The sequence below is a fragment of the Halichoerus grypus genome, chromosome 8, assembly GCF_964656455.1.
Source record: "Halichoerus grypus chromosome 8, mHalGry1.hap1.1, whole genome shotgun sequence".
In the NCBI taxonomy this organism is placed as follows: Eukaryota; Metazoa; Chordata; class Mammalia; order Carnivora; family Phocidae; genus Halichoerus; species Halichoerus grypus.
In genome coordinates, this window is record NC_135719.1 from 105,881,814 (window position 1) to 106,009,006 (window position 127,193).

Consider the following 127,193-nt stretch of genomic DNA (forward strand, 5'->3'; position numbering starts at 1 on the left):
GTCTGGTACAATAGAATGAGGAAGGACAGACATCAAAACTGACACATGGACAGAAAAGGAGAGAGCGCTTAGCCAGAGAAGGCAAGTCAGTCAAAATAGTAAAGAACTAGTAGGCACGGCGAGGGCGGAGGAGAGAGAGGAACAATATTGTCAAGAGATTGGAGAAGAGTTTGGGGATCTGGCATATGAGAGCCTCTGGGACAGCTGTGAGGTGGCAAAAACTGGAGCATGCAGGAGGGAATGTGAAAAGTGTTTCTGGCTTATAAATTAGTCTCTTTAAAGTTCATCCAGAAATGCAAGTAAAGAACAGCTTTCTTTCCTTTTTTTTTGATTTCTTTTTAAAATCTATTTTTTTAAACTCCTTTTTGTTGCCAGATTGTGCTTCTTTATAAGCAATTCCGTGCAGACATAGAACCAGGATTCACCTATATAACAAAAATTCTGAATTTGGTGCTCCGGTACCACGGTTTTCGGCAACTTGCAAAAAAAAAAAAAAAAAAAAAAACACGAGGGATTTATTGTTTCTTATCCCACGACCAACCTCTCATATCAGACCTTTCCCTTTTCTTCCCCTTCTCAGGACCCATAGGAATACAAAGGCAGGTTTGAAATTTCTGCCAACGATGCTGTTTTATTTTACAAACATCTGTCCACTACCTGCTCTGTGACAAGCAAAGATGAATGGAACGTGGCCCTAATTTAAGGGGCTCAAATAGCCACAGGTGAGGTGGACCTATAACAACTCGTCAAAGCCAGGCAGTTCGTGCTGACACGGAGGGAGACACGAGGCACCGCGGATTGTCCCGGCGGGAACACCCCGCACTGCGTGTGTGCTCAGAGTAAGCTTCTGAGTGAATTGGAGTCTGAAGGGATGAGTGGGGGTTGCCAGCGGACCAAATGGAGGAAGGACTAAGGGCGTTTCTGGCAAAAGGGAGAGCATATGCCAAGATGCAGAGGAGAAAAGACCACGGTCCCGTGAGAAGCATGCCATGGAGGTGGGCTTGCAGCAGGTTGGGTAATAAGGTGAGAGTGTAGTCGGGTGACATTCTGCAAGGCCTTGTGTACCAGGTGAAGGAATTAAGACTTGTGTCCTGTGGGCAATGGGGAGGGGAGAGACTGACAAAGTACAGTAGGACAGTGATGGTACCAACTGCTTGTTTTAGCACTGTACTTCCAGTGGGCACAGCTTAGAGACTGGAGGTAGAAGGACAAAGTAAGGAGTCTTGCAGTCATAGGGGAAAGCCAAGCATTTCTGTAATAAGACCATGGCAAGGAAATAGGAGGGATTTGGTCAAAGGGATAGTTTGGTGGTGGGAACGGAAGGATGTGGAACTTTCAATTGGACGCCGGGTAACAGAGACAAATGGTTTTGATGGTGTTCCTATATTCCTTCTGTGGGCAACTGGTTTGTATTCCTCATTACATGAAATGGAGAATATGGAAAGGAGAACATGCTTTAGTTGAGGCAATATATAAAATTTGGGGAATGTTAACTTCAAGGGACATTCAGCTAGAGTGTGCAGTAAGGCAGGAGAGATATCAGGCCAAAACGATGGCCTCTTTATGACCATCAACCTCTTCTATAGGGTGGATGTAAGAAATACAAGGTATCAATGCCTACAAATAGGGCCATTGATGAAAGGTGGAGTATTTTACAGGTTTTTGTGTTACGCGTTGATGAAATGCATCAAGGATAGGCTCATATTTAGTTACGAATGGCATGTACTGTTAATGGTGAGATGTAATTATATCTCCTAAGAAATGAACACTTTGTAGACTTAGTGTGTACTTACCATGCCTGTGTTAAGAGATCTGAACTGGATTAATTTTCTCTCTTGGCCAAGCTACACTCCCATATTTTTCTTTCTTCTCCAGAAAAAGAGGCTATTAGGACCAGTTGAAAGCAATGAGATTAATGACAGAAAGAAAAATCTTAAAATCTAGTTTTCAGCTGTGAACGGAGGTTATTTGGAAGTTCACAGCAATGGCCAGGTGAACCTACTAAGAGTTTTCTAAGGGCCAGAAGTAGAAGAGCTAATCAGAAGGCAACAGGCCAAATTCCTGGCAGATTTCATTGTCTGAAAGAGATTTTCCTATATAGATGTAAAGGTAAGTACCAACCACTCTCTACTGATTGAGCGACTATGTGAGAAGGAGAGAGAGGATTAAAAAAAAAAGAACTGTTTGGATCCAGAGTTAACGCCAAAATCCACTAGTCTAAAATTAATCAGAGATTTGTTTCCATAATCTTTCCAGTCACTAATAATTGTGCTTCTCATTTTTTTTTTAGGCCTTGTATCACATATACTGTATTTAAATTTTCCTTTAAAAGCTCCTGGTAACCTTTGACATGAAGATTCGTGATTTGGAGGTAATTCATGTCTGATTTTCGTTGGGTTGCTGGACACAGTGGGAATCTATGTCCATTCTTTCCCCCTACTACAATTCTGTTTGCTGGTGATTCAAAGTAGTTCTTTATTTTTAATCTTAAAACAATCTATTTTATAATTTTCTGACGTTAGTGAGTTGACATTGGGGTCCTTTTTGATCAAAGATTTCCAGAAAGAAAAGCAAACTCTGTTCATGGAACATCCAATCAAAACACAGGGTATACTAGGACTGTCTCAGAATATTTCATAGAAATTGAATTCTGTGCCTTCCAGGTTAATGTGCCGTGGTCTCAAGGTGGGTTAGGAAGACCTGCTGGAGGGTTAAGGCAAGACTGGATTAAAAAAGGTGGAGTTGGGCTGGGGAGGATTAGCTTTCCATGCACTGAAGCCTAGAGAGAGGTTTCTTAACAGTGCTGCCTGGACACTGGAAGGATTTTCCCCCGCCCCCAGGCCATGTTTAATCTGTAGCTTCCCCAAAGCACCTTGTATTAATATTGAGGGGAGAGTGACTTACAAGCTGAATAAATTGTCACCAAGAGCATGGGGGTTTAGTGGTGAATATACTAACTGTGGGGAATCCAGAAACCAAGGACAGGTCCTGGTGTGACTGCTGAGTATCGAAGTCACTTGCTGTCTCTGAGCTTCCACATCCTCTAAGAATAATAGGAGCTAATACGTACTGAACACTTCTTAAATCCCAGGTACTATTAGCATTTTGTGTACATCTCATTTAATCCTCACATTCTGCTGTGGGATGGGACTGTAATCCTCTCCATTTTGCAGCTGAGGAAGTCAAGGACCACAGAAGTTAAATAGTTTACCCAAGTGCATATGGTCAGTAATGACAGCTTGGATTCCAATCCTGGTAGACAGACTCCCTTACCGATAACATTACAATACGTCCTAAAGTGAGGGGAAAGGACTAGAGGATCGTGAGGGTCCGTAGAGCCCTACCAGTGTGAATGTGTGTGGGGGGGAGTTGGGGGGCAGGAGCAGAGATCTATTTCTAGGCTGGAAGTACACACCATTCCTTCACACCCCCAGAGAATCTTTTGGGAATATGTCTTCACTGCTAGGCTACAGGTAGCAGTGGAGGACTTGGTTTGGCTCCCGAGCCCCACCAGGATACTTAATCAGGGCCATTCCTTCCTGAGCATGTGGGTTAAGTAAGATCTCAGTGGTAGTGGGACCTTGGAGAAATGAAGCTGCTGGAATGTTGGCCACAGAGCAAAATGGTGCAGCAAGAAGCTGCAAGCTGCAGGCTCCCAGCTAGCTGCCTTGGAAGGGACTACAGTAAATAAGGAGCAGCCATTGAAGCTGGTGCTGGATTTCAGGACCCGAAACTGGCCAGGGTCTGTGGACCCCCCAAAATCACCAGCAGCAGCACCATCAACAACAACTGGCCAGTGCAGGCTAAGAAGCAGCCTGTGCGTGGGGAAGGGGGGCCGGAGAGGCAGTCGCTGGAAGCTGTCGTGGAGGTGAGGGCATGAGAAGGGGAAGGAAGGAACAGAGGCACCAGAGGGACATGGAACAAAGGGGGAGAGGGATTCTGGGCACACTACATGCGAGCAGCGCAGGAGGAGGCGAAAGCGCCAGGTTGAAAGAGAGGGAGAGAAGAAAGCGGCTAAGAGCTACCAAGAAGAGGAGGAAGTGGGAGATGCGCTGCTTCCTGTAGAAAGCACGATGACTGAAGACAAAGCTGGGTGGGGACCAGTCCCTGGGCTGCAGGCGCCGCTGCTACACACGCACAGCGCACAGCGGCGGCGCTCCGTGGCAGCTCCTACTACTGCTGGGCTGGGCTGGGCTGGGCTGGGCTGCGCTGCGCTGCGCGGGGCTGGGCGGGCTGCGCTGGGCGGGCTGCGCGGGCTGGGCGGGCTGCGCTGGGCGGGCTGCGCTGGGGCTCGCCTGCACACTTCGGCTCCCACTCAGGACACCAGCCAGTCTCTGACCCGCCGCGGGCGCCAAGGTAAAGGGGACGCTTTTCAGCTTGCTCCTTTTTCAGTAAGAAAATGACCACCGCCTGCGGTTTTCAGGGCAGATTGCTAAGGGAAGAGAGGGACTTTGCTTCAGGATTGGGGGAAAGGATTAGGATGGGTTCTTTTAGAAGGGTTTTGGAGAATGACCAAATTTGTGGCATGTTTGCCTTAAAAAAATCATCATTAGCGCCTAGCTTTGGTCATTCGTCAGGAAAGCATGCTACATGCAAGGAGCCGTTTGCATAGTTCTCTTGGAAGAAAAGCAGGCATCAGTTGAAATCAACTGGGGCTCTGAAGCTGTGGGCTCATCATCTGATCGTTGCAGTCCCCTCATTTTAAGGGTGTAAGTGGCGGAAAATGTTGGTTGCATTGTCTTTCTTACATATTTCACTGAGGTGTCTTTTGTTTTGCAGTATAATGACTGTGATTGAGCTTTTTTTTTTTTCTTTCTTTTTTCTTTCTTTTTTTTGGTTAAATCCTTTTGTACTCAGAATTTGCCAACAAAGACTGGAATTGCGTATGTGAGGGGCAGTATTTACCGTTTAAAAAAAGGTGTCTTCCTCCCTCTGCTCTGTGCCGCTGCTTTTAGGATAGCCTCAGAAACAGCTACCATTTGCGGGTGGGTCTCCTTCTAAAGTTGCATCCTTTCTCAAAGGAGCGTGGCGGGTTTAACTTGTCCAGAATCAGATATGTATCGATTTGATGTTTATATGGATTTTATTCATCTGTAGGTCAAGATGCATATTAACCTCAGTGAGGGACAAAATGTGAAAGTGGAGCTGGGTTATTTCCTTACCTGTATACCCCGTAACCAGAGCCAGATAGTAAAAATCAGAATGCGATTTTTGTTCTTTGATTATCTTGAGCAATGGATCCTGTTAATGAGAGTCCATGACCATGACTTGTTCAAATTTATGAATGATATGTAAAAGTCCAATAAATAGGTCCAACAGACTGAAAATGACATTGTGAGATTTCTTTGGCAGGGTATGTAGGAGAAAGAGTTTAAGACCCTAGTGAAGCATGATTTAAGAAATTGAGCTTTGTCTCCAACGGAAAGTGTGGGTGAGCAATAAATGGTCATTGATAAAAGGTTTTTTCTTGGAATTTTAGAATGAAAGGAGATAAATTTTCAAAGGAAAGAAAGAATTGCTTATAGTGGAGTAAAAATAGTAAAAAGGTCATATTTAGACACTCAAATTCTTAAAATATAGGTTTTTAAACACTAAATATGCCATTGAGAATGTATATGCTTCCTCCTTCATCACCATTCTCAGTTATGAAGAGCTGTAAGGTCTGTTTTTTTTAATGCCATCTTTCTGAAATTGATTTGGCGTCTCAAAATTTGTGGTGTAGCAGTACATTTTCAGAGATAAGAATCTTTAGGTACTAAAGAAAAAAATGTCTACTTTTCTGAGGTTACTTATTAAATTAAACTTGTACTGTGTCTAAGGGGCAAAATATTGCTGGTGTTAAAACCATGGAGTTTCCCTGTGGACTCATTGAATTTAATCAAACCTGTAGGCAAGATAAGTCATTCCATGTATTTCACAGTTGCACTTTCCATTTCCCTCCTAAAGTAAAAAATATGTAAAGATAATCTTCCACAGAGGAGATGGAGGGTAGATCTTGGATCTAGAATGCCCCTAATCGGAGTTCCATGATCAAGCTGCGGGTCATTAAATGAAGTAGAAAGTTGGGAATCTGGGCTGTATGAGGATGGGGCTCACCCCTTGGTACTTACTCATCTACAGGCTGTGGATTCACTAGATCATGCCAACACCCTGCTTTGTTTGGGGATGTGTAGACAATCTGCGTTATTCTTCCCTGTGTGTTTCACAAACGAGTAAGAAAATGAAACCTTGGCCCTTAGGCGCAGGAGAGTCGAGGGCCCCCTGTTCTCTTTCACAAAACAGCTGAGAGCTGCCTATTTTCTGCACTGCCCAAAACATTTCCTTAATTGTTCAATTCCATCTTGAAGCACAACATTAGTGAGTAACAGCTGATCAGTAACTGTGATGGTAGAAGGTTTAGGAAAAGATAAAAAAGCTCCAGTGCTATAAAATGAGACTCCACTTGTTCTGGCCATATGGAATATTGAAAGACCTAATGCTTTTGCGCAGAGTATTCAGGGGCTTTTGAGGGAGTCGACCTACACTGAAATTTTAATCGTATGTTTTTTTTCTGCCATATGGCCAATGGCTGAGTGGAAACATGACTCCATTATTTCATGGCCAGCCCTGGGCCTCATATGGTGGGCACATAGTGAATGTATTAGGCTGACTGACTTGTTTAGCCCACTTCAGAAGGCAGGTCTAAATTTTAAGTATAAAAGCTGTATCGTCAAAGCAGAAAGCCAGTTCAAAAAGACAACTGTGGGTAGAATAAAAGAACACTGTGGAGTGAAAAGAACATGGGCTTCGAGAGTCAGGCAGATCTGTCTTTGAATCCTACCTCTGGTTTTTACTATTTGCCCCAGTACGTTAATGTATAAACCTTAGTTTCTTCGTTGTAAAGAGGAGTTAATAGTACATAATCAAGGTTTTTTGTGTGTGTGTGTGTGTGTGTGTGTGTGTTTTGGTTTTGCTTTTGTGTGTGACTATGTGAGTGCCTGGTCCGTAGTAGGTACTCAGATGTCCGTTTTCCTTCCCTGGGGGCATAAGGAAAAGTTAGCATATTCTCCACCTTTGCCACTACCTCCAAGGTTCCAGGAGATTTTTTTTTTTAATTGGAGTAAAATATGTATAACATAACATTTCCCATTTAAACTATTTTTAAATCTTCTGTGGCATGAAGTATATTGACATTGTTGTATAACCATTACTACTTATCCATCTGCAGATCTTTTTCATTTTCTCAAACTGGAACTATTCCCACAAAACAATAACTCCCCATTTCCTCCTCCCCTCCCCTAGCAACCCCCATTCTACTTTCTGTCTCCGAGTGTGACTACTCTAGGTACCTCATACATGTGGAATCCTACAGTATCTTTCTGGGCCTGGCTTCATTCACTTACCATAATGTCTTCAGAGTTCATCCATGTTGTAGCAGGTGTCAGGATTTCCTTCTTTTTTTAGGCTGGATAATATTCCATTGTGTGTATATACCACAATTTATTCATTCATCTGTTGGACACTGGGGTTGCTTCCACATTTTAGTTATTATAAATAATGCTGCTATGATCATGGGTGTACAATTATCTGTTTGAGTCCCTGCCTTCACTCTTTTTGGGTACCCAGAATTGAATTGCCCAATCAAATTGTAATTCTATTTAATTTTTTGGGAAATGACCATACTGTTTTCCACAGTAGCTGTACCATTTTACAATCCCATAGCAGTGCACTGGAGTTCCAATTTCTCCTCATCCTCCCCAACACTTGTTATTTCTTAGGGATTTTTGTTTGTTTGCTCTTGATAGTAGCCATATTATTGGGTATGAATTGGTATTTCTTTGTATTTGCCATTTGCATTTCCCTAAGCATTAGTGATGTTGAACATCTTTTCATGGGTCTATTGGCCATTTGTATATCTTCTTTAGAGAAATGTTTGCTCAAATCCTTTGCTCATTTTTTAATTGGATTGTTTTCAAGGAGACATTTTTAAATGGTGAGATCTCCTAACATAATGTGTCCTAAAGATCCTGATTATAATATTTGTATTTAATCTCCTGCATATACCGGTATTATCCCTGCCCAAGTAAAATACTTCTCTCAGAAGTAACTTCTAAAATCAAAAGTAGAAAGTAAGAAAATCTGCATAGCTCCTGATAATTGGTGATTATCAAGAACCTGATCGTGAAATCCAAACTCTTATTGTAGACAGTCACACTCGTGACCCTGCTGGTCACATGTGGACCAGGCTACTACAAAGGAGGCACTAGGGGACTGTTGATTCCACATCTTTCTAGTTTCCTCTCATTAGCTGGATGAGAAAGAATGCCCAATAGTTGGCAGGGTCAGAAAAAGGGAAGAGCATCTAAAATACTAAAATATTTTCCAGCTCTTTATAATGGACAGGATTAACCTATGGAGAAGGGGCTATAGTAGTTAAACAACAATAGATTTCTGAGAGAGGTTTCTACTAACGAAATGTGATTCTAATCTGAATTTCACTTTTGAAAATAGAGAATACTTCTGGGTTTCATTTCCTACTACACATTTCACCCCTGATTCTGAAACTGGTGAGGCAGTGTGTGGACAAGGCTGAGGGGAGTTGGGCAGGAAGATGAAGGAGGACTCTGTTAAGAGCAATGATATCTGAGATTTATGGTGTGGGTATGGAGGTTGACCTTGAATGATTTGAAGAGCTGCTGAATGATCGTATGTGAAAATCTTATAACGCACTATTTGTCTGTGTTGATTGGTTGAATAATGAACCCCACTTTGTTTAATTTGCAAATCTGTTTATTCTACAATTACTGGGAGGATCCATGACTGGCTTTACTAGATCCAGGTAGAGAAGGGAATTACAGAGCTGTGTTAAGACCTAGTCCCTGGCCTGTGACCTCATAGAATTGTACAACTGAAAATGACCCGGAGATGAGCTTGGCATGTATCAAACTCTCCATGATGGATAATGGAAGAGGCCCAGAATTTAAGTTACTTTTCTAGAGTTGCACAGATGATTAATACCTTACCCCCATTCAATCTCCATTTCACCTCCCTCCATATTAGGGCAAATGGGCAGAGAAAGTCTTTACACTTTGTCACTTTTAAAATTGTAAGACTAAATTATTTTCTTTAAAAAGAAGACTGTAATGTTTAATATCCTATGTAAGTATGCAGTTTCTATGTTCAAATTTGTTTAAATGTGAAGATGCCACAGTGGAATTTGAGATTCAGATTTCCAGGTAAGAGCATTAGAGATATATATATGTTCCCCCCAATTCTTATGTTAAAGAAAATAAGTTGTATTTAATGGGAGTCATTGTTCAGACAATCTCTAGAAGACTTCCTTAAATATTAAAAAGAGGGAGCTCAGGGCGCCTGGGTGGCTCAGTTGGTTAAGCGACTGCCTTCGGCTCAGGTCATGATCCTGGAGTCCCGGGATCGAGTCCCGCATCGGGCTACCTGCTCAGCGGGGAATCTGCTTCTCCCTCTCCCGCTCCCCCCTCTTGTGCTCTTTCTCTCTCTCACTCTCTCTCTCAAATAAATAAAATCTTTAAAAAAAAAAAAAAAAAAAAAGAGGGAGCTCAATCTTCAACTCTAGTGATAACATGTTTCTTAGAAATGGTACCACTGTATGCCAAGGTTTGAGATAAGACAGGATCAGCTCTTTTATCTCTTGGCAAATATATGTAAATAGTCAAGCTCTTACTGGAGAGGCTCGGGAAAACCAGTCCCTTGACCCGTTCCTCCCTGTTCCTTTGGCCTTTCCTTGTCTCCCTGCCAGCCTGGTTGTCAGGGTCAGACCTTCCCACAATCCTCTCCTCAGGCACCTGGCACTCAGAGCTAATAAAGAGGGTCTAGAGCTGGGTTCTACTCCACATTCACTGCAACATCAGCAGGGCCATTGCTATTCTTTGAAAACCCTTTTCTTTCTTTCTTTTTTTATTTCATATTTTACTATCCCCTATGCATTTTCAATAAATCCATTAGACCCAAGTCCTACCTGTGTTTATTACAGGTGACCTCACTTCTGTTTATCTGAGAAGGCATATATCACAGGCTTCCTCAACCTCATTACTTACCACCTCAAAATTTCTCTCTGTCTCCATTCATTCTCTTCCCTGGTCTTCCTAGGTCAAATTAACACAGCCTTTTGTTCAAGCCAGGAGTAAACTCTCTACTTGGACTCTCCATTCCATTTCCTTTTACTTTGTAGGGGACTATGTTCTGACAATAATTCTATCTCTTTCCTATGTATTTGGTTTCTTCTCTTTATTGGCTCTTTCCTCTTTGCCTGCAGATGTGATTAGTTCACACACATAAATTTAAAATTAAACCTGCTGCCAACAAAGCTTCCCCTTGACTTTTATAACCTCTACTAACCTATTCTCCTCCTACCTGTAGGGGAAGAAAAATAGTTTTCCCACTACCCTTCTAAGTTCTCATCTGGGAACACTGTAACAAAAGGCAGATTAATAAAAGAAAACCAAACAGGTTTATTAACATATATACCTCATGTATACATGGGACATACCCAGGGAAAAGAGAGTAACTCTCAGTGGTGGCTTAGAATTCAGGCTGAAATACAAACTTCGGCTAAAGACAGAGAAGGAGGAGTGGAGGCCAGTTATGGGGAGGTGACCAGGAAAAGCATGGTAAATAAGAGTAAGATTTTTTATGCAGACTTAAGTTCATGCCTGTCTACTAACTAGGGTCTAGTGATTTAGTCATCCTTCCCTTTCAGGTAGGAGAGGGAGGTGCCCTTATAAATGGAGATTTCCTTTATAAATGTAAATTTCCCTTACACAAGTGGTAACTTCTAGTCTGTTTTCACGATTTCTCCTGTGTCTGCTGTTTCCCAAAATAACCTGCTCAAAATAATCCTTATGTCAAGGAGGCATATTTTGGGGTGGCACATTCTGCCACCCTTCATAGTTCTCTGGAGGCTCCCAACTTCCCCACCGACTCCCAAGTTCTCCCTAAATATGTTTGTTCTCAAGATTTGCATTTTCTGCCCCTTAATTTCTCCCTCTCCCTTTATCAGATCCTTTTCTATGATTTTGGTCATTGTCACCATGCAGGTCAGTTCCAAATCTGATCCTTCATCCTGACCACTCATCTGCTGTCTAAACTTGTACATCAAGCACCCTACAAACAGTCAACCCACTGAAAATGAAACTCACATGTCCAAATCTGTGCTACCATTGCCTTTCCCCACTCAACACCAGCTCCTACCTGATTCCCTGACTATTAACAACACCCCATTCTCTCAGTCCCTCACTTATGAAAACTCAATTTCGTTTTTTTTCTCAACAAACAGTCCAAGTTGTAGCCAATCCCATAGCTTTTTGCACTGTCATTGGGAACACATCTTGACACTATCCACTCTTTTCCATGTTGATAGCTGGTGTCTTAGTTCAGGCCCTCCTAATCTCCAGCTGGGCTGGTTTGTTTGTGTTCCTGCCTCTCCCTAGAATAACTTTTCTATTTCCCCTTCCACACTTCACCCCACAGTCCACAGTCTTACTTCTCTGAATAGCCAAAGTCCATTTGTTCTGTAAATGCTTCCTCTTCCATGAAGCCTTCCTCGGTTTCTTCTCTGCCCTCCCCAGTAAGAAACAATCTTTACCTCCCCTGAAATCTTTTGTTCTTTCTTCACAGCAGTTAGCACATTGTGATGTGTATAATGGCAATCTTCATTTTTTCCCCTTCGGCCAGCTCTTTGAGGACAGTGACCACAACCAGTTCCATCTTTGTCTTCCTTATAGCATGCAAATACAGTTCTACGGGGTTTTTTTGTTTGTTTGTTTATTTGTTTTTAATTTCAGCTTTATTGTATAATTGACAAGTAAAATGGTAAGACATTTAAAATGTACAATGTGACGATCTGATACACGTGTACACTGTGAAAGGATCCCCTCTATTGAGTACATTAACACATCTCTCACTTCACATATCTGTTATTTTGTGTGTTTGTGTGTGTGTGTGAACATTTAAGTTCACAAATGCAGTTTGTTTATAATTCACTTATTTAATGAACTTTCTTTCATCACTTATTTTTTGGTGCAGATTAGGCTAGATACTCTAGGAGCTCTCTAGGAGCTCCTAAACTACAGGGGAAACAGGCAAATGCTGACATAATTACAATCCAGTTGGTCAGCATGTCCACAAGTCTTAACTGCATGTCTGAATGTGCACGTGTCCTTCAAGAGGCCAGGGAGACTTGGATGAATAAAACAGGCCAGTTCTTTGTTTTCTTGGAACTCACATTCTAGTGTTGGGAGAGATCCAGTAAACACATAAACAAATGGCTTTTAGATCTGGCTGCACATTCAATATGTGCAGTACTGAGGGGTACTTTGAAAAAAATACCCAGGTTCCAACCTCAGCCCAGGCTGATTAGATCATAGCTAAGTTTGGACCCCATCAACAGAAACACATTATAATAAAAGAAAATATCAGGTAGTGAGAAGTGCTGAGATGGATGAAAATAGAAACAGGTTGAATGATGGGGATCGTGTGTATGATGGTGGTGGTGATGGGAATGTGTAGTCCCTGAAGACCTCTTTGAGGAAGTGACATTTGAATTAAGACGTGGTGAGGAGAAGGCCATGTGAGGATCTGGGGAGAGAGGGTTCCCAAGCAGGTGCAGGTGCCTTCCTGACGTAAGGATGGGGTGAAGTTCCAGAGGAAATGTGTCCTTTTCACCTATGTGTATAATAATCTATGAAATAGGTCTTTCCTCTCTAGAAAGCAGCTTTTCTATTAAACTAGGCAGACTCCAAATGCAGTACACTTGGCTGCTCGGCTGAGTACTTGGTCTGGGTTAAATTTTATTTAGATCAAATTGATTTACACAGTCAGGAAGACTGCTTTGTTTAATTATATTTTTCTACAGTACAATCAGCACTACAGGGCTTGTCTGAATTAAATGCCAATGTTATTGTTTAAAATAACCTTAGGAATTTGATATTATCTCTTAGATGAACAAAGTAGAGAAAGCAATGATTTCTGCCCTAAATTCTGTTTGGAGGAGCCAAGGAAAACCTCACAGAGGAGTCATTCAAACCACACAGAGTCAAGTGCTCGCTCATGGTTGAAAGAGCGAAGATCAACACCTTTCAGCAATCAAGTTGAGAACTAGCATTTGCTGGGCATGCTCTTTGTGCTGCTGTGTGTTGAATACTTTATGTACATTACTGTTTGCCATGAGTTTTAAAAAATCACCCTGTGATATGAGAAGAGTGTTTTTCAGTTAGGACACTTTTGGCTGCTGGTAAAGGAATACCCTACCAAAATGGCTTCAACGGTGGAATTTGCCTCAAGTCATCCTGAAGGAAAGGTAACTCCAGAGTTATTCGCCACTGGGCACTGTTCTTAGCAACTGCGTTCTTTCCTTCCCCCTGTTCTGACATCCTCAGCAGGTTGGTGCACTCTCTGAGGCTGCTCGCCTGCCCGTGCTGAGATGGCTGCTTTCAGACTAGCAGCCGGATTTCAGTATCTAGAGGCACAGTGAAGGGACTCATTTCTTTTCATGTACCTCTTATTAGTGTGACAGAAAAGCTGTCTCCAGCTGAATTCCCCCCGCAGTTCACATGCCTTATCTGTAGAGACAAGGCAGATGGAACTGCTGTGATTGGCTCAGGTGAGAGTTTCCTCCTGAGGCCGTGGAGCAGCCCTGCCTCTCTGAAGAACACAGTCACCAGAGAAAAGGTCTGGTTCTGTTAGCAAAAAAGAAGGAGGTAATGATTATCAGGTAGCCAGCCAATGGAGTCTGACACCATTATTATTCCCAGTTTATAAGTGAAGATATCAAGGCTCAAAAAGGTTAAATAACATCGAGATCACAGAACTTGGAGTTGAACAGTGTTTCCATGCATTTCCCTTTGAAAAACACACACAATACAAACAAAGAGCTTGTTTTTGTTAATGGTGGTGATCTAGGTAGACTGGAGAAAGAATCCGGAAAGAAAATACAAAATGGCTAATGCGAGACTTAGTAAAGAATAACCTTCTAAACCTATAATCCCAGAAGAAAATACATCAGGTCCTATAAAGCAGTAAGAATGTCATTTAATTTAGACAGCATTTAATTTAGTCTTGCATTATCTCCATTGTAAAAACATATATATATATATATATATATATATATATATATAAATTGAGTTTTCCTGACTGATCAGTTAAGTCAATTTGATGTAAATAAAATCCACTCTGGGCCAAGACAGGAGCTAGAGAGGCCAAGGGCTCTGTGTATGGCGTCTGTCAGACTCAAATGAAAGCTTGTTTTCTCTAGAGAGGTGCGTATTTTGTTGATTACAGCACCTGTGAAGGAAGAATGACTAATCTCTGGAATTGCTGATTATGAGTTATTTCGAAAATTGGTTTTCACTTTCCAACTCTGGAGGCAACCTGCACTTCCATTACTGTTGCCTTTTCTTCATGGTTCCTACTTTGCACAGTGGTGGTGGTGTATTTCAGAGGCTCTATATGTGAGGCGGCCCTCGTGGAAAGGGGAAATTTCAAAGTGGAATTGCTGATATTACAGTATTTTGACCGCTTGTCTCGAGGTGTGCTTTCTTTGCATCCTCATCAGAGCAGACTAAGGATTAATAGTAGGAGTACATTTTCTGTAATAGATGATAGAGTGCTTCCTACTCATATTTGCATTTTTAAACAGGAAAGTGAAGTTAATTTCTAGGCTTTGCCAACAGAGCTCTGCTTAAGAAGGGTATTTATCTGATCTGTACAGAAATGAGAAAAATTGTGAAAAAATTGTAACAGGAAAAAAAAATCTGTCATTTTAGAGTCTTTTTGGACAACTGAGCTGATCCTTTGCCATTTTTTAAAAATCTCATAAATGATAGCTGTGTTTAGGGAACATTGCTGTGGAGGGACATTAATTTCACTAAGAGAAAGAAAAAAAACCTTGCTATTGAACAGCCCCTAGATTTTCTTTTAATTAAAATAATACGAAAGTTAAGAAAAGGTGAAAATTTCTAGGTTAAAAAAATTATTTGTTTTTTACTATAAGTCTTAATCCTCAAATACTGTAGTGTAAAAAATAATTTTCTAAGGCTTACTACACAGGCAAGTATAGTAGTTAAAGAACACCAGTTTGGAATCAGAATCTCTTGAGCAAGTTACTTTCTATGCCCCAGTTTCATCTATGAGATGGGAAATAATAATGACAATACCTACCTCACAGACTTGTCAGGAGAAAATTGTATAATGTATTAAAATGTTTATTTAGCATAGTGCATGACATATAGTAACTATTTAGAAGTCTCGCTATTCAATTATTATTGTTGCCATAAAGCTGGAGTAGAGCATCTTTTATTCTATCCATGGGATTCTTACCAAATTCTAGCAGAAGTGATTGTTACGGCCCAACATGAGTCACAGGTACAAAGAACTTGGAGGAAGGAATCACCCAAGGAGGACTATTTCTCTGGGGTGGCCAGATGTCACTGTTTTGACTTAAGTGTCCCTTGCACTATTTGTCCAGTAATTTATGCGCTCAGTCATAAATATTTCCAGTTTTCCTTCTGAACTCATGATAGGCTTACTTTACACTTCTCTGTCCACTTTAGGTAAGTGTAGCCACATCTCTTGTGTTAGCCAGTGAAATGAGAGTAGAAGTGCTTTTTACCACTTCCAGGAAGAAGCTTCTTAAGAACCAGGATGTCAGTGCAGTCCTTGGCAATTGGCAGTGGCAAAAGCACAGAAATGGGGGCTGCACTCTTGAGCCTGGGTCTTGGAGTAAAGACAACATAGGGATGGGTCTATCCAGTGACCTGCGATGGACATGTCGTGGGAGTGGGAAGTAAGTTTTGCTGTCCTACACCAAGATTTTGGGGTTGTTCGTTACCACACAGTATAACCTAGCCTATCCTGACAGATTCATGCTGGTTATCCCTTCAAACTCTAGAGGAAAAGTATATTATTGGTAATAGACATAAAATATGTACCTATTGGGAGACAGTAATTTCTAATGACTATTTTGTGTATGTGTGTGTGTTATATGTAAACATCAGGAGATAGAGTTTTAAGTTAAATAGATTTATAAGTTTCCATTTACATTTCTTTTAAGGTAAGGTTTATATTCAATTCATATGGAGGAAAACTGACATAGCAAAATTACCAGCCTATTTTTTTTTTTTTTTTTTTTTTTGAGAGTCAACCATTTTGCCTAAATCAGGACTCTGAATTCTAGGCTCAATACTTTCATTGGAAAATGGTCCCTCCCATTGAAAGCTTACTCAGAATGGTGCCTTGTGAAGCAAAGAATCTAAGATAAGATGATAAACTAAGCCACACCCATGGCCTTTGTCTCCAATAAGAAAATGGTCTTCCCTAAGCCCTATGGCACTGTTCCAGTTATAAACAATGACACTACATAGAGGATCTTAAGTAATATGTATTGAATAAATGAATGGAAGCAGTCCTCAGTTTTTCCAAATGTCTGGACTCTTTCATGTTTGCATTTTAAAGATTTATTTATTTATTAGAGAGCACGTGTGCATGCGTGCCTGCAGGGGGGAGGGGCAGAGGGATAGGGAGAAAGAATCCCAGGCCGCCTGCGCTGAGCAGGAGCCTGACCTGTGGCTCCAGCTTGCAACCCATGAGTTCATGACCTGAGCCGAAACCAAGAGTGGGACGCTCAACTGACTGCACCAACCAGGCGCCCCCATGTTTGCGTTTTAAAGTGTCTTTATTTTGGACATTGGTTTAAAAACATCTTGGTACTAAAACTTATATTTATTCTTTCATAACACTTTACATGTGACTGACCGTGTACCCACAGATTTAGGCTATTTTATTTGATATTTTTTACTGCTGATTTTATTTCACTTGATTATTTCATTTGGGTCTCTAAAACTACATTATGAAATACCTTGATTATTTAAATTAGGGAGAGATTAATTATCTCCAGTGTACAAACTCAAATTAATTTCATTATTAACCCAAGTTTTAAATTGATTAATCTTGGAGCGGTTAAGGAACCAAGTGGGGTTTTTTTTCATCCTTAAGGAAAAGGGCATATTTGATTTGATGAATCTCTCTCCATCACAGCAGTTATGCTAATAGGAGCAAGAAATTTGCAAGAAAACTTTGAATAGCTTTTATAAACCACCCAGAAGCCGGTGTGTCTGGGTCTTCTGGGAGAACAATCTGTGAGTCATTTTAAAAAACAAACACACTCATAATCACAGTGCATGTTGTTACCATGGTAATTAGGCCTGTCGAGTTGGCTTGCTTATGTTCTTGTCAAGAGAAGAGGGGGAGAAAAACTGAGAATTCAGAGCTTGGACTATCAGCTTCTATTTGCCTATTTCAAGAGAGAGTTTAGGGGGTTCTTGAAAACGTACTGGCCTAGTCATCCTAAGAGGGAAGGGAGGAAACTCTGGCATCCTGCCTTTGTTATTGAATATAAGTCAGCCATATTAGTGTCGGGTGTTGTGATTCACAGGAGAGAAGAGGACCATTTGGCATTCTCTCGGGGAGAAGGAGGGGAAATGGGTCCTTTATCTGATGTATAATTACATGTAAGTCTCTAGGGTCTACCTGGGGAAGTGTCTTGTGTGCAGGTGCACAGCGCTTTAACGATCTTCTAAAAGGCACCAGATACCACTGGCAAAATGGTATTGCAGATTAAGGGATCTGCATTATAAAGTGCATTATTCTAATATGGGTAGAGACTGGTTTCAGTGAGGCCATTGTTTCAGAGCTGATCCCCAAGTAGACGAGATACCTTTTCTCTATTTTACGGAGTAGATATGACTCTTTTATCTTGGACAGTCATCTTATAATACAGGCCCATGGGCCACAGAGATTAGGGAGGTTATGTGAGCTCTTACAAATCTGTCGCCATTCCAGAGGAAAGTAAAATCAAAATATGTTTGTTTGATGGACGGTCAACAGAGCGATTGGGCCAGTGGTTACAGTAGGAGTGAGTCATTATGATTCTATCTGAGGAACAAACAACACCCTTAAATTAAAGGTATGAGTTAGTGCATATAAAGCTGTTTTTTTAAGACTGTTTCTAAGTTTACTTTAAGAGGTCTAGAGATCTCGGAGTCTGAACGGTATCCTCTTAACTGGAGAATTATAATATGTTGACCAGAGTTTTATTTTATTTTTTTAGAGTATTCCTCAAGCAGATATTAAAGCAGATTTTATTTAAAGCTAAAGAACTTTTCTGTATTAAAACTATTTTTCAGAATGCTTGAAATAAAGTGCCGTGAAGCGTGATGAAAAGGTCATACAGGGGCGCCTGGGTGGCTCAGTCGTTAAGCGTCTGCCTTCGGCTCAGGTCATGATCTCAGGGTCCTGGGATCGAGCCCTGCATTGGGCTCCCTGCTCCGCGGGAAGCCTGCTTCTCTCTCTCCCATTCCCCCTGCTTGTGTTCCCTCTCTTGCTGTGTCTCTCTCTGTCAAATAAATAAATAAAATCTTTAAAAAAAAAAAAAAGGGTCATACAAACTCAGGGAGTTGGTGTGTGATTTATGCCCTTGAGAAGATATAATAACTACTTCTTGAAACGGTAGATTTCATTTTTTCTCTCATATATGAACAGAAGGCACATGTTGCTTGAGCTCCATTCTGTGCTATCTTAATTTTCTTAAAATTACTAAACCATGCTTAAATTTTTTTTTTCTGGTAAAGTAATTCATGGTGATTATTGAAAATTTGGGGAAAAAAATGTGAAGAGATGACCCCTTCTATTAATTAGGTTGTTGGTTGAACCGCATGTAACAGAGGCTTGACTTCACAGTGGGGCGATAGAAGTTCTTTCTCTTCCACATAATAACCCAGAGGTGGGTGGTCCAGGGGTGAAAAGGTAGCCCTGCTCCACAAGATCATCGAGAGACCTAGGCTTTTTCTATCATGTTCGTCCATCACTCAAGCCTGTTTCTCTTGCTTTTGATCTAAAGTAGCTTGCCCTAAGGATCCCACTTATGACCAGCAGGAAGGGAGGATGTTGGAAAGGAGAGGGCATGTGTATTTTTCCTCATCATTTAAGGTTTTTATATGCATCAGTTCAAAGTTCCATCATGTAGAGTTTTTGTTTACTTAATAAATTATATTACTGATATTTAGGCTATTTCTAACACCTTGGCGATAATTCTTTGTCTACATTTTGGATTTTTTTTTTTTTTTTAATAAAGTCAAGGAGTGTTATCACTAAGACAATGATTGAGAACATATTTGAGGATCTTGATGAGTAGTGCCAACCTATTTCCCTGAGAGGCTGTTAGCACCAGTAATGCGCTAGAGTGCTAGGCACCGAGCACCCTCAGACGGGCTTCTTTTGCAAGTCCCACTAATCATTGTTATCCCTAGGGTTCATTCTCTGAAAACAGGTTGTGTTTGGCCCTTGGCTTTTTTTTTTAATTTCTTTGCTGTCATTAATCATGAGATAATGCTTTCCTAATAACTTTGGCTCATTTAAAAGCATATGATCCCTTCTAGTCATCTGGGAATATAATTGGTTGGGCTGAGGCTCTAGCACACCCACCAGTCTGAAGTGTCTTTATAGACACAGATGTTCATTTGGTCCTAGGACCCACTGTGAACTTGACATCCTCTGAAGTCCCTGTGGCCCGGGCTGTCAGTGTCTGCTGCTAAACAGCCTACAGAAACATTAGATACTAAAGATGCTTTTATCATTCCTAAATTGTCCAAATCTACCCTCTGTAAGGGCTGGATCACACAAGTGGAAATCCAGCTCTGTTCATAACTCCTGGAGCAAGAATGTGTTCTGCCTCTGCCCCTTTGGTCCTGTTGGGAGCAAACCGGGTTAGGTCAGGAGGGAAAAAACTTCTTCCTAGTCATCTCATTTAATCATTTCTGTCACCAAGAACTCTGCCTCCCTTAGGTTCCCAAGCCCACTTTATGTTTCATGTTTTCTTGAAGGCCAGGGAAGTTCACAAAGAAAGGGATTCTTATTTTCACATCTGCTTCTTAAAAGAAAAAGCGTTAACAGAATGTTTGTTCTTGGCTCAGAAACGTAAACCTGTGAGACCCTCCGCGCTTAGAGCTCTTCAGCCATCACCACCAAGCCCTATTTACAGAAACACTCATTTGCTTAATTCAGCTCTTACGTATCATGTTATTTTTCCTTTTTATAAACAACAACAACAACATTCATTTTCCTCTCTGCTTTCTCAACAGCCCAGATCTGCCAGTGAGCCTCAGGCTTTGGGAACTGAAGAGGTAAGAATTAAGGAATATTTTCTCCTCCCAGGAGCTTCTTGAATCTAACCAGAACTTGAAGCAGAAAAGATTATCTTAACTGATCCTGTAGACGAATGCATTTAACATGTGATGTTTATCCATAAGAAATATGCATAGAGGCTTTAGCAAAATTAACAGGACTTCAGGATTTAAGAAAAAAGCAGTTATCCTTGAAGATAAAGTCTGATTTCTCACCCAGATTTTCCCATTTCCTTCTAAAAACCTGAGCTGGAGAGCCTTGAGGTCACAACCTGACAATGTATTCCTCTGGCACCATATAGGATTAATCGGTTGCAGCTATTGCAGAAATACCCTGTGCAAGACAGACATCATCGTAGATTAGATCAGAGAAGGGTAAGCCCTGTTCTTAACAGATTGGTTATAGACATTGTAAGGGCTTTCCCAGCAGCAACAAACAATAATAACAAAAGGTCAATCTAATGCTGTAGGGGTTTCTTCTTAAAGAAGCTCACTTGGCTTTTGAAAGTAGCTAAAGCCATTTGAATCTGGTTGTAAACTTGAAAGGTCATCATATTGCTGAGACAGGTGATAACGTGTTTGCCCTCCCTGATCTACAGTCAGCAACGTGGATTTTTTTCCCCCCTATTTTAAAATTTAACCTCATTAGGAAAAATTTCAAGCTTTTTCCAAAATAGAGTTATATAATAGACTTCCATATCCCCATCACTCAATTACCACAACTATCAACTCATGGCCAATATTTTTCATTTATCCCACCACCTATTTCTCTTCTTTCCCCATTGGATTATATGTCAGTGATTTGAATTTGGTTGTTGGATTTTTAATTGTTTATTTACATAACTATTTAGTGGTTATAGAAAAGTGCTAATAAAAAATACTACCTACCTATAACCTGATTTAGTTTACTGGAGCTAGTCTTTCATCCATGTATTTATTCAGCAAATATTTAGTATTTGCTAGTATTAGAAACTTAGAATCTCTGGTATAGAGGGGCGCCTGTGTGGCTTTGTCGGTTGAGTGTCCAACTCTTGGTGTCTGCTCAGGTTATGGTCTCATGGGTTGAGAGATCGAGCCCTGTGTCAGGCTCCGCACTTAGTGCGGGGAGTCTGCTTGAAGATTCTCTCCGTTTGCCCCTCCCCCATTCTCTCTCTCTCTCAAGTAAATAAAGAAATTAAAAAAAAGAAAGAATCTCTGGTCTAGAGCTTTAAGAAGAAAGGCCTATGTGAGTATGCTTTTAAGACCATATATAGCTACCTCATATTGAGGTTCTTTTGGATTTAAGTACTTAACATCTTACAACTGAGTACAGAGCCATCCCTACATTCTACCAAATACAGTAGTCCCCCCTTATTTGTGGGGATATGTTCCAAGACTCCCAGTGGATGCCTGAAACTGCACTAGTACTGAACCCTATGTATATTGTGCTTTTACATATATATATATATATATATACATATACATACACACACACATAGATATATATTTATACACATACATACACACACATATGATAAAGTTTAATTATAAATTAGGCACGGTAAGAGATGAACAACAACAATAGAACATTTATAACAATATACTGTAAAAAAAAGTTATGTGACTATGGTCTTTCTCTCAAAATACCTTATTGTACTGTCCTCACCCTTCTTGTGATGACACGTGATGATAAAATGCCTACATGTGAGAGGAAAGGAGGTGAATGACATAGGCATTGTGATGAAGCATTAGGCAGAGGATCACCTGTTTCCTCACAGTTGACCAAGGGCCACTGAAACTGCAGAAAGCAAAACCATGGATAAGTGGGGACTACTATATTGCTCATAATGAAGACTGTCTTAGAAGTATTTGATATCCTGTGTCTGATGTTTATGTTGATTTCTTTCATGCTAATGAGTGGACTTAAATGTTTCAAATCAATCCAGGCAGAGTTTCTCAATGGGAGTTGCTGGCAGGTTGGATGGGACAATTCTTCATTGTACTCTTTGGTATTCCTGTTCTTGGCTCACAAAAGGCCAGTGGCATCTTCCAGTCATTGTGATATCCAGAGCACCCTAAGTAGACATTGAGAACTACTGTGTCTTTGCGCACAATTTTAGAGGGCTTGTCATTTTCCATTCTCAAAAGCATTTTTGCTTCATGCAAAATTACTGATTTCAGTTATGCTCAGTGGTTCCTTATATCAGTGGTCATGTGCTAACAAACTGAAGAAAGAAACGAAACGAAGTAGACATGTAAAGAAAAATGGCGTTTTGCACTACTAGAGGGATTTTGAGCAAATTTTCTCCAGTACCAAATATGTTTTTTTTTAAGTCTATGTAGAGAAGCAAATTAAACACTGGGTAAGAAATGGTCAAATATTAGGGTTTGGAGCAAAATACTACCAAAGCATCAGGCAAACTGAAAAGCAGCAGTGTCAATGAAGGATATATTCATTTCCTGTTTGCTGCCGTAACAAATTATCACAAACTTAGTGGCTCAAAGCAATAAAAATTACAGTTCTGCAGGTTTGGTGCTGTGGGGATTTCACTGGGCTAAAAGCAAAGTATCAACAGAGCTGCCTTTCCTTCTGGAGGCCCTAGGAGAGAATTCTAGAGTCTACCTTTCTCTATCTTCAAAGCCAACAGCATTGCATCTCTGTATGTCTTCTACTCCATCTACATCTCTTAACTCTGAAATCTTCTTTGATTTTAAGGCCCCATGTGGTAAGATTTGGCCCACCTGAATAATCCAGGATACTCTCCCCATCTGAAAGTCCTTAATTCAATGTCCCTTTTCCCTTGTAAAGGTTATATATTCACCGGCTCCAGAGATTAGGACAGGGACTTATTTGGGGGCTATTATTCTGTCTGCTACAAAGTGAAAGAGATTAGTTATTCAGAAAAGCAGAAAGACCTCAGGTAGCAGAGGTAGGAGTATCTCACATTTCATCGTGTAGGGTTGAGCAGGGTTAGGGTTTCCAGATTGCTGAAGCAAGTTCTTTTTTTTTTTTTTTTTAATGTTTTATTTATTTATTCATGAGAGTCAGAGAGAGAGAGAGAGAGGCAGAGGCAGAGGGAGAAGCAGGCTCCCCACTGAGCAGGGAGCCCGATGCAGGGCTCAATCCCAGGACCCTGGGATCATGACCTGAGCTGAAGGCAGACGCTTAACCATCTGAGCCACTTAGGCGCCCCTGCTGAAGCAAGTTCTTGTCCGGACTCTGCAAATCCTGTTTTGTAGATATAGCCCCTGAAGTCTTTTGCTTTTCTTGGAGTATTTGGCATTGGATCCGGTGGGCAGGTTGAAGTCCCACAGCTCCTTTCTTGGCCAGACTTTTTGGTACTCTGGGTGTGGCCTCTAGAGAGCATGCTGCTTTTGGAGTTTCTCTAACTCTGGGGTGTTTGCCCACAATGTACAGGTTCCAAGGTCTTTGAATAGTACCAAAGAAATTGAAGATTTTTATTTTATGCTCTTATGTCTGCCTGTCATATTATGTTATATTTATTAGGCTCTAAAATGTGGAAATTGGAGGAAAAAATAACATAATATTTTAGAACCTCACTCTAGTGGTATTTATTATAGCTAATTTCAAAGGATGGTTTAATTTCCATCATATACCAGGTAGGTCATCCCCACAAAGTAAGAAACCATTTCTTGCCTTGTGAGTGAAATAGACCACTGGGTTTTTTTTTGAAAATCATCTCTGGAGTAGAATGAGCTGGAAATTTTCGTTGGAGATTTTAATTTTTTTCAGCTATTTTTTTTAGCAAGTCTCCTCTCTATCCACCTCTAGACATTCCAACAATACAGATCTGAAGACCAAACCTAGGACTAGCAATAGGGTAAAAAACCATCCTGATTTGTCCAAGACTGGGGGTTTCCTGGGACACAGGACTTTTGGTGCTAAAACTGGGCCAGTCCTGGGCAAATCGGGATGGGTGGCCACCCCCACCAGATGTCTAACAAATGGCTGTAGTGGAAAGTAGCTGTCATGTCCATGAATTGTTAAAATAGAAATTTTTTTTAAAGATTTTGGTTTTGGGGTGCCTGACTGCCTCAGTCAGAAGAGCATGCGACTCTTGATCTCAGTGTTGTGAGTTTGAGCCCCACCTTAGGTGTAGAGTTACTTTAAAAAAATTAAAATAAGTAAGTAAATAAAGATTTTAAAGTAATCTATACACACATTGTGGGGCTCGAACTTACAATCCTGAAATCAAGAGTAACTCACTCCACCGACTGAGCCAGCCAGGTGCCCCAAAATAGAAATTTTGATTGAACTAGGTAATGACAACAACCCCCAGGATTTGGGTTGAAGACAGCAGTGACTCCAACTCTTGGAGAATCTGTATCCACATATACATGTTTGCCCAAACCAACTTAAAAAAAAAACAAAAAAACAAAAAAAACCAAACCCTCAGATTCAGCACTAAGAAGAACCTGACATTTAGGAAGTGTTACATTTCATGCCCTACCCTTTCAGTTCTCCAGTGTTACCAGCACCCTCCTACAGGATGCCTTCCATGAACACATCTTTAATAACTTTGTCACTGAAGTGACCACAGTACCTCACTGCATCTTTTTCAGCATGTCAGCATGTATGGAAATTATAAAACCCATTTGCCAAAGCAGCACAGGACTCTCTTAGTTTGAATCCTCTCTTTTTGTACGACAAAATTGACCTTTCCCCACCTAAGAGGCAGCATAGACTGTCCCGAAAGAGATAAGTATTAGGAAGATGATCTTGAAAGCCTGAGGGGAAGGGATTGGAGTGGATCCTGTCTTGGTGTCTTACTCAGCTCAAGAACTTGGTGCTTCCTGAACCTCCAGCTGTAGAGAGTGAGCTACTTGCCCAGATCTAAGTAGCTGCGTCTGGGTGAAGACTCTTGCTCAGTTCTTCCTCCCTGCTTCCATCATACATTGCCCTGTGTTAGCCTCAGCAAGCCAGACCAGGAAAACTGGAATACTGAAGGTCCTAGGGTCTCATTTTTTACATTTCTGTGACCTTTATTTGGATATTTTTGTTCTTTAAGCCACTGGGACAAAGAGGACTGCAAGAATAGTAAATTAGCTTCCCCAGAACAGACTTTTGACTTTCAACACTCTTTTTTTTTTTTTTTTTGGAATGTATTTTAGTGTTCCCTCTCTTCCAAACTGCCCTAGTTGGTGGGTACAAGGAATTCTCCTTCAATAACCAGTCCCCAACCCCTGCTTTTTTTTTTTTTTTTTTTTCCAAAATAGATTGAGCACTCTTAGTCATGGAGGGTAGGGTTTGGTTTTCTGACAAGAATAGGTCTTGGATAGAACTGTGACTTATTTTGATAGCTTCTTCAATCCCTTTTTTGGGTTCCTTCCTTCTAGGACAACCAATCCTGATTTCATTTTGTTAGGACTAGCATCATTTCAGCTTTAGACCTCTGCTATTTTTTTGTGAATCAAACAAGTTCCAGAAGAAATGAAAGCATACCAAATCATTATGCTGTCATTTAAACCCAGAGTCTTTTATTCTTTGCCAGAGAGAAATTAGAGAGTAAATGTAAATAAGAGGTCCAAATGACTATTCTGGGTACAGGGTTCGTTTGAGGGTAATAGAAATGCCTTGGAACTAGAGAGAGGTGATGGCCGTACAACACTGTGGATGTACTAAGTGCTGTTGAATTGTACACTTTAAAATGGTTAATGGTTAATTTTCTGTTACATGAATTTTACCTAAAACAAAACAAAACTGATTGGATTTCAAGTGGAAAAAGAAAAAAACTGCTTCTCCCTCTCTTTAAATTCTGTAAGAAGTCTTAGCCATTATAATGCACTCATGTTAAGTTTCTAGACCAAAATTGTTGCTCTATCCTGTCCCATTACTCAGAGAAGATATTTAGATAAAAAAGCATCTGCAAGGCAGAACTGATGAGGAAACACTCCAGGGGGTGAAGGAGGGACATCTGAGAGTTAAGACACTAGTTGTTTATTAAGATGTATAGGTTTTGTTACTAGATTATAGACTGGCCTATACTTGGCAAAGCTGATTACAATAGAAATTTATTTTTTAAGTTGAACCATTTAAAACCCTGGACAATCTTCTGTCTTTCATGGGATAGACGTTGTATCAGCTAGGTTGGACAGTTTTTTAATATCCTGTAGTTGCAGACTGCAATTGGATATAAAATGGAAAGAGTCCAGATGTGATAACTTTAATGAAATGTGAGCAAGGTAACAAATTTCAGATACCGAAATGCCTTTTATTAAAATATCTCCCTTGACATCCCCAGGGGCTGTCATGTGATCAAAATCTGATGGGGACTTTTTTTTAAGGGATGCTTACATAAGGGCTCACACAATCCTTGGTTTAATTATGAAGCTCTAAGGTTTTTTAATTCCTTCTAGATTTAGAGGCAACCATTTTGACCTTTCTACAGAGATGTAACTAGGCAACCAGTAACCACACTTAGCCAGGGCACAGCATCCAAACTTCATAGCCATTGCATCATTTAAAAAAAATACCATTTAAATCTGCCTTTTAGCTCTGGCATATGCTGCCATGTAATCTTTAATTTCTTAGAAAATATCATGCAAACCCCCAACTGTAAAATGGAATGGTTCCTAGAAGCCCAGCATCCTCCGAAGTTAGTAGGGAAGTGTGCCTATAAGGACAGCAGTAACAGAGTTGAGAGATTGCTGCATGCACTGTGCTTTATAGTTGGGAATTAAGGTAGCTTTCATGTTTGGTGTGTGAAGGTGTAAGAGCTTAAAATCATATCCTCAGCGGGTGGCAGTGAACATTCCTCATGATATGATTAATGGAAAACATGTACAGTCACAGAGATGAAAACTGGCTTTTATTCTAGTGAAGTTGATTTTACTTTGCTGAAAGGGTGGTAACTAGAAATACCTAGTTTGATCAATAAACAAGAACTTACTGAAAGCTTTTTATGCATCAGACACTCTACGAGGTATATACTATATTCCTTTCCTGTGATAACCATGCTTTTAATTTAGTTTTTGTATTATGAAAGGAATAGATGTGTAAGATTTTTAAAATTCAAGCAGTCAGGACAGACATAAATGAAAAATAAAAGTTTCTTTCCAAACACTAATTTCTAGCCCCACTCCCTGGAGGAGCACTGTTAATAGTTTCTTGTGCATCTTCCAGAAATGTTGATCTTTTGGTTAATCTGTATTGAAAAGGTGAACATGATAAGTGCCACTAAACCATCTGTTAGTAGTGCTGCTCTTCTGGACTACATCTTTTAATTTGGAGATGCTACTTGAACTTCTTTTTGAGCTCTGCCTTTCGAAAACTGAAAAAATGTCAGCACCAAAGTGATGCCGATAGAGCATAGTGGGAGGGAGGACCACACTGAAGAATGTCACTGTGTAATTTTAGCCTCCCTCAAATTTACATTTACAACTTAAGTAATAAACCTTAAGGGAGTTCTTTATAATTTTCAAAGTCATCTGGAGTACATTATCTCCCTGGATCCTGTTGATGACCCTGTGACGCAGGAATTATTTATTTTACGAAGGAGGGAGCTGTGGTTCTCAGAGGTTAAGTACGTTGCCCACGAGCACACCTGATGAGGGACAGGATCAAGACTTGAACCTGAGTCTATTCCAAGTTATATTCTTGAGCCAGACTACACCGATAACTGTGAGGAACAGAGAGGCCCGTGACACCTTGGTGGCTCCTGCATGACGGGGCTGTGCTGTAAAGCAGGTGGACGCTGAGGTTGCCCTCAGAAGATCTGGTTATGAAGCCATTCTGATTCGGCCCCGGGGCAATTTATATAATGCCCAGTACATACAAATTAGGGCGGCTGGCGCTCTCCTCGCAGTTTCCTCACTGGCTCTGTCTATTCCTGTTTTGTTTGTTTGTTTGGGTAATACTGGCCTCAAGGGTGGGGATTTGACCCAAGCTGGGGAAGCCACAGTATTTCATCCCCAGACCACAGGAGACGGATCAAAGGGTGGACATGTGACCCAGCGGGGGCCAGTAGGTTCTTCCTCTGGAATATTCCAACCCAAGTTGAGGATGAGGTCCCATCCTTTCTCATCTCAAGGCAGTAAGAGTCACATAAGGCAGTGTTTCAGTCTGCTGAGAGAATGAAGTCTGATGCACAGAAGGGAAGCAAACGAGAGAGACAGATAATGGGAAAGGAGAGAGCTCACTAACAATCGGAGACCATGAATTCAGTTGATGTGAGTCAATACATTTCCATTTCCATTTTTTACTTAAGCTAGTTCAAGTTGCTACAAGTTGCTTCACGTTCTGAATGATATCTCCAGGTCTGTTTTCTCATCTGTAAAATGGGGGTTATGATACTTGCCCTGACTGTATCGGAACTGCTGTAAAGATTAGTTGAGATAATGAATTGGAAAACACTCTGTAAATTGTAAAATTCTGTACAAATGCAAAGTGGTATTATTCATTGATATGTTGCATTGACTTAGGAAAAATCGAAAGCATGAATTTACCACTCACTTGGAAAATAAGAAGTGAGAACTTTGTGAGAGCCATCTGGTGTTATGCAAAATTAAATGGAAGCTGCCAGAGTCCTCCAGATTTTTTTTTTTTAATCTTCTTTCAAATACTCTTTGGGTTCTTATAGGCACTCATGATGAATATAAGAATAGAGCTTACCTTGCTGGCTCAAGTTAGTTCAAGCAGTTTCTCTTTTCGATATGTGGCTGTAATCGGGGGCAGAAACACCCACACATGCATGCACACACACACTCAAACCAAACAAAAATAAAGCACCATATTAATATTTCAACATTTTAGCTTTTTTACTTAAGAGATTTGTGCTACATGACATTTTGCCTTCATTAGAGAAAAATCATCAGAGAAAATCAGCCTTAAAGTAGTTATGTAGTTATTCTAGTTATAGAATTTTCTTCATTTGGGAATAATAGAGTTGGGTTAATTCTGGAGACAGGAGGTTAGTTGTTTTGGGCTTAGATGAGATCAGATCCATCTTTTTCCTTAATGGACTTATATCTTTGATATAAGCTCTCAGTAATCAAAATCTGTTTGAGATTATAATTTATGTCTGACACAGGAAGCATCACTTCATTTTTATAGCATTTTTTACTATATATGATAATACCTCTCAATGAAGGAAAACAGATGGTACCTCTGAAATCTGCTCTCTTTCTTAGATTTGCCATTTAGGCAGTTTTTATTGTAGCAAACATCTCTTTCTTCATATTGATGGTTAGACTTCCCCAGAAGTGGTTTAAAGTCTCAATCTAAGTAAGTAATATATGCAGAAATGTGGAAGGCACGATGGAAATATGATTTGTAAGCATGAAGAAGGATGATATAGCAACCTGAAAATGTTTTACATCTCTCACATTTTAAAATCCAAGAAATGCATCCGCCACCTTTACTGTGCTCGTAAATCTTGTGAATGTGTCTTTGCATTACATGATCGCCAGTGCAAAAAGTTTGAATCAGTGGTGTTTGAGCTCTCCATTCCACACCTCACCTAGCCATTGTTTATTTTTGTCTGGGCTTGATATCAACCCCACGAATGTCAGTGTTTTCATATAAATCAAGGACTTGGAGTAAGTTCATTTTCTGAATAAGGCATACTCTTAGCCCTCAGAAAATGTCCACTGTACTGGAAACAATTGGCATCCTCAAACTTGTTAATTTTAGGAGAGCTTAATAAAGAGCATATTTATGAGGACATGGGCAGAGTATAGGGAAAGTGCACTTCTCTGGGGTTCCTTTACTATCTAAGGGACTGAAGGGATGAGGGCTGGGAGGAGAGGCCTCCTGAGAGAAGCTATAGCCTCCAGGAAAGGGGTGGAGCCAGATTATAATGACCCTGGAGGTAGGGAATCCCAGGAAACCTATACACTGAAATGATCCTTTCTCCCTCTGAAGTGCTTGTGTTCCCCATTGGCCAAACCCGCTGGAAGACAAAGAACAAGGAAGTCCGCTGCTGAGTTCATACAGTTTAGTTTCCTAGGGCATAGAGCTTGGTGGAATGGGAGGGAGAATGGGTCTGAAGGGGCAAATGAAGATATCTAGCATAGTGGACCTTCCTTATGAAAGTCTTGCATGAAAGAAATGGCATTCCTTCCTCCCCCAAATTTAGCTATCTTACAAAAACAAATGTTTTAACCACCTTACATTTTTTTAATTAATTTTACTTAATCCAGGTTATAGCCCATGATCAAATGGACCCAAGCACAATGGTAGCATTTGGACAAAGTTCAGCTGTGTATGTGGTAAGATGATCAGGAGGCTGGACAGAGGGGAGGGAGCGCTCTGGTGCTTGTCCCACACAGAGAGGGGACGGCAACCTCAGCCTATAGCTCAAGTTTAGTGCTAGGGGTGGCCAAAAGTAGATAGACACCTCAGAGCAACTTGAATAGTCCACATTCTTGGACCTCCCATATTCAAAAGAGGGACCTATCATCCCAATGAAGTATAATGCTCAGCTAGTGAGTTGAATGGCCAGTTTTGTTTTGTCCAGCTTGCTTTTAATCTCAGATGAATTATTTTCACTTCTTTGACCCAGGGACCAGGATTACTTGCCTTGATCTAGTCCAGATTAACTGCTCTGATCCACTGAAAATGAATAAATCAACTGACTCAGACAAATCCCCATAATTGGAGAGGTATTTGTGGCAGCACACCGTGATAGGCACAAGAAAACAAATTTGGAATACCACAGTAAAGCATGAACCTCTTCTCTAGGCCAGAAAATTCCCTGACTGGGGAAATGCTGGGACTCAGGGATTCCAGAAAGAAGAGTTGAGTCTGTAATAGGAACAGTGAGTGGCAGTGTGGTATAGAGAAAAGAAGGTGGGTTTGTGTGTTAAGATTTAGAGATCTCAGTTTAATATTGACGGCGGCCACCTTGGCAAATTATTGAACTTTCAATCTCAAGTTTCTTTATGTATAAAATAAGAATAATTTGACTTGTTACAAAATTAAAAGCCATATATGCAAAACAAAGGCAGTGTTTTCACACAGTAGTCATTCAAATACTTTTTTGGGGGTATGCTCACTTTTTAAAAAAGTTTCTTAATAGTTTTATTGAGGTATAATTGACATACAGTAAATGATACATAATTAAAGTTGATGAGTTTTAACTGAATACACCCGTGAATCCATCACCATAATCAAGATAATGAGCATTTCCATCCCAGAGTTTCCTCATATCTGGTAACTATCTTTCCTTCCCATCCCCATCTTCAGGCAGTCACTGATCTGCCTTCTGTCACTCTAGAAGAGTTTACATTTTCTAGCATTTTACATAAATGCACTCATATTATGAGTTTTTTCTAGCTTTTTTTGCTCAGCATATTTGCAGGAGACACATCCATGTTGTAAGGATCAGTAGCTTGTTTCTATTATGATGGAGTAGTATTCTGTTGGATTGGTGTGCCACAGTTTGTCTGCTCACCGATTGGAGGGTATGTTTTGTTTCCTTTTCCCTTTTTCTTTCTTCATTAATAGTGTAAGAAAAAATTCTCACATATTCCATGTTACCCCAGTTGACATTTCCATTGATATCCTCTGGGAATAGGGTGGCTTACAACAATTGGGTATAAATGCAGGTATAACAGTAATTGTGTTTATTAATCCCTGGCTTAGGTTGATTCTGAACTGAAGCTCAGTTCCTTCTGCTTCCTTGGCTTTCTTTTGCTCTTTAACAGAAATAAGCAACCTGGAGGATACAACCCAAATGTCCATCAACCGATCCCTGGATGAAATTGCGATCTATCTATATGATACAATATTATTTGCATAAAAAAGAATGAAATACAGATTCATGCTTACAATGTGGATAAACCTTGAAAACATTATGCTAAGTAAAAGGAACGGGCCAATGTTATATGGTTCCATTTATTGAAATGTCCAGAACAGTCAAATCCTTAGAGACAGAAAGTAGATTAGTGGTTACGGGGGCTGGGGTGGCAGAGGGGGAAATGGGGAGTGACTGCTAATGGGTATGGGTTTTTTTAAGAGGTTGATAAAAATGTTCTGGAATAATAGTGGTGATAGATGCATAACTGTGAATATTCTAAAAGTTACTGCACTGTACACTTTAAAAGAGTGAATTATATAGTATGTGTATTATATTACAATGAAGCTGTTATTTTAAAAAGCAGTCTGTAAAACTGCTTGGAGACAGCAATTAATTTAATTTCCTTTTTTTTTAATTTGCTAATGGAAAACTTAAGGCTATTTTCCTTATTGATCATGCTGCACCTGCATTTCCAGGTCTTGAGCACCACGTGGAACTTTCTAGCATTAGAAAGTAAAAATGTCACATCTGTAGATAAGTCGTATTTTGGAGGTAGTTCAGTATCATATAGTTTTGGTTTACTTGAGATGATAAGGAGCCTATAGCTACATTGACTTTTTTGTCTTTTCCTTTCCTTTTAAAAATAACATGTATTCAGTTTGTCTAATCACCTTTTCCTCTGGCCTCAGTTGGCCTCAGATGCAGGATATCCTGTCAGTAAAGCATCTTAGCTAAATCAGAGTATTTACCAAACTCCTAACAGCAGTAGACAGAATAGAGAGTAAAGTCGAAGTCCAAATATTCAAAATAATCCTTGGAAAGGAAAAGAAGCCAGTAGCTTAGAGTTGGTAGTGAGTCAGGCAGAGGTGTAACTTATTTCAAGCAGCTGTAGAGGATGGGAATCAAGACAGATTTCCTCCTTTTCTAATTGCCTTCCTTTACCTGGTGAAATACCGCCTTATTTAGAATACCCTTAGCTGCCCCGCTGCTGTGAATCAGGGACCAACACTGTAATGTCTGGATATAGAACTCCATGTGGTCTACTCTCAATAAATCAGTGTTTCCTGGGTACTCGCGATTTGTAGTGGATAAAAGTCATTCTTTTCCTACTCTTTGCAATCTTAATAGCCATGGTTTGAGTGCTGGTGTCATTTTAAATCATAACGGGAATGAAAGGTATGAACCCAGGGTGAAAGTAGAACCCAGGGAACTCTACTCAGGAATGTTACCTTTGTTTTTTGCTGTAACTTAGCAAATGAAGTTTTCCGAAGGTGACATGTTGTTTATCTTGGATTTTCTGTGATATTTTGTCCAGCTTCTGGTGCACTACAAAAAAATTGCAATAAGAGAAATTTCTGTTTTACCTTGATCCTGGAAGAAGATGGCTCCGGGATGTCCATTCATTTATGTAGTATATCCCTCCATTCTAGAAATACATATAGGGATATATTATATAAATCCATTCTAGAAATATATATATATAGGGATAGATGATATCTGTTCATTCTAGAAATATATCCATTCATATATGTATTAAACATCTATAATGCAAAATATGCGGGGAAGATACTCAAATGACTTCTCCAGTAGTAGGACAGGCTTTGTAGGCATAAGCGGATGTTGACCTAGATTCTCTCTCTGTGTGTGTGCACATGCACATGTGCGTGAATGAAACATACCATACATCAGAAGAATACGTGCACGTACACACACGCTAAAGACTACTAATAAAACAAGCACACATACATTTCCCCATCTTTTCCCCCCACTAGCGTTATTGATAAGTATCACTTTTAAAGACTCCCATTTTCTTATCGTTGTTCCTTTCCTCCTTTCTCCCCATTCCTAGAAAGCTGTAATCTGGACTTTTTATCATTCTCCAGCTTTTTTTTTTAATTGTTTAATTGTTTAGTGTTGCCGGTTTCTGAAATGGAATCATGCTTTTTCTCTTATTTGGAATTTATTTAATATTACGTTTTGATATTCACACAGGTGGATATGTGCAGTTATACTTCATTTATTTATTTTTTCTTTTTTTATTATGTTATGTTAATCACTATACATTGCATCATTAGTTTTTGATGTAGTGTTTCATGATTCATTGTTTGCGTATAACACCCAGTGCTCCATGCAGTACATGCCCTCTTTAATACCGATCACCGGCTAAACCCACCCTCTAGAACCCTCAGTTTGTTTCTCAGAGACCATAGTCTCTCATGGTTTGTCTCCCCCTCCAATTTCCCCCCCTTCATTCTTCCCTTCCTGCTATCTTCTTCTTTTTTTTTTTTTAAACATATAATGTATTATTTGTTTCAGAGGTACAGGTCTGTGATTCAACAGTCTTGCACAATTCACAGCGCTCACCATAGCACATACCCTCCCCAATGTCTATCACCCAGGCACCCCATCCCTCCCACCCCCCACCACTCCAGCAACCCTCAGTTTGTTTCCTGAGATTAAGAATTCCTCATATCAGTGAGGTCATATGATACATGTCTTTCTCTGATTGACTTATTTCGCTCAGCATAATACCCTCCAGTTCCATCCACGTCGTTGCAAATGGCAAGATTTCATTCCTTTTGATGGCTGCATAATATTCTATTGTATATATATACCATGTCTTCTTTATCCATTCATCTGTCGATGGACATCTTCACTCTTTCCATAGTTTGGCTATTGTGGACATTGCTGCTATAAACATCGGGGTGCACATACCCTTGAGATCCCTACATTTGTATCTTTGAGGTAAATACCCAGTAGTGCAATTGCTGGATTGTATGGTAGCTCTATTTTCAACTTTTTGAGGAACCTCCATACTGTTTTCCAGAGTGGCTGCACCAGCTTGCATTCCCACCAACAGTGTAGGAGGGTTCCCCTTTCTCCGCATCCCCGCCAACATCTGTCGTTTCCTGACTTGTTAATTTTAGCCATTCTGACTGGTGTGAGGTGGTATCTCATTGAGGTTTTGATTTGGATTTCCCAGATGCCGAGCAGTGCTGAGCACTTTTTCATGTGTCTGTTGGCCATTTGGATGTCTTCTTTGGAAAAATCTCCGTTCATGTCTTCTGCCCATTTCTTGATTGGATCATTTGTTCTTTGGGTGTTGAGTTTGATAAGTTCTTTATAGATTTTGGATACTAGCCCTTTATCTGATAGGTCATTTGCAAATGTCTTCTCCCATTCTGTACGTTGTCTTTTGGTTTTGTTGAGTGTTTCTTTTGCTGTGCAAAAGCTTTTTATCTTGATGAAGTCCCAATAGTTCATTTTTGCCCTTGCTTCCTTTGCCTTTGGCGATGTTTCTAGGAAGAAGTTGCTGCGGCTGAGGTCAAAGAGGTTGCTGCCTGTGTTCTCCTTTAGGATTTTGATGGACTCCTGTCTCATATTTAGGTCTTTCAACCATTTTGAGTCTATTTTTGTGTGTGGTGTAAGGAAATGGTCCAGTTTCATTCTTCTGCATGTGGCTGTCCAATTTTCCCAACACCATTTGTTGAAGAGACTGTCTTTTTTCCATTGGACATTCTTTCCTGCTTTGTCACAGATTAGTTGACCATAGAGTTCAGGGTCCATTTTTGGGCTCTTTATTCTGTTCCATTGATCTATGTGTCTGTTTTTGTGCCAGTACCATACTGTCTTGATGATGACAGCTTTGTAATAGAGCTTGAAGTCCGGAATTGTGATGCCACCAGCTTTGCTTTTCTTTTTCAACATTCCTCTGGCTATTTGGGGTCTTTTCTGGTTCCATACAAATTTTAGGATGCTTTGTTCCATTTCTTTGAAAAAAGTGGATGATATTTTGATGGGGATTGCATTGAATGTGTAGATTGCTCTAGGTAGCATTGACATCTTCACAATATTTGTTCTTCCAATCCATGAGCATGGAACGTTTTTCCATTTCTTTGTGTCTTCCTCAATTTCTTTCATGAGTATTTTACAGTTTTCTGAGTACAGATTCTTTGCCTCTTTGGTTAGATTTATTCCTAGGTATCTTATGGTTTTGGGTGCAATTGTAAATGGGATCGACTCCTTAATTTCTCTTTCTTCTGTCTTGTTGTTGGTGTATAGGAATGCCACTGATTTCTGTGCATTGATTTTATATCCTGCCACTTGACTGAATTCCTGTATGAGTTCTAGCAGTTTTGGGGTGGAATCTTTTGGGTTTTCCACATAAAGTATCATATCATCTGCAAAGAGTGAGAGTTTGACTTCTTTGCCAATTTGGATGCCTTTGATTTCTTTTTGTTGTCTGATTGCTGTGGCTAGGACTTTTAATACTATGTTGAATAGCAGTGGTGATAGTGGACATCCCTGCTGTGTTCCTGACCTCAGGGGGAAAGCTCTCAGTTTTTCCCCATTGAGAATGATATTCGCTGTGGGTTTTTCATAGATGGCTTTTATGATATTGAGATATGTATCCTCTATCCCTATACTCTGAAGAGTTTTGATCAAGAAAGGATGCTGTACTTTGTCAAATGCTTTTTCTGCATCTCTTGAGAGGATTCTTATTCTTTCTTTTATTAATGTATTGTATCACATTGATTGATTTGAGGATGTTGAACCAACCTTGCAGCCCAGGGATAAATCCCACTTGGTCGTAGTGAATAATCCTTTTAATGTACTGTTGGATCCTATTGGCTAGTATTTTGGTGAGGATTTTTGCATCCATGTTCATCAAGGATATTGGTCTGTAATTCTTTTTGATGGGGTCTTTGTCTGGTTTGGGGATCAAGGTAATGGTGGCCTCATAAAACGAGTTTGGAAGTTTTCCTTCCATTTCTATTTTTTGGAACAGTTTCAGAAGAATAGGTATTAATTCTTCTTTAAATGTTTGGTAGAATTCCCCTGGGAAGCCATCTGGCCCTGGGCTCTTGTTTGTTGGGGGATTTTTGATGACTGCTTCAATTTCCTTAGTGGTTATAGGTCTGTTCAGGTTTTCTATTTCTTCCTGGTTCAGTTTTGGTAGTTGATACATCTCTAGGAATGCATCCATTTCTTCTAGGTTATCTGATTTGCTGGCATATAGTTGCTCATAATATGTTCTTATAATTGTTTGTATTTCTTTGATGTTGGTTGTGATCTCTCCTCTTTCATTCATGATGTTGATTTGGGTCATTTCTCTTTTCTTTTTGATAAGTCTGGCCAGGGGTTTATCAATCTTGTTAATTCTTTCAAAGAACCAGCTCCTAGTTTCGTTGATCTGTTCTACTGTTCTTTTGGTTTCTATTTCATTGATTTCTGCTCTGATCTTTATTATTTCTCTTCTCCTGCTGGGTTTAGGCTTTCTTTGCTGTTCTTTCTCCAGCTCCTTTAGGTGTAGGGTTAGGTTGTGTACTTGAGACCTTTCTTGTTTCTTGAGAAAGGCTTGTATTGCTATATATTTTCCTCTTAGGACTGCCTTTGCTGCATCCCAAAGATTTTGAACAGTTGTGTTTTCATTTTCATTGGTTTCCATGAATTTTTTAAATTCTTCTTTAATTTCCTGGTTGACCCATTCATTCTCTAGTAGGATGCTCTTTAGCCTCCATGTATTTGAGTTCTTTCCGACTTTCCTCTTGTGATTGAGTTCTAGTTTCAAAGCGCTGTGGTCCGAAAATATGCAGGGAATGATCCCAATCTTTTGGTAGCGGTTGAGACCTGATTTGTGACCTAGGATGTGATCTATTCTGGTGAATGTTCCATGGGCACTAGAGAAAAATGTGTATTCTGTTGCTTTGGGATGGAATGTTCTGAATATATCTGTGAAGTCCATTTGGTCCAGTGTGTCATTTAAAGCCTTTATTTCCTTGTTGATCTTTTGCTTAGATGTTCTGTCCATTTCAGTGAGGGGGGTATTAAAGTCCCCCACTATTATTGTTGTTGATGTGTTTCTTTGCTTTTGTTATTAATTGGCTTATATAATTGGCTGCTCCCATGTTAGGGGCATAGATATTTACAATTATTAGATCTTCTTGTTGGATAGACCCTTTAAGTATGATATAGTGTCCTTCCTCATCTCTTATTCTAGTCTTTGGTTTAAAATCTAATTTGTCTGATATAAGGATTGCCACCCCAGCTTTCTTTTGGTGTCCATTAGCGTGGTAAATGGTTTTCCACCCCCTCACTTTCAATCTGGGGGTGTCTTTGGGTCTAAAATGAGTCTCTTGCAGACAGCATATCAATGGGTCTTGTTTTTTTATCCAATCTGATAGACTGTGTCTTTGATTGGGGCATTTAGCCCATTTACATTCAGGGTAACTATTGAAAGATATGAATTTAGTGCCATTGTATCGCCTATAAGGTGACTGTTACTGTATATTGTTTGTGTTCCTTTCTGGTCTATGTTGCTTTTAGGCTCTCTCTTTGCTTAGAGGACCCCTTTCAAGATTTCTTGTAGGGCTGGTTTGATGTTTGCAAATTCCTTTAGTTTTTGTTTGTCCTGGAAGCTTTTTATCTCTCCTTCTATTTTCAATGACAGCCTAGCTGGATATAGTATTCTTGGCTGCATATTTTTCTCATTTAGTGCTCTGAATATATCATGCCAATCCTTTCTGGCCTGCCAGGTCTCTGTGGATAGGTCTGTTGCCAATCTAATGTTTCTACCATTGTAGGTTATAGATCTCTTCTCCCGAGCTGCTTTCAGGATTTTCTCTTTGTCTCTGAGACTCGTAAGTTTTACTATTAGATGTCGGGGTGTTGACCTATTTTTATTGATTTTCAGGGGGGTTCTCTGTGCCTCCTGGATTTTGATGCCTGTTTCCTTCCCCAAATTAGGGAAGTTCTCTGCTATAATTTGCTGCAATATACCTTCTGCCCCTCTCTCTCTTTCTTCTTCTTCTGGGATCCCAATTGTTTTAATATTGTTTCGTCTTATGGTATCACTTATCTCTCGAATTCTGCCCTCGTGATCCAGTAGTTGTTTATCTCTCTTTTTCTCAGCTTCTTTATTTTCCATCATTTGGTCTTCTCTATCACGAATTCTCTCTTCTGCCTCATTTATCCTAGCAGTTAGAGCCTCCATTTTTGATTGCACCTCATTAATAGCCTTTTTGATTTTGACTTGGTTAGATTTTAGTTCATTTCTGCAGAAAGCATTTCTCTAATATCTTCCATGCTTTTTTCAAGCCCAGCTAGTATCTTTAAAATCATCATTCTGTGCCCTAGTTCCGACATCTTACTAATGTCCATATTGATTAGGTCTCTGGCAGTCGGTACTGCCTCTTGTTCTTTTTTTTGAGGTGATTTTTTCCATCTTGTCATTTTGTCCAGAGGAGAATAGATGAATGAGAGAACAAAATGCTAACAGGGTAACAACGTCCCCAGAAAAATATACACTAAACAAATCAGAAGACACCTCAAACCAGGGGAAAAGAAAGGGAAAGGAAGGAAAAAGAAAAAAAAAAAAAGAGAAAGGATAAAAACAAACAAAAAAACCAGAATGTGATCAAATATGATCAGGCTGGTGCATAGATCAGTGCCACACACTAGATTTTGGGCGTATTTTGGTCTGTTAGAAGAAAATGCCTCCCAAAATTTCAAAGAAAGAAAAACTTATATATGTACAAAAATAAGGGTTAATACGATGAAGGGATGGAATATGACTGTAAAGATGAAAATTATAAAAGATTTTATAAAAGGAATTGATAAGAAGTTGGTTGAAAAAAGAAAGAAGAGGATTTTTAAAAAAAAAGAGGAGAGAATGTGATCAGGCAGGAGACTAGAACAAAACCATGCACTAGAGATTTAGGGTATATTTTGGTCTGTTAGAAGAAACTGTATCCCAAAATTTTAAAGAGAGAACAACTTATATATATACATACCAAAAATAAGGTTAACTACTATGAAGGGATAGGATATGACTCTAAGAATGAAAAATAAAAAAGATTTTTTTTTTTTAAAAAGGGATTGATAAGATGTTGGTTGAAAAGGGGAAAAAGAAAAATTCAAAAGAAAAAAAAGACTTCATTTATTTTCACCTCTATCAAGTATTAATTAGTATATCAGTATTGCTCTTCCACTGTATGACATATACAACACTTGATCCATTCTACCCATGTTGGTTGCTTCCAGCTTCTTGCTCTCATGAAAGTGCTCTTGTGTACCCTTGGTACATGTGTCTTAATCTTCAGCCAGGAGTTTTCTACGACATGTGCTTTGGAGTTCAGTTGCTAGGTCATAGAATATGCAACGTTCAACTTTATTAGGTAATGCCATAGTTTTAAAATGGTTACACCAATTTATTCTTCATTAGTAGTGTAAAAGTGTTTTTGTTGTTCTCTTGTCATACTTAATGTTCTCTGAATTTTCATTTTTACTAGTCTTGTTGCAAATTATTCTGAAATTCTGTTTTTTAAATAACAAAGAATTGGTTGGGGTTTTCGCTTTGAACTAACGTGGTGAAAGAGACAAGGAAATAAATTGGTTTTTGTTTGCTACATTTGATAAAGTTAAATAGATCATTGCTATAGAGGCACCTGGGTGGCTCAGTTTGAGTGTCTGCCTTCGGCTCAGGTCATGATCCCAGGGTCCTGGGATGGAGCCCCAGGCGTAGGGTGCCCAGCTCATTGGGGAGCCTGCTTCTTCCTCTCCCTCTGCTCCTCCCCCTGCACATGCTCTCTCTTGCTCTGTCTCTCAAATGAATAAAAAAAAAAAAAAAAGACAAAGAAAATTAAAGACCATTGCTATAGATTTTGCCCCTAGATATAGGTGTTCAAGTAATATCCGGCCTGAGCATCTTATTTCTTTGCTATTTTTTCTTTAATTTTTTTCCTTATTAGATATTTTTAATTTGCAAGTTTAACAGGTAAAACAGTGCAAAGATGTATGAAAAGTTATTTACCGTTTCCTTCCTTATCTCCTCTCTTCTCCAGATAACTAGTGTCAGTGCCCTGGGCTGTATCATTTCACATTTTTTCATGCTCATACATATGTAATAAACACATGTAGGTTGTGACCTATGAAATTGCCGTTTTATTGGATCAAAAGCAGTTGAATATCAGCAATTTTGTATAGCTCCATCACAAACACATATCAGCAATTTCCTACAGTGAAATAACGCACACATGCATACTGTGTTTTTGAAGATTTTTCCAATGTAATTTTGGAAACCGTAAACCATCAACTATGTTTTACGTGAGAAATGTCACATTCACCCAGCTCATTGGTATGGATCTGACTCACTCATGTTAATGAGTGCATCATGTTCACTGCATTGTCCCCTGTGGAGAGAAATTAACCTTGTCTCCCTTGGTTGTGGTTGTATGCCCCCTGACTGATACATCTTTATACACCAGTGCTTCACTCTGGTTGCATCCCAGCGTGGAGGTAGGGCATGGGGAGGAGTGTTGTTGAGTCAAAGGGCACATATATCTCAAATTTTAAAATACGTTACCAGATTTCTTTCCAGAAGAGTTGTACCAGTTCAGGTTCCCACTAGCAAGTATGAGACTCCTTGTTTCCTATATTCTGGTGACTACTGGGTATTATTACTCCACTGGGTGAAGAATGCTATTCTATTTTAATTGATATCCCTTGAATTTTGGTGAGGTTGAGCATATTTTCATATGCTTTTATTGCTCTTTTGCATTTCTTCTGTGAATTATCATTTCTTATCTTTTACCCATGTTTCTATAAAGTTATCTGACTCCTTAATTTGTAGGGGGCTTTTCATTTATTAGTGATAGTAAGACTTTGCTCTGTGTGTTGTAGTTACTTATTTCCTGGTCTCTCATTTGCCTTTGATTTTGTTTATAGTCTCTTTGCCATACAAAAAAATATTTTTTATATTTAGTCACATGTGTGTATCTTTTTCTTTATGGTTTCTTATCTTGTTTAGGGAGGTTTCCTTTATCTAAGGTAATATAAATATTCTCCTAACTCTTCTTCTAATACTTTTATTGACTTATTATATGTATATATTAAATCCATCTGGAATATATTTTGTGTATGGTGTCAGGTAGGAATATAACTTTATGTTCTTTCAAATGTGTATCCAGTCTGATGGCACCATTTATTTTTAAAACCCTCTTTTCTCTACTGAATTGCAATGCCACCATAGTCCTATATTGTTTCATATATACTTATATCAATTTCTGTACCTTGCATTATAGTTCCTGGCTCAATCTTCTATTCTTGTGTCAATATGATACTGTCTTGATTCCAGTAATTTTTTTTAGGTTGTAATATATAGAAAAGCAACCAAATCCCATTTTACTCTTCTTTTTCAATATTTCTTGGTGTGATTTGGCTTTTTTTTCCCATATAAACTTTAAGGTCATTTTGTTACAGTCTAAAAAGGGGATAACAACCATTGGAGATTTGGATTAAAACTGCATTAATCATATATTAATTTGGAAAGGATCAACCTTTTTTGTATTCTTTTTTTCCCCATGTCTCTCTGTTCCAAGTCTTGTTTTATATCTTTCAAAAATATTTTATAATGGTTTTCAAATAGATACTGAACTTTAAAAAAAAAATGTGTTCTTCAATATATGAGAGTTTTTGTTTCTTTTAGAATTGGTAATTTGGTTAAATGGCTAGATATAAGATAAATATAAAAATATATAGCTTTTCTTCTCTTAGTGCTAAAACTTGTTCTTAGACTAAAATACAGAGGAATTCCTAGTTCTAGTCCCTAGGGATAGATGTGATAAGCTGACTTAAAGAATATTAAAGAAGAGCTTTGCTGCTATGGGGCAGCATTATTGTAGCTGAAAGCAGTCCTCTGAGCTTGGTTAAGCATGTTGTTTCTTCATCTGGTTCTGGATTAGCCAAGACTTTCTTAAAAGTAGGATCTTAACAGAGGAGACTATTTACATTTCAATTTTCTTTGAAACATAACTTTATCTGTTGAACAGAGCTTCACAAAGACAAAATCTTAAGGTATAAGGTAGATGAGGAATATTACTTATTGTAAGAATTTTATCATCAGTTTAAAAAAATACCTACAGTACTCCTGTATTTACTTTTAAAGAGTAGAATTTACAAGTAAAAATTTTTTGGAAACCAGTGGCTTAAGTGGCGGTATAGACAGCCTTCTTCATTGTAAGCTTATTAAAGTGCCAATGAAAATGTCCCAAAAATCTTCAATAAAATAACCTCAGTATCCAAAAATTAAAAAAAAAAAAAAGTGAAAAAGAATTTTCAAAATAACCCAACGAATTTTTAAATGTTGGAACTCCAAAGAACAAAATTATAAAAGAATATTTAAAAAATAAACTTTAAAATTGTCTGATACAGAACAACCAAAAAGTCTCAGTTGAAATTCAAGAAATGACTTAAATATACTCTACATGATAATAAAGAAGATAGAAAACCATGAAACAAAGGCCATGTAGTAAAAATTGCAATACAATTAAGGGCATTTCTAGAAGTAGTAAAGAGTTTACATAGAGAACTTCCAAATAGTTAAATTAGGGAAGTGTGATTATTAACTGGAGATTCAAATCTAATATTAGATGGCTTAAGTAAATATGTATAAATAATGGCAGACCACAGTGACTTATTTCTAGAATTGAGCACAGTGTTTTAACTTAAAAATAACAGAGTAAGTACTTAAGCTAACAGAAGAAATATATTTTAAAGAATCAACAATTGAAGGTAAGAAGTGTTTCCAGAATTGATCAAAGGCTTAGACTATACATGGATGTTAACATCTAGAGAAAAATATCAAGACAATACTTATAACATTTTCAAACTTTAGTGAAGAAGAAATCTTATAACATCTGGAAGAAAGGCCAGATAATATTCAAAATACTGATTTCAGATGCAGCTGCAATTGAGACCATAAACTCCCCAGGGAAATGAAACATCTGCAGTTCCCTTTATGGAAAAAAATATCCAGGCAAGATGTCATTCATTTGGGAAAGCTAAAGAAAGATTTTCACATATCCCACCAACCCTAAATAGTCACTGACCTTATGCTTTGGGTCCCAAATAGGAACTTCATACTGTGGCTGCCTTATCAACTCTCGGTATGAGAGACTAGAAACCCTAAGTAGGAAGGATCAGTGCTCTGACCACAGGCCCATTGCAGAATAAGATGGGTTATGTGATTGAAAACTTAAAGGGAACTAATATTTAGAGAGTATCTACTATGTATCAGGTTCTTTAGAGTACATCATTTCGTTTAATCTTCACACCTCTGGTGGGATGATCCCTTTGTTCCAGATGAGAAAACAGTCTTGGATTAGATAACTTGCTTTATTAAGTAATAGTCAAAATTTGAATACATGTCTTTCTGACCTGCAAGAAAAATAGAAGTTTCAGAATAACAGTCCGAAGACAGAACGAAATAAGATGGAGAAGGGCTTTTTACTCATTTAAAGAAGCCTAAGAATTTGGGGCTTTATCATGGCTATAACCAGAAATCAACAGAAAAATGAATTTGATGATCGTCATGATTGTGTGCATGTGTGTGTGTTAGTGTACAGATCTGGTTTAAGTAGAAATAGTTTTATTCAATGCTTTCTTCCCTACATATTTCAAAAGAGATGGAAGTATATATTACAGTGTTTAGTTAATACCAGTGGCATGTATTAAGCAAAAGTAAGAAATAGCAAAAATAAGAGGAAATAATGATAGATGATGGTCCAAATATAACAATCATAACATATCACTTATCCCACATGAAAAAAATGCACTTAAAAGGTCATATATTAAAATATAAGGTAGGTCTATGATACATTAATTAAACAATAAGGAGACTGAGAATAGTGATATCTGAGAACTAATATCACAACAAAATGGCTAAAGCGGAAAAATGTTAGAAACAAAAGGAACAAGCAAGTAACACTGACATGCACAAGTGGTGGTATTAGGTTGGGGTCTGCTTTGGGTGGCATCGTTCCAAGAGTGAAGGTCGACTTATCATGGGGCGTATTCCAAGAGCCCTGAGAGCCAGGGAAGAGCTTTGGCCTCTTGAAATTTAGGAATGAATATTGTATACCTCCTGGTTTACTAACACGGAGTAGAGTTAGACAGTCATGCTTTATCTGCCCTGAGATATAGTGGAGTCACCATTCATTCCCTTACAGTTAGGAAATATATGAGTTTCCTTGGTTTGAACATCTTGGAGACAAAGACACTTTCTGAGGTCAGCCAGCTGTAAAAGAGATTGCTCCAAAGCTAATGAGAATGGAACTGGATTTGGAGGCAGGTTGCCACATTGCACAAGTCCAGGGAGAATAAATCTGTGATGCAAAAAGGGTGACATTAGAATTAAGTGGTGTCAGGTGAGCAGGTTTTACAGTTGGAACCAAATTTCTTCAGAATCCGTACTCTGACGGTTACTTCAAGGAGAGATGGTTTGAAAAAGTTCTTAGGTGGGGGAATTAGTGATCAACTTTGCTTCCTAGGGACATGAGCCTATCTGTAACGTTGCCTGTCTTTCCCTGAGTAGATTCCCAAATAGTTTGCGATCCCTTCTCACCTGGTTCCGAGATGACAGGTAACTCCTTTGGTGAAAAGCTAGTTGGAAGTGAACTTGGCCCTGCAGACAGAGCATGTGATTGGCCTTACCATGTTTGAGGCCAGAGTCCCATAAGGTTATAACAGTTGCATGTCCCACAATGCATTGAAGGAATAGTGTTTTAAAGGAAGGTCATGGGAAATATCTGCATAATAGCAACATTCTTTTCAAGTTCCACTTTGAAATGAAGCTGTTGGGAGGCAGGCCAGTATGAAAGGGGCTCTATCAGCAGAGAGACCCTCTGACTGTAGATTTAACACTCTTCAGCTCTTCTCTACAAGGTTCTTGCCCTCTGGGTATTGTTTTTCATTTATCCTATTTTCCATCTATGGCTTGGACTTCTCAGGCAAATTGTCTCTGTCCTGTGGTTACATATGTTAGAGACCACAGAGTCTAGTTACAGATCTCATATTCTGAAAATTTTGGAATGCTATTATTCCAACCATTTCCCCCAAGCTGCCTTTGAAGCTAATATTATTGCTTACAAATGATTGTGAAATATTTAAATTATACAGGAAAGGAGAGAGAATTTATTTTTTTTCTTAGTGGTTCTTTTGAATGACTTGCATAGTGAATTTTAATGGGAGAAATAGCTCCTGCATTTAGGTTTTGCTGGGTCTCCCATAGGTATGCATTAGAGTGGATATATAGAAACAACACCACAGACTTGGCCAGGAGAAAAGATTGCCCTCATAGTTCTTTTCTTGCTCCCTTATCCCCACTTAATAAAAGTGAAAAAATGCAATACAGTAACATGAAACAAAGCTAAAAAGATCACTCATTAAAACAAGAAAGAGAAAATTGCCAAAATAATAGCGCCAGGAAAAGCCCCATGGAACAAACAAAATAGCCACAGAGGACAAAGGAAAGTTCTTTGTCTGAATTAAAAATAACTACAAATGGTAAGATATGCATTGATTGAATACAAATGTGGGTTTCACTGCAGAACCCGTCTGCTCTGTAACTGGGCAGCCCCTGAGATGGGGGGCCTTTGCCACCTTAGAGAACAGCTTCCCAGACAAGTGCTACCAAGTCACTGTCCCCGGCCTTCTTGGATAGTCCACTAGAGTACCTGGACATTGTCAGCCCTGCCTTCAAGTTTCCTGCCCCCATACCATGAGGATTCGGTGGAAATAATATAGGTAGGGTGGTCCAGACCAGTATTTAATAAAGACCTGATGTATTTCTCCTTCAGCAGCAGAGAGAGATGGGAAAGAAATGGAAGGAAGGCTATCTGTGATAAAATCTCCATCTCTGATAGTGCCTCCTTAGCTTTCTGGAAACCCATCTCTACTCTGGAATTGACCTTCAAGGACTCGTGTCCCAGCTTGTTTGAGACTCTCCCCTGTCTCTGCAGCATACTTCTGTTCTGACACCTTGCTGACAAGTAAGAGTTTGCTACTGGGCTCTTTGGGGGAACTCCGTGTTTTTCCCTGTCCCAGCCCATTTCTGCCCATCTGCTCTTGCATGGCCTTGCCTCTGCCAAGATCCAACCATTCTTGGGCGGAGCCCACAGACTCGGAATGAGTCCCTTCCCTGGGGCTCAGGCCATCGCCAGCCCAGATCTTAGTTGGAACTGAAGCAAGAATGGTACCAACAATAAGGCAGAATTGTGATTTACATCAAAATTAAGGGTAGAAAAAGGAAAATAAACATCTTGGGGTTTTTTGAGGTTTTTTTTTTTTTAAATTGTGGTAAAATACACATAACATAAAATTGACCATCTTAACCATTTTCAAGTGTACAGTTCAGTGGTATTAAGCACATTCTCATTGTGCTACCATCACCACTAACCATCTCCAGAACACTCTTCATCTTGTAAAACTGAAACTCTGTACCTATTAAGTAATAATGTCCCATTCCTCCTTCTCCCCAGCCCCTGGCAACCACCATTCTAATTTCTGTCTCTATGAATTTGACTACTCTAAGTACCTCATATAAGTATTTATATACAGTATTTGTCTTTTTGTGACTGGCTTGTTTCACTTAGCTTAATGTCTTCAAGTTTCATCCATGTGTCAGAATTTCCTTTCTTTTGAAGGCTGAATAATCATATTCCACATTTTGTTTATCCATTCATTTGCAGATGGACAATTTGCTTCTACCTCTTGGCTATTGGGAATAATGCTGCTAAGAACACGGGTGTACAAATACTCTTTAAGACCCTGCTTTCGATTCCTTTGGGTAGATATCCAGAAGTGGAATTGCTGGATCATATAGTAGTTCAATTTTTTATTATTGAAGAACCACCATACTGTTTTCCACAGCAACTGAACCATTCTATATTCCCACCAACAGAGCAGGAGGGCTCCCTTTTCCCCACATCCTCGCAACACTTGTTATTTCTTGTCTTTTTGATAATAGCCATTCTAACAGATGTGAGGTGATAGCTCCTCGTTTTGATGTGCATTTTTCTGATTATTGAGCATCATGTCGTACGCTTATTGACCATTTGTCTTCTTTGGAGAAAAGTCTGTTCAAGTCCTTTGCCTATTTTTTAATCGGGTTTTTTATAATTAAGTTGTAAAGGAGTTTTTTTTTTTTAATATATTCTGGATATTAACCCATTATATGATTTGCAGATATTTTCTCCCATTCCATGGGTTGCCTTTTCATTCTGTTGATTGTGTTCTTATTTGCACATTAGTATCTTTGACGTAGTCTAACTTATCTATTTTTTTCTTCTGTTGCCTGTGGAAAACATTTTTTTTCTCAGACACATAGGAAGTTATAAAAATGTACTCTCTACTAGAACGCATGGAAAGTTTCAGTAAGAATGAGGAAATCAGAAATCATATCAGATGTCACATTTTATGACCATAGTACACCTCACCCCAAAACAGTTATAGGGACAGTACTATATATAAAATAATTAAGTTGTAGATGAGCAGAACCAAGGAAGAAATGTATCACTTTCAGGATTGTTTTATTCTTCATTTATTTCGCCCCTCAAGTAAAGAAAACTGCTAACTGGATAGAGAAGAGAAGGGGTCTACAGTGTTTTAGGATAGGAAGAAGCAAAAGGGCAGTCATGTTTTGGAGAAACTGCAAATGGACAGGTGATTAGCATATGCTGTTTTATTAATTTCTTTTTTTTTTTTTTAAAGATTTTTATTTATTTGACAGAGAAAGACACAGCGAGAGAGGGAACACAAGCAGGGCGAGTGGGAGAGGGAGAAGCAGGCTTCCCGCTGAGCAGAGAGCCCGATGTGGGGCTCGATCCCAGGACCCTGGGATCACGACCTGAGCCGAGGGCAGACGCTTAACGACTGAGCCACCCAGGCGCCCCTTGTTTTATTAATTTCTTACAGCAAGCCTGTGAGAGAGGCATTGGTATTGCCGGTTGACGGGATGAGGCCCCAAGCCACAGTTACTGAGCAGCAGAGCTGGGATGGGAACCAAAATCCTGTTTTTCCTAACCCATCACCAAGTGAACTAATTGTGAACTAATTATTAACAATTTCAGCTGAAATGTTAACAGAACACTTGATTGGAGTATAACAAAATTATTCCAGAACTAATTGGTAAAAATTAACTTTCAAACCATCAAAGAGAAAGAAATAAGGATGATTCAATATGTATTGTAATGTCTCATAATTCAAAATAGCATGATATAGAATTAGAAATGGAAATAGATTATTGTGACAGAGACCTCAAGAATAAGCCTTCATACACTCAGGATTTAATATATAATACTCTGAGCTTAAACAGTTGTCAGGAAAAAGCAAATCATCATTTTATTAAGGCTGAGATTACTATAAATCCATGTTTAGAAAAAGTAATAGACCAGGGGTCCCACACTAGCTACTAGAAGTTTTGTTTGTCCAGAGGTGTGTATGTGAGCGTGTGTGTGTGTGTGTGTCTGGATTTGAATGCTCCCATGCTGGACATCTAGGCTACAGTTTGCCAAGGAATCTACCATTCCTTATAAATCTCATCTCGTCACAGTTACATTTCTGTGCCTACCTGGCCCCTCTGCCATTTAAGCTTATGACTTCTGATGTATACTCTAGGTGAGTGTTTCTCACCTAGGATCATAAAATTGATCAAGCATCAGAATCACAGGGAGGTCTTGTTAAAACACAGATTGCTGGGCCATAGCCCCGGAGTTTCTGATTCAGGAGCCCTGGGATAAGGCCCAAGAATTTGCATTTCTAACAAGTCCCCACATACAGTGTAGTCCCTGGACTTGAGATAAATTGCATAAATTGGAAGTGAGCATTTAGAGACTTTTATACTTTTAAAAGGAACTTCTATATTACAGAGTAATTTGGATTCGATTGAATCTAGTAATAAAATATGGGCCTATATTTTCTATGACTTTTTAAAATTTTGCTTTTGTGGAAATATATTTTTACTGAATTTTATGAAAGCCTTGGTCCACAGGGATTGGAAATTTAAAAACCAACAAATGAACAAAGAACATGTCCATAGCCGCAGATTGTCTGAGAAGCACTGTCACCAGAGTTCTGCCCAGCTGGCATTTCCCTTGGTGGAATCACATGATCTGGGGTAGGCCACAGCCGGGAGGCCAGAAACTTGATCTACTAGAAGAACCAGAGTTGACTTAAGTCACAACACAGACACACGCTGTCCGTTCCACAAAGAACTGGAATGTAAAACCACACGCCAATGACAGTTTATTAATCTATAGGAACTGCCAACTGGATGGGTTACTCATATTGGCCTGACCAGTGAATCATTTTCCTGCCTGAGAAACCAACTTACAATCCAGAGGTTACTCAGTGAGCATGAACATGGCAGGAAAAAAGGGCTAGATAAATGGTTTGTGTGTTCGTGATGTCAGGCTGGTTGCCTACTGAAGACGCAGGGATACACCTGCTGAGTGGACCCCGCATCACCGCTCCCCCCCCCCCCACCAGTCAGTGCTTTGATAGATGGACGTTTACTCATGAAGCTTCCATTGCTGATTCACCAACTTCCCCTTCCTAACTGACAAGTGATGAAATTAATTCAGTCAAGTTACTGTCGTCAACCTAGCCAGCCATGTCTGGAAGTAATTCTGTCTCTTTGATGATGCCTTTGCACATCTTCACCGCAACCTATTAGGTTATGAGCGTCAAAGTCAATTTTGAAAAAGTTGAGAACGTGAATCTCATACACATACATAGTGAGTACATGTCAAGGGTTTAATTAACTCGTGAAAGGAAACAACAAATGAAAAACCTGATTTGAAGAATACAAGAAGTGTATATGGTCAATGGAAGAAGGAATGCTGAATATCATCAAGTTCCATACCAAACTGGCTAATATTCTGTTGAGCAATTAAGGCATAAATCTCGGGGTTAGTTTTTCCAATTAAATAATTTGTATTTCTACCAGAAAAAATCATCTGTAATTTATCAGCCTCGTATCTGAACATCTAGCTCTATAGAGTCTGCACCCTAATCAGCAGTAAATCAAAAAACCATCCTTCTCCGCAGGGTCAGATGAAGCCGGGGGAGCTTGTTAGACCATGCTCTTGTATCACATTGAAAGGGCACACAAATCTTTCTGCCTTATTTCTGAGTTTTGGAAAAACTTTTTGTAGCAGACTTAATAGTTTTACTCTTGGAGAACAATCTGTTTCCTTGTTCCCAAGTCCTGTGGAAGAGGGTAAGGTGGTCTGAGCGCAGAGCAGAGGGAAGGTTTTCAGTTACTTACCACCTTTCTGAGCTCTTCCCAGCCAGAGTGACTTGGCCTCAAAGGAATTTGGATCTACTGGTTGTCTAATTGCCAGAAAGAGTAGCTCAGTATTCATAATTGGATAAAAGTGATGGTGTAAATTTACCCAGAGGCGTTAAATGCTCTCGTCAGCTTGACTGCGGGTTTTGTGTGTTTAGGTTAGATATTCAGCCAGTGCATGCAAATTTCAAACGTGGAGCATTGAAGGACGATTCCAGTGTGTTCCCGTGTTCCCAGCAGGTTGACCACCTAAAGTGTTTAGGAATGCTTAGGATCTGTTATCTAAGCAGATGTCAATCCTGTAGGAATTACATTTCTGAGTAATCATTTCATATAAAACTCTTATTTTGGGTTAGCCAGGCCTAATAATCAGCTGGTACATAGTAGTAGAGCTACATTGGGTGTTAAATCACTGAAATATTTTCGTACTGGTTGGTGAAGAGAAATGATCTCTCCATTGAGATTATGAAGTATCTAATGATGTCTCCCATCTGTTGCCGTGGAGGAGGTAATGGACCTGGGAGGAGCACGGCACAGGTACTCACTGCCGCAGCAGCCACTGAGTGGTTTGGGAGGCAATGGTGGAGGGGTGTGCAGCACCCTGTCTCTGGCCTGTGGCTGCCCAGAGTTGGTAAGGGTGGCAAAGTGGGCCCAGGCCCTCCGGGGGGCACTGGCATCCAGGTATATATCAGTTGTGAAGAGCCTTCAGCATGTCCAGCTGGAACAAAGATACTGGAGATCTAATGACTGTTAATACAATAGTGAAGTCATTGACATGGTTCTTATGTGGTTTGAACACGGGCATCGCTTAGCTAGGTGACAGCTACGTTAAGATTGCAAGAGCTTATAAAAATCAACAAGTGATTTGGAAATTTCTAGAAAGTTTTGGTGAATTATTTTCTCCATAAAATATTATTTATGAGTATTTAAGGATATAGTGAATTTAGCAAATAAAGGAATGTTAAATATATTTTGGTTAAATATTTTGGTTTATTACGTATTAATTTTATCTTGCCAGTTAAATATTTTGAATATGACTTTTACTTCTGGCTATATAGAAATTAAAGTTATTCAATCAAACTATCAAAACTAAGGGCAAAATGAAATGGGAAGATTTTGATAACATAGGTAAAGATTTATTGTCTAAATTTAAATAAATAAGGTGCTTATTCAAAGCTAAAATGATGACACAAGCCTCCAATAGGCAGAGAGTTGAATGTTAGCAGGCAGTTTGTGTAAAAGTAAAAACAGGCAGAAGGGAGGTTCCCTAAGGGTAGGCACAGTGTCTGACAATGGCCTGGTCTCCTGGTAGGGATTTGATAAATGTTCATTGACTAAGTGAATGACTGAATCAATATATGAAAAAGCTTTTCATCCTCACCAGTAATTAAGTAAATGCAACTAAAACATTCATGAGATATAGTTTCACACCTATTAATTTAGCAAATTAAAGAAATAAAACCAATGGCAGGGAACCACTGGGGAAACAAGGAAAACTTGTCACCACTTTCTGAAAGGACTTAATTAATATATTACTAGCAATCAGGGCTGCTTACTTTCTTCACCCATTTTAGGGATTTATCCTTAGGAAACAATGTTTAAAGGAAATGAAAACTTTCTTTAAAAACATTTATAGTAGAGCTGTTTATAATAGCAAAAATTGGAACCAATCAAAATATCCGACAGCTCGGTGAAATAGTATGCACTCATTTGAAATGATACACGTGAGCGTTACATAGAGAAGTTTAGAAAAAAATGTTAACTAATATGCGCAATCTGTTTGCAGCCATGTTTGAAAACCACACAACATCTATCTGTGGAATGAAAATCTAAGGGGCAATGGAGAGTATCTAGATGAAAAGCCGTCAGGGTGTAATTTTTATTAAGCTGCTTTTGCTCATGAATGAACAAGAAATCTTAAAACTTTACCTCCCGTACAGATTGCCAATTTAGGATGTCACAAAGATCATCGTTAGCACATTAATATTTAAGTCCAAATGTATTTTCTGAAGGTTATTTTCTCCCTGCAATTTACATTGCTCCTCAAAGATTAATGATACCTAAATTCAAAGTGAGGGCATGTAGTAACAATGTTCAAAAGCAGTTCATGGTATCCAGAAAGATTTTTGTGAACAAAGTACAGTCAATCCTCATTATTCACGGATTCCGTATTTGTGAATTTGCCTACTCACTGAAATTTATTTGTAACCCCCCAGTCAGTCCTCATGACACTTCTGTGATCATTTGCAGGCAAAACAGAGTGAAAATACTGAGTTGCTCAACACACATACACCCAGCTGAAGTCAAACCAAAGCAACATTCTGCCTTTTTGTTTTAACTCTCATACTGGAAATAAGTGTTCTTTCCACGGTCTACTTAGTGCCATGTTTTTCATATTATTGTGCCTTTTTTGTTGTTGATGGTGATTTTACTGTTTAAAATAGCCCCCAAAGCATAGTGTTAAAGTGCTGTTGTTCCCAAGGACAGAAAGTCTGTGTGTGAGGTGACTTTTGGAGAAAATATGTGTGCTAGATAAGCCTTGTTTAGGCATGAGTTATAGTGCTGTTAGCCCAGTGTTCAGTGTTAATGAATCAGTAATAGAGTGTCTTTCTTTTTTTTTAAGGAAGCTCCACATCCAGTGTGGAGCCCAGTGTGGGGCTTGAACTCATTCATGACCCTGAGATCAAGACCTGAACTGAGATCAAGAGTTGGACGCTTAACCAACTGAGCCACCCCAGGCACCCCTAAAGTGTCTTAAAAAAATAATCTTAAATAAGGTGTGTTTAAACAGAAATACACATAAAACAAGGTTATATATTGATCATTTGACCAAATATTGTGACCAGAGGTTCCCAGGAACCTAGCCCTGCATTTCCTTTAGATGCAATGCTAATTAACATTTGCTAATTCAGTGTTTGTGGTAACTTTGTAGAACATAACTACCATGAATAATGAGAATTGACTGTGGTTTTAGTGGGAGCATAAACTTATGTGTTCACATCTGGTCCAATATCATCAAACAAAAGCTTGGGCAAGGCAGAAAAAGACATCTGTTTTTAGGTTATGGTAAATTGTTTTACTCTGGTAGTGAACACACATAGTTTAGACCTTGATGACTTTCAATCCCTTTTTTCCTCTAAGATCAACAAGAACATTATTATTTGAGTAGTGTAGACCTGCGTAATAAATTCTAAGAAGATGGCAGGCACCTTAGTAGATGTATCCAGTATTTTTCTTTATGTCTCCACAAGATCAGAAACTGACTACTACCAATTCTTTGGTTTGGGAAGAACTCAGATGGTGCCAGGGTGCCTGTGACCTAAATCCTAACTAGAAAGCCCATGCTGGACGTCAAAAGACTCAAGTCTCAGAGAGCTGTGCTCTGTTCCCCAGCTCTACCCACTGTGGGTATTCTTCATTACGAGCAGTAGTAACTAACTTGGGTGAATTTTACCGTAGAAGGAATTTATCAGCAGGATACGCAGTGGTCGTCGAATCTCTGGGAGAGATGGAGGGTCTTTAGATGTAGAGGATGGAGAGTCAGAAATAACACCCAAATCATACCACAGAGCTGGTCCAGAGAAGACGTTGCCTTTACTGGGAGCAAGCACTGTAGCTCCCCCATCTGCCGCCACACCCACATCCACCATCCCCAGGTCTCCACGTTTCAAGCTTCCATTTTGGAGTCTGGGCAGCAACTTGGGTGATGTACCTGTGCTTTTGCTGCAAGAAAGCCAGGGAAGTGAATTTTAGCCTCTGCCTCAAAATGTAGGAAGAAAGGTAGAAAAAGAAGGGAAAAAGAATGATGAAAGTGCCTTACCATCCTGCGCAGCCTATGTGAGGGGAGTTCACTCTGGTGCTTCTTTCCTCCTCCATAGTTTATTGTTTCATATTAAAGTTTTTGGCCTACTGGGAATTATGATATAGTCTATTTTATATGCCAGACTTTATAAGGAGACTGCTTTTCTTTTTAACATTAAATGTATATTCTGAAAATGGAAATTATACATAAAGCATGATTTGTTTTAATCAGTGTATGGAATCTTCACGTTCAGGGAGTGGGTGAAACAAAATTAGAATGCAGTTACATCGCAGTGGAAATCGAGAAAATTTTTATCTCCCTGATCTCCCTGTAGCATCTCTAGAACAATGATTCTCAACATATCAACTGGAAAAGTCTTTTTTTTTGAAGTAAAATTTTACAAATCTCAGTATATAAGTTGTACTCTTAATATCCATTGGTTAAGGATGCTTTAGTTAAAGAGTGCTTTTTAAATGAATTTGCATTTGATGGCTCACACTGGCATCTACTTATACTTGTGAAAATAGAAGAACACGTATGTGTAGAATATATTTTACGTGCACGCTGTTTGAGAACTCCTTGTAAGGACTCCATGACCTCATTACTAAGCCACCCTGGAGGCTCAGACACACCAGCTCTAGATTTGATTCAGGTTGGCGGTTACTGCCAAGTCTCCTTGGACCAAGCTGAATCAGTGGTGCCTTGGGAGAGATCGGTTCTCCTTGGACATGCACTATCCTTCCCTGACCCCTCATTTATTTTTGAGGTGAGAGTTCATACACACATTTTTTTTTCAGTTATACAAAAATGTGCGATACATGTGCAAGCCATTTTCAAGCAGAAAATAAAAGCCATTCCTAGAATTATTTGAACAGATGCTTATGGCTGGTTTGAAAACCAAGGGTCTTGAGTGGAAAATCACCAACAGGAGAGCAGAAAAGTCTTCTACTACAATGCAAGCTCATTTCCTTCTCTGCACTTGGCATGAAGCAGAATTAAACCTACATGTGAAAGGAGTCCATTTCTTCTTTTATCAGAGACCCCACTTAGCAAGGAAATAATGGGCAGCTTTTTTAGCTGGTCTGTCCTTTTCTCTTAATTATGGGAATTTTCTTGTGACATTTAATGTGAACCATTGCCTGGATTAATAATGTGATGTTTTGTTTGGATCAGATTTAAAAAAAAAAAAAAAAGGGCAGAAGTAAAAGCACAGGATTTTAATTTGAAGGTTTGAGACCATATTGGTTCCAGGTTCCTGTGTCTCTGGTGACCTCCCTTGGATTCAGTCCACACCCCTCATCATTAGTGGTACCCTCCCGAGGACAGGACAAAATGCCTTATACTAACTTTAGTTGCTGGTCTTTACCAATTTGAGGTTGGTGCAAAGCAGGAACCAATGTGAAACCAAGTTTAGAGCACAGAGATGGTAACTTTTAAAAGGCTGCCTGTGTAGATTAGGAAACAGGCACTAAAAATTATATAGCTGATCGGGTCCTGCATTAGTGATCTATGGCTACATAACAAACGAATCCAAACAGGTGTCTTCAAACGATAGACAAGTATTATCTAATGGTTTCTGGGGTCAGGAATCCTAACTGTCTTAGCTGCGGAGTCTGGCTCAGGTGCTCCCGTGAGGTTGCCGCTAAGGTGTCAGCCAGGGCTGCGGTCATCTGAGACGTGACTGGGTCTGGAGGACTGGCTCCAAGCTCATTCATATGGCTGTTGGCAGCAGACCTTACCTCCTCACCACAGGGGCCTCTCCGTGCAGCTGCTCATGACCTGGCTTCCCCCAGACAGGGATCCAGGAGAGAGAGAACTCAAGACCAAAGCCACAGTCTTTTATAACCTAATTTTAGAAGTCACATACCATCAGTTCTGCCACATTCTATTGATCACACAGGATGTGAGTACCAGGGGGCAGGAATTAGTGCAGGTCATCCTGGAGGCTGCCTACCACTGGTTCAAATGGCTAACTTTTCTAGAAATCATGGATTGGATAGTTGCCTTCTTTGTAAGTCTAAGGACAGCCTCTTGATCAAGTTAATAATGACCCGTCATACTTTGAAAATAATTTTTATATCTTTGTTTAAAAGCATAAACATGATTTTTAAGTAAAATGCTGTTATAAAGACTATAAATAATAGACACTAGTGTACAATATAGAAATTTGTTTTACATGAACTCCTTATAACCACAATTTATAATATATGTTTATATATCACTGTAAAATGTATTTAAAGAAATTCTGAATCTTAACGGGATATTGCTTAAATCTTTCAAAGTCAAAGTATACATTCATTTTTTATAAGCTGCATAATATTCTACGAAAGGACTGTAGCAAATAGGATAAGTGTACCAGAATTATCTAACCAGTCCCTACTGTTGGACAGTTGAGTTTTTCCCCCATTTTTTGAAAAATAAGAGTCGTGTTTGTACATATATCTTTGCATGCTGTCTGAGAATCCTCCAGAGCAAATTTTCTAAGTATATTCTTGAGTGAAAAAGGATGTGCATTAAAAATATACTAGATATTGCAGAATTATCTGCTAAAAATATTGTGTTGACAATATTTTGTGACAAAAGCGCCCCAAACACCTGCCTTCTAATGTCAGCATTACTTTACTTTGATACTCCTTGCTGTGATTTTGAGGGAGACAATGGCAGTGTGCTCGGCAGAGAGACCTCAGAGACAAAGAAGGGTGGGGGGGCGGGGAGGCTGCAGTGAGATCAGACAGTCATCGGGGAGACTGGTCCAGAGCTTACACAGGACTAGAGCCCCAGTGTGGCTTCTCTACCTTGAGTATGAACATTGGGGATGTTTGCTGCTCATCTCTTAATGAGATGACTCTGGTGTCTTCAGGTGTCTGTGCATCAGTGAAGGAAGTAATAGACCAGGAGATAGGTGGATCAGAAAAATCCAGCCTCCCCAGTTCTTCCCAACAGCCTCCCACCATTCCTTCCTGAAAATCTCACCATTGCTTTGCCTGACACCTTGGACTCAAGGTCCTTTAAACAGCACACAGATTGTCCGAGGTTGATATCAGCCACTAATGTGCAAGCAAAGTTAATATTTCACCTTAGTTGAAGAGACTGACTCTGAAAGCATGGAATTCATTCATTCATTCATTCATTCATTCAACAAATAATTATTGAGTACCCACTATAGGCCAGCAGCTATCACAGGCCCTGGGTATATAATCATGAGCCAAAACAAGTACCCACTTGGAGCTGCCAGTTAGTGGAGAAGGTGGACAATATTCAAATAATCTTGTGATTATATGATATATATACAATTTATGATATATATTTACAAACTGTAATGATGTCTAGGAATGAGCAGTATTTAAGGAAGCCAGGAAAGTGGAGATCTAAAGGTTGAGTCTAAGGCTGCTGGAGGGGACAGGGTAGGGGGATGGGGTAACTGGATGATGGGCATTAAGGAGGGCACGTGATGTAATGGGTACTGGGTGTTACATACAACTGGTGAATCTCTGAACTCTACCTCTGAAACGAATAATATGTTATATGTTAATTAATTGAATTTAAATATAAATAAGGATGGATGGATGGATGGATGAGTTTGAGGTCAGTAGGAGAGACCCTGGGAGAATCACACTGGGCAGAACACCAAGTAACAGCATGCTTGCAAGGCCTTGAGGTGGGAAGGAGCTGAGCTGTTTGAGGAACTGAAAAAGGTCCGTGGGGCCAGAGGGAGTCATAGCAAGAGATGAGGATGGAGAAAGGGGCCAGAGCCAGATCATGCAGGTCCTACACATTTTGTTAGAAGAAGCAGTTTGAAAAAAGGAATTCAGGATATGGAAATGTTCATAAAGGCAGATATGGAGGGGAAGGAGGAAAGTGATGGACATGGGGCTGGAAGGGAGACATGTCAGCTGGGTTAGAAGCTCAGCTCCTCCATTAGCCATGTGCCTCCTGTACCTCAGCGTCCACCTGGTCTTCACTGGCACAGTGCTGTTGGGCTGGGACCCGTCATGACACATGGCACATACTCAGGGGCTGAGCAGCCTTGCCAGGACCTACTATTCTCCCCTCATAGACTTAAAAGTCTGTGCCCCACTTTGCCTTTCAGATGCCTGGGAGGATTCCAACAAAAGTCCATGCCTGACTCTATTAATTGAATTACAGAGGGAAGGCCCTAGTGCATTCATCAAACTTTAATCCATCTCCACTGTTACCTTACAATGTTCAATGTTTTAAAAAAGCCCACTGCAGCATGCCTCTAAAGCGGCACTTAATTGACATAATATGGGTCACCTGTCTACATGGAATTAGCTGGCAGAGCTTCCAGAACAACCTACTTTTCCTCCCTTTTGCCTTTAGTTTTTGAACTTCTGCAATGCGTCACTGCTGCTCAAGTCAGTTTTGCGCCATTATTTAATCAATAAAGAGGGGTAGAGTGGAGAGCGGTGCCTCCAGGTGCCAGCATTTGTCAGCGGTGCGGTTGGGGGTAAGAAGGGAATGTGGTCAGGGCCTCGGGAACCGCGCCAGGGACCCATCAGTGCTGCTCACCAAGCGGGTCAGCTTCAGCGTTTGCAACCGTGTAAAACGGAAAGTATAACGTGGCTTGACGTCGTGCTTTTAATGTCAAGCACTTTATAAAAACTGTGCACGTGTGTGTGTTTGGAATGGGGAAAGTGAATGAGTTCTGCTTTGCAGCAGGGAAGGGAATGCTCATCCAGCCCTGTGAGAATGAGATAGTCCCTGAGCACAGCTTGGTGTTCCTGTGTCCTGATCTGGGAAGCCACAGAGCCAAGTATGCGGCCTTGGAGACCACCGTCTGAACTCAGATCCTGGCACCCTCCGCCTCCACTTACTATCTGGGAAACCTTGTAGATTTAATGAACTTAGTTTCATTTTCTTCATCTGTAAAATGGGAATAATGGTAGCCTCCTCTCGTGGGGTTTTTGTGAGGATTAAGAGTTGAGGCATGAAAAGGCCTCTGTTTAACATGATTATTTAGTAGATTAAAATACAGCTAATAGCGCCAGGCACTGTTCTAAGTGCCTTGAATATATTAACATATTTAATCTTCCAAGATCCCAGGAGGTATGCATGATTATTCTCATCATCCCCACTTTCCAGATGCCCAAGATCGCCTGACTGGGAGATGGCAGAATTGAGACTCGGACCGTTGGGCTCGGAGTCCAAGCTCTTCACTGCCTTGCCACACTGCATCTCAGCCATATGCAAATGTCAGCAGTCGTTATTCTTGGGGAGGGAAGAAAGAATGGGAGAAATACAGTAGATGAGAACACTCAGATTCCTTTGGACCTTGGACCTGACTGTGAGCCTCTCCGCCCTCCATCTACCACCGCTACCCCTTCACCCACCATTCCCACATCCCTTAAGTCCAGTGTCTCAGACTAAATACCGAGTATGGCCTGAGTGTTGAACACCCTTACTGAAACCTCTTGATCCCACTTAGATGAGCGAGAGGGACAGTCACTTTCTGCTGGTGCTGCAGCTGCCCTCCTGGTTGGTGAAGGCTGGCCAGGGGTCTATCCAGAGTACCTGCCACCATACCCAGGGCAGATCCCCTCTTGTGGGTTGAGTCCTGTCCACTTTCATTACTGTCTGGCTTCTTCCGACAAACCAGAAGTCCCTGGGTGAAATTCTCAAAACAGAATTGCATGATTGACCAGATCTGACATTCTAGAGGAGACTTACTCCCTGCAGGGTTACCAGCCTAGATTCTTTCTTCTAATGTGTCAATGATTCTAATACGAGGCCAAAGTCCCCACACTGGGGAATAACATCGTGTGGGCAGTCCTTTACCAAAACCTTACCCCAGACAAGGTGTAATCCATATTTCAAATACTGCAATTTGCATTTCAGTTACCTGGCTTGGTTTTGTTTTGTTTCCTTGAGGTGGGAGAGGGTCTAGGAAAAGCTAAAATACGTATTTAGGTAAAACTGCTGAAGGTCACTAACTTTTGCTGGGAGTTATCTTAACCTGTAATCTTAGAGTTTTGCTTTCAGAGGGATGGAGTCTAATCATGTCTGCTACCTCATTTCAAATGGTGGGTGAGGAGACAGGAAGCAGAAGTGATGATGTCACATCTAGGTTGATGGTATATGGGCGTTCATTGTTTTATTTTAACTTTTCTGTGCCTTTGCAATTTTAAAAAATAAACTGGGGGAAAATAAAAGCATTAAAAAACAAGGCTTATGGTGGGGCACCTGGGTGGCTCAGTCGTTAAGCATCTGCCTTCGGCTCAGGTCATGATCCCGGGGTCCTGGGATCAAGCCCCGCATCGGGCTCCCTGCTCAGCGGGAAGCCTGCTTCTCTGTCTCCCACAACCTCTGCTTGTGTTCCCTCTCTCGCTGTGTCTCTCTCTGTCAAATAAATAAATAAATAAAATCTTAAAAAAATAAAAATTAAAAAAAATAAGGCTTATGGGGAAGAAGTAAAAAAAAAAATTGCTACTTATGGGATCTCTGTACTGTGGGAGGGCATAATGGGATTAGTGGTGTTTTCCTCCAGGTCGTCATCCATAGCATCAGCAGGAGAAGCAGAGACATGGAGAGGTTGTAGGGAGGGGCAACAAATGGAAGAGGGGTGCTCCAGATAAAGAAATAAATATCCTGGCTGTTCATACTGTCATAGAACTCAAAGTTACTATGGGACTGAAGGTTTCAACCTTTAAATTATATTCATAAGTCTAATATTAGGATCAAGGTACTCCACATATTCCCTTGAAACTGATCCACCAATAACAACAGAAATGTTGCATATATATCTGGAAAATTTTTTTCATATATGTGTTTCATTCTGTAAATATATTAAAAATAATGGAAAGAATAACCCTAAAAATCTTTAGATAGTAGGATTACAAATGATTTTTATATTTTCTGTATTACCTCTCTGAATTTTATAGACTTTTTTCAAGTGACAGATTATTTATAATCAGGAAAAAAATCACTATTATATGAAAAAATAAATGTTATATATATAGTATCTCTAAATTACTTGTTTTCTATGTCCACCACTATTAACCATGGCATCAAATGGAAATATACTCCTTTAATCTAGAAATTAAAATTAGAAATTTCCGGAGAATATGTCCTGTATTTTAACAGGAGATAATTAAAAACCTTTGATGGCTTTATTCATACTGATTTTATGAATTTTGACCACCTAAATAATTTGCCTAATCTTGAGTTTTGCGCATTTACTGTTTTTTAACAGTGCTTTAGCCGATACTTCCACAATTTCCCCTTTCCTTTTTTTGTTGTTGTTTTTTAAACTCTTGAGTACCATCCTGGCCTGGTAATTGATCTAGATACAGTTAGTCAGTCTGGTCAGGAATGTTGTGTGCATTTACCACTGTTGGATTTAATCGCTCAGACATCTCTCTTTCACAAGATTATTTTTCTTTTTCTTTTTTTTTTTTTAAGATTTTATTTATTTATTTGACAGAGAGAGACAGCGAGAGAGGGAACACAAGCAGGGGGAGTGGGAGAGGGAGAAGCAGGCTTCCTGCTGAGCAGGGAGCCCGATGCGGGGCTTGATCCCAGGATTCTGGGATTCTAGGATTCTGGGACCTGAGCCGAAGGCAGATGCTTAACGACTGAGCCACCTAGGCGCCCCCACAAGATTATTTTCAATAGGAATCTTCCCAGTGGCTTCTTCAGGAAAGATCAATGCCAATAATTCATATAGTTTCATGACAAACATATTTTCATCTGTAGGCCCATATTATGTCCATAAATAACCAAATTATTATTTTTTTTAAATTTGCACGAATGAGTTTTATAAAGGATATGCAAAGTTCTTTCTGGCCTAATTTAAAATTTTTACCCAATTTGCCGTATTTAGTAGCCCTATTTGAGCTGGGTTTGTAGGAATTTCCACTGGTGTGCTTAATACTGGGAGTCACTGTATAAAAAAGTTCAAGGGTTTGTGCTTGCTTGCTTGCTTGCTTGCTTTTTTATTTACTTTTGCAGGAGATCTTTAAGCACTTTGTAGTCCTTTTCTTGGCTCTTGTGTGGGTCTGTCACCACTTTTATTCCAGCAGCAGGCTGCCGTACATGGCAGCACCATTGCACAGGGTTCATTAGGCAGCATGAAATGGACTCAAGACCAAGGTAAAACGGAAGCAGACCGCCATCTTGGGCAGCTTCGTTAAGACCACAGAAATCCTGGTGGAGCAGAGCTGACCACAGTAGCTATAGCTCCTGCTTTAATCCTTTCTTCCTGAATCTTTCTGAAGGATTCTCCCTGCCCAGGGTGCCCAGGGTGGAGGAGGGGTTAGAATAAATGCTAACGGTTTTGGGAAAAGGTTTGGTAAATCATCTTATATGCTAAGCCCTGTGTAACATTATCTAATAGTAAGGAGATGTCAGCAATCTTTAGCTATTTAAAGCTTTAAATAGACCTCATGAGTACTGTGCTTCAGGTGCTTATCACTAATTAATTAATTCATTTGTCAGTGAAATACCTGATTAAGGCAGTCTAAGGGAGCTCCTGTGCAGCCCTGACGTGGTGGGTCCAGTAACAGATTTTAGTCGGTGAAACTTGTTGGGCAGGTTCCCATGGGCCAGTTAGCCCGATCGGATTTTATCTGAAGTGTTTTTGGGTGCGGGTATGTATTTTAAGTGTAGTCTGGGTTTGAACTGGTATTTAATATTGGTCAAAGTCACTCACAAATTCTTAGCTTTGGAAGAAAGCTGAAGATAATGTGATTGGGATCTCGTGATAAAACAAGGGAAATGGACAAAAGCTATGCGTGACCTGGTGTGATGCCTTATCGCCATGCGTACTGCCGTCAGGAGGGGCCAAAGAGCCTGTCACTTCATGACTTCTTCCTTGGCTTTGATTTCAGGGGCAATTTCTTTCTACTTAAAAGTTTGCTTTGCCTTTACCCTGCCAGAAAACTATGTAACCCAAAGTGTTCACCATTTTGCCTCAGCTAGTAAGAAACTTGAGCCATGTTTAGAGCTCAAGTATATTAATCAGTTTAATTATCTGTTCCCTATGCTCCCTTTCATCTTCTTTGTTCTTTTCTTAGAATAAGGACATTGTCCTTAAAGGAAAAGAGCCTTGTAAAGGCAGTTAACTAGCTCATGGATAAGAATGCAATTTGGGGTTGAGAAATTTATATTTAATTGTAGTGTGTCTCTGCTCTGTTGTAAGAGAAAAGGACACATTTGAGTGTAATAATTATGACTGACTTATACTATGTTTTGTTCCTTATAAATTGTTATTGCCTGAAATAAAATGAATAGAATAAAGAGCATGAACGAATGATACCTAAGCTGCTCTCAGGATATAGGATTGATTTAGAGAGGCAGCAGATTGAACCTAGGATAAATGGAAAATGAGAGGGAAAATGGATATAAATATAACCTATTAGAAGCTACTAGTTCTCTTCTACAGTAGACTTATCAGTATGGGGTCTGGCTCACACTCCCTTTCAAGCAGACCCCAGTGCTCACTGATGCCTTCCCCTCTTATCAGAGCTAACATGACTTTTCATGAAAAATAACACAAAACAAAAAAACCCTTCCTCTATAAATTTTAGGTCCTTAAAAAATTGTCTCTGCAACAGAAAATGGATATTTTTTCTAAAATGTTTTGTAACAAAATGCTATTTGAAAAAAAAAAAAGTGGCACTGCCTTAAATTAGTTCTTTGAAAAAAAGCACATACTTAGCATGAAATAATCCTTTTTGCCTACCCACGTGAAGTAAGGGTATGCGCTGAGAACTTTGGAAATAGTTGCTATACTCTTTTCTCAGGCACAAACACACCAAAGACACCACATCCAGGGTTTTTTGTTCTCCTGGGAGTCTGGCAGGAGGTAAAAGGTGCAACAATATTTGTTGTACGGTAAACCTGTAATTACTGTCATTTTTAGAGAGGGAGGCATTAGAAATACAAAGGATACAGTGGGACTCTAAAAGAATATAAAAGTCAACCTCAAAGATAAATTCCTTAAGAACAGGAACCTCTTTCTGTTTATTTCTTTATCCCCTATTGCACAACGTACTACATAGAAGAAGCATCAAATGCATAAAGAATGACTTAGTGGTTGAAATTAGACATCATTCTATCTACGTAATCATTTTGTTTCTGTAGGAAATTTCCTTGTGTTGAGTGGAGCTGATAGTGTCTGACTGAGGGCTAATTTTAGATGGAAAGTCATATTTTAGATCTTATTATTTAGCCAGAAGAAAACACAGAAATTGAGTGGGTGCTGGAACATATCCATTATTTACCCCCTGGAGATAAATGGAATAGTTGAGAATAGTGTACCATCGGCAGAACATGATGGGAAAATTTGCACATTGGCTTCCCACAAGGACCTGTTCTGTGCTGTTATTTCATATTTCAGTCACTGGGATGCCTATGTTATAACATCTTAAAGTGTTAACATTTCACCACCAAAATAATTCTGAAAAAAAGAAACGGAAATCAAATTAAACACACTCTCCGGGGAGAACTGGATTTGTAGCTAGTGCATCTTCATCAGTGGCCAATGAGAGAGGAGGAAGCCAGGAGCGGAAGCGTGGGGCCCCTGGAGACCTAGCCGGGTGCAGTCGGGTGGGGGCAGTACAGGGCCACCTTGGACCACACCCAGGTTGGTGTAGATATCCCAGGTGTGCAGTGTGCTGGACAGGGGATGTCAGGTAGAGAATAGTATAAGGTTCCAGTGTCATCTGCCATCTGCAAAGCTGCCTCCCATTTAATAGTGTTTATTAAGATTCAAGGAGGGAGTTCTGGCCATTGGAGGTTGAGGTCTGGCAAAAGGCCCAGCCAAATGGGCAGAATGTAGGATACATTACCTGGGTGCCTAGGTGTTCTGCAGTTCTCTGGCTATCAAGCTGCAGGGCTCAAACCTCACCCATTGCTGCAGATCTGATTTTATATAGAGTGCCAGGCTTGTTCAGGGCTGGCTTGGGTACCAGGTGAGCAGAGCCTGCTGAAAATACAGCTGTAGCTAGAAAGGAGAGGAGATGGTGGCTAGGAAAGACCTGCCTAATGGACTTGACCTAAACCTTTGGTAGCCCTTTGGCATGGAAGCACATCTCCATCTCCTCCCCCCACCCCTTCAAAATGATATCTCCGTTCTGAAATTTCTTCCATCAAAGTAGAAGCAGCCCCCAAATGCTCTCAGTCACCACACTTCCCAGGGAAACCCAGCCGCTGCTGGCCAAGAGGGATGGAGAAGGAGCAATTTTTCCATAGATGCTCTTGTGCAGCCCCAGGAGGAAAGCACAGGAAAATTGCATCCCGTTTGTCAGACAGCAGTGACATGACTGATTTCCTTCACACTGCAATCTCCTCTGGAATCTTCCTATAAGATGCAACATCCTTTAGGGGATTAGAGCCAGAACCTTAGCCCAGTGCCGAGTTTATTAGAACCATGTCTTTTTTTATTACTTAACATCCAGAAAATGGTATAAATCTTGCGCAGGCTGAATACCCTCTGATTAAAGGTATTTAGGATCAATCAAGGGAGATTTTTGTTCCTCGAAAGTAAAAATCAGACTTTTTTTTTTTTTGAACTGTACCATTGAGCTATTTTGCTGTGGTTACTTCAATCATAGAAGCAAATCTGAATTTTTTTTATCATTTCCTTATCAAACATCAGAAATACTGTATTATTTTAAAACTAACAAAGAAGCCCCACCTCCCTCTCCAGAAAAGGGAAAGAGATCAGAGCTACAGGATAAAGAGCCAGAGTGACAGGGGGAAAGCAGTGGGATTCAGTGGCATAGAAGTGAGTTTTATTTAACAGTGTCAAAGACACCTGCCGAGGTTGTGCCCTAATAAGATTTGGCCACATCACCAAGATGGAATCATGCGTGTTGCTAAAGAGCGGCGCTGCCCTGCTCAGAGCAGCTTTCTACTCAGTCTGCTTCTTAGTTGTTCTTATGTGGACGTGAGTCCCAATGGAGAGCACTTAAAAAATTGAGGTTGACTTTTATCTCCTTCATTTCAAGAAAAGAGCAGATTTTGTAGTTTCATCTTTATAAGACAGGGCTAAGGTTGAACTCAAATTTAAAAACTACCCATCCCAACTTACACAAAAGTCTTTTCTAAAAATAAAAGAGCAGTTGCTCATCTCTGGCGTGGTCCCCGAGAGAGTGCTTATTTACCTTGTGTTTTGCAGACTCTTTTCAAAATCAGTAAACAAATAAATAAATACGCTAACATCTATAGCACAAAAGTAAGAGCTTTTACTTGGAGCTGGCTGTGGAATAGAAACTAAAGTGTATTGGTTACTTAACACAAAATTAACACTGCTGACTAGAATCTGTTTTCCTGTGAAAGAGTTCAAGACTAGTGTCATTGTTTTTTGGAGATATTCTTATACGTTACCATCAAGGAAACCCGATTTAGAAAACTTTGTAATTCAGCTAGTGTAAAAAGATTTGTTAATTTAAATTCTATTACTACACAGTTGGTTTCGTTTCTGATAGTGACTGGATTGACATTTCATTTTACTCAACAAAACTTTTCTTTGTGGATCATAAGGCAAGTGATTAAAATGCAGTAATTTATAAACAAGATTGTAGGGTTTAAAATGTTAAAAGAACGATTTGGTTTTGGACACCTTTGATGTCTTTAGAAATAGCTTTTTACATATAAATAGCAAACATGCCTAACACAGACTGTTTTTTTTAGTCTTTCAGGCAAGTCGCTAATGAAATATCTTATAGTACGCTCAGATCACATACTTTGGAATTCACCTCAGAACTTAAAAGTAATACGTCTACCCTGAGATATTCCATTATTTAGGATGTTTTAGATTGGTCTTCCCTTCTGTTTAGTTTGATGACTGAGGTTGAACAATATAGCCAGTCCCATCGAGGGGGTTCCTGGGCCCTGAATAAAAGGTAGCTTTGTAAGTCAGCTAGACTGCTGCTGATGGTGACTTTGTCTGTTTGAGCATGTTCTGCCCTAGGAACGGATGTGGTCCAGTGATGGGGAGAGGTAATGAGCCCTGAAGAATAGACATTTTATTTGGCAAAATGTGGCACAGCCTAAGATCGTCTTTTATCACTGTGTTACTGAGTCTTTGGGGTAAGCTCATTGAACACATATTAATTGAGCACCTACTCTATACCAGGTTCCAGGTATTTATAGGCAAATAAAACAGATATGGCCTCTGTCCTCATGGAGCTTATAATCTGTCTAGGGAGACAAGAAGTAAACATACACACAACTATATATGCATACACACATACACACACACACGCACACTGCAGAAGTACTCCAAAGGATGGGAACGAAGTGCTGTGAGATACAACAGGGAAGACTTAGTTTGGGTACAACTTACAAATGAAAAGGTCCAGGTGAACATCAGAGATTTGAGCTCTTAGAATAGTATCCTTTTAATGGTTCTTAGTCCTTCCTTCCCATTCATCCTCTGTAAACAATGGAAGATGACAGGAATGCCCCAACCATGAGTTTTAACTATGTTACTACCATTATTGACCTTTCTATTACCAAGGCATCATGAATTTATATAGACCTAAAAATTGCAATTGTTGGGGCCCTGGAATTTGGGAGGCAATGTAGAATAGTAAAAAGCATATTGGGCTCCTTAGGAAGACCTCAATTCTTCTGGGGATGGAGAGGAGAGAAGAGAAGAGGACAGAGGTTCTTAAACTCTCTGTGCCTCCATTTCCAAAAATGTGAGATGGAGGGGAATATTAGTACCCACTGTATAATGTTGTGAGAATTCAGTGAATCAATTTAGAGTAAAGTACTTAGAACATGCCTGCCTCTGGCAAGTTCTTAAGAAGTGTTACTATTATTACTAGTGTTGCTATTGTTACTAGCGTAATGGTGTTACTACTATTACTGAAAGGAGGTCACCTCCTTGAAGGATGGGACTCCAACAGAGGCAGAATGCTTAGGACACTGGAGTGAACATATAAACAGAATAGTGTGTGGCAACCAAGACTTACATTTCCACAATTCCTACCATACTCCCTTTGTTTCCGGCATGTTTTAAAGGGGCGATATTTTATTGCTGGAAGAGGGGCCATAAACCATGGAGTGCTTTATTTGATGCCCACAGGCACTCTCTTCTTCCTTGGGACAAGGCAGGTAATTATGCCTCTGGTATGAGGTGTGTACAGGATATTAAACTAGTAATGCTGTCACACCTGCAGCCGGGACAACAAGACCACAGAGATAAATGCCGTTACCAGAGGAGCTTAGATGTGGATTCTCCTAAGGCAATGAGTTGTTCTTTTTAAGCAACATAATGAGATCTTGTAAATTAAACCTGGGAAGGATTTTTCACATCATGAATAAATGCATTAGAAAAATATAAGTATTAACGGTAGCTGACTTCTACATAGATATAGTTTTAACGAAGCTAATACAGAATTGCAATAAACAGCATCATTTTCTCTTCTTAATGCATACAGATCTCTGAAATCCTGTCATTTTTTTTCTGTGTACTGTTTTCCTTAGCATTTCCTATAGAGGTACCACCTGGATCCAGTTATATTATGATAAACTCATTAAATGTTTAATTAACAAATAATAAATTAAGGAGACTTTACTATATATCCCCTTTTCTCTGCGTATGTGTGTGCCTGTGTGTATGATCATGTGACAGACACATCAAACTATATAACTCAGTCCTTTTCCTACATACTCCTCAGATTTGGGGATGTCTGAAATCGTTAAGGAGATTGTTTCTTTAGCAAAAGAGAGAGAAACCAGGATAGTATGATAGGAAGGAAATTGCTTGTGAACTTGTGAAATATAAAATGTAGCTTTTTAGGTAAAAAGAAAAGGAGAAGAAAAAGACAAGAAATGGAGTCTACTCAGAAAAAAAAAAACAAAACCTCATTCCCTGGCACTTTTCTGGAGGCCAGTGTACTAGGATCTCTCCTAAATGTTCCTTGTGTGGATAGATCCCTTTCTGGGGGAGAAGACCCCAAGTGGTTGTGACCAGCCAGTGCCCCTTAGCCCTGACCCCACTCCCTGTCAGCCAGACACACTGGAGGTTTTACCTCAGAAGTCTGACACTTGGCGCTGCCCCTCCTTTGTCCCCTGGCCGAGTAGCATCCCCCCTTGAGCCTCCTCCCCATCTTCAGTTCCTCCTCCCTCTCCAAAGACCGCTCAGAGGAGCTCAGTTTTCCTAAAGAGTAAGAAACAAAAAAGTCTTTATGTGGGAGTCTGTTTAAGAAATATCCGACTGCTGTTTATAAAGGCCCCTTTCATTCTGTTTGCTGGTATGTGCTTCCTGAGCAGCCGCGGGTGGGACGGCTCAATGGAGTCCAGTCAAAGATTGCCACTGCTAATTTCCAAGGCTGCCCTGGGGGTGGAGGAGAAGGGGAAGTGCTGTGCATGTGGCCATGTAGGTACTACCCACAAGAGTTACTCAGAGGGGCCCCAGGAGCTCAGCCTGGAACAGCCCGACATGTGTCTTCTTAGCAGGGCAGGTCTTTCTGCCAAATAACCTTCTTTATGCATTCCCATGTACGGGGTGGTTTTCTTTTTCACAAAAGACCCTTATTTTAAAATAACAACTAGCAGAGAAAATAACAGGCATTAAGTAGGAAACGGTTGGAACCCACGGTTTCTTTCTGCTGCAGGCCCGCAAAGCCCTGCCCCGGTAAGCCCGTGTGTCGCATTTCCTGCGGAAGCCATCAAGATGGCGCCCAGGGCCAGGCAGAGCTGTTCTGCAAGAGTTCCCTGTTGGGTCTTGGGTCTTAAGTTAGAATTACATTGAGGTCATCAAGCCTGGAGAAAATCTGAACTGTAGAAGTAAAGGGAGGGTTGGTTTAGTGATTCACAACATTTTTGAAGCTGTGAAATCAAATGGTTACTTTGAGTTTTCCCCATCCATACACAAATATGTATGTAAACACATTACATTTTTCCATTCTGTACTAGTAAATGTCTGTGTGCGTGTGCGTGTGTGAGCTTTAGATTTAAGTAAAAAGACAATTGTTTGTGGGACTCCAAATGGATTTTGGAGCCTTCTTAAGCTGGGAGAATGCAGCCGCATACCAGGATTAATCTGGTAAAAAGTTTCACTTTATTTTATTTAAAAATTATTTTATAGTAAAGCAAACATGGAATAGAATGAGAAATGGATATGAATTTAGATAAAAGTGGAATGTAGCCCTTGCTTGTGACTGGAAAGGCCCACAGATTCCTGAGGGGCATAGGTTTACTCTCCTTCTCTCAGCTTTCGCAAATACTCTGAGATGCCTTAGCTAAAAGATGGCCATACAGGTCCAGCAAGAATGGGCAACAGAAATCAAAAAGATTCTCTGCCTAAAGATACTTAAATTCCCCACTCCCGTTTTTATTCTGTAATTATAAATTTATTAGCCTTTCCGGTTTCTCTTTTTTTTTTTTTATTTTTTTATTTTTTATTACCGGTTTCTCTTTTTAAAAGCATAGGTCTCTTGACAGGTTTAAGCTGTTGGTCATTCACATCTTAGTATGAATTACCTTACTAGCTTTATCTAATTAATTACCTAACTTATCTAATGAATTACCTAAATAGCTGTTTTGACTGGCTTCGAAGACCATATCAGAAACTGTGAGTTCCTAATGTAGGGTGACTTAACTGTTTTGTGGACTAGAGCAAGCCAATTCATTCATTTGAGCCCCAGTTTCCTCATCTGGAAATAGGAATGCTAGCATCTGCTTTGCCACGACAGAACAACTATGAAGTCAGGATGACATAATTCACATGGATGACCTTCACAAGTTATGAAGTACTGTTTACAGATCAGTCACCACTCAATACTTTTAGTTGAGATTCGTGATATATCCTCATGGTTATTAATACAGTTTAGTTGAGATTAGTTAACAGATAAAGAAGAATGGCACAGGAAGAGGTAATTTTGAAATATAAGACATTTGGGAAGATCAGGCTCACAGCATTACCTCACTGAGGGACTTCAGTATTTGAAAGTATTACAAATCAGAGGAGAGAAGGGAGAGAGGAAGGAGGCAAGAAAATGCCAGAACAAAGTTCTGTTCTGCAGTTCAGCGTATGAGCCTTGAGGTAGAAACACCCAATGGCCCCGGCTGTTATCCTGGAAAAAGTCAATAGTTGAGATTCATCTTCAAGTGTTAGGCAAAGCCCAAGACACAGACCATGGAGTTCTGAGTATCATATTTCTCAAAATAAGGATCTGCCAAAGGTATACAGAATTTAAGGTGAACACTGGTCCTGCTTAGCTTTCAAAATATGTAATGCTCTTATCTACTTCTGATAATCCTGCCCATTGTCTCTTCTTTGGTGTGCATCATCTAATAATAGCAGCAACCAGGTACTATGTCCTAGGTATGTACTATGTACATGCACTAAGCATGTACTATGAATGGGCCACTGTTCTAGCACTAAGAACTAGACACTATAATACTCCCATTTTACAGCTGACAAAACTGAGGCTGAGTATTTAAACAACTTGACCAGTTGGTGTATGGCAGAAGATCTGACTGCAACCAGGTAGTGTGACTACAGACCTGGACAGATTCTGTCTCTCCTTCCTCCCAACCAATGGCAGAACCATTGTAAGTAACAGTAATTAAAATGTGCAGAAGACAAGAAGCGCTCAGAATCTGCTTCTGTGAAAATCAGAGGACGCTCTCTTCTTTGGAATCTAGTGCTCCAATTCTCTTATACAGGACTTGACTTTGAAGCCTTAAATATACTTGGGGAGGTGAGGATGGAGTAGGGCCCAAAAGGAAAAGGCTCCAAGGAAGTAGTCAGTCGTCTTTTTGTTTTGTTTTTTAAGCTAAATAAGAGTTTGAGAAGAACAGAGGTCTAGGGACATTGAGAATGTAAAGTGTCCATTTTTTAAAGAAGTGCCCCCCCTTTTTTTAAGAAGTAAACTCTCAGATGTGCTGTTAGCCATGATAAGTTACACTGAATTGTTTTGCTGTCTTGCAAATCTTCTGAAATCCTCAGTTTGACATTATGTTTGCTTCTACCTCCTGGCTTCACCAAGGCACATCTAAATTTATTTAGAGAAAAGTCGTGAGGAGCACAGCAAAATTGGACTTTAAGGCTTAACTTTTAAAAATACGCTCTCTTCCCTTCTAAACAAGTCATAGAAATTCAAGGCAAAAGTAGATTCATAGGAAAGGAGAAAGGAGAGGTTTTATGTCTGACTCAAGAATGAGCTCTGGACTAACTTTTGCAGGCACAGAGGGTACGGTGGGCAGAAATGTAGGGCGAAGTTTGATATTTCAGCACCCCAGGACTGACCCCAAATCACCACTGACACAGAATGGTGTTTCCAACACTGTCCTCTGTCACAGATTTCTCTTTTTTCTTAATTTGGGTATAGTTGACACACAATGTCACGGTTTCAGGTGTACAACATAGTAATTGAACAAGTGTGTGTATTATGCTGTACTACACCACAAGCAGGGCTTCCGTCTGTCACCACACGATGCTATTATAATATCATTGACTATATTCCCTGTGCTGGACTCGATTATTATTGTGTGATCCTTAACCGACTTTTTTTTTTAAGTCAATAAAAAACAGACTACCTTTTATAGTCTAGGTAGTAAAGTCACCAAAAGATAATCATCTTTTTGAGAAAATACTTGGATATTAAAGTCACCAAAAGATAATCATCTTTTTTGAGAAAATACTTGGAAAAAGGGGGGCACTTCTTTAAAAAATGGACACTTTACATTCTCAATGCCCAGATATTTGTTATTTCTCTATTTTCAGACTCATTCATGTTCAACAGCTTTTTACTTAGGGCCTGATCAATAGTAAGTGGAGTGTGTGGAGACCTTTCCTAAGCTCATCATCAATCAGAAAGAGGCAGTTCTTGGAGGCAGATGGGACTGTCTAAATTGAGGCAAGTTGCCAAACACACTTCAACTGGTTCCTTTCGTTGGGCTATTAATTAGAAATGTCTTTCCTCATCCCTGGGCTGTGCTGGCCTTCTCGTTTTTTTGTCTCCCCTGACCATTAGCAGTTCCATTTGGTCAGATAATCCCATCTGAGTGCGTAGGTAGTCCGGCAACATGGGAAATCATTTTGTCTGGAATCAAATGTCTCCTGTTTATCTGGAACTGATGTCATTTTGAATTACATTCACTACACATCTTTTCTCTGTTCCCCTTTCCCAGTTTAAGAGCATTAAAAGTGTCCAAACTCGGATTTTCTTTTATAATTCGGTGTCTCCTGTTCGATTAAGATCCAGCTGCCACTAGATGAGTAACGGTAAATAACACCAGACCTGCCAAGTCAGTCAGGTCTGATTCTTTATGTTGTTGGCTCATGTTGTGATTCCACAATGTCCCTTACACAGCAATTGCAAAGCAAGTTCATAGTAGTGCTTATTTTGTTTTCTAGGGGGACTCTTTATGCACCAGATTCTTCTTTTTTCCCTCCAGCTTCATTGAGATATAATCAGCATATGACATTATGTAAGTGTAAGGTGTGCAATATGATGATTTGATTCATGTATATACTGCAAAATAATTACCACAATAAGGCTAGTTAACACATCCATCACCTTACATAATTACCAGTGTGTGTGTGTGTGTGTGTGTGTGTGTGTGTGTGTGTGTGGTGAGAGCATTTAAGATCTTTCTCAGCAACTTTCAAATGCATAATACAGTATTGTTAACTATAGTTACCAGGCTGTACATTGTATTCCCAGAACTTATTTATCTTATAACTGAATGTTGTCCCCTTTGACCAATATCTCCCCACTTCCCTTACCCCTGGCCCCTGGCCCCTGGCCCCCGGCCCCTGGAAACCACCATTCTACTTATAGAGAAATTCTTATTTAACCTAACTGACCACTGTATTTCACATTAGTGCTATAAACTATTTTTTTCTTTCTTTTTCTGGAAAAAAAAAATGGTTCAGATACCCCTCTTAGGTGCTTCTGGCACCTGGCCTTTCTTCAGTCTTAGCCCATAAGACACCATGTTGCAACTGCCTACTTATGGGTCTGCCTTTACCTTTAGAGTATAAGCTCCTTGAGCACTGAGCTCATGTCTGCTTCCCTGGATCCCAGCACTGCCTGGCATGTAAGTCTCTAGATTGCATTGATATTTGATAGAAAAGTAGTGTCAGAGGGCTGGCAAGAGTTCTGTTTAATTGCCCAATTAGATTAAATAAGGCCACCCAGATGTTAAGGAAGAATGATCTGTTATGTCAAAGAAAACTGAAAGTTTTTGAAACCAAGTATTCTGGTGTTCTTTGCAAATGATGGTAAGAAAGATGAACTGATCCCCTTGTATCATTAGAATCCTAAGGGTTTGTCATGACTCCAGAATACTTCATGGAAACCAAGTCTTCTCTGAAGTCCCTGTTGGGTGTTTGCCTTTTTTCAGACTTTGTACAATCATAGTATCTGGTGTGAACTGAACCATTATCTCATATAAATCATGTATCCTTTGTTGTCATCAAGCCACAGCTTTAGTTATTTTAAAAGACTTCTATTAAAGATTCTGTTCCATCATTTGTGGATATGTGGAGCTCTTAGGAATAGAAGCATCTCACAAGCAAGTGGGATTACTGACATTAGGGTTTTTAGGACCAAATCCTAGGAATTTCAAATGACTCAGTAAGGTCAGAGTATTAATTAGGTCTCTGTAAAATGAATTGGGCTCATTTGCTTAATCAGGAGTCACCTGAATGACAGATACAGCGAGTAAGCTGGCTTAGATATAGGGTTGATTGTGTGTTGTCTCTTTCCAGCTATTTTGAATAGCTGCTGTAATGGGACCACTGCCTGTTTCCGTTCTTCCCATTCCTATCTACCCCCAGTGGTGGATGAAGTTCCTGTCTGCACTGACCCATCTAACATTTGCTGAAGAAGGGAAAAGCTGGGATGGTGCTGGGAATCCAGTCACTCATGAAGCAGCCTTTCAAGACACACAGCGTTTCTGAAAATGAGTATCCATAAACCACAGAGTTTTCTAGCAGTTCCAGCAGAATTTGCTTCTCCCAGAGAGGCAAAACATAAAGAAAGAATACGAGGCATTAGTCATGAATATAAGCTTTGTGTGCCTAGAGCCAAAAGTAATTGGGTGTGGGTGAGGTTAATGAATATCCAAATGTTGAAACGAAAAGTCTGTCCACCTCTCTTTGCTACTCGTAATTTGTTTGATTTTCATGGAAATATTCTTTAGGATGAGAGGAGACAACTCCACTGGCCACAGGGACTGCCTTGATCCTTCTGTGCTTGGTAGGGCGGGGAACCTAAGGAAGGTGGGGAACTGGCATTGAGAGAAGGGGCTGGCAGGAGTAATTGATGGGGGTTGCTCTGACGCCCGTTTGGCAGGTAAACGAACATTTTTATAGGCTATTTAATGCCTCTGGAAAACTATTTGCTAGGACGATATTATCTGTTCTCATCAGCCAGAAGAAAACGTATCATCCTACTTTTAAACTCACCAGTAATGAAAGCATCTATCTCTAGAAATTCCAGAATATGTTTCTATATACAGATGACTCATCACCCCAGAGCCTCAACTGGTAGACTCTGAAGAACCCTCAGCCAAGCAAATAATGATCCAACCAGGCATGAGTGGCTCTTCTACCTTGTGGGTGTCCTTCCTTTGGCATATGTGGATAGCACACTGTATAAATATGGTTGGAACATTCTCATCCCTCTTCAGCAGGGTCAGTTTTGTTTTGTTGCAGGACCACAGAAGTGCTTGGTAAATCCCACCCTGGTGATAGGGGACATAGGAGTCATGAGCCTGATTAATCCATCACTACCGTAAGCAAAGTGATTCTGATGTCAGCTCTGTCCTTAGCCCTACTTTGTGGAGGAGACTAGTCATTTTCACAGGAAAGACCTAGTAAGAAATGGGATTTGATTTTCTGGGGTAAGTGAAAGTATTAGTTGTCAGAGACATAAGAATTGGCTTATTGTCACCATCTGTGACCTTGGTCAGGTCACCCGATCTTGCTATTGTTTCTTCATCTGCAAGTCTGTTTCTGGTTTGTCTCAGAGGTGTTTCCCCAAAACACTGAAAATACAATAGGAGTTCTTAAAGGTAACCTTCCACTATTATACTTATCATTCTATATTGATGGCCTAAAATTAAATGGAACAAATAAGCCTCAGGAGTATCTCTGACAAGTTAGCATCAAATCCCCTACAGATTATAAAGGCAATGTTTAGAGGTTCCAACAGGAAACCTGTTTTAAAGCTAACTTCCTGTAAGGCCTTTTTAAAAGTTCCAAAGTGCCCAAGCTCTCAAGGTCCGTCTACAAATGATCAATAGAAGCAAACCTCCTTCTGGGAAATGACTCTTTTGACAAAGACATTATAGGTGCCTCATTCATTCTATAAATAGTTACTGAAAGCCTGCCATGAACCAGACACTGTTCTAGGCACTAGTAACTATTTGATTCAGAGTTGCTGAATCAAATTGATTTGATTTGAATCAGATCAAAATGATTTGATTCAAATCAGCAACTATTTGATTCAACTAGAGTTGATTCAGCGGTGATCAAAACAGACTAATTTTCTGTGCTCATGGAGCTTATATTTTAGTAGGCTATACTAAATAAATGCAGGCAATACAGGCAATAAAAATAAAAATAAATAAAGATAAAATATGTCAGTTGGTTCCAAGTACCAAAAAAGAACATAAAGCTGGGTAGGGAGCATGAGAAGTGTAAGAAGGGGAAGTACTTTTTTAGACAGGGGAGATCAGGGAAGGCCTCTTCTAATAAGTTGATGTTTGAACAGACACCTGAATAAAGTGAGGGGGTGAAGTATAAAAACAGTCCAAACAGAGGGATCAGGAGGTGCAAAGGCTCTGGGACAGGAGTATGCCTGCCATGTTCAAACAACAGCAAGGAGATACTATCGCTGTATTCGAGTGAACAAGAAGAGACTGGTGGAAGATGAAATTAGAGAGTTACCCATGGACTTTATCATTCAGCTCTTGTAGACCATGTAAAGCCTGAGCTTTTAGTCTGAGTGAGGTGGGAAGCCGTTGGAGAGTCATAAGCAGAGGACTGACATCATTCTGACATACATTTTACTAACATACACTCTAGTTGCTATATGAAGAACACGCTGAAATGGGCAAGGGCAAAATCAGGGAAGACAGGCTGATACTGAAATGTTTAAGCAGGAAATAAAGGTGGTGAGGCCAGACTGGTAGCAGTGGGAGGAGGAGGGGCTGGATTCTGGATATATCTTGAAGGAAGTGTTCAGGGATTTGCTGGGAGATTGGAGGTGAGCTATGAGGCAAAGAAGCAAAAATGTCAAAGTTTTTAATCTGAGCACCCAGAAGAATGGAGCTGCCATGGACTGCCATGAGGAAGACTGCAGGAAGAGCAGGTTTGGGTGAGAAAATTAAAAATTTGGCTTAGGACATACCAAGTCTGAGATGCCCATTCCTGTGGAGAGGTTGAGTAGGGAGTTAGCTCTAGAGTTCAAAAGCAAGACTGGTAATGGAGATAGAAGCTTGAGCGATGGAAGCCAAGGGCTGGTAATTCAGCCATGGGTCTGAATGAGATCACCTGGTTTGAATGTAAACATAGAAAAGTGCAAACACACTGAGACCTGGTGATCAAGGAGATGAATAAAACCAAGAAGGGAGACTGAGAAGGAACTGACAGGAAAGTAAGACAAGAATCAAGAAAATAACAGAAAATAACAAGTGTTGTGAGGAGGTGGAGAAATTGAAACCCTTGCTTGTGCACTTCACTGTTGGTAGGAACGTAAAATGATGCAACTATTATGAAAAACAGTATGGGGTTTCCTCAAAAAATTAAAAATAGAACTACCCTATGATCTAGCAATCCCACTTCTGGGTGAATATCCCGCAGAATTGAAAGTAGGATCTTGTACATCCATGTTCATAGCATCATTATTCCCAACAGCTGAGAGGTGGAAACAACCCAAGTGTTCTTCAGTGGGTGAAGGGATAAACAAAATGTGATATGTATATAATATACATATTATATATGTGTGTGTATGTGATATATATATATATATATGTTTTTTAAGGAATATATATATATATATTTTAAGGAATATATATATATATATTTTAAGGAATATATATATATATTTTAAGGAATATATATATATATATATATATATATTTAAGGAATACTAGCCTTAAAAAAAGAAGGAAATCCTGTCGCATGCTACAGTGTGGATAAAATAAGCCAGTTGCAAAAAGACAAGTACTGTGTGATTTCACTTATATGAGGTGTCTGAAGTAGTCAAACTCATAGAAACAGAAAGTAGAATTGTGGTTGCCAGGGGCTGGGGAGACAGGGAAATGAGTTGTTCAGTGGGCATAGAGTTTTAATTTTGCAAGATGAAAAAGTTCTAGAGATCTGTACAGTGTGAATATAGTTAACACTACTGTTCTGTAATGTACACTTAAAAGATGGTTAAGATGGTAAATTTTATGTGTCTCCTGCCACAATTATGAATGAATGAATGAATCAAGCAAGCAAGCAGTGAGTCAATCAGTCAAGCAAAAGCAGCATCCCTGGAGTCAGGTGAAGAAGGTAGGTAAGGAGAAGGAAGCGATGCACTGTGTTAAATGCTGCCAGAAGGTGGTAGTAGCTGAATAACGGCCATCAAAGATAACAGGTCCTAATCCCTGGAATTTGTAAATGTAACCTTATATGGGTAAAGAGTCTTTGCAGATGTGATTAAGTTCTTGACATGGAATCATTATCCTTGATTACCTTGGTGTGCTTCAAATCCAATGATAAGTATCCTTACAAGAGAGAGGCTGAGGGAGATAACACACAGAAGAGAAAAAGGCAATGTGACCACAGAGGCAGAGCCTGGAGTGATGGGACCACAAGTCAGGGATCTCCAGCAGCCACTAGAAGCTAGAAGAGGCTAGAAATGGGTTCTTCCCTTGAGAGTCCGGGAGAGATCATGGCCCTGCTGGCACCTTGATCTCCCTTCAGTGGAACAGATTTTGAATTGCTATCTTCCAGAACTGTGAAAGAATAAATTTCTGGGTTTTTTTGTTTTTTTTAAGATTTTAATTATTTGACAGAGAGAGACACAGCGAGAGAGGGAACACAAGCAGGGGGAGTGGGAGAGGGAGAAGCAGGCTTCCTGCTGAGCAGGGAGCCAGATGCGGGGCTCGATCCCAGGACCTTGGGATGATGACCTGAGCCGAAGGCAGCCGCTTAACTGACTGAGCCACCCAGACGCCCCTAAATTTCTGTTGTTTTAAGCCATTGAGTTTGTGGGAGTGGGTTCCAGCAGCCACAGCAGACTGAAAAAGATGTCAAGTAAGGAGAGGACTGAGAAGTCATCATTGGATTTGGAAAACTGGAAGTTGGATCTGCTGCTGACCTAGACAAATGTAGTTTCTGTAAAGTAAGTGGAAGAGAAGCCATTTGGAGGGGCTACAGGAAAATAATGGAGGAAGGGAAGTGGATACAGCGAGGCTAGACAAGTCTTCCAAGGCTTGTAAGGGAAAACAGAAAAATGGGATTCTTGCTGGGAGGGCATGCAAGGTCAAGGGACAGGTTTTGTTGTTTTGTTTTTCTGAAGATGGGAGATGTTTGGGCATGTTTATATGCTGATGGGGTTGTTCCAGTAAAGAGGAAGGAAAATTGACGATGCAGGAGAAAATGAAAGAAAAAGGATAAGGCTCAAGTCCTTTAGTAGGTAAGATGGGAGCCAGTGTTGAAGTGACGGGGTTCCTCACCAAGATATTAAAAAAAAAAAAAGAAGAAAAAAGAAAAGAAAACCACCACCAACAACAGCAAAAACCAGGGTATGAGCAGTTCATCATCACAAGAGAAGAGAGGGCAGTATTTATGAGCGTAGAGGTGCATGTGCCCATGAGTGGGTGACGTTGGTCATGGGAAAACATGGGCGTGCTCTTCTAGGTACTGCTGGGTGCTGTTTTTCAGTGCAATGAGAAGCAAGGTCATCAGCTGAGGTTGAGGATGGGGATTGAGGAGGATTAGAGGCTTGAGGAGAGAGGAAAAGGTGTGGAAAACATCACTGGAAGTTGACTGAGGAAATGTGGAAGAAAAACTGGACAGCACTAAGGACTTACTTGAAGTTAATATCTATGGATTTGTGGTTGTGTTTTACTCAGCACTCTTAAGCTGCTCAAGGACAGATTGAGAGTTGGATTCAATCAGGGTTGGGGATTTTTATCAGCTGGTATGATTGAGGGAGAAAGAGGCAGTGTTGTTGTGAGTTTGAAGGGAGTGAACCACATAATAGACCATGGAATCTAAGCCTGGTAAGGTGGCACATGAGGACACGAAGGTTTTGAGGGACAGTGAAAAGGAGGCACGCTCAGCAGGTGGGTGTCCTGAATTTTTATAATCAAGGTCCAGCGGGAGTGATCTGGAAAGATGGAAAATAGAAAGCTTGAAATCTTCCTTTCAACCAGCTGGGGTCCTTTTGGTCTTAGGGCTTTTCTGCATATTTGTCCACTCTCCTTGGACATTTAATTTTGGAATTTGGGCTGACACTTAACTATGTTGAAAAAGTCCTAGAGCTGTGGGATACAATGATACACTGACAGGAATGAAACCATATTAGTATCTCTAAAACGACTAACAAGAAGCAATCATTCACCTTAACACTCTCATTTTACAGAAGGGGAAACCAAGGTCCAGAGGGGTTAGAATGACTCATCTGTGATCACTCGACAAAGTTGATACTCAAATCCAGACCTCCAGCCTTGGAATTCAGCACTCTATTACCCCATGCTGATTCCCACATTTTCTTTGTGAACATAGGTTCAGTACCTTGGGGTACCATGGATGTCAGCTCAGAAAACATCCTCACAGCTCTCCTGCTTCCATGCCCCTCTGTCTTCACTTCATGCTCCCATCCAAAGACACCACACATGTTCCAAAGAGATGGCCTCCAGAAAATTCCTTGGAGAGCTACATAAGTTTCTCCTTCCACACAACATTAAACCTATTTTATTAAAGTATAGAGATCAGCTTAGCAAATACTATTTACTCACTAATCAGGGCACCTGGTAGTCAAATTTGCTGGGTATTTACATTCTCACAAAAATAGTACAAAAAAAAACAATAATAAGGTGAGAAAATTAAGCCCAGTGCCTCTAGCCTTAATAGATCAGACAGTCTCACTGTTGGGTGGTGATCATCATGGCATGGTGAGGGGTCAGCAGAGAGAGTAGGATCGTATGTTTTCATTTCACCAACTCCCTGCCCCCCAACCCATCCTCCTGATAGGATTTCTCTGGGGGTGGGGTGGGACTTAGTGAGAAATCTGAAGAAATTTGAACCTTAATAATTCTTCTGATATTAGACATCCAGAACAGGTTTAAGTCCTTGGTTCTGACACTAGGTTATAGCTATGTTTCGAAGGCAATTCACTTCACCGCTCTGGTCCTTAATTTTGTTGTTGTCGTTGTTGTTTTTCATCTGTGAAGTAAGGTCTTGTTTCAGTGAGTTTCAAATGCCTCATATTTAGCCTCTCTTTTAGGGTTGGTGGTATACATTTGCAGAGGAGTCATTTTGGAGCCAATTTTTTAACTTGCTCATTCCTATAAAAATCCTCACCCTTCACCCTGGGGAGGCCTTCCTGCCATGAGCCCCCAGGGGCTGCCAAAACAGAACTAAACTTGTTAAATAAAACACAGTGCCAACCACAAGCTCCAGACATTCAGAGGTATTTTCGAAACCTGTGTCACAAGTGATTAAAGTATATTAAATCAGTGATTATAAAAAAAGATTTGTTTTGGATAGATGGTCCTACAAGATAACTTCTGGCTCCTGCCAAGCTCTGAAATTTCATACTTCCGTAAACTCCATGTTAAGGAAGGTCAGTCAAGTTCACAGGCTTTGCTTTCTTGGAACTGCTCTTGGTACCTTGGGACTGATCTCAAAGGTGTGCTTTCTGGGAGGCCAGTCTAGGAAAGGAAGAAAGTGAGCAAAGTGGCTAAGTAGCTCCTGAAAATAGTATGGGCAGTTTTGAGGTGGTTTCAGGATTACACATACACAGTTGTCAAACGCTTTCATCGGCATGCTGAAAATGGTTGAATTTTAACGTATATGAATTATATCCTGATAAAACTGACTTTAAAAAAAGTATCTGTAAGATGGTCTCCTGGTCAACATGTCGGACAAATCCCTTCGCCTTTCCGAGATGGCAAGTAAACAGCTGTGCTGTGGAGAAGGGTCCCCTTCTTCCCCTTCTTGATTCTCTTCCTCTCCAATCCAGGGGACTTGCAGGGGAATCAGTGTGGGCAAGAGTTGTCTGTGTCCTTACTTAGTGATAAAGTAAAAGAAAGGGTTACCTGTCACTTCACCTTAAATTTCTTATGTTTTTCCTCTACTCGGTCCTTATAATCAGAGATATCATCAGGGCGATTTATTTTATGCACTTAGAGCAGTAGTTGTAAAAACAATATTGTTTAGAAGAATAAAAAATGGCTCTGCATTACATGTCAGAGATGTGTAATAGCCTTAAAAGAGGGTATAAAATGTGACAGTTGAGTAATAGGGAAACATTAAAATCATTTCATTCTCTTACAGATATGGGGGGAGGGATGGATAAATCTTACAGTGTGCATAATGGGAAAACGTCTCAGAAAGTCAGCATTGATGCAAGGCCCAGAAAATGATTATGTATGTTAGTTAATATTATCTTCCCAACATGATACTATACACCCAAAAAGTAAGCATTCCAAATTGGGGAAAGGCACTTGAAAAATGACTGGCAGGGTTCATTTGGCTCTCCAGATGGTAGATTATAGGGGAGTTTTGCTTTCTGAATCTCTGTGTTTTCCAGTTTTCTGATAATGGCTCTGTATTTCTTTTACATATTTAAATATTTTTAAAGTAAAAAAAAATTTCAGTATTTATTTTTTAATATTTTAAAGATATTTTTAAAAGTCGGTTTGAGACCGACTTTTGTGCTCCTTGCTGTCCCTGACACTAAACTAAAAAAGAAGCCAAAGCCTTCTGTGCGGCATTTCCAGGGCTGTGGCCTCACACTGGGTTTCTGCCTGAGCCAGTGGTCACCGCTTGGTGGAGGTGGGGGGAAGGTGAGGCCAAGGCTACAAAGGAGCTTTCAGCATCAGACTGATGTTTACACTTTCAAACAGTGTGTTTGTGTAACTTTGCAACTGGGAAAAGTTATTGATGATTTATATGTTGCCAAAAACAACCCACAGGGCATGTGGTTACCTGAGGATCTGTCCCATTTCTCAGGAAATGAAGTGAGGGAAGAAGGTACAAGTCACAAGCGTATCTTTTGCCCTAATTATGTGGGGATACTTAAAGATCAGATGAGATCAAGAGCCTGGGAGGTGCCCTTTTAGGGAATATGCTCCATAAGCCAATTTGCTACCAAACAAAAGCCACCGTTAGCAACCTGTATTGGGGAGCAATGTTTGATGGGGCTGTAGTGAGGGGCATGGATGATTCTGTGTTCCAGGTACTCATCCTCACAAGTAGCAGACATTTACCGAAGCATCTAATACCCATAAGGCTGGGTGCTGAGGGTGCTACATGGAGGACTTTCATTCATTTAACAAATATTTACTGTGAGCACAACAAACTATTTGCTCTTAGCTTATATTTAGAGGAGGAGAAAGATGGATGATATAAAAATTAGTAACTTCAGATGATTATAATGCATTGGAAAAAAATAAACAGGGTGCTGTGCTGGAAGAATGATGGGCTAGACAGGGCACTTTATTAGATAGTGTAATCAGGAGACCTGACATTTGAACGTAGGCTCAAAGGAGAAAGCAGCAGTCGTGGGCACTACCAGCCAGAGCAATGCAGCTTGGCAGACAGGGGAAATAGGAAGTGCAAGGGCCCTGGGGTGAAACCTGGCTTGGCCTGTTCAACCAGTGAAGACAGACAAACAGGGCAACTTCGGAGATAGAAGGATAGGGTATAATAAATATTTATGGGAGGAAGCCTGGACAAAATACTAATAATTAATAATAACAGTCAACATGCAATTTTTTTAAAAAGGCCAGAGAAATAGCTTGGTTTCTACTAGCACAGGCTCCTGGGTGGGTATGAGTTTGAGGGACTGAGGAGGTCACTGTGGTAGGTAGCTGCTGAGGAAGGGTTCTCCGAGGAAGAGAGGCTAGGGCCTGGCTGTAAGATACAGGTGCACGTGAGGGAAAGAGCCGTATAGCGAAATCATGCCTGCCTCGGGCATGGGCTGTGTTGGGAGAACAGAGAACAGGCTTTTTTGGTTGAAAGTTAGGGCTAGTGATGTGGGGTGGCAGCAGGGACTGTAGATTTTGATGGAAAAGCTGCTGTGTGTGCACAGATGCTCTGCTGGTCTTTACACACAGGAAATAGACCCGAGGAGGAAGCAGAAGACAGTTAGCCTTAGGTGCTTGGCTTGCAAGTTTATTCTCTGCCCACAGGAAACCCTTACAAATGCTGTAGGTGGACGTGAGCCTTTCCCTCCAGAAGATACTAGTGAAAGATAGCAGCGCCTTCTTAGAATTATTGAGGGAGCCCACAGGGTTCTCACGTCTACTTCGTGGCTGGTTTCCGTAGAAACTTCCTATGTTTAACACGTGCACATGCTTCTGAGTCACACACTGTAAGCACTTAATAAATCCTTGTTTACTAATTTTAAATCACAATTGATTTTCAAATAATCGCCATCTCTTTAAGAAGTCATCAATGCAAATTAGAAATTTCAAAATGGGATGTGAAGATTTACCCACCTCCCCCCGCCCAAAAAAAGGTCCCAGTTAATAGAGGGCACAGTTGGTCATAATCCTAGATTTTTCCCTCTGCCTTTCTTAGTCCCTGATTCCTTTTCCATGTTCCTTGTTGTGAGGATTGGTGATTATGTATGTAATGTTTCTAGGTTACAGAGCTTAGTAGTTGCTCAGTAAATGGTGGCGGTCATTTCCTGTTCGTGCCAGTTCTTTCTATAGCACTCTGTACTTTATAATGTGTTGTCACAAACATCAGGCACACTTGTGCAGTCCTACAATCCAGCTGAGCTCCTGAGGCCCAGAAAGATGAAGTGATTTTCTCACTAAAAAAAAACAAAACAGCTAGGAATGTCAGAATGAACCAGAATTCAGGTCTACCGTCTCCTCGTACCTGTTTTTCTACTCTTGTACCACCTGTCAATTACATCACAGGAAATATCCCTGGACAACACGGTGATAACAAACTTCAGTGGAGGGGGTACGGTTCTTACTCGGGGGGCTGCATTGAAGAGCTCGGCCAAAGGACTTCGGATGTTACCATTTTGTGAGCCTAAGGGTCCATTTGAGCAGAGGCAAGAAAGCTCAGGCAGGCTAGTCTCCCTGAACTCCAGGGGTTGCCTAAGGCTTGAGATCCACTGAGGATTTAGAATTGAAGCAATGTTTTTTTTAGAGAAATTAATTAACCAATAAATACTTTCCTACAAGGAGGCAGAAGGCCACGGCCCGCCAGCTCCCCCTTGCCTGCTGTAGTGGGGCAGGAAGTTAACAGAGCCATTTCTATGGAAACAAGCTCATTATTTCTCTTTTGTTGGAACCTCACTGGTTCATGGTCAAGGCTTCCATTTTTTTTTTTTTTTTAAAGAAAATCCAACTTATTCCATACAAAATATGGGTCTTTTTGCCTTCGAGCAATCAAAGCGCATCTAACATCTCAGAATGCCAGCTCCCATTTGTGGACACAGCCCCTTGCATTATCCAGGGCTCAGATAAAAACTCAAGCTCATGTGTCATTTTTAAGTTGCGGCATGGTCTATTCGTTCCTGTTTCATTTTACAAAATCTGTGAAACCCATGATTTTGAGCCAGCATTTTTTAAGGGCTATGTTTTGTCAAGGTGGTTAAAAGCAGCTAACCAGTGATGCTCTTTCCAAGCAGAAGGCTGCATCTCACAGAGATGTTGTTTCAGAAACAGCAGTTTACTGGAAAGCAGAGAGCTGTCATTTCAAATAATGGTTTCTGGCACCCAAGTAAGTCAGGGAAGCTGTGTTGTGTCTTACTCGCCACCTACGCAGCATAGACGGCTCCCATGCTGATTTGAGGGAAATCAGACACAATCGTGTCTTTCTCCCATTTGGTAAGTGGCAACGTCCCAGCAAAACCACATGGAAATAGTCCAGAGTAGAGTTTAAGTTGATATGTTGGTCCCTTGGTTCGTGTTCTTCCCCATTGGCCCCGTAGCATTTTTGTTTGGTACAACTTCTGCACCAGATCTCATTCCCATTAGCTCTCTCTGTAGCTACAAAGACCGTAGAAATTGCTGTTATGTTTGTGAAACGGCCAAACATACACCACAGTCCCCAGATGAGGCTCAGTCTGCTGCATGTGAAAATGTGAATTGAGAAGGGCTGGAAGAACAGCTTTCCCTGGTGGGGGGCTTGCTTTAGAAACACCCGTCTCTCTAATGTTCTGACTTAATCCAAGCCCTGGTTTCCTCTAGGTAGGGATGCACTGCTTACGTCCCTGGCGTTGTAAGGATGAAACAGGAATTGGCCCAGAGCCTGGCACATGGCAAGCCCTTGGTTTAGAAGCTAATACTCATTTTTAGTATGAGTTCCTGGTCCTCTGAGAAAGAACAGAGTTTTGGGGCCTGTAAAATCAAATTCCCAGAAATGAGAAGCCCTGAAAGATGGGGAGGGGAGAGAGGAGGAGGGGGAAGGTGCTTGGAAGACTCCGGTTTTGTTTTATTTACAAATCCATCCTTAGCCAGCATTGTGCCATCTAGCTCTCTGCATTCTGGGTGCTCATGAACCCCCTGCATCTCCACAGGGGAGGTTATCTTCCTGTGCCTCTTCTCCTTTCCCCTGACTCCCCTCCCCTTCCTGGCTCTCATTCCCCTCCCCTCCCCTATTCAAATACCAACCAGCGCCCCCTGGAGTCCAATATCATTTCATCCCTTCCATCCCCAAATGCTTCCACGCCAAAGTCTGTGTGGACATCTGTTATCCTACCCCTTCCCTGACACCCCCCTCCCCATTCTCATCTCTTTTTTATTTGCCACCTGCAGCCTCCACATGGCTGCTCAAAAATGAGCAAAGGCAAGTGAGGAAACCAGGACATTGTGACACCCAAAAGATATCTTTGTGACGGCTCCGATTGTTGAAACACATGATTAGGAAAGAGTGAGCATGTGAGGTGGATTCCAGCCCTGACACTCTAGGGCTTGAAAGTGTTGAGGGAGAAGCAACAAGCTTCACAAATAAATCCTCTATTGATTTAAAATATCCCTAGGGGTGGGAGAACCAAAAAGAAATTAGTGTTTGCTGATTAGTAGATATGGAAATGTGCTATTTTGGTATGTTCAGGTCAAAGTGGTCAACTGGTAATAGGAAAAGATATCTCACAAAAAAAAAAAAGTACTGTGAAACCGGGCAGGCTCTTTTTACGATTATCATTCAGCTCACATTGCAGCCACAACTCAGAAATTCACTTGTGTTCTGACTGTGAAAGCCCTTCCCCGGACTCTTTGTATATATACTCTCATCAATTTGATGATGGTGTTCTTACTTGCTACAGAATAAATTAGAGTAGGGATCCAAAAAACAAAAACAACAACAAAAAATGAGTTTGGCAAAATGACCAAGCTAAACTTGTGCTGAGTTATGAACAGTTAAGAGAGACATTTACCCAGGTGACTAATTGTAGAGGCGCTGAAGAACTGTAAATTGAGATTGTTAGAAATTAGTCCTCTAACTCAAAAGCAGCGAACAGCCGCTCACGAACGATCTGGCTAACTGACAAATGAGAATAATAAAGATATCATCAGGTGACTGGGAGACTGTAAACTTCTGATTTGTTTTCTAGACCTAGAATTGTTTGTTTTATTGCCAGTGTCATCCTAACCTGTAAATATATAAAACAAGTAAATCAAGCCCCCTTAGCACCAACTGCACATATCAAAACACAGTTCTGAGAAACACACAGTTGTAATTAAAATGAAAGGCCAGAACGAAGACTGGATGCCATGCTTAAAAAACACCATTAGAACCTGAAAAGAATGGCATCCTCCACAATTAACCTATACTCTCTAACGCAAAGGTCTCATTATCAAAACATTTATTTATCTTTGTGCCACAGAAATAAGGAGTTGTGTGTTTACTCCCAAGCCTAAATGACAAGAAAATGTATGGTTTCTTAACAGAAAAGTTCCTCCTGAAAGAAATGAAAATGCTGGATGTATTTTTAGAAAAAGAAAACTCATCTAATGGTTATTATTCTATAACAAGCCTATCTCTCATGTTCAGGGGTAGGGGGAGGGATGCTCCTCTCATCAGTGAAAAGAATAAAATGCCTTCTGTATGATTCTCAGGCTTGGAATTCAGGTGGGATAATTAGGACATTCTCCCAGAGTCCTACCAATCTCTCTCACACAAGCTCTATAATTGTTCTAGGAGCTTTGGTTGTTTGTATTCTTTTTGCTCACTGGCAGATATGACCCAGCATAATCTCATTCCACCAGCACATTGCAAGAGATTGTGCTCTCTTTTAAATAAGCAGGGACTAAATATCCATAAAGCATAATAATGCTAATGATAATTATGAGCACTTAACACTTATTCGTCCCTGGGAAGGTAATAGGGATCCTAAGACATAATATAAAAGCCAATTTACTTGAACCTTTCCTTGTGGAGTACTTTCTTTGAGCAGATTTTTCATGCATGGGTCTATGGCTATTTTTTTCAGTGTCCCTTCTCATTGAGGGGCTGGGAGCAGTCCAATTCATTGTTGCCTGGCACTCCACAGGGCATTAGAGTTTCTGCCTCCGCTCTTTAAATGCCATTAGCATCCCTAATTACTGTCATAACCCACAGTTATGTGGCCACCCCCACACATTTCCAAATGCTTCCTAAGGGGTAGCACTTCCTCTGGTTGTGAACCATTGCCAGTGGGTCTAGTGTGGGGCTTCAAGAATAGGTTGAATCCCATTTGGAATTTCCAGAGGGTAGATTGTTCGAATTTTGAAAAGAGATCTTGGCTGTGGAATTCTGAAAGAATCTGCAGCATTATAGTTCTCCGATTCAAATTCAGAGTTGTGTAACCACCCATTTCAGTACTTGGGAGGGGCTCCCAATTGCTGGGCCGAAGATGGCTTGCTTGACTGAAGAGTGTCACGCCAGCACTACCAACCTTTGATCATCACCCCGGCTGATTCCCAGAGATGTTTTGAGGTTCCAGAAGTGAGCTCAGGAACCCAGAGTCTCCCTAGGAGAACCAGATGCTGACTCTATTTCCCTCTGCCTCACTGATTTCTAGAAGAGGTAGAGTCCACAGCTGGGTGCATCTTTGAGGTGGGCCTCTGATGGTTCCAGGGCCAGGCTGGGCCCCTGCAAAGGTAAACTATGGTGTATCACAAGGCAGTCCAAAGACTAGCTGATAGGGTAAGGGGGGAGCAGTGTATAGAAATTAATCACCCTCTCTTTTTAACTAAAACTTTTTTGTTGTTTGTTTTTTAAAAGGGGTGTGTGTGTGTGTGTGTGTGTGTGTGTGTGTGTTAAAGCTTTGTCTACGTGATCTTTTCAGCAGAATTTTACTTTTAGCTATTTCAGTGGTTGGTATATTCAAACCATTTCCTTCCCTCTTAAAATAATGTCTGCCCAATTTCAGTCAGATGTAAAATGAAATAGGAACATTAGCAAAGGATATCTGATATGCATCTATGCTTCTGCCTAAGCACCTAAAAGGACTCTGTCAACACCTTCTCTTGGCCTGATATGCTCACAAGGTGCAGCACTCTTTTCTCAACAACATTTCTCATTGCATGCAATCGCTGTCAGCTCAGGTAGGGACAAAAGACAAAAGTTTTTGTTTCCCCCATTTGGAATCTGTGATGTAGCACTTATATACACTAACAATGAACAATCTGGAAAGGATATTAAGGGAACAATTCCATTTGACAATAGTGTCAAAAGCAATAAAATATGTAGGGACTTAGAATAGAATTAACTTAGGACTAGAGAGCCCAGAAATAAATGCTTACATATACGGTTAAATGATTTTCAACAAGGGTGACAAGACCATTCAACTTGGAAAAGACAATCTTTCAACAAATGGTACTAGGAAAACTAGATATACACATGCAAAAGAATGAAGTTGAACCTTATCCAACACGATATAAAAAAATTACTCAAAGTACATCAAAGACGTAAATGTAAGAGCTAAAACTATAAAACTCTCAGAAGGAAACATAGGGCAGAAACTTCACAACATTGGATTTGGCAATGATTTCCTGGATATGACACCAGAGGCACAGGCAACAAAAGAAAATTGGACTTTATGAAAATTAAAAACCCTTGTGCATCAAAGCACACTATTAACAGAGTGAAAAGGCAATCTATGGAATGAGTGAAAATGTTTCCAAATCCCATATATCTGAGGAGAGATTAATATCCAGAGTATATAGAGAGCTAAAACTCAACAACAAAAAACCTGATTCAAAAATAAGCAAAGGTGGGAGGAGGGGCGCCTGACTGGCCCAGTTGGTGGAGCGTGCTACTCTTGATCTCGGGGTTGTGGGTTTGAGCCCCACACTGGGTGTGGAGATCACTTAAAAATAATAAAATATATTTTTTAAATGGGCAAAGGATTTGAATAGATATTTCTCCAAAGGAGATAAGCAAATGGTCAATAAGTAAATGAAAAATGTTCAACATCACTAATCATTAGGGAATGTAAATCAAAACCACAATGAGATATCACCTCACATCCATTAAGATGACTACTACCAAAAAACCAACCAAACAAACAAACAAAAAAACAAAAATGGAAAATAGTGTTGGGAAGATGAGAAATTGGATCCCTTGTGCACTTTTGGTGGGAATGTAAAATGGCGTAGCTGCTACAAAAATCAGAATGGCTATTCCTCAAGAAGTTAAAAATAGATTTACCATATGACCCAGAAATTCCACTTCTACGTATATATCCAAAAAAATTGGAAGTAGGGTCTTGAAGAGATATTTGTACATCCATGTTCATAGGAGTGTAATTCACAGTAGCTAAAATGTGGAGGCAGTGGAAGTGTCTATCAACAGATGAATGAATAAGCAAAATGTGGTATATACATGTAGTGGAATATTATTCGGCCTTAAAGAGGAAGGAGATTCTGACACACGCTACAGCGTAGATGAAACTTGAGGGCATTATGCTCAGTGAAATAAGCCAATCATAAAAAGATAAATACTGTATGATTCCAATTCGACGAGATACCTAGAGTAGCCAAAATCATAGAAACAGAAAGTAGAAGGTGGTTTCTAGGGCTGAGGGGAGGAAAGAATGGGACTTACATTTATTGGGTACAGAGTTTAAATTTTATAAGATGAAAAGGGTTCTGAGTGTATGTGTGTGTGTGTGCATGTATGTGATGCATTGTCCAAATACCTCAAGCTTATAAGACAGGCTAACTTTTCTTATTTACCATAGCCACTTTTTAGGAAAACACATATTTCTTTGGAACACTGGTCTAGGAATCTATGGCGCTTTCAGTCTTCAGGAGGAGGATTTTACGGGAAAGCAGCTAGATGTGAAAAAGAAGAAAATGCACAAAGTGATTCTAAAAGTTTGGGGCGCCTGGGTAGCACAGTGGGTTAGGTGTTCCACTCTTGGTTTCAGCTCAGGTCATGACCTCAGGGTCTGGGACTGAGCCCCGAGTCAGGCTCTGTACTCAGCATGGAGTCTGCTTGAGATTCTCCTCTCCTTCTGCCCCTCCTGCTCATGCTTGCCTGCTCGCTCTCTCTCTCACCCTCTTTCTTTCTCTCTTTCTCAAATAAATAAATCTTTTAATAAATAAATAAGTGTGACACTGGACTCTTTTTAAATTTAAATTCAATTAACATATAATGTATTATTAGTTTCAGAGGTAGAGGTCAGCGATTCATCAGTCTTATATAATACCCAGTGCTCATTACATCATGTGCCCTTCTTAATGTCCACCACCCAGTTACCCTATCCCCCCACCCCCTCCCTTCCAGCAACCATCAGTTTGTTTCCTATGATTAAGAGTCTCTTATGGCTTGTCTCCCTCTCTGGTTTCATCTTGTTTTATTTTTTGCTCTCTTCCCCTATTTTTCCTCTCCCCCTATGCTCTGTTTTATTTCTTAAATTCCACATATGAGTGAGATAATATAATAATTGTCTTTCTCTAATTAACTTATTTCGCTTAGCATAATACCCTCTAGTTCTATCCACGTCATTGCAAATGGCAATATTTCATTTTTTTGATGGCTGAGTAGTCTTCCATTGTATATATATACCACATCTTCTTTATCCATTCATCTGTCAATGGAAATCTGGGCTCTTTCCATAGTTTGGCTAATGTGGACATTGCTGCTATAAACATTGGGGTGCACATGCCCCTTCGGATCACCACATTTGTATCTTTGGGGTAAATCCCTAGTAGGTGACATTAGATTCTTTTGCGTCATATAGTAAAACTAGAACATTGAGGATGTATCTTCCTAAAACTAAAACCAAAGCCTGTGTTTACTTTTTCTACTAAGTCCATTTAGGCTTCAAATGTTTTCTCTCCCCAACATTTCTAGACTTGCATCCTGCCCCTTCCCTCTTCTTTTACTATCTCAGCCCCCATCTCCCCACTTCTCTTTTCTGCCTGTGCAGAGGTCTTCTTCCATGGTAGGTAGAATGAAGTACCCCAAAGATGTCCATGTCTCCATTCCTGGAACGTGTGACTATGTTATGTTACGTGGCAAAGGGCAATTAAGGTTGCAGATGGAATTAAGGTTGCTAGTCAGCTGACCTAAAGATAGGGAGATTGTCCTGGGTTATCTGAGGGGGCCCAGTAGAGTTGCAAGGTTCTTAAAAGTGGAAGAAGGGAGCAGAGCAAAGTCAGAGGGGGATGTAACTACAGAAGAGGTCAGAGTGATATGATGTAAGAATAACTCAACTCACCTTTGCTGGCTTTGAAAATGAGGAGTAGGGCCAAGAGCCAAGGAATGCCAGTAGCTCCTAGAAGCTAGGGAGAGGCAAGGAAACAGATTTTCCCTTACAGACTCCAGAAGGAATGCAGTCCTGCTGACACCTTGATTTTAGCCCAGTGAGACCTATTTCAGACTTTTGACCTCCAGAACTATAAGATAATAAATTCCTATTATTTAAGCTCCTACATTTGTAGTAATATATCATAGCAGTAGAAAACTCATACACTTTCTATCTTAATCTCCTTGGGACAGCCATAGCTTTCCCAGGGAACATGAACAGGCGTTAGAACATAGACTTTCCTAGATACTCAAATGAAAATAATGGGTCATTTACTCAGTTAATGGCAGATCTATTATCCAATGGCAGAAATACTCTTAACAATGGTGATGTAAACAAAGTAGGTACTTACTTCTCTTCACATAGATGATAGCCAGTTCACTACTGGCATGGTGGCTCTACAGTGTCAGTACGCACCCAGATCCTTCCTGCTCACCCTAGAGTGTAAACCTAAAAGTTCAAGGTGGAGCACTGTGGTCAACAAGACTGTCTTCCAGGCCAGTATCTGGAGGAAAGGGAGGCAAAGAGCATACCTCCCGCCTTTCAAGGGCACTTCCGCTTATATCTCATTGGCCAAAACTTGGTCATATAACTATACTGACCTGCAAGGGAGGCTGAAGAATGTATATTTCAGTAAAGTATGCCCAGCTAAACTTCAGGTTCTTGTGGTCTCCGTTAAAAAGAAAAAAAAATTGTTATTACTAATGAAAAAGAGGAGATGCGGTATTTGGAGGCAAGCTATGGTTTCTGACACAGGTTACTGTGTGATCTGGTTTGGATATTCAAGGGCAGATGAATAGCTGGCCAGACTCCCAAAGCTCCGTCAGGCCTAATGAGGATTTGGTAATTCTGTGATAATCTGTTTTCTAGTGTGATAAATTCCAGTTTGGAAGAAATGTTAGTGTCACAGAACAGAGTCCAGGGTCTTATAGATCACGACTACTTCCAACTTTGGATGAATGAAAGAGTTAGGCTACCCTTCTGGGTAAGTCAAGATTCCATCTTGGTCCTGTGACGTTTTGCAGGGGTGTTAGATTTTTGTTCAATTTGGGGACATGTAATTTTCCTGTGGGGCTGAGATGATTGGGTCCCTAATTATGCTGATGAAATCATAGTTGTTAAAGCCTCTTCTTGTTTTTTTGTTTTTACATAAAGATCCCTCCGCTGATCTTCAAGCATATGAAAGTAGAGCTCAGAGATCTTTGTGGCTTCAAAATCCCTTCAGTCTTCCTTTCCATTTTATTGTCTCTGATGCCTTTGAAAATAAGTTGGGGGAACAGTTAATTATCTTCCAATTATACTGTAAATGCTATGCTGTTGGGGTGGCTGATTTTGCAGTATTCTTTATAAAATAACACTCACTATGAAGGGACCTCTTTGTTTACAGAGAGTTATACATAATTTCTTTTTTTGCCTTGAAGAACAAGATACCAAGATATAAGAACCAAAGAAGACAATTTACATATTTATGCTCTTTTGGTAATTAAAAATTGTTTTTTGATTTTACTGAATAAGTAACAGTCTTGTATTGAACTTACTATGGGTTATATTTCCTTCCTCAGGTTTTCTATGTCTTCTTTCCTTTTTGAGATGGTAGCCTGATTTTACTTTATCCCTGCATAAAATATTCCCCAAAGCTAACAGAAGTCATGGTTTTTAATATGTCTTCAGACATATTAAAATATGTCTTCAGACATATTAAAATCTTGTTCAGAACAAGATTCGACTGTTGACTGAAGCAAGGCTTTAATGCCTCTCATTTCTTGGGTCATGCACTCTAGCTAAATTGCTGCTCTCAGACATTGCTTCACTGTAGGGTGTCAGTGACCTCAAAGGGCACATTTACACAGACAGTCCTGAAATAGCATATGGCACCTTGACATGGAGCGAGACCCAATCAGAATGTGGAGGAAATGGGCACCAAAAATAAAATAGGGTACTTTCCGAAATGAACAACAAAAATAAATTGAGATAGTGGGTCAAGAAAGAATTAGAAGAGAAATGAAATTGGGATAGGACTTGAAGAGGGTAGGGGAAATGATGGGGAGGAGATCTGGCAAAGCCAGAGGCAAAGAAACCATCTCATAATTTACATAAGTACAGAATTCCACTCTCTAAACATTTGTGTTCCATTTCCATATTTATAAAAGTAATAAGTCCATTATACTGAATACAGAATTCTGCTGGTGAACTCATTGATGTAATTAATAATTTAGACATGGCAATCCTTCCCCCTTGACATTACAGATGAAGAATTGTGAGTTAAGTAAATAGTTGTGTCTAGCCATATTTCAAATAGAACAGAGAGAAAAGGCTATTCTTTAAAATGCTGGATAAACAACACTGTGGCTGAAAAGCCACACATCCTATGCAGTGTCTCTGCAGTATAATAGACTGAGGTGGTTACAGTTAACCAAAAAGCTGGTGTTGGATCCCATCAGAACACCGTAAACTTGGTGTCTTCAGTCCTAAAGGATTATTTAATTTACCATTCCTCTCTGCTTGCCTTTCATTCTTCATCATCTGAGGGCACTTAAACAGAGTATCTGACAATAGTAGTACCTGAAAAATGACAACAGTTATAATACATACTGTCAACCTTACCATTTTCAGCTCATTTCATACATTAAGATAATTTTAGTGACTTGCTTTCTTAATTCAGCAGCACATCTTATTCTAACTGATTTGTTAAACATTCTTCATTGTTTTTCCCAGAAGAAGGGATGGAAGTGCAGAGGGGTGTGTGTGTGTGTGTTGGGGTGGGGTGGGGTGGGGGAGTGCTGTTTGAAAAAGCACACCTCATCTCCTGGTCTGCCTCCAATCCGACTTGGTGCTGGATTGGGGATGTAGAGGGCTGAGAGAGCCAGGCCTGACCACAGCCACTCTTCCGAAGTTCCCCCATGATGATGAACCTGCACGTTTGGCAGCTCCTGAATTCTCTGATGCATCCTTTCTTCCTGTGTTCTTTTCTAGTGTATCTGAAAAACCCACCCAGCATTCCAATGGCCAGCAACAACACCGCCAGCATAGCACAAGCCAGGAAGCTGGTAGAACAGCTGAAGATGGAAGCCAACATCGATAGGATAAAGGTGAGGACCACAGAACCCACACAGATCCTCCAGCCTTGATTATAAGGAGCATGATTTGCAGCCATCTGTCACTTGACTCCCCTTCTATAGAGAGTGATGAAAGCAGCGAGGGCAGGAGAGAAACTTAGTGATTGGGCAAAAAGTTCATTTTTCTAATGTGTCTTTGCCTTCTCCAGATTTCTCCAGAATAAAATGACAGCATAAATTAAAACTGATTCTTCACGTAGAATGCAAAACAAAACAGTAACAGAAAAACAGACAAATGAAAAACAAGCTCATGGTTGAATTCTAGCCAAGGAAATTGGAGAACACACAAAACTTACCAGGTCACCAGTTGACCTCCCTGACTCTGTAGAGACTGTCTTTTCATTTGGGTTTTAGCTTTTCTGTCTTGGTTTAGGTTCTAAGTTGAAGTGTCTGTCTGTCATGATTAATCTTTCTCTTCACCACTGCAGGTTGTAATTATCTCTTTTTAATAACTTATTGGATTTTTTTTCCTTCAAAACACAAAAATCACACATGATCTCCCTAAGAAGTCAAACAGCATAGTGGGTTAATGAAAGTATTTTATCAAATGGAACTCAGAAACATATCTCATTTTATTAAAATAAAGCTAGAACATTCATCCAAATGCCAAATTCTTTTTAAAACTAGGATATTTTTTCTATTTTCTCCATACCAGAGTTAGCAACCTAAACGACCCACCCAACCTTTGGAGTATGCTTCTAGAGCAAAGGTCAATAAATTAAGGCTCATGAGCCAGATCAGGGTTTTATTAGAACATAGCCATTCATGTACATATTGTCTATGGCTACTTTCTCACGACAACAGCAAAGCAGAGTAGTTGCAAGAGAGACCATGTGGCCCACAAAACATAAAATATTTACTCTCTGGCCTTTTACAGAAAACTTTGCTGACCCCCAGTCTAGAATAGTGGTTCTCAGCCCACCTGTACATTCAGATTACCCAGGGAACTCTGGAAAGACCAATTCCAAGACCACACTCTAGACTAATTAAATTAGAATCTCTTGGGGTATGATTCAGGCATCAGGTTTGTGGGTTTTTTGCATTTTTCTTTAATTATCAGTTAGTTTCATTGTATAGCCAAGGTAAAGAACCCAGGGGAGGGGTTCAGTGGGTGGCTCAGTGGGTTAACTGTCTGCCTTTGGCTCAGGTCATAATCCCAGGACCCTGGAATCAAGCCCCTCGTTGGGCTCCCTGCTCATCAGTTAGTCTGCTTCTCCCTCTCTCTCTTTCCCTCTGCTCCTCCCCTCCCCCCCGCCCCCGCTCATGCTTGCTCTCTCTCTCAAATAAATAAAGTCTAAGGTTTGCTCCTCCTCCTCCTCTTTTTTTTTTAATTTAAGTAGGCTCCACACCTGATGTGGGGCTTGAACTCATGACCCTTATAAATCAAGAGTCACATGCTTTACTAACTGAGCCAGCCAGACACCTGGGTTTGCTCCTTCTAACTCCCATCAGATACGGCTAGAGAGTGAAAGGAAAGATGATCTTCCTTCATAAATAAGCTGAGCAAATATCCATGGGCATCTATCTGTCCTAATCTTTTTTGAGTTCTGATAATGCGGCCATGTAAACAGCTTCTCTTCTTTCAACAGCTTTAACTCTTCTTATTATTCATGAATGAGATAAATAAGGGGTCCTCATCATCTGCCTTGCTCCCTTACAACACCTTCCTCTTTTCCTCATTTCCCTTTGCCTCTTCTTTTTCACTCCCTTGCTGAAAAAGTACAAAGTGGAAGGTGGGCACAGAATCTGCTGCAAGAAGTGAGGTGGCTCAAGGACTGTGGAACAGTCATTTAGTGCTTCTTTGGGAGGGGTGGGGAGAGAGGAAGCTTCTGCCCATGGATCTTCTGGAAAATGTCACTTTGCCTTTCAGAGTGGCCCAACTAAGATAAAAGTATTTGTGAAGCACTATTGTGGTTGGCATTTTCTGTTACTCCTCAGCATCCTCAGATCTGTCTCCTGAAGGAGGATGTGATGGTGTTGGAGGTGATGAGAAGCTGGCAGTGGGAGGAAGAGGACGGAAATAGGCCTTTTTAGCCATAAGTCAGACCTCCACCCTCCCTCACCTGAATTACTGACTGCAGGGGGCTCCTGGTTGATCCTGAAATCCATCTCAACCCTGTCTCCATCCCTGCCATCAATTACCCTCCATAGTGCTACCAAAGAAAATTTTCTCTAAGAAAATCTCATTATGTCCCTCTCCCACAGAAAATCTTTTCATGCTTCCCATCACCTGTAAAATAAAATTCAAACTCCTTAGCAGAGTATGCAAGGTCCTTCTGGCCTCTGCCCCTCTTTTTAGCTTCATCCCCTTCTTTTTGCCCACCTGCCATACTGAGCCACTTCTGACGCCCTTGATGAAAATTTCAAATGCCTGGAACGTTCACTCTCCTCCTTTCTAACCTTCTGCTTTAAACTCTGGTAACTCCGTGAAGACTCAGACCAATCATTACATCCTTCTCAAAGGCCCTCATCATAAGGTTGGATTTTTACCAATTTTCAGTTGTTCATTTATTCTTTTATCTAATAAATACTATATTGACAGCTTTTTAAATGGTCAGACCTTGTTAGGTCCTAGAGATATAGAGATGGAGAAAGAGGAAGACATGGCTCTTGCCCTCAAGGATCTCCTAGTCTAGGAGGGGATTACAAAAAATGTGAATAAGACCTATCACTGACATAAATAAGATATCCAAGGAGCACAGTCACCAGATATCATCAGGAAGAAGGCAGCACCACACCCTGACTCCCTTCATACACTACTTCCGAAGGCACCGAAGACATCGCCACTATAAGAGATAGGCAGCGTTCTTCTAACAAACTGAGTGCTGGGTGGTGATCTTCCTAGGCAATCTTCACATCCAGATCTTTGGACCCTTGCTACGTCGTTAGATCTCACGCTGTTGGAAATACAGCAGCAGCTTGTCATTCAGCCTTTGTCCAGCACATCAGAGCCAGGCAGGCATGCTGTGGCGAAGTGTCAGATTATTTTTAGTTCAAGCTGTTGGCTACACTGCGACTGTGTTGACAGAGTTGTCAGCTGGCCCGTTTAGGGCTTGGTTATTTGCCTTTAGGAGTCCCTTCAAAGGCTTCTGAGCACTCCGGCTTCTCCACCTACTTTCCCTGCGTAATCCCGTCAGCAAGAAAGGGCTTCTCTCTGAAGATCCCATGTATGTGCTTCTGCAGTCGGAGTAGTGACCTCTCAAGCTCTATAGGGCAGCAGTGTGTTATGTACATCCGGCAGAGCCCACTGTGACTGAGACCATGAGAAACGGGGGGCAGGGAACACAGCTGCCACTGGAGCTTTGAGAGTCCCATCAGCAGGGGCGGCCTTATCCCTCCTGTGGCCTCCAGAATAACTCGGGCTGCAGAGAGAAGCTGTACTGTAAGAGGATCTGAATAGCATATTCATTTTTAAACCTTCTTGTGTCCTATCCCTCTGCATCACAAATCCCGGGAGAATTGAGCTAATGAACCCATTATCTGTTCATAAGCCTCGGGCATATATAAATTATACTCCCAGGCTTTCTCTGTTTCTTTGTTAGCATTTCATTCAAGGACAGAAAGTAAAGAGAAATCAAAGGAAGCTGGGAAGGGATCTGGGGACAGGGACAGAGAGGGGCATGGAGACCGTGACACTCAGATGTATGAGACAGCAATATAGTCACACTGATGTCGAGCAAAGATGAATAAAAGGAAGCTTGTTCTTAGAGCACAAGTTGAGAGAGCATATCCAAAAGTAAAGGACAGCAGGTTTCAGTAAATCTATTTATTCACCACTCTATTAGGGCTCGTTGGGTGTCTAATAATAGAAGCCTAGCCCAAGTTTGCTTAAGCAGGAAGAAGGGATTGATTATAAAAGATACAGTGTGTCTCAGATTCCAAGAGCAGAAATGTAGCTGGGTAGGCAGTAGAAATAAGAGCTGGCAGACCATCAGGACCAGGAGAGCTCTGTTATACGCCCCTGCCTCTCTCTGTGTGTCTGCCTCTTTCTTTTCCCGGGAAGAATAAATTTCTCAGCTGCCTGCTCCATGTGGCAGACATGGTGGCTGCTCACAGCTCCATGTCACTTCCAGCTCCATGAAGAAAGAGATAGAGTCAATTCCTTTTAGTCTCAAGTGCATATTGCTAGAATGGCATCTCTGTTCTAGCAAGAGTGAACCATCTGCAGTTCATGCAGTTCAATCAACGGACATTAGAATCAAACCACATTGCACAAACATTGCTCCTAGGAATTAACCCACCCCTATGAATGGAAAGGGTTGGATAGTTAAGGAGTGAGAATCATTGTAAGCTGGAAAGATGCCCTTTGACAGAGGGCATCGTTAGCATCATGAAGAATAATGTAGATGTAAGAACAAAAGAAAGCCAAGGCCAGGAGCGTGGGTGAAATGATTGCTTCTTAACTAATTGGATGCTCCATAAACTGACCCCCATAAAAATGTCAAATTTATTTCTCATTTCTCCCAAATATTCCTTATAGACATGTCCAGCTTGCTCCCCTTATTATCCCAAGAATATGCTATGAAAATTCCACCTGTCTGGTTACTCTGGGTCCCTCAGTGAGAATGCCCATCCCCTCATTCTTTTCCTATCTACTACAGACTGAATGTTTTTCTCCCCCAACCCTCCCCAAAAAATTCATTTGTTGAAATCCTAACCCCCAATATAATGGTATTTGGAGGTGGGGCCTTTGGAAGATGATTAGATCAGGAGGGTGAGCCCTCATGAATAGGATTAGTGCCCCTATAAAAGAGACCCCAGGGAGATCCCTCATCCCTGCCACCATGTGAGGTAATAGTGAGAAGACATCTGTGAACCAGGAAGTGACCCCACCAGACACTGAATCTGCCAGCACCTTGATCTTAGACTTTCCAGTCTCCGTAACTGTCAGAAATAAATTTCTGTTGTTTATTATATACCCAGTCTACAATATTTTGTTACAGAAGCCTGAACCAACTAAGACCCTGTCCAAACCTTACTTCCTCATTAGGGGTCAACTCCAGTCCCCATTTGTCCATGAATCTCTTGCCATTCTGACCATATTTACTAATTGGTTTCATTTTCATCAAATAAATTTTTCCAATTAGAGTACACAGTCCTCAAAGTCAAAGACCATGTCATTTACTTCTCTATCCTTCAGGGTGCTGGGGTACAGGCATTCAAGAAATTTTTTTTTAGTGGATAGCTTCAAGTTCATGTACTTAGAATGTCATATAACAGGACATCAGGAGCTATATTTCACATGACATTTCCAATGACACTTATGGTTTAGGAAATTGCAAGCATGAATATAACTGGCCAAATAAAACTGTGGTCATAGGGGCACCAGGGTGGCTCAGTTAAGTGTCCAACTCTTGATTTCGGCTTAGATCATAATCTCAGGGTCCTGGGACCAAGCCCCGTGTTGGGCTCTGCACTCAGCAGGGAGTCTGCTTGAGGATTCTCTTTCACTCTCTCTCCCTGGAAAAATAAATAAATCTTAAAAAAAAAAAAACCATGATCATAGGAGAAAATTCATTGAAATACAAAAATGAAGAGAGGACAGGTAAATAGTTTCATGTCTTACGTTTGATTATAAGTAGCCAGCATTTATTGTATACCTTATTTTTATAACAGTTCAACATAAAAACAGACTGATTTTCATAACTGAAAAATATGTATAAATTACTAAACAAACACAAGTGTTTCTAATGACTGAATCATCTTTCTGATGATTGACTCATAAAAGATTGGAATTGAACTTCACAGAAAATGGTACTGAGAAATGGACCAGTTAGATATCATCCTTGGTAGTAGAGAGGGGACATATATCCTAGGTTTGGGACTTTTGAAGTATTTTTCCAGAATTAGAAATGAAAGTTTTAATACCTCTTTCCTAAAATGCTTGCATTTGAGGGGCGCCTGGGTGGCTCAGTCAGTTGAGTGTCTGACTCTTGGATTCAGCTCAGGTCATGATCTCATGGGTGGTGAGATTGAGCCCTGCATCCAGCTCCATGCTCAGTGGGAAGTCTGCTTGAAGATTCTCTCCCTCTGCTCCTCCTGCCACTCGCACTCTCTCTCTCTCCTGCTCTCTCTCAAATAAATAAATAAATAAATAATAAATAATAAATAAATAAATCTTTTTTCCCGAAATGCTTGCATTTGATTAGGGAGAATGAAATACTATCCTCCTCATAGGCCAGATGAGATTATTTTTAGGGATAATAAAATCAGTATAGTATGTCAAAGGACGTAAAGAGGAAAGGGTCGTATTCACAGATGGCCAGTCCTAATTCATTCAATTTGCTGAAAATGAAACAAAAAAATATAAAATTGAATTCACACATACATTAGTAACTAAGCTTGACACTTCATTTTTATGAGTTGATATAACTTTAAAAAATTCCGTAGTTATTTATTAAGCACCATGTATGTCCTTAGCTTTATGCACTGTGTCTAGGAGCTATTGCAGTAGTACTGTTAAACCTTGATAATTTGAAATCCCTAGGAAATGAATTCTTCTGAATAGCCCAGTTTTCAGGCCAGATGAATTCTCCCTTCTTAAAAATGTAACTACTTTGGATGGCACTTTGAATGTCTTTCTTTTTTTATTAAATAGAGTAAATTAAATATAAGGTACTTTTTTGATGATTCTTTTGAAGTTATTAATTTGAAAAATATTATTCTATTTCCTTTTTTAGAAAAATCCTATTGATGTACCATTAGCTTAATACCAACTTGGAGGAGAGGGGAGGGGAAGACTACTTAGAAGATTCACTCGTTATTTTATAAATAAAAAATAGTCAATATTTATCCATACAATTTTACTTCCTCTAGTATCACAATCAAAGTTTGATCCTGGGTGCTCTTCACACCCGGGAAAGATCCTTTAGACTCAATTTTGGCCACCTGCAATGATGCGGGCACCATGATGTTGTGAGACATCGTGGCGATTTGCCGCCTTTCATTGCCGACATTAGTAATCTTGCTGTCCATAGCACCTCTCATATTCTCAGTGTGTCTCCAAGGCATGTCAAAGAATCCTAAGGTTTTTTTCTGCATTCCCGAACTAGTGTTTAAGCTGGATGTTTTCATTTTTTCTTACTTGAATTACATATTAGTGATCCAAAGAAAAATGAAGACTTTAAAATAGCCAGTTGCTTTTGACCTGAGCAAAAGACCTTTCTAGACAAATGTCAGACCAGTCTCTCCTAGTTTGGAAATTCTGTCTCTTCCCAGAGTCTTGGCAGTTTCTTTTGCCTTCAGGTATATTGCCAAGCCAATGACAGACAATGAACTTCCCATTTCAAGCCTCCATCCCAGCACAGTCTTTGAGGTCTTTTTAAGCAACAAATTAAAGTTAAGTCAACCCTGGGTGGTGCTTTTAATGCAGGCAACTCAACTGAAGGACTTGACTGAATGACTGATGCTCTTAACACACATGTGATTTCCCACACATATAGGCAGTGACCACCCGTCAGTGCTTATTTCTTTGCCTGATGGCTTGCAAGAATTTTGCGACATCAATTTTAAAATGTGTCTTCATTTCAGAATGTAATGAAGACAGAACTATATCCTTACATACTGTTTAAAATCTTAGGCCTGATTTTTATCCTGACAACTGCTTCTCAGAGCTGTCAGAATGTCTGCCTAGAGTAGGTTCCTATTTTTTCAGAGCCTAAAATCATAGTTTGGCGGCCTTTTTGGGACTCTCTAGAGTCACCATTTCTTTACTTCCAGGTTCTCAGCCCCTGTCTAGTTTGGAGAGGTTGCTGGATAGCTGGGTTTCAGCAGTGGTCAATCTGAGGAGATCCACACTCTTGTCAAATGTAATTCCTTCACATGTGCATCAGATCTCATCTCCCTAATCCAAGGTCACACTCCACCACCTGTCCATCCTGAATCATCAGTTTGGGTTCTCTATGTCATCACTTCCATCATTGTACAAACGTAGTGTTATTTCTCCATCTTAAATAAAATTTTATTTTTTTTCTCTGAATCGCCCACTTACTCTTCCAGCAACTGCCTCATTTGTTTGCTCTGCTTTTCAGAACTTCTTGAAAAAGTTGTCTATATTCACTATCTCTAATGTCTCTTTTCCCTTTCTTTTGAAAAATTATTTTTACTCTGGAAATAATCTCAAAGGTACAACAGGGTTGCAAATGCAGTACAAAGAATTTTGTTTTCCCCTGAACCATTTGAAAATAAGTTGTCAACGGTTGCCCCATCACCACCAAATACTTTAGTGTGTGTTTCCTATAAGTGAAAACATTCTTCTACATAATCATAATGCAGTCATCAGAATTAGGAGGTTAACACTGTTATGTTACTATTTTCTAATCTTCAGACCCCATTTAAGTATTGCAAATCACCCTAGTAATATCCCTTTGAGCAAAAGGACCCAGTTCAGAATCATGTGTTGCATTTAGTTGTCCTGTCCATAGAGTTCCTTGACTTTCATGGCCTTGACACCTTTGAAGGTTATGGGCCATTCATTTTGTAGAATACCACTCAAGTTGGGTTTGTCAGATATTTCCTTATGATTAAATTCAGGTAACAAAACGGGAACATTAATATAGAATTGATGGGGATATTTGTCTCATTACATTTTATCAGTAGCATATGATTTCAAATTGTCATTTACTGGTGATGTTAACTTCGATTACTTAATTAAGGTGTTATCTTCCAGTTTTTTCATGTAAAGTTCTTCTTTTGTCTTTTGTTATTAAGAAATATTTGGATCTTGGGAGATGGACCTTGAGACTATATTCACTATCCCACTCCTCATCAAACGTTCTATTTTTTAAATTATATTGATACAGACTCACGGCTTCCTCTTTTATTCGGTGGTTTATAATTTGCTACTATCATCATTTATTTTGATGCTTTAATTGGCACAGACTAAAAAGCTAGCTATCATGTCCTTCTGACATGACTCCATCTTCCTTTGAGTGCGTCCTTAGTGCTTGGCCCAAAAAGATGGTGTAGGGTCCTCTTATTATTTCCCTGCCACAACACTGGAATCACCCTTTTCCCTAAGAGCAATAGTTCCTTTGAGAATGGTATTTAGAAATGAAAACCTGGATGCTAGTTGTTCTCATTGCTGAAGTGTTTGAAGTGTTGCTGCTCCAAGTTCCTCTCAGTGGATAGAGTTAAAGAATACTATAGATGTCTATTTATTTCTTTATCTTTGTATCTGTGTATATGTAACCATGAGTTCACACGAACACCACCAGGTCCTGTCCTACACCACAGAGTATATTCTAGCTTTCTACTTCCCATATTTGTAACTCCCTTCACTGACAATGAGGGTCCTAGCTCCCCTGGTCCTTATTTGGCCAACTCTCCTGTATGGAACCAAGGTCCCATTCCATGACCTTTCTTCCCGACATGGATGCATTCACATCCCACTCGGGCTCCTACACTCCTCACCAGGCTATCCTCTGTACAGATGCTCTCCTCACCTTGCTCAAGCTCTGACCTCCCACTGTGGGCCCCTGACCTGGTGTGGAGCCCACTTTGCTTAGTCTCACCCAATCCCTTTAAGACTGAATTGTTCATGAAGAAGAAGGAGGAGGAGGCCCCATTTGCTTGTAAACCCATTCCAGTGAGGTTTTCACCCCCACCATTCTCTTGAACCTTCTCTCACCAAGGTTGCTAATGACTACAGATGGCTAAATCTAATAGTCAATTCTCCATTTCATCATACTTGACCTACTGGCAGCATTTATCATGGTTGATGATTCCTTATGCCTTGAAGCATTTTCTTCAGCATTTGGCTCTCAACAGTCCCCACTCTCACAGGTAACTATGTCTAAATTTCCTTTTCTGGCTCCTCTTAGGCTCCCCAGCTTCTTACATTGAAACGTTCCAGGGTTCAGTACCTGTCCCTCTCTTTTCTATCTAAATACACTCTCTGGATGATCTTGTTCATTCCCAAGGCTTTACATACCTTCTATATGGCCTTGATTCCCAAATTTATAGCTCTAGTCTACATCTCTCTCAAACTCCAGCATTGTATATCTCACTAACAGACATTTTAATTTCAAACTTAAACTATATTCCTGGTCTCACCCCCAAAACTTCTCCCTGCAGCTTTCACCAGCTGAAATGAGAACAGTTCTATTTGTTCAGTCCAAAAACTTTAAGAGATAGCCTTAATAGTTCTTTTGTATTCATACCCTTTCTCCAGTCCATCATAAAATCCTGGTGATTCTACATTCAAATACTGTTTATCTAGAATTATACCACTTTACACTGCATCTGAACCACTGCCACCTCTCTCTTGGATTACGACAGTAGCTTCCGGGGCAGTCTCTACTTCGACCCTTGACTCCCACAAAGTACTTGCTGCTTTCCACACAGCATTCAGAGTGCTCCTTTACAGTGCAAGTCAGTGCCTCCCCTTCATTCTGCAAGTTTTCACCCAAAGATTAATTGCCTTCTCAACTAAGCCTAACTACTGCAATCTGTTCCCCAACCCCTCCCCCCCCCACACACACACATTCTTAATCCCTTTTACCCTGCTCTACTTTTCATTTCCTTATAAAACTTACTACCCTCTGGGGCACCCGGGTGGTTCAGTTGGTTAAGTGTCTTGAATTCAGCTCAGGTCATGATCTCAGGGTTGTGAGACAGAGCCCCGTGTTGGGCTCTGCAGGGGGTGTGGAGCCTGCTTGAGATTCTCTCCCTCTCCCTCTGCCTCTCCTGTCCCCTTTCTAAATAAATAAATTAGTTAATTGATTAATTAAATAAAACTTACTACCTTCTAACATTCTCTATAACTATTATGCTTTCTTTTCTGTTCTCCCCATTTTCCCATTCAAATACTGTATCGGCAATTTGATGATGCTGTACATTGGTGTAGTTTGATTCATGTTTCTTCATTTGGGGTTTGTTTAGTTACTTGAACCTGTGGGTTTGTTTTTTTCATCAACCATTAAGTCTTTTTCAGCCACTATGTCTTCAGATATTGTTTCTTCCTTCTTCTGCACCCACAACCTTTCTCCTGTCCTTCGGAGACCCCAATTATATCTATATTCAGGTCCTTAGGTTATCTTCTAGCCCGGTGTTCTGTTCATATTTTTTCAGTCTACTTTCTCTCTGTACTTCCTTTTGGAGAATTCCTATTGTCTTCAAGTTCACTCATCTCTTCTTCTGCAGTGTCTAAATCTGCTGCTAATTCCATCCAGCGTATTATTTATCTCCAGAGATTTGATTTGGGTCTTTTAAATATCTTCTATGTCTCTTTTTATCATGTTTTGCTTTCCTCTACCTTCTTGATCTTACGGACAGTATTTACAATAGCTGTCTTAACAACATCATTATCTATTAATTTTATATCTGTGTCAATTCTGGGTCTTCCTCTTTGTATTATTTTTTTTCCTTATATGGGAGAGATTTTTTTTTCCCACTTAATTATATGCTTGAATTTTTTTATTGGATTCTAGATATTGTGGCATACTGGAATTTTTTGTATTCCTTTTAATATTTGGGGGTTTTGTTCTATAGTGCAATTAAGTTAATTGGAAACATTCTGATCTATTCAAGGCTTACTACTGAACGTTGGCAGGTGGGTCCATAATAGCCTTTAACCTGGGCCAATTTGGCACCACTCCCACAGCAATACCCTTTATAGGACTCTACTCAACCCCCCAGTGTTATGAGATCTTTCTCCTCTGCCAGTAGAAAGGCACAAACTACTCCAGCCCTGTGTGATCACCAGGGATTGTTCCATTTGATCCTTTCTGAATATTTTTGCACAGCCTCAAGCAGTTTTCTCCCACATATGTGCCGATCAGTGTTCAGCTAAAGACTCAAAAGGAATCCTCTGGAGGCCTCCAGAGCTCACATTTTCTCTCTCCCTCTTTCTGTGTCTGTGTAGCTCTTTCTTCTCTGTTACTCTCTCCTCAACTCAAGGAGATTCCTTAACTCTGTTTTGGTGGCCCCTCCCTGTGCCATGGCCTAAAAACCCTTTTTACAGTCAGCTGGGACAAGGCTTATGTTATCTCCCTTCTCTCACCGATCACTGTCCTGTGCTGCCTGTGGCCTAACATTTATAAACTAATTGTTCCTATGTTTTTTCCAGTTTAATTAGTGTGTGTTTTATCATCATAGTCTGAATTAGAAGTCTAGAAAATTACATAAGTTCTGCAAGGACAGAAATCTTTGTGTATTTTCTTCCTTTATTATTCCAAGTATCCAGACCTATGCCTGGCTTATTAGGTACTCAGTAAGTATTAGTTGAATAGAATATTCATTGAACAGGATTATGTTTGAGAACTCCTTCAGCAATTATCTGAGTGTCTACCATGTATCTGGTATTAATCATACAATGGTAGATAAAGAAGACATGGTTTCTGCTTTCCTAGAGTATAGTGCCTAAAGTGAAAGAAGAATATGAAACAGCAAATAAACAATGGTTGTCATTATAAATTGTGAGAAGTGTTCTTCTATAAAGGAAGAGAATGGGATGAAAGAACATAATGAGGGAAGTTATTATTGGAGGAAGTGGTCATTAAAGACTCTGCAAAGAGGCATTATTTCAACTGATTCCTAAAGGAAGAGAAGGAGCCAGGCTGTTGAGAAAATGGGGAAAAGAATGTTCCGGGGAATTGTATATGTGAAGCTCTGAGGCAAAAAAGAACTTGGAGCTTCCATAACATTAGCTGAGGTGTGTGGGGGGAGGGAAGAATGCCACACATGAAATTGGAAATATGGGCAGGCCCAAAGCATGCAGGACCCACAGGCTGTTTTAAGATGTTTTGGTTCTCTGCAAAGTACAATGGGAAACTATTAGAGTGGTATGAGCCAATTTATATTTTTAAATTAACTTTCTAGCTGCAGTGTGGAAAATACTACTCTTGGCACAGTAGTGAAAGCTGGGAATTCATTTACAGTTGAGATTCTTAAACTTTTTTCTGCCCTAGACCTGTTTGGCAGCCTACTGAAGCATATGGTCTCCTTCTCAGAGTAATGTTTTCAAATTACAAAGGAAACTAATCATACTGAAATACAGTTTATCAGAATAGTTTTTAGAGAAACATTTGTGATAGTTACATATGTACCCCTTTATTAACTGATAATATAAGATCTAATAGTGGGTCTATAATTATAAAGTGGATGAACATAAATGAAATGTTGAGATGTTTGCAAAAACTTCTAATGTGATGAGAAATATCCGATTTCTATGGCTAACCAAGTCGAGGGACTACTAATGCTACTGTTGTGTGTTGTCTACATCTGGGAATGTAATGGACAGAAATGCTAAATCTCCATTTGAGGTTAGTGAAGAGAGAGATGTAATTTTTATCATCAACATTCACAGACCAGACCACCCCCCGAATTCAATCTGTTGACCCTGTGTTAGTCCATTTGAGCTGCTAAAATAGAATACCATACTGGGTGGCTTATAAACAACAGACATTTTTTCTCACAGTTCTGGAGACTGGGAAATCCAACATCAAGGCACTGGCAGATTCCATGTGTAATGGGAGCCCACTTCCTGGTTACTAGATGGCTGATTTTGCACTATGTTCTCACGTGGCAGAAAGGGGTGAGGGAGCTCTGGGATCTCTCGTATAGCACTAAACCCATTCATGAGAACTCCAAATCCATCACATTGGGAATTAAGTTTTAACATGTAAATTTTGGAGGGCACAAACATTCAGTTTATAGCAGACCCCTTGGAAAACCCAAATTAATCACTTTTTATTTAAGAGGTTATTTCTGTAAACATGGACAAAGAAGAAGGGGCTTAAACATGGGTAGTCACAACAGCAGTGACAATAAGGAGACAAATTTGAGATATTTTTGGAGTAATAAGCAATAGGACCGAAAAGAGAGAGATTGCCTAGGGTTATTGGGGAAATATTAATGGAAGTAGGCCTAGGGATATATAATATAAAGGACACTGTGTGCAGAACGTTAGCAGGGATAGTCAGAAAGAGACTTGCCAGGCAGACTATTGCTGTGACTCATTTAAGACAGGGGACAAGGATGACACTATGGGTTAGAAAGGAAGAATATTCATAGGATTAAGTCAGGAACACTAGGACTCACTACTCAGCCACTCATGAGCTGTGAGACCTAGGCAAACACCTTCCTAATGAAGCCTCAAATTCACATATTTAAGATGAGGACAATAATAGCCTGTGACCCACAACATTGTTGTAAGGATTAAATAAGATACTGTATGTAAAGTGGTTAGCACAATTCTGACATATAGCAAGGGCAGATAAATATTAATAGTTATTCTCATTACTGCTAGGATTCTGACCATGTGTTGGATTATCACCCACAGGGAACTGCAATCTAGTTAAGGAAACAAGATAAAACTCAGAAAATAATTTGAGAAAGAAACCATTCGGAATCAAGTGTTCAAATATAAGATATAAGCAACTCTTAAGCTATTAATTTTGCCCAATATAGCACTTTCTGTATCATAAAAAGATTTTGAAAATTTCTTCCACACACAGGCCTACCTTGTTTTATTGTGCTTTGCTTTACTGCACTTCTCAGATACTGCGGTTTCTACACATTGAAGGGTTTTGGGCAACCCTGCATTGAGCAAGTCTATTTGTGTCATTTTGCCAGTAGCATTTGCTCCCTTCATATCGCTGTGTCGCATTTGGGTAATTCTTGCAATATTTTAAACTTTTTCATGATTTGTTTTGGTGATCTGTGACTAGTGATTATGACTTGCTGAAAGCTCAGATGATGATTAGCATTTTTTAACAATGCAGCATTTTTGAATTAAAGAATGTACATTGTTTTCTTAGGCATAATGGTATTGCACACTTAATAGACCGCGGTATAGTGTAAACATAACTTTTATATGCCATAGGGAACTAAAAAATTCATTTGCCTCGTTTTATTGTGGTATTCACTTTATTCCAGTAGTCTGGAACTGAACCTGCAATATTTCTAAGGTATGCCTGTGTTTGTGTGTGAACATTGCAGAAGAGTAGGGGTGGTGCTGGATCTCTTCTTAACAAGTGAGTTTTAGATATTACTGTTGCCTGGTCTTTGCTGCTTACTGCTGAGCTCCTGTTTGCAGTAATAATGACTATGGCTCAAGCAAGTAAAAGACACACACACACACACAAAAAGTAATTGAGATTCAGTCTGAGAGTCTGTCCTTTGCTTTCATTTAGAGGAGCTAAGACAAGAACAGGCTGTTTCCTTTCATTCCATCATAGTAGCATTTCATAAAGATGTGCAAAGAATTTCAATTTCAACCTTTGGAACCAGCCCTGCATTTGAGTAGCTCGTATGTAGATATCTGTGGCTTGATGGCAAAGCATCAAGGGTTCAGTTCTTTTTCTGCCAAGTGCTTTGCTATATGACATTGAACAATTCAAGCCATCTGCTGAGCCTTAATTTTTCACCTATGAAAGGAATTTAACACTTCTTACCTCAGGATTATTGTGTAGAGCAAAAGAGAAAACCCAATGTCTGAAACATAATAGGAGCATAATAAAAATATTTTTTATAAGCAATGCAATGTCAATTAAAGAGCAACGCTTTAAGCCAAAAACTGTAACAAGAGACAAAGGTCCTCATATAATGATAAAGGGGTCAATTAACCAAGAGGATATAACCATCATAAATAGATATACACCCAAAACAAGAACACCTAAACATATTAACCAAATATTAGCAGACCTGGGATGCCTGGGTGGATCAGTCCGTTAAGCATCTGCCTTCGGCTCAGGTCATGATCCCAGGGTCCTGGGATAAAGTCCTGCATCGGGCTCCTTGCTCGGCGGGGAGCCTGCTTCTCCCTCTACCTGCAGCTCCCCCTGCTTGTGCTCGCTCTCTTTCTGACAAATAAATAAATAAAATCTTTTTTTAAAAAAGCAAATTATTACCAGACCTGATGAGAGAAATAGACAATAATAAAATAATATAGCAAATTTAATAGCCCACTTTTAACAATGGATAGATCATCCAGACAGAAAATTCATAAGGAAATGTTGGACTTGAACTATACTTCAGACCAAATGGATCTAAAAGACATATACAGAACATTCCATCCAACAGCAGCAGAATATACATTCTTCTCAAGTGTACATGTTATATTCCCCAGGATAGGACAAATAATAGGCCACAAAATAAGTCTTAGCTAATTTAAGAAGACTGAAATTGTACCGGGCGCCTGGGTGGCTCAGTTGGGTAAGCGACTGCCTTCGGCTCAGGTCATGATCCTGGAGTCCCAGGATCGAGTCCCACATCAGGCTCCCTGCTCAGCAGGGAGTCTGCTTCTCCCTCTGACCCTCCTCCCTCTCATGCTCTCTGTCTCTCATTCTCTCTCTCGCAAATAAATAAAATCTTAAAAAAAAAAAATTAAAAAAAAAAAAAAGAAATTGTACCAAGAATCGTTTCCAGCCACAGTGGTATGAAACTACAAATCAGTAATAAGAGGAAAACTGGATAATTCACACACGTGGAAATTATACAACACACCCCTGAACAGCAAACCAATGGATCAAAGAAGAAATTAGAAGGTAGATAAATATCTGAAAACAAAAAAGTGGAAACACAACATCCCTAAACTTATGAGATGTAGCAAAAGCAGTTCCAAGAGGGAAGTTTCCTTTCACCTACATTTAAAAAAAGAAGAAGAAAGATCCTAAATAACCTAACTTTAAACCTTAGGAACTAAAAAAAGAACAAATTAAGCCTTAAGTTAGCAGAAGGAAGGAAATAAAGATAAGAGCAGAAATAAATGAAATAGAGACCAGAAAAATAATAGAAAACATCAATGAAACCTAGAGCTGGTTTTTGAAAAGATAAACAAAACTGACAAATCCTTAGCTAGGCTAAGAAAAAAAAGAGAGAAGACTGAAATAAAAGCAGAAATGAAAGAGAAGGGGCGGCTGGTGGCTCAGTCGTTAAGCGTCTGTCTGCCTTCAGCTCAGGTCATGATCCCAGGGTCCTGGGATTGAGCCCCACATCAGGCTCCCTGCTCCGCGGGAAGCCTGCTACTCCCTCTCCCACTCCCCCTGCTTGTGTTCCCTCTCTCGCTGTTTTTCCCTGTGTCAAATAAATAAATTAAAAAAAAAAAAAAAAAAGAATGAAACGGGATCCACATCTTACACCACCCACAAAAATTAACTCAAAATGGATCAAAGGCTTAAATATGAGACCTGAAGTGTAAAACTCCTAGAAGAACACATAGGGGGTGAGCTCCTTGACATTGGTCTTGGCCATGATTTCTTGAATATGACAGCAAACATACATGCAACAAAAGCAAAAATAAATAAGGGGTCTGCATGAGACTAAAAGGTTCTGCACAGCAAAAGACAAAATGAAAAGGCAACCTATGGAAAAGGAGAAAATATTTGCAAACCATATATATGGTAAGGAGTTAATATCCAAAATATATAAAGAACTCATGCAAGAAAAAAAATCTGATTAAAAAATGGGCAGAGTAACTGAGTTGACATGTTTCCAAAGAAGACATATAACTGGCCAACAGGTATGTGAAAAGATGTTCAAAATACTAATTAGCAGAATGCAAATCAAAAGCACGATATAGCACTTCACACCCATTAGAATGGCTATTATCAAAAAGACAAGTGATAACAAGTGTTGGTGAAGATGCGGAGAAAAGGGAACCCTATGTGCTGTTGGTGGGAATGTATAATGGTGCAACCACTATGGAAAACACTATGGAGGGTCCTCAAAAAGTTAAAAGTAGAACTACCCTATGATCCAGCCATCCCAGTTCTGGATATATAGCCAAGGGAAATAAAATCAGAATTTCACAGAGTTATCTGCACCCCCATATTCATTGCAGCATTATTCACAATAGTCAAGATATGGAAACAACCTAAGTGTTCATCTGTAGATGAATGGATAAAGAAGATGTGTTATATACATACAACGGAATATTATTCAGCCATGAAAAAAGGAAATCTGGCCATTTGTGATAATATGATGGACTTTGAGGGCACTATGCTAAGTGAGATAAGTCAGACAGAGAAAGACAAATACTGTGTGATATCATGTGAAACCTAAAAAATCTGACTCACAGAAACAGTAGAATGGTGGTTACTGGGGGCTGGATGGTGAGGAAATGGGGAGAGGTTGGTCAAAGGCTATAAACTTCCAGTTATAAGATGAATAAATTCTGGGGATAGAATCCACAGCACGATTACTACAGTTAACAATACTGTATTATATACTTGCAAGTTGCTAAAAGAGTAGATCTTAAATGCTCTCACCATACACATAAAGAAAAAGGTAATTATGTGAGGTGTTAATTAACCTACTGTAGTTATCATTTCACAATATAGTAGTGTATCAAATCATTGCAACATACACCTTAAAGTTACACACTGTTATCTATCAATTATATCTCAATAAAGCTGGAAAAAAGGTAAATAAAAGATTATTTTAAATGCAAAAAGAAAGTGAGGGTGACTGACTTTTACACAACTATACTGCCATTGGACAGTGTCCCCTAAACCTACCTGGAACCTTAGAATGTGATCTTATTTGGAAGTAGGATATTTGTAGATGTAATCAAGTTGAGATGAGCTCATAGTGGCTTAGGGTGGGCCCTAATCCAATGATAGGTAGGTAGGAGATTTGGGCACAGACAAAGAAGAGAATGTCATGGACAGAGACACACGGGACAGAAGGCTATGTAAAGATATGGGCAGAGATTGGTGTGATACATTTACAAGCCAAGGGACACCAAGGATTGCTGGAAACCACCAGGCTAAGAAGCATGGAATAGATTCTCCTTGGGCCTCCAGTGGAAACCAACCCCGCTGATACCTTGATTTTGAACTTGCAGTCTCTAGCACCAACTGTCAGAGAATAAATTTCTGTTGTTTTAAGTCACCCAGTTTGTGGCAATTTGTTAAGGCAGAAGAAGAAACTAACACACTAATACCTATACCTCTTTATATCAGTCAGAGTAGACTGGATTTTGTTGCAGTAACAAAAGGTCCTCTCCTCCCATTCTTAGGGGCTTACAACAACAAAGTTATACTTCTTATTCCCACCACATGTCCTTCGCAGATCAGCTGCCACTCCACACTATGTCACTTTGAGCAGGGACCCTGGCAGATGCAGCAGCCTCTACCCAGAATATTGCCTCTGTCTGGCCTGTGATGAAAGGATCAGAGAGTCCGAAAATTCAAAGACTTAGGGGGTTAGAAGAGGAAAGCATTAAACCATAAAATTGAAAGGTCTTTAAGTAACAAAGTTCTAATCAACTCAACCATAAGGCAAGGAACAAATCAAGGGTGTGGCCACTGTGCCTTTTGTTAAAACCTCTGAATCAATTAAGGTGGTTCTCAGTAAATTATTTCAGTTGGACAAATTGGCAGAGAGAAAGAGCATGGCAAATGATGTATTGGTTCTTGACGCTTCTGCCCCAAAGTGACCCACATCACTTCTCTCACATCTCATTGGCGGAGCAAGTCTGATGTCATTGTGTGGGTATGTGTAATCCACCTACCTGTAGGGTGGGGCAGTGAATTTTTTTTAGCAATATCATCCATCCCAATCTTACAGAGGATTATCCTTTCAGTAGTCACTTTGAAAGGCTATCCTGGTAGTACAGTGATGTTAAAAACTCTTGGGAGTGATCTCCAGAGCAAGTATATTATGTCATGTAAGAAAGTGACTCTTAACTTTATGGTTATTGAGCCCAAATTGACATTCCTCAGGTGGATCATCCACCTAGCCCCCAGATGTGGTTGTAATTGACCTTTAGTTTATTTTCCCAAATTAAGTCCACCCTCAAGTAGTGAAAATTTGCCATTCTGAAGGCTGGTTGAAGGAAGGTATTCCAGACCATTCCCAAGAAGCTACAGGAATGTGAGAAGTAACTTCATCATTGAAATCACTGACCAGCCTCGCAGTGGGACTCCCTAATGGATACAGTACCAGATTGAAGTAATATATATTTCAGACGTATAATAAATTATATATAATGATATATAAAAACTGAGTCTGAGTGGCTCAGTTGGTTAAGTGTCTGCCTTCGGCTCAGGTCCTGATCCAAGGGTCCTGGGATGGAGGCACGCCAGGGGCTCCCTGCTCAGCAGGGAGTCTGCTTCTCCCTCTGCCTTTGCCCTCCCTGCCCCCCACCCTGCTCCTGCGCGCTCACTCTCTCAAATAAATAAATACAATTTTTAAATACATACATACATAAAAATACATAAATAAAAATAAAAAGGAAATCAACATGGCTTCACACATCCTGTGTGGAAAACCTACTATGTGCCAGGCACTAAGCTATTTCCGTGGATTATCTCATTTAACCCTTGCAGCCAGGGCTGGGACTAGGGTGAGGCGAGTAAGGAGGCACACAATTCAAGGCGACCCCCCACTGTCAGGGCTGTACAAACGCAGGGTTGATTATCACATGACCCTAACAGCACCCCGTTCCGTTTGTGCCCTAAGAGCCTCACTCACCCCGCCCTAGTCCCGGCCCTGGGACCTGCTGGAGACAGCCCCATGAGATCGAGATCACCAACGCCCTTCTTTGCAGATAAGAAAACGGAGGCCCTAAGGAGGTTGAGCGCCCCTCTCACTTCCCCCGCGAGCTGGTGACGCCCGCAGAGCACCGAGAGGAGCCCAAGTCCTGGGGCTGGACCCGGAAGTCCGCCCTGGCTGCTTGCGCATGCGTCGATGCTTCCGCAAATGCTTCTGCTTAAGGGCGGGTTGTTTTTGTCCCCTTCTTCAGGTATCCAAGGCTGCCGCAGACTTGATGGCCTACTGCGAGGCGCATGCCAAGGAAGACCCCCTGCTGACCCCCGTCCCGGCTTCAGAAAACCCATTTAGGGAGAAGAAGTTTTTCTGCGCCATCCTTTAAGTCTTCACGAGGAGCCTGAAGAGCCTCAGGGCTCCTGGGACACTGATGTCGAGTTTTTAGCAAAGTGGGCGCCTTTCTAGTCCACAGCATTTAAAGAGAGGGAGGAGAACCATCCTGGAAACTCCAGGCTATGCATGTTTAAAGAACCGGTCCCCTTGATGAGAATGAAAGCCAAACCACATCCCGAGTTAAGAGATCTGATAGCTGCAGAACTGCCTGGAGGAGGGGAATATGTAAAGATAAAATCCGCCTCATTTCTTTTCTGCTATCCCTCCCCAAACCTTATGTTTCTGCTTCATATTTAAAAAAATAATAATAAAAATAAAAACAGACAGCTGTACTGAACTAAGATATGTATGACCTTCTTGGAATGAATATTGCCTTTAGAATACCCTTTGATAAGCTGAATTGTCCAGTGTAGCCGCGGTTTGGTTTAATGGCATTGATGTTTAGTCTTTGTGCCTTTTTTCTTTTTTCCTTCTCCCCTGCCTCTCCTTCCACCCTTCCCATTAGAGTAGTACAGAGAGAAGACTGGACTTGTCTGTAAGACTGAACTCCAAGGATGAACACCCAAATGTCTAGGGAGCTGTTCCCCGTGGTTTGTCCTCATGGTGATAACAAAAAATGCCGGTTGTCTGTGTTCTCTTATCACAGTTCCCAACATTTGTACATGATAGCTTTGATTCTGCAAGTAAAAGTAAATCATGTGTTGTGACTGGTGCTTTCATATATTTGTGACAATTTTTGAGTAATACTGCATGAAAATGTCCCTATGTTACATCCATTCAGAAGGTTTGTTGTTTTACTCAAGTTTGGAACAGGAACAAGAGAGAAAAGAAGCTGGAGAAGAAAAAACTCAGTGTCTTGAAAACTGAGATTACTTCAGAGCCTTAGCCATGCCTAAAATACCTCTGAGTTCACAGTAGTGTAAATGCCTCTTCAACGTATTTTCCAGAATCCAAAGCATTTTGGTTGTATCCAGGATCCAGGGCAGCACAGGAACCACCAAGCAGGAGAGGGAAGGAAGGATTCACCATCAATGGGGAGGTGTTTTTGTCATAGAGTAAGAGCCAATTTCATCTTTCCCTGCATCATGGAAATTCTAGATTGAAAGAACACTTTCTGTTTCTTCAAGTATCAGGAGAAATAAACCAAGGGCTCCAGAGGAGACCCATTCTCAGAATCCTAGCTGTTCACCTGCCAGGGAGAAGGGGACAGATGTGCCAGCACCACCAGAAAGGGTTCTGGTTCTCTTTTGCCACTGGGATTGTCTTCACTTTTCACTCACCAAGTTTTGCAATAGAACCTTTTCTGGTTTTGTTCTCCATCTTGTTTGTTAGAGTCTCTCAGTCTTTATTTACAACTTCCTTGCAGCTAGAGCTCTCTCTTCCTAAGAGATGATACTGAAAGTGATTTTTCATTACAGCTCTAGCCTTCATCCAGTAATGGGAGGTCCTGGAAACCTGCATCACTTTTTTCTGTGCCATTCCCAGGCAAAAGAGGACTGATCTTACAGCTTGCTGTTTACTTTGAAATTGCAAAAGACCATTTCCAAATTAATTCTATTCTCTTTCCATTCTCTTCCTTCTGTTAAAAAAAAAAAAATGGAGAGGAAGGAAAGGAGAAGATATAAAAGCTTAATATGGCAAGGACAGATTTTGAAAGAGTTAATAAATATTTTCCTTAGCTCCTTTTATGGGCACGATGATAAAAGAATAAATACATCCAAATAAAGCTCACACCTGGGGCAGGGGCAAGGGAATGCTAAGATATTTGCAAAATGTACAAATCTACTTCTATAACCAGATGCTTCTGTTCAAACCTTGGGATGTTGTTACAGTCAGCGAGACACTAATGAAGATTTAGTGGGAAGACCCCGGCAGAGTATTTATTAAACTACATACAGTATTGTACCTTTAGCTTAGTAATACTGTGGAATCAGCTAAAACCGTATCACATTTTTAAAATTAGCCAAAACATGAATTGAATATGTGGTCACATAAAAACAACTGTGAATGAAGCACCTTTTGATGGTGATTAAGGTGTCATTGTAAGACCCCAAGGATTTTCATAATCCACACCATTTATTTTTCTTAGAGGAATGCTTTATATTTTTATGTAAATCTAGATCTTTGGAGCAATTAAAATGGAATTAAAACTTGAAGGAAGCACTATAATACGGCTCTGATAGTTAAAAGTTACGGAAGTTCCAAACTTGTGACCTTGTTTACAAAAGAGAAAAAGCAGAAAATGTACAGCCCATCTGAAATTAAGTTTAAGGAAAATGTTTCGGCTTTCTCATAACTTCATGTCCTGTAGTATGGTATTATAATACCAGAGTCTTTATATGAGTTTTTGCTTATTGATATTTTTTACTTGTTAAGGGGGAAAGAAATCTTTTGATGACTTATACCTCTAAAGAGCTTTAATTCTGTTAGAAATTCAACGATCATTTCCACCAGCATAACTTTATCTTAAGGAATAACTAATAGGAAAATTTAATTATTCAAGGCCCTAATTTCTGTATATAATGTATTGGATAGTAATGAAAATCTGTCATGCAGTTAGTTTAAACTCTAACAATAACCCTCAATATTAATTCTGATTCATTCATTCATTCTTTCCTTTCTCTTTCTTTCTTTCTTTCTTTCTTTCTTTCTTTCTTTCTTTCTTTCTTTCTTTCTTTCTTCTTTTCTTCCTTTCTTCCTTTCTTTCTTTCTTTCTTTCTTTCTTTTTTTCAGTTTTAAACCAAGTACTATTTAATTTAAATTAGAGGTCGCAAAACAGTACTTTGATCTGAGGTTAATTTTAATAATAATATTTGAAGCAGATTGCTTACCAAGGAAGAATTAAAAACCATTTCTCCAACATACTCCTATTCACAAATGGGATTTGGGGAAATTGAGCATGCTGTCTTAGTTTTTGTAGTTGTTTCCTTTTTTTTTTTTTTAATATTTGCTTCAAGCTGCTCCTGGCAATGGTGAATTGTTACGTATCATTAATGTTTTCCCAACCCAAGGATTGTTCACCTTTTTCCTATATAAGATCTATGGAGTGTGTCTTTCAAAGAGAGGGAAATACAGGAATGTTAAAGCAGGAACACCTGAATGTGATGTGCACATTTTCATCCCACATGGACAATGTATTTGTTTTAATAAATGGAATTTTCAAATTCATTTCATATGCAGTCAATTTCATTGTGAGGGCCTGGGGGCCAGCTCGCCCATTGATTTCAAGGTTAATTTGAGAAGGATGATGACCCATAACAGGATGGGTGGGGAAATAGGATAATCCATTCATTTTCTTAAGGATTTTGTTAATAGAGGTGCTCTAAGGAAGGATTCACATGAGACTCTTTAAAAGCCTTTCTCCCTGGGTCCCTACATCTTAGAGGCCCATGCCTGGGGACAGAGAAAGGTGATGAGGAAGAGCCCAGGGCTCTGGCAGGCTGGACCGTGAGGACAGATGAGCTGCGATACAACGCTAACGTGCTGTGAGTGTGCCACACTGGGATTTGTCCTTCACCAAAAACAAAAACAAAACAAACAAACAAAACCACAGAGAGTGCTGTTCTCCCTAAGTTGTTCACGATTTAAAAGGAGTACTGGAGAAGACAAAATGCCTAGAATTCTAGATTCAGCAGCTCCTCAGAGATAATCAACAAAACCTTCTGTAGGTCCCTCAAATGATGCCAGGGAGTGATAGACCCTGTTAGTAAAGAAGGGAGCACTGGCTCTCCCAGGGCTTGTGTCAGGGACAGCAGCATCTCTAAAACTGATAAAGGGGCCACTTGGAGTTAGTGCACTTGTCCACGTACATCACTGTTTTGCAGACAATGGTCCCTGGACCACCTGCTTCAGAATCACGATTAAAGAGGCAGATGATGGGCCCCACTCAGAATTTCTGCAGTGGCTCCGCTGCAGGCTGTAGCCTGAGGACCGCCCACGTCAGTATTTGCGACAGGTAGCTGTTCACAATGCCTAATGAAAGGCACAAGCCAGTCGTGGGTGTGCTCACTCTTACTCCCAGAGCTGCAGGACGTGCCTGACCAGGAGTAGACATAGAACTTGTGGGTGAAAATGTAGACAGATCCTGGACACGAGACGCTGTGTGGAGGCAGCTGGTGGGTTTTAACTCTGCTCCTGTTTTGTTGAGCCCATGTGAAAGGATTGCCTTCAGCTCTGGTTCTTTAATAAGCTGGTCACATTTTAGACAGTACTTACAATGACGTGGGAATTGGAGCTGGGTCAGCTCCAATCCACAAATTGCAAATAATTTGCCAAGGGAAATCCCTTTCCCTTCGGTTCTGCCCCAAATCTACATTTTCTTCTATTTAGAACCAGGAGACTCAGGCAGAATTTATTTTTAATGAAAAGGGTCATGGGCTCCCAGGCCTTTCCTCGGTAAGAACTCCTACTGTTTCTCTATGTCCTGGGGGTGGGGATGCACCTCCATCCTAAGGTGACAGAAAGACGGCGCCTGGTGACTTCATACTGTACCCATGCAAGAGCCCATCTAGCATGAGCTAGAGAATCAGAACTAGGCCCCAGTGTTCCCCTATGACCTTGGGCAAGTCCTTTAACTTCTCCACACTATAAAATGGGGACAAGAATACCTGCTTCATTTGCTTCACCAAGTTGTCAAAACCAAATGAAAGAGAGAAGGCATGGAAGCATCATGAAGGAAGAGGTGATAAAGAATCATTAGATGCTGCTTGCACAACTTTTGAAGAGAAGAAAGTCTCGATAGTTCCTTCTCGCTGCTTGACTCACCTCCTTTCCTCTCGGCCACCATATCCCCCTGGTTCAGACCCTCGGTACCTCACATCTGAATTCCTGCAACACCTGCTGGTGTGGCCACTCTGACTCATCTCCTTCCACTCTGAGCCATCCCACCCACCCTGGGTATTCATCAGGACTCTTTTGGTTGCAAGTGGCAGGAACCTAACTGAAACTGAAAAGCTCAGAAATAGGTCCCACTTCAGGCTCAGCTGGATCCAGGTGCTAAGATGATGTCATCAGATGTCTTTCTTTGTCCTTTGGTCCTGCTTCCCCCTGCACTGCTTTAAGTCTCAGACAGACTCTCCCCTGCAGCCTCAGTATAGTATCGGCAATTCCCTGCTTGCTCTCACCAGTTGAGCAATCACAGAAGAAAGAAAATAACAGCTCCAGTACAAGTCCCTGGTTATATCCCTGCAACACTTCCTAAGACTCTTATTGGCTGGATCTGGTTTGCGATCCCACCCATCCCTGAACCCGGGCCTGGAGGTGGGGTCACTGTACCATAGGGGCAGAACAGCGGGTCTAAGGAGATTGAAGCGCTACCTCTAGAGGAAGAGAGATGGAAGGTTAAAGGCAGAAACAAGTGATGTCAACCCCATCTTTCCAGACTCCTGGAAGCACCCTCCAGTTCCAGCACACTCAGACACCCCGGGAGCACTGCCTCGTGGTGCTCTTACCAACCGAGCAGATCCACACTCGGGCCCTGGGGAGGCAAGCCCCACCCTACTAATTCTACCTTGTTTTCTAAACTTTCTTGTGGGTTCATCTTGTCTCCCATAAATATAATATTTTCAATCCTACCTCCATGTCTTTGTTTATGGCCCCTGGAATGCCATTACTCAATTCAAGTAAATAAATCTTGCTCATTTTTCAAACCTCGTCTGAACTCCATACTGTCGGTGAATGACTTCAGGAAATACTTGTCTCTTTCCTCTCGACTCCTCTTGCCCTTGTCATCAGCCTCAAATAATTTAGTATTTGACTGTGTATGAGGCATGTGCTGGGGTAGACACTGCACCCCTGCCTTCATGCACTTTGCAGTTTAGTGGAGGAAGGAGACCAGGAAATAGTCAATTACCAATCGGAATGAACAGTTGTAGAACACAGGTAGCTGAGGGGAGGAGGGCAGAGGAGGTGATGCTAGAATCCGTGGCTTATTATATGAAAATCTGGTCTTTCTGGTTAAACCCTAATCTCCTTGGGAGTAGAAAACACCAGTTGAACAGCCCTCGGTGCCTCGCACCGCACTTGAGGACGTTAGCGGTCATTGCCAAGTACTGTACAGGTTCAGCATGGCACACATGCCTGCAGAGAGAAGTGGGACAAGGCAGAGGTACAACTAGTAAACGCTGGTCTTGCGAGCCTTCCAAAGGCAACTAAGAAGGCGGCTACCTGCCGCACGATGGTCAGCAATTGGCTCTCTGTACAGAACAATGATCCAAACTGCACTGAGCTTGTGGCCTCTCTTCCCCCAAACCAGTGCCAGCTAGTGTTGCTGGGACTTCATTCTCCTCAGTCAGCAGCTCCCTGACCCCAGTGATACCACCACCCGCCAAACCAGAAGTGAGATCTAGCGGACACCTGCGGGCCCAGGGGCCAGAAGAATTACACCACTGGCCACATCACCTTCATTTTAGCCCCAGGGGCAGGGTCTTTTCCACGATGCACTGGGAACACTATCCTTAAGTGCCTTCTACTGTGTCTACATGTGGCTATTTAAACTGAGACAGAAATTAACTAGAATGGAATAAAAGTAAAAATTCAGTCCCTCAGCCACACTAGCCATATCTCAAGTGTCCAAGAGCCACATGCAGCTAGTGGCTACTGTATGGGATAGCAGAGATCTAGAACATTTCCATCATTGTAGGAAGTCCTATTAGACAGAGCTGCTCCAAAGCAACGGTTAGCAGCCTTTTTTCCACCCATACAACTGACAGAATGTGCCTTATCTTTGTGCCCGAATTTTGGCGAAACACACACACACACAAAAGGAGAAAATAAGAGTACTGTGATAATCACAACAACTGGCCCTAGGTCATGGTAAATCACACAGGCTGCGGTACGGAAGAGATGGGCTGTGGATTAGGTACCATCCCTGGAGTCCCCTAAGCCATCAAGTTACCCCTGTGTCTCTCACTGAAGGACGTGCCATGATCGCAATCACGATGACTGCCGTAATAGCGGCAACAACCAAGCAAACCACGTGCCCGACACAATGCTCAACAATTTTAAGATACCGTTGCGTTTCATGCTCACAGTGACTCTATGACACGGATGTCATCTCTCTCCTGTGGCAGATATCTTGTGTGCCTCGTGTCACATCCAGTGACCCACTTTGATTTCAGCCACAGTTGTGGTAGAGATTCATTCTTCCCTGGGGAAATTCATTCCCCCCACCTCCCCCACCCCCCAGAGGCAATCCTCAAGCAATGAGGGATGAGATTAATGTCTCAGGCACCCACCCTTCAGAGGATAATTCTGGGGTACATTTCATATGGTTTCTCAGAGGGTCTCTGACAGGATTGAGCCTCAATTGTCCAGAATAGTAACCAGCCCAGGAACACACCCTATTGATTTTTTCCCTCTGATCTGTCTCATTTTTTTTTTTTTTCTTCCTACTTTTCTGCTTTCTAAGATAACTCTCACCACCATTAAACTATGTTCACCCAAGGTCTAGGTCCAGGTTCTGCTTTGGGGGACACTTGAACTAATTCCCCTCCATTTTACAGCTAAGGAATTTGAGATCTGGAAAGGTTGACATTTCCCCCAAGTTTCCATTGCTATGAAGTGGAGATCAAAGATAAGAACCTACATCTGTCTTGATTCCAAAAATTTAACCCTTAATTACTATCTTATCATGGAAATTGGAACACAAGTACTTGAGAAGTAGGCTATTAGAAAGTTCCGAATCTGTTCCCATTTGTAGAATAAGTAGATTGTTTGTAAACTTCAAACCGCTGGATCGCTTTTCTGGAAGGAAGAGATCAGGGAACTCTTTCTTGTCGATCCTTGCCTCTTCTTCACTGTGGTCATTTGGTACCTAGAAAGTGGTCACTTGCACAAGAAATATTTCCTGGTATCAAGGAGCCCGTGCAGGGAAAACCATGAAGGAGGAGTCTGACGGGGAAGGTCTGAAGTGTTTATTTTTTATTTTTTTCCGGACTTTCAGGAAGGGAAAATCCCTTCCCTTTCCAGTTGCTGTTCTAACAACTGCTCCCCTGTAATCTCAGAGCCCAGTGACCCTCCAAGGGTCAGAAACAGGGTCTGCGTGGCAGTGGAGGCTTCCAGGGGCTTCATTCCAAAATCCCTGATTTGAGAAGGAATCAGGAAGAATCTCAGGACAGAGGCCCTTGCAAATGCAGTTTCAAGAATTCACCCAGAGCTTCTTGGAAAGAGAGAAGAATGGTGCTCATTCCCATTTCCCCTCCCCATCCCCACCCCATTTCCTGTCCTGACTCCAGGAATATGCAATATCCCACCAGAGCTTTTCACACAGGATCCCAGCACAGAGCAACAGATGCTCCTGCATTTGCATAAGTACACACATGAGAAAAAGCTTACTCTTCCAGACTGTTTGCCAAAGCAAACTGTCGCTTTAAGAAAGGGGTCGGCATGATGCCCTGGTACATCCCATCATCAAAAAATCACTGCTTCCACCTGTAGGACATCTTGGTTTACTTTACAACAGCTGGTCTCAAATAATATTCCAGAACTCCTGAGGGTCCTGAGATCCTTTCTGGGGGTCTGATAGCTCAAAATTATAATGATATGATATTATTTGCCTTTTCTATTCTCATTCTCTCATGAGTGTACAATGCAGCTTCTAGAGCCTACGTAATATTGACGTCACCGCAGATTGAATGCAAATGCACATATGAGAATCCAGCACTTGTATTAAGCCAAGCAATAAAAGGATTTGCCAAAATGTAAAACAATGCCATTTGTCTCACTGTACTTTTTGTTTTAGAACATATTTATATTTCATAAAAATGTTATTTATATTAACATGTAATGGGTTTGTTATTGTTACTTCAATGAATTAATAAGTGCATATCTTTAAAAAAAATTCTGTTTTACTTTCCAATGTGATAAATGGCAATAGATATAACCCACATAAACCAAAGCCTTAATAATTTGAGGGTGTTCTCAATAATTTTAAAAGTAGAAAGGAGTCCTTCGACCATAAAGTTTGAAAACTGCCACTTTATGAACAGTTTCCTCCTCCAACCCCTTATTTTACAGATGAGGAAATGTGTCATTCTAAGTCTTATAGCTATTTAGTGTCAGAGTCCTGAGTAGAACATAAGAGAAGATGATTCAAAGGGCAAGACAGAAATATGTTAGGTTGTCCCCTGGGATGCTGTTCAAATGTTTTCTAAAAAGACATTCCTGAATTCAGTTTCACAATTAAACGGTGTGTTAGGAGATAATTTTCCACAAAATAGTTAAAAATCATGCCTCTCACACAGGTGTAAAATAAACACATGTCGAAGATTTTATTTAACTCATTGATAAGGAAATCAGGTAAATGTTACAACTGGTTATAAAGCAGAAGTCAAAAAGCCGAGACATTTGCAGATCAGGAATACTGAAATGAATTTGCTAATGGTACAAAACTATCTTCTTCCACAAAGGGAGAGAGAAGTCTATTGAACCTCCCCGAGACAGAATTTAGTTGCATATCTAAAGTAAGAAGCATTTC

The 127,193-nt window shown here is 40.3% G+C and overlaps 1 protein-coding gene across 7 annotated transcripts; it reads left to right on the top strand.

The window, feature by feature from the left end:
• The first annotated feature begins 3,786 nt into the window (after window positions 1-3,786).
• On the top strand, window positions 3,787-120,886 carry GNG2 (G protein subunit gamma 2). 7 transcript variants are annotated; one of them, XM_078053690.1, is made up of 5 exons: window positions 4,242-4,356; window positions 20,151-20,192; window positions 53,680-53,833; window positions 96,750-96,865; window positions 117,582-120,886. In XM_078053690.1, exons 4-5 carry the CDS (start codon window positions 96,779-96,781, stop codon window positions 117,708-117,710), a joined length of 216 nt encoding a protein of 71 aa, XP_077909816.1. In that variant the 5' UTR covers window positions 4,242-4,356; window positions 20,151-20,192; window positions 53,680-53,833; window positions 96,750-96,778; the 3' UTR covers window positions 117,711-120,886. The 7 variants fall into 7 exon arrangements, with proteins under 7 accessions (XP_035965104.1, XP_035965106.1, XP_077909816.1 ...); XM_078053691.1 differs by lacking the exon at window positions 4,242-4,356 and adding an exon at window positions 4,558-4,709; XM_036109211.2 differs by lacking the exons at window positions 4,242-4,356; window positions 53,680-53,833 and adding an exon at window positions 3,787-3,868.
• The last annotated feature ends 6,307 nt before the right edge of the window (window positions 120,887-127,193 follow it).

Coding starts and splice junctions, on each gene's coding strand:
- GNG2 (XM_036109211.2), top strand. CDS start 96,779: ATGGCCAGCAACAACACCGCCAGCATAGCACAAGCCAGGAAGCTGGTA. Junction 96,866..117,581: donor CCAACATCGATAGGATAAAG/GTGAGGACCACA, acceptor CCCCTTCTTCAG/GTATCCAAGGCTGCCGCAGA.